This window comes from Oncorhynchus kisutch, linkage group LG1, assembly GCF_002021735.2.
Source record: "Oncorhynchus kisutch isolate 150728-3 linkage group LG1, Okis_V2, whole genome shotgun sequence".
NCBI classification, from domain to species: domain Eukaryota; kingdom Metazoa; phylum Chordata; class Actinopteri; order Salmoniformes; family Salmonidae; genus Oncorhynchus; species Oncorhynchus kisutch.
In genome coordinates, this window is record NC_034174.2 from 70,911,680 (window position 1) to 71,015,874 (window position 104,195).

A 104,195-nucleotide genomic window follows, 5' to 3' on the forward strand; every position below is an offset into this window, starting at 1 on the left:
GGTAAAAGCAGAGTGTCTGGTAAAAAGCAGAGTGTCTGGATAAAAGCAGAGTGTCTGGTAAAAGCAGAGTGTCTGGTAAAAGCAGAGTGTCTGGTGAAAGCAGAGTGTCTGGTAAAAGCAGAGTGTCTGGTAAAAGCAGAGTGTCTGGTAAAAGCAGAGTGTCTGGTAAAAGCAGAGTGTCTGGTAAAAGCAGAGTGTCTGGTAAAAGCAGAGTGTCTGGATAAAAGCAGAGTGTCTGGTAAAAGCAGAGTGTCTGGTAAAAGCAGAGTGTCTGGTACAGTGTCTGGTAAAAGCAGAGTGTCTGGTAAAAGCAGAGTGTCTGGTAAAAGCAGATTGTCTGGTAAAAGCAGAGTGTCTGGTAAAAGCAGAGTGTCTGGTAAAAGCAGAGTGTCTGGTAAAAGCAGAGTGTCTGGTAAAAGCAGAGTGTCTGGTACAGTGTCTGGTAAAAGCAGAGTGTCTGGTGAAAGCAGAGTGTCTGGTAAAAGCAGAGTGTCTGGTAAAAGCAGAGTGTCTGGTAAAAGCAGAGTGTCTGGTACAGTGTCTGGTAAAAGCAGAGTGTCTGGTAAAAGCAGAGTGTCTGGTAAAAGCAGAGTGTCTGGTAAAAGCAGAGTGTCTGGTAAAAGCAGAGTGTCTGGTAAAAGCAGAGTGTCTGGATAAAAGCAGAGTGTCTGGTAAAAGCAGAGTGTCTGGTAAAAGCAGAGTGTCTGGTAAAAGCAGAGTGTCTGGTAAAAAGCAGAGTGTCTGGTAAAAGCAGAGTGTCTGGATAAAGCAGAGTGTCTGGTAAAAGCAGAGTGTCTGGTAAAAGCAGAGTGTCTGGTAAAAAGCAGAGTGTCTGGTAAAGAGGTCTGGTAAAAGCAGAGTGTCTGGTAAAAGCAGAGTGTCTGGTAAAAGCAGAGTGTCTGGTACAGTGTCTGGTAAAAGCAGAGTGTCCTGGTAAAAGCAGAGTGTCTGGTAAAAGCAGATTGTCTGGTAAAAGCAGAGTGTCTGGTAAAAGCAGAGTGTCTGGTAAAAGCAGAGTGTCTGGTAAAAGCAGAGTGTCTGGTAAAAGCAGAGTGTCTGGTACAGTGTCTGGTAAAAGCAGAGTGTCTGGTGAAAGCAGAGTGTCTGGTAAAAGCAGAGTGTCTGGTAAAAGCAGAGTGTCTGGTAAAAGCAGAGTGTCTGGTACAGTGTCTGGTAAAACAGAGTGTCCTGGTAAAAGCAGAGTGTCTGGTAAAAGCAAAAGCAGAGTGTCTGGTAAAAGCAGAGTGTCTGGTAAAAGCAAGTGTCTGGTAAAAGCAGAGTGTCTGGTACAGTGTCTGGTAAAAGCAGAGTGTCTGGTGAAAGCAGAGTGTCTGGTAAAAGCAGAGTGTCTGGTAAAAGCAGAGTGTCTGGTAAAAGCAGAGTGTCTGGTACAGTGTCTGGTAAAAGCAGAGTGTCTGGTAAAAGCAGAGTGTCTGGTAAAAGCAGAGTGTCTGGTACAGTGTCTGGTAAAAGCAGAGTGTCTGGTAAAAGCAGAGTGTCTGGTACAGTGTCTGGTAAAAGCAGAGTGTCTGGTAAAAGCAGAGTTTCTGGTAAAAGCAGAGTGTCTGGTGAAAGCAGAGTGTCTGTAAAAGCAGAGTGTCTGGTAAAAGCAGAGTGTCTGGTAAAAGCAGAGTGTCTGGTAAAAGCAGAGTGTCTGGTAAAAGCAGAGTGTCTGGTAAAAGCAGAGTGTCTGGTAAAAGCAGAGTGTCTGGTAAAAAGCAGAGTGTCTGGTGAAAGCAGAGTTTCTGGTAAAAGCAGAGTGTCTGGTAAAAGCAGAGTGTCTGGTGAAAGCAGAGTGTCTGGTAAAAGCAGAGTGTCTGGTGAAAGCAGAGTTTCTGGTAAAAGCAGAGTGTCTGGTAAAGTTTCTGGTAAAAGCAGAGTGTCTGGTAAAAGCAGAGTGTCTGGTAAAAGCAGAGTGTCTGGTAAAAGCAGAGTGTCTGGTAAAAGCAGAGTGTCTGGTAAAAGCAGAGTGTCTGGTAAAAGCAGAGTGTCTGGTAAAAGCAGAGTGTCTGGTAAAAGCAGAGTGTCTGGTAAAAGCAGAGTGTCTGGTAAAAGCAGAGTGTCTGGTAAAAGCAGAATGTCTGGTAAAAGCAGAGTGTCTGGTAAAAGCAGAGTGTCTGGTAAAAGCAGAGTGTCTGGTAAAAGCAGAGTGTCTGGTAAAAGCAGAGTGTCTGGTAAAAGCAGAGTGTCTGGATAAAAAGCTGCCTTTGAAAACCTGACTGATTATTAGTCGACCCACATACTGTAGAAACATCACAGAACCACCTACACTGGGTCAGATGTTATTACAAAGAATTAGTACTTGACGTGTGGTGACTCATTACACCATGAAAAAGATCCGGATTTGAAAGAACATAATTAACCTACACTAAAACAAACTCATAAAAACCAATAATAATTCTCACAGATACATTTTTTAAACTAATTCAGTGATAGTGTTTTAATACACACAGTATTGATTCCTCATCGACTCCAGGTTTTCCATAGAGAAAGGCTCTAAGTAGCAATGCTGTGACCTTTTAAACGTTTATTCCAGTCTCTCCCACTTATCTCGTCCTCACAGCAGCTGTCAATCAAGCAAGGAGGAGGGCCAATAAACCATTATCTTTAGACACTGTCACTAGAGAATACAAAGGCCCTGTTTAAAATGAGCTATCGAAAGAGTGTGTGTGTGTGTGTGTGTGTGTGTGTGTGTGTGTGTGTGTGTGTGTGTGTGTGTGTGTGTGTGTGTGTGTGTGTGTGTGTGTGTGTGTGTGTGTGTGTGTGTGTGAGAGAGCTATCTAAAGTGAATGAGGGACAATAGCCATCATAAACTCCAGGATGTCATTTCAACAAAGCAGCAATAACAATGTTGTTACATTGTTGTTAGATTGAACAGGAACAAGGTTTTGTTAAAACCCAAAGGGAACCTGGACTTTAGTCTTTTTACACATTTTAGCAAGTCACTGTCTGTCATGACATGATAGTGGAGCAAAATGGCTAACACGGACAAAGACTGAATACAGGAATAAAATACTTCCAACTTCGATAAGGAAACACAAGAAACAAGGTAAAAAACAAACTGAGAAACTTCAAATGTAAGTGGTTTGGAATGAAAAAGTCCCAATACCCAAATCTGTAAACTGTGTTGTGTCGCGGTTCTGTGATGTCGTGCGGTGCACTGATGTAGCGAGGGGCCTTTTTCATTTTAGATGCATTATTCAGACTAATAAAGAGACTGGGGAGATAGACATTGGTGTTCTGAAGAATCCGTGGCAGTGAGGACGGGGATCGGCTGCCTGGTGTGTGGGAGGGAACAGAGAGACAGAACTATAGAGCGAGAAGGAGAGAGAGGAATTTGAATTCTGCAAAAACTTAAGTTGACAAACTAAGGCTGGTACGGAACCATTTAACCCACTATATCAGACTTTGTCCTTCACAGTACAGTCCAAACCCAAGATCACCAACCATGAAGTCTATTTAGGTCCTCATGCTTCATCATAATGAATTTAAAACAGGTACTACTCCCATGCCCCCATCATTGTATTTTATACTGCGTGCCCAGCTCCAGCTCCATCTTGGGTTGGGCTGGTACTGAATAATGTAGGCTCCACACATTTTCTCCTGAACAGAGCAGAGAGACCACTGGTCCCAGAACTCTGCCTGACAGCCATTATCATGCTACACTGGGCAAAAGGCTCTGAACAACCCCCTACACACACACACACACACACATACACACACACAGGATAAGAGCAAGAAAGGTGAGGTGAGGACAGAGGAGGGGAGAGAAGTTGAGAGGAAGGGAGAAAGAGGAGATGAGAGGAGAGGAGAGGGAGAGGAGAGGAGAGAGGGGAGAAGAGTGTGAAGAGGAGAAAAGATAAGAGGAGAGAGGAAAGGAAAGGAGAAGAGAAGACAGAGGAAAGATGAAAGGAGAAGAGAGAGGAGAAGAGAGGAGAGGAAAGAAGCGAGGATAGGGGAGAGGGGAAAGGAAAGGAGAGGAGAGGAGAGGAGATGTGAGGTGAGGACAAAGGAGGGGAGAGGACAGGAGGGGAGAGGAGGGGAGAAGAGGAATGAAGAGAGGATATAGGAGAGGGGAAGGATAGGAGGGGAGGGGAGAGGAGAGGAAAGGTGAGGTGAGGACAGAGGAGGGGAGAGGAGAGAAAGGGGAGGAGAGGATAGAAGAAAGGATATTCGATAGGGGAAAGGATAGAAGAGGAGAGGAGAAAGGAAAGGAGAGATGAGGGGAGAGGCAGGGAGAGGAGAGGAGAAGACAAAGGAGAAGGGGAGAGAGGGGAGAGAGAGGAGGGGAGATAGAGGACGGCAGAAGAGATGAGATGAGAGTAGAGGAGAGGTGAGGTGAGGACAAAGGAGGGGAGAGGACAGGAGGGGAGAAGAGGAAAGAATAGAGGATATAGGAGAGGGGAAGGATACGAGGGGAGGGGAGAGGAGAGGAAAGGTGAGGTGAGGACAGAGGAGGGGAGAGGAGAGAAAGGGGAGGAGAGGATAGAAGAAAGGATATTCGATAGGGGAAAGGATAGAAGAGGAGAGGAGAAAGGAAAGGAGAGACGAGGGGAGAGGCAGGGAGAGGAGAGGAGAAGACAAAGGAGAAGGGGAGAGAGGGGAGAGAGAGGAGGGGAGATAGAGGACGGCAGAAGAGATGAGATGAGAGTAGAGGAGAGGTGAGGTGAGGACAAAGGAGGGGAGAGGACAGGAGGGGAGAAGAGGAAAGAATAGAGGATATAGGAGAGGGGAAGGATACGAGGGGAGGGGAGAGGAGAGGAAAGGTGAGGTGAGGACAGAGGAGGGGAGAGGAGAGAAAGGGGAGGAGAGGATAGAAGAAAGGATATTCGATAGGGGAAATGATAGAAGAGGAGAGGAGAAAGGAAAGGAGAGACGAGGGGAGAGGCAGGGAGAGGAGAGGAGAAGACAAAGGAGAAGGGGAGAGAGGGGAGAGAGAGGAGGGGAGATAGAGGACGGCAGAAGAGATGAGATGAGAGTAGAGGAGAGGTGAGGTGAGGACAAAGGAGGGGAGAGGACAGGAGGGGAGAAGAGGAAAGAATAGAGGATATAGGAGAGGGGAAGGATACGAGGGGAGGGGAGAGGAGAGGAAAGGTGAGGTGAGGACAGAGGAGGGGAGAGGAGAGAAAGGGGAGGAGAGGATAGAAGAAAGGATATTCGATAGGGGAAAGGATAGAAGAGGAGAGGAGAAAGGAAAGGAGAGACGAGGGGAGAGGCAGGGAGAGGAGAGGAGAAGACAAAGGAGAAGGGGAGAGAGGGGAGAGAGAGGAGGGGAGATAGAGGACGGCAGAAGAGATGAGATGAGAGTAGAGGAGAGGTGAGGTGAGGACAAAGGAGGGGAGAGGACAGGAGGGGAGAAGAGGAAAGAATAGAGGATATAGGAGAGGGGAAGGATACGAGGGGAGGGGAGAGGAGAGGAAAGGTGAGGTGAGGACAGAGGAGGGGAGAGGAGAGAAAGGGGAGGAGAGGATAGAAGAAAGGATATTCGATAGGGGAAAGGATAGAAGAGGAGAGGAGAAAGGAGAGAGGAGGGGAGAGGCGGGGAGAGGAGAGGAGAAGAAAGGAGAAGGGGAGAGAGAGGAGAGGAGAGGAGAGGAGAGGAGAGGAGAGGAGAGGAGAGGAGAGGAGAGGAGAGGAGAGGAGAGGAGAGGAGAGGAGAGGAGAGGAGAGTGGAAGAAGGGAGAGGAGAGAGGATAGGAGAGAGGATAGGAGAGAGGAGAAGAGAAGAGAAGATTGGAAAGGAGAGGGGATTGGAGGGAGAAGAGGAGAGTAGAGAGAAAAGGCAGAGGAGATGAAAGGAGGGGAGAGGAGGGGAGGAGGGAAGGGGAGGGAACAGGAAAGGAGAGGAGAGGAGATGAGAGAGGAGGTGAGATGAGAGGAGAAGAGAGAGGAAAGGAGAGGAGCGAGGAGAGGAGAAGGCAGGAGAGGAGGAGGGTGGAGGAGAGAGGAGGTTGGAGAGAGGAGATAGGAGTGGAAAGGAGAAAGGAGAGGAGAGTGGAGAGAGGAGAGAGAAGAGGATATGAGAGAGGAGAGAGGAGAGAGGAGAGGGGATAGAGGAGAGGAGTTAGAAGAGGATATGACGGGCATGATAGACTAGCACAGGATGCCGCGCGGTGAAACATTAATTTCAATGGAAGGAAAGCGGTGAGAAGCGGAGAGGGCGGGGGACCTTTGGGCGGTGCAAAATATCAACTTGCACCAACTTTACCTTAAACACCAGTGGCGAACGCTAGGCGGTGACCAATCATATTGAGTGGTTCCCATGACGAATTTGACACTATGCGACCCAAGGCTGGAGACTTTCTTCAGCAAATGATGACTGAAAATTGCAAAAAATGTACAGTTGACAGGAATATGTTAGTTAATGTTAGTTAATGATTATGCATATTTTTTTATCATAAAGTTAATTTACGAAAATCGTGATTTAGCAAGCTAGCTGACTAGCTAACAATAGCCAGCTAGCTTTATGAGTGTTGTGACATGAGTATGAAATTGTAATTCTGGTTGTTTAAAGTTTTATGGAAAGAAACAGACAGCAAACCAGGCTGTCGTCGTGTGAAACAGTGGATGTAAAGAATCTAGCTAGCTAAAGGATTCACTGCAAAATGAATGTGCAATTTTGTAAGCTTGCCTTGCTGATATTTGCCATGCAAATAGATAGATAAAATAACGTAGCTAGCTATGTTCTTGCTTATTGTGCAGTGGAGGATATAAATACCTGTATGCCTATGGATGTGTATGGACCCAAACGTATGGACCCATCTAGCCAATCTGTGTATGGACCCAAACGTTTGGTATACTTAAAAGTTCAGAACCGAGCTATGAACCTCAGCTCTCATAGCCAGTAGTATCAACTTCAAAACAGTCTGAATGATATTAATGAAGCCTATGGATTGAGTAGAATATAATATCACTTTGTGCCAAGGATGCAAGTCGTATATTCATGTAGTTATTACCATGTATGAGATCCCCACATTGTAGCCTGTACATTTAATATAGCGACTGGTCCTGTACTCTACCTTGGCAAATAAAGGTGCAATTCAGGTATGAATGTCTTTGAGATGATTTTTCAGTCATATCCAATACCAGGAGTATCAAATTCCAGTCTTTGAATGATGCTGTATCTGCATGTATGTATTACAATTATACACTTCAACAGTGTGTACCAATTTTTGTCCTGGGACATCAATGGTTACATATTGTAACTAGTAGACTAGAAACAGGATTTAGCTAGTTAAAGGCTGATTTGTCATTCATATATACAGAAATATAATTTAAAAAACAGTACACTGCACTTCCTATGCATCATGTAAATACTCTAAAACCGGTTCTTCTCAATATCTAATGCCCTTCATCTGCATTGATTTGATAAACACAGGATAGGTGTAGTATTTCGTCAAATGAGAGACCAGTAGAGAATGTGAAACGCTTTATTGAAAGAAGTTCATCATCCAAGTGTTATAAATACATGCATTCTAAATATTATAATTGTAACATTATAAATACAAGTCTGTACACAATCTGTACTTCAATGCACATCTGTTGTGTATCATAAAAACAGAGGAAGAAAGAGAAGGTGGCGAGAGGTGTAAAAGCGGACGAGGTGGCGATGACGGGACTAGGGGTTGGCATCTTCTCTCACATCAAAACATATCTGCGGACGAGATGCAGAGGGAGAGAGAGAGATAGCATTGTTTAAGCCTTGTGTTTCTATTTTTTATTCTAACACTGTCAGTCATCGTAATCATCAGGAGTTGAAATGCAAAACTGACCTTGGATCATTATCTCTGGGACGACAGAATCTCTATCTGCATTTCAATGTGAGGCATCTCCTTAATAATACTTCCTGTTGACCTGACCAAGTGACCTCTCACCTCTGCTCATGCTGTGCCCTCTACGTAGCCAGTTCAGATGCGGGAGGGGTTCACCGACACAGCTGATATAAACTAGAGGATTTATGGAGAAGATGAGAGAGGGATGAAGTGAAGGAGAGAGACTTATTGAGAAAAGAAGGTAGTTAAAGAGACCGTGTTCAACAGGAATCTGTGTGTGTGGCCTCACCTGGTGTCCAGACTGAGTGGCTGCAGAGTACTTTATGCTGAAAAGCATGAACGGATACACGAGGACAAACAATATAGCGTAGTTATAGAAATAATGAAGTGTCTTACTATTCTCCATGGTTGGCCCTCTTATTCTTTGAAGGTGGAAGGAGCCACAGTTATACACCTGAGCCTGCTTACTGCACAACACAATCCATCAATCAGATTGATACATGAATGTGTAGGTGTGGGTTATAGGGTGTCTAATTGTTCTACATTTTTCAATATGAGTGATTTAAAATAGCCTGTTTGGTTTTTGTACAGACATCACACCCTTACCTAAACAGCACCCTCACCTGAGAAGTAGAAATCAAAGGGAGATAAACTGGGAATTGAATAACTGCAGTTGACATAGCTAAGTAAATGGAAGAATACTCATATTGCAATGTGAATGGCTCTAAAAAGAGCCTCTGGTGGTGCATAGTGTAGTCTATGGTGTTGCCAGGGAACAGCACCCTCTTCCAAGAAGTAGGAGGTGAAGATCTCCTGCACACTGACTACCTCTCCTGCTGCGTTGTTGGACCCCATCCTTGAAACGTCCTGCAGAGCAGCAGACTCCTCCTCTGGCACATGGTGGCGAGATGCAGATCCCCTCCTGGTCCTCGTGTCCATCCTCATGAAGTTATGCAGGACAGAGGTAGTCTTCACACACCTGAATTCCTCCAGCAGGCAGTCCCAGATGGCCCTGGTCACCCAACCTTGCAGTGCCCTACACGTTAACTGTAGGCAATCGTTTTGAAGGAATCTCCGGTTACACGGTAGCTGTAGGAATATGGAAGACAATGTAAATATTAGACTTACACATCACCAGGTCATTGTGGATTACTAAAGTATAATATCCCTGATAACAAATCATGATAACATTGGATTGATAGATGCATGGGCACACATACAGTTGAAGTCAGAAGTTTACATACACTTAGGTTGGAGTCATTAACCTCTCTGGTAGAAGTGGGACGCCTCGACAACAGCCAGTGAAATTGCAGGGCGCCAAATTTAAAACAACAGAAATCCCATAATTAAAATTCCTCAAACATACAAGTATTATACACCATTTTAAAGATAAACTTCTTGTAAATCCAACCACAGTATCCGATTTCAAAAAGGCTTTACTGCGAAAGCACACCATGTCAGAAATAGCGATTCAATTAATCACTAACCTTTGATGATCTTCATCTGATGGCGCTCGCAGGTCTCCATGTTAGACAATAAATGTGTGTTTTGTTCGATAAAGTTCATCTTTATGTCTAAAAACCTAATTTGAAATTGGCGCGTTATGATCAGAAATGCATTGTCTCGTAGAGTGTTTTCTATCCAAATCTACTAATTATATGCAGTTTAATTTGGGCATGCTTTTCATCCAAATTTCCGAATGCTGCCCCCTACCCTAGCGAAGTTTTAAAACTTGGACTAGGATAGGAGAGGGGTGAGAGGAGAAGCAGAGGAGAAGAGAGAGAAGAAGAGAGGAGAGAAGAAAAGAGTGGGGGAGGTCAGACCGGAACCACACAGAGAGATGAGGGAGTGTTTTTATCAGACCTGAATTCAACAGCATTTGTTTTCTTTCAGCATTCTTTGAGTGTTTGATTGAGACTGCCTGGTGTGCCAGGTGGGAGAGTTTTGCACTTTTGGGACTAATCCATTAAATCCATTGCGCCAGGCAAGCCCAATCAAGCCCAATCAAGTTCAGCTAGAATATTTGCAAGAAAACAGATACTATTTGAACCTAGGTCTGGTGAGAGGGCTAGCCCAAGGCTTTTACAAGGGAGGTGAGGGAGTATCCTTGAACTAACCCTCTTCACCATCAGATCTGTCTTTGAGGTTGGCAATGAAACAATGTGGGGGTTGGATGGAACAGTAATTGGATGTGGTGGGATGTGGGGGGATATGGAGTGGGTTGCCAGATTGACAGATGAAAAGGTTCATATAATGACTGGTCTGCTGGTGCCTCAGCTTGCCAGGTGGGGGATATGGAGTGGGTTGCCAGATTTACAGATGAAGGGAAAATAAAACTATCCCACTAGGTCACCTGTGTGACTCAGGTGCAAATGAAAGACAAGAGGCTGGTATCTGCTGTGATGTGAGGCAGCTAGGTGAAAGCATCTGTTGGTGCATGCCCGTTAGGCATTCAGGGGTTGCCCTGGTAGCCACAGGTGAGGGGATAATTTTCTCTCCATTAGGTTTTGATTAGGGAGGATGGGGGCTGATGAAAGAGGTGTGCCTCAAGGTGAAAGAGGGAAGGTCTCCTGGATTCGCTCTCTCTACCTCCTTCCCTCTTTTCTACATCTCTCCCTCTCTCTCTTTTCTACTACATCTCCACATGCCATATTCATCTCCACCTCCTCCCATTCTACCTCTCACTCTCTCCGCTCACCTCTCTCTCTCTACCTCCCTCTCTTCAACACATAGCCCATTTCCACGTTTCATCCCCATCACTCTTTCTATCTCTCACTCAATTTCTCTCTCTCTCCTGCACTCTCCTCTCTGCTACATCCTCCACCTCTCTACATTCTCCAACTCTCTACGTCCTCCACCTCTCTACACCCTCCAACTCTCTACGTCCCCCCTCTCTCTACATCCTCCAACTCTCTACGTCCTCGACCTCTCTACGTCCTCCAACTCTCTATATCCTCCACCTCTCTACATCCTCCACCTCTCTATGTCCTCCACCTCTCTACATCCTCCACATCATCCACCTCTCTACATCCTCCAACTCTCTACATCCTCCACCTCTCTACGTCCTCCACCTCTACATCCTCCACCTCTACATCCTCCACCTCTCTATATCCTCCATCTCTCTACGTCCTCCACCTCTCTACGTCCTCCATCTCTCTAAGTCCTCCACCTCTCTACATCCTCCACCTCTACATTCTCCATCTCTCTACGTCCTCCATCTCTCTACATCCTCCACCTCTACGTCCTCCACCTCTCTACGTCCTCCACCTCTCTACGCCCTCCACCTCTCTACGTCCTCCACCTCTCTAAGTCCTCCACCTCTCTACATCCTCCCACTCTCTACATCCTCCACCTCTCTACGTTCTCCATCTCTCTACGTCCTCCATCTCTCTACATCCTCCACCTCTCTACATCCTCCACCTCTCTACATCCTCCAAATCTCTACATCCTCCATCTCTCTACGTCCTCCATCTCTCTACATCCTCCACCTCTCTACGTCCTCCATCTCTCTACGTCCTCCATCTCTCTACATCCTCCACCTCTCTACATCCTCCACCTCTCTACATCCTCCAAATCTCTACATCCTCCATCTCTCTACATCCTCCACCTCTCTACATCCTCCATCTCTCTACGTCCTCCACCTCTCTACATCCTCCACCTCTACATTCTCCATCTCTCTACGTCCTCCATCTCTCTACATCCTCCACCTCTACATCCTCCACCTCTCTACGTCCTCCACCTCTCAACATTCTCCAACTCTCTACATCCTCCACCTCTCTACGTCCTCCACCTCTAAGTTCTCCACCTCTCTACATCCTCCACCTCTACATCCTCCACCTCTCTACGTCCTCCACCTCTCTACATCCTCCACCTCTCTATGTCCTCCACCTCTCTAAGTCCTCCACCTCTCTACATCCTCCACCTCTCTACGTCCTCCATCTCTCTAAGTCCTCCACCTCTCTACATCCTCCACCTCTCTAAGTCCTCCACCTCTCTACATCCTCCACCTCTCTAAGTCCTCCACCTCTACATCCTCCACCTCTCTAAGTCCTCCACCTCTACATCCTCCACCTCTCTACGTCCTCCACCTCTACATCCTCCACCTCTCTACGTCCTCCACCTCTCTACGTCCTCCACCTCTACATCCTCCACCTCTCTACGTCCTCCATCTCTCTAAGTCCTCCACCTCTCTACGTCCTCCACCTCTACGTCCTCCACCTCTCTACGTCCTCCAACTCTCTACGTCCTCCACCTCTCTAAGTCCTCCACCTCTCTACATCCTCCACCTCTACATCCTCCATCCACCTCTCTCTCTCTCTCTCTCTCTCTCTCTCTCTCTCTCTCTCTCTCTCTCTCTCTCTCTCCCTCTCTCTCTCTCTCTCTCTCTCTCTGGGTGTTTTCTGCTTCATCTGTGAGCCACACCTCATGAATTATTCAATGTGCAACACAGTGGGAGGTGAGGAGCCGCACCCTCACCATTTGCACATACACACGCACAGCTCAAATACAGACACCTCAGCAGGGACATTTCAAACAGCAGATGCATAGACGCTCGCTTGCTAAGGGTAAGCAATGCCTCGAATACTCACGACTTTGGCTAAAAGATGAAAATCTGTGTTCAGTGAGCAGTAAGGACAAATTTCATGATAAACTACAACCCAGCACTGAGGAAGGGCAGCGAACACAAGGCAACCAGCATCTTCTCTTTCGAGAAACAGCTTGAGGAACTAGTTCACTGACCAGGGGCTTGAGCAATGACAGAACACAGCTATCACAGAGTCTGAAGGCAGTTAAAGACAACAAAGCAAAGGCCTTCTCTCACAGACTGAACAGATAGAGAGGGACCAAAGACTGACAATACTGCATGGCTATTATTTTACACACACACATAACAAAAATAAATTTGGCAGTGTGTATCATCCTCTCACAGAAGACCTAATAAACGATAAATGTTTGTTAAAAAGTATAACATACAACTTGTTATCAGAATTCACTGTATCTTTTTGCATTTCTTTGTCAGTTCCTTGTTCTCTGTGCCATGTGCTTTCCCTGAAACACAGACACACACACCTAACAAGAGGGGTAGTGAAAAGGGGGAAGGGAAGTGTGGATGTACCACGCCCTATCTCAGTCCTCCTCTGTCATAGAATGGTGTTACATTGCTCTCCTCTGCCAAGTGGAAAACACACACACACATACACACACACACACACACACATACACACACACACACACACACACACACACACATACACACACACACACACACACACATACACACACACACACACACACACATACACACACACACACACACACACACACACACACACACACACACACACATACACACACACACATACACACACACACACACACACACACATACACACACACACACACACACACACACACATACACACACACACACACACTTCAATCTAATAAGAAAGAAGACTATTCACCAGACTGGGCATTGAAGGGAATTACATGATTTTTTCAACTCAATGACTGCAGATTGATATCAGACTAATTGGAAAACCCCAGCAGGGAAGAGGGCTCTAGAGAGTTCTGCCATCAGAGTACCTAGCGAGCACCTGAGTGTGACAAACGAGATCTCTATGGCTACAGTCACCAATGCTGCAGACTGCAGTGCACTTAACAGACAGTCAATCGCTGTAAAACTCCCAAACGATCTCATCATCAGGGCAGCATTTTACAAACAGGTTAAACAAGACAGCTTTAAAGGGTCATTCATCAGATCTTTTAATAATGTTCAGTTTGGCAGGTTGTTTAGATTTACGCAGTGCTACCGAACTGTAGATCAAATAGTCCTTCTTGGAGTGCTGGCGTGAGTGTGTGCGTGATTGTGTTTGTTTGTTGTGCATCGTTGGTAGTGTTTTTGTCATGCGGTGCGACGGTGGTAGTGCCACACCCTGTTGTGTTTCCACACAGTCAACGTGAGGGAGGTGGTGTTGTAAATGCAGGAGGGGGGAGGGAGGGAGGTGTTGTAAATGCAGGAGGGAGGGAGGTGTTGTAAATGCACGAGGGAGGGAGGGAGGGAGGAGGGTGGGAGGGAGGGAGGCAGGGAGGCAGGGAGGGAGGTGTTGTAAATGCAGGAGGGTGGGAGGGAGGGAGGGAGGCAGGGAGGGAGGGAGGCAGGGAGGGAGGGGGAGAGGCAGGGAGGGAGGGAGGCAGGGAGGCAGGGAGGGAGGGGGAGAGGCAGGGAGGGAGGGAGGCAGGGAGGGAGGGAGGGAGGGGGAGAGGCAGGGAGAGAGGGAGGCAGGGAGGGCGAGCGGGAGGGAGGGAGGCAGGGAGGGAGGGAGGGAGGGGGAGAGAAAAGAAAAGAGGAGAGAGAATGGGTTTGTTCTGACACCCAGCGTGTGACTAGGGGAGTTGTCACTCTCCTTCTGTGAAGCTACTGAACATGTGAACCCTCCCCCCTCGGGCAGACACACACAGGCGCTCGTGAGAATATGATGGAGTGCACTGCACACGTATAATATGGAACAGCACGCACCCGATGGTATTAAAGCACACCAGAATACACACACACACACAAATACACGCTCACAGCATACCCCATGAATATTCATAGGACACTAAATTCAACAGCACTGCAAGTTTGGGCACAGAACACATGACCGTATAACATTACACATCAACATACATACATTTCCTCTCAAAGTGTCCCACAGAGAAAGAGTAGCAAACTGTAAAACAATAGTAGAGGAAAAACAATAGGAAAAATACAGGGAAAAAACACGTTGGCATGGTTACCTCTTTAATCAGTTGGATGCTTTCACAAGATTTACTGGCGTCCAGGGTGTGTTCATTTCACAAATCAATCTGGCACTGAATGTCTTGACTAAAAATCGAATTACTCCGTTTTATTTCAAATCACTGGCAGCCGTAGTGCCAACTGCCAAGATACTTTCAAGCTCTTAGACAAGCATCTGGGTCATTGCCATCCAGAACATCATTCATTTGTTTCTACCAAGCAACATTTCTGTTTCATTTCCTACTACAAACAAACTACTACTACATCCATTCCCCAAAAGTCTGTTGAATTTTGTAACGGCAGTAGCAAATTAAACAACTAAGGAGAAACAGAACAGACAGAATGGAAGCATTGATCTACATATTGATATCTAAAGGATGGGCACGTTTGAGACGGACGACCTTGTGCTGCACATGATCCCTGATCGACAAATCACCTTGCGCACACACACACATGCAAGCACGCACACACACACCGCACACAACGTCATGGAGACACAAAGATTCAACGATGCACCACATGGACACTCGGGAAGAGAGAAGCTGCTATCTGTACGTTGATGCTACAGGAGGTCTGCAGCATGTCTATGTGGCATTTCAGGAGGCAGGCGGCAGAGTCCGCATTAATTAAGACGACACGCTGCAGGTCCAGTCTCTGGTAATTGCTTTTTGAGGGGAGGAGCCAAACAGCCATTGATCTAAAATCAATAACCTTAGGCCCTTTTACGTGTGCTTCAGCCCTGAGCCAGCATTAGTAGGGGGCAGATCTACAGTTCTATACATTATAGATCTATCTGGGGGGGGGGGGGGGGTTATTAGCAAAAAACATTACGATTTTGTTTTTAGGTGATGAAGAAAGCATTAATATCGCTATTAACAGAAACAGTAACCCATCTAGGAAAGTTTTGCTTATTTCCAGGGAGTTGTCTGCGTGACAGGTTCCTTCTCATCTCCAGCAAACTACTGATGTCCAGATTCTCTGTAGACCGCTGCTTCCTGCTACCTGACAGGGTGTCATTACACTGACATTCCAGCACCAGGTTTTACATGGACCAGGGTCCTTTTACAGGGGAGGAGGAGGTGTAGCTGGAGCACTGCGTTTGTTGCATAACAGCTGCAGCAGTCTAGGGCGGTGTGGGGGCGAGGAGGGGGGAACGCACAGACGTTAGCATTACTCAGCCCAGGGTGTTGGCCATCAGTGCTTGACTTGGCCAGGAGCTGAGTACCGGCACCTCAAATGTTCTACTGCTTGAGCTCCTGTTCCTCATATAGAATATTAGCTCAAAAGTACCGGCACCTATTTCAGTCCATGTCGAGCATTGGTGGCCATGCGTGTGGACTCACAGGGCTTTAGCACTGTAGACACATACACACATGCTGTTCCTCCTCCACATAACTTGTGATCTTTTTATGTGGTTTCTCACCTATCAAATACACTCATGCAGGAGCAGATGTGGGACTGAAAGTCCGTTCTAGTACTCTCATCTTCATCCCCCAGACAATCTCTCTGTTGTGTGATCCAGAAACAGACATTCTAAATGTTAAACGCTTGTGTTTCACTAACTGCTTATTCTAATAATAATAGATGCAGGGGTTAATTAATTCATTTGTGACCAGAATGGTAGCCTAGCGGTTAAGAGGTTGGTCCAGTACCCGAAAGGTTGCTGGTTCAAATCTCCGAGCTGACTAGGTGAATAATCTGCTGTTGTGTCCTTGAGCAAGGCACTCCACCCTACTTTCTCCAGTAAGTTGCTCTGGATAAGAGTGTCTGCTAAATGACTAAAATGTCAAATGGATGGACCGGTCCCCACAGAGTATAACTTTGAATTTCCAACTTTATGCTGACAAGACTTCCTGCTATGATATTGTATACGAAACATACTAGTTTGCCTTTCAACTGAAATTGTGCAGTCTTCCTGTACTTTGTCTATGTAATTGATAATGAGGTCTGGTGTACAGCCCATACTGAGGAGTCTGGGGGATTCTGTATGAAGGACTGCAGTGCAAGCTCAGCAGGTGTGCTGCAGAAGGGGATCTGATTAACCCCCTCTTCTCTTCCCTCCTCCCTGTAACACCAATCACATTGAACAACAGAGGTCCCCCAACTCACAAGGTGCATCCAAAATGGTATCGCATATTGTCACACCCTGATCTGTTTCACCTGTATAGTGCTTATCCCCCCCCCCCCCCCCACCAGGTGTCTCCCATTTGTCCCCATTATCTGTGTATTTATACCTGCATTTTCTGTTTGTCTGTTGCCAGTTTGTCTTGTCCCATCAAGTCCTACCAGCGGGTTCCAGTGTTTCCTGTGCGCTAGTTTTTGGTTTTCCTAGGCGTCCCAGTTCTGACCTTTCTGCCTCTCCTGATCCTGCCTGCCGTCCTATACCTGCCTGACTTGGATTATGAATCTTTGCCTGCCTTGACTTCCCTTTTGCTGAGCGGATGATCTCTGCATGTGTGGTTCCCACCGTGAAGCATTGCGGAGGAGGTGTGATGGTGTGGGGGTGCTTTGCTGGTGACACTGTCTGTGATTGATTTAGAATCCAAGGCACACTTAACCAGCATGGCTACCACAGCATTCTGCAGCGATACGCCATCCCATCTGGTTTGTGCTTAGTGGCACCGTCATTTGTTTTTCAACAGGACAAACACACCTCCAGGCTGTGTAAGGGCTATTTGACCAAGGAGAGTGATGGAGTGCTGCATCAGATGACCTGGCTTCAGAGTGAAGGAAAAGCAGCCAACAAGTGCTCAGAATATGTGGGAACTCCTGAAAGACTGTTGTAAAAGCATACCAAGAGTGCAAAGCTATCATCAAGGCAAAGGGTGGCTACTTTGAAGAATCTAAAATATATTTTGATTTGTTTAACACTGTTTTGGTTACTACATGATTCCAAATGTGTTATTTCATAGGTTTGATGTCTTCAGTATTATTCTACAATGTAGAAAATAGTCAAAATAAAGAAAAACAGTGGGAATAAGTAGGTGTGTCCAAACTTTTGACTGGTACTGTATCTACATTAAAATACAAAAATAGTCATGGGAAGCATAAATATAACATCACAAATCACTCAGAAAAAAAACATTCCTCAACTAAGTCCCCAAACAATGTTTTAAATTGACAGACTGGCATCAGAACATCAAGATGAAATGTACACTACCGTTCAAAAGTTTGGGGTCACTTAGAAATGTCCTTATTTTTGAAAGAAAAGCACATTTTGTGTCCATTAAAATAACATCAAATTGATCAGAAATACAGTGTAGACGTTGTAAAAGAAGGGCCGCATCCCAGAATCGCCGCTTCACTGTTGACGTTGTAAAAGAAGGGCCGCATCCCGGAGTCGCCGCTTCACTGTTGACGTTGTAAAAGAATATATATATATTTTTTCTCCATATATAGTGAATTCATGAGTCAGAAATCTGTGAAATGTTGTTTTATTGAAAGCCTCTGGCAGAATTATTTATTTTGGTCAAAAGTACTATAGGTTTGAGTCAGGAAATGTTTACTTATTCACCTAAATTTCTCCTTATTGACCGATCAGGTAGCCTGATTTCAGATGTGTCCATGTAAACTGGATTATTAGGAAAATCGTTCTTCTTGCAAAGCATGTTAACAGTTTAAACAAACTATTATATTAATCTGATTTTGCCCAATAATAAAATCAAAATTGCATTATTGTATTATTGTGTGCATGTAACCGTACTCAATGTCTTTCTCGTAGAATAGATTGACAGCACAGCATTGCTGAAGGAGCAGCAGGTAGCTTAGCGATTAAGAGCGTTGGGCCAGTAACCGAAAGGTCGCTTGGTCGAATCCCCGAGCCAACTAGGTGAAAAATTGGTCGATGTGCCCTTGAGCAAGGCACTTTGCCCTAATTGCTCCTGTAAGTCACTCTGGATAAGAGCGTCTGCTAAATGACTAGAATATAAAAATGTATTGCTTTTTCTGTCTTTTTTTTTTTACACCATTTAATTGAAAACAGCAGCAATAAAAAATATACTGGTATTGCCGAATCCCTTCAAACGTGAGTGAGTGGGCACAAAGCGCCACCTACTGGTACAACTGACACATGACTGGCACATATAGATCACAGATCCCCAGTCAAGGATAATCATTTTTTGTATATTTTTGTCAGCAGGTGAAAAATATATACTAACTAAAACTAAAAGCAATACAGGTAATGCAACAAATATTTACCTCTAAGCTATTAGCTGTCCTCTTCAATAATGTTAAGTTACAAATACAAGATTTTCATATAATACAAAAATGTAAACATCATAGCACAATATTTCTACAAGGCTAGAAATATGATTTGGCCATAATAAATCGTTTCTAAAATATAAACTCGAATTTTGATTGGCTGCTGTACAGGAATGACGGTCCTCTAAGAATTCGCCTACACCACTGAGAACCAACGAAACTACAATTTCTTCTTTGGGAGGACCAATCAGAATTTTAGATATTGTGCGGTCCACGTTTTTTTTTTTTTCCCGTACATGCGCACTTCATTTCGAAAATGGCGGCTGTGCAAGATGGTCAGCTCAATATGGAGGTCGAAAAAGACATAAAAACTGAAATAACAAACGATGGGTCTGGAAACATCAATGCAAACTCTTCGTCACCCGGTTCTACGTCTTCAGGCGGTAAATCGAAATCTCCAGCGGGATCGGGTGAAGATCAACAGACACTGCTCGCGGTGTTGCAATTTCTCAAGAGGAATAAATTGACCGAGTCGGTCGACATTTTGCGGCGAGAAGCGGGCTTATCTGCAGATGCAGATGATTCCCCTGTATCCGATTCGGCGGGAGCTGGATCGGGTGGCGTCCCAAATGTCAGTGCTGATGGGGGGGATGCCAACTCTCTCCTCAGCCGAGTGTCAATCGCCACCCCCGTCGCACCCCCGGCCACCGCACCCCCAAAAGGTCTCGTGCGATCACATTCAAAAGTCATGCGTATTGTTTTGATTTGCCTTGTTAGCTAGCTACCCAGCTAAGATACCAAAATACATGATATTATGCATATTCACAAGAGCATGCAATGCAATTATGCGATTTGTTATTGCCAGTTGGCTTACTGTTGAATGAATGAGGCACGAGGGAGCATGACAGCCAGTCCTGAAACTGCTGTTTTTGTTCCTCATACTGTTGCTGCAAGATGTATGAAAAGAGTTCTTGCGATAAGACCATAGCTACGGGAAGTATGGGTGCTGAGTTTGTGCAGCACCCCCTGAAAAAAAACATAATAAAACATTTGAAAAATAGTAATGCAAAATAGTAATATTTTTGAAAAAAATATTTTCACAAAAGTAGTGCGCTCGGCCTTTATTAGTATAAGCGGACTGATATAGATGTATGTTACCGCGAAGCACTTTTTTCCCCTCCAGCTTCTCTGCTTTGGCAAAAAAAAAGTAGTTGTATCATTGCAGGATTCAATAGTTGGAATTGTAAGAGTTGTTCCCCTGTCCCTTTGTCTGAGATTGTCATTCTAATGGAATCTAGAAAGAACAAAACCCTGTCCTCAATCATTTACATCAAAAGGTAGAAAGTTATGGGCAAAGACACAAAACATCCAGTTCAAATTAAATATTTTTCTTGACCAAATAAAATTGAAAAACCACAATTTACCATCCTTACAAACCACTTAATGTAAATGTACATTACTGTATTGTACATAGGCTGGTCATCTAGGTTTGTACCTGTAGACTTTCCATCACCATGAAGAACAACAATGCACAATACAGTAATTGAGAGCATTGAGACATCAAGTGGTTTCGGATGTGGCTCAGGTGGTAGAGCATGTCGCTTGCAGTGCTAGGATTGTGGGTTGGATTCCCACGGGGGGCCAGTATGAAAATGTATGTTTTTATGTTCCACAAGTTAATGGTTTTGTACAGATAATTATCAGACTCGGGTTACAAACGCAGGTAAACACTCAAAATAGATTTAGCTTCTGTTTTCACAAAAGTAGTGCACTGGGCCTTTACTAGTCGCAGAACCCCAAAACTACTATGGATAAGACCAATAGTTATATTACTATAAGTTAGCTACTCTAATATATTCATTCTTCTAACAACTACTACTGTGCTTGTACAGTGGTGGCAGCATCAGGTGGGGAAGACCAACCAGACGTCAACGTTGTCTTGTCGGCCTATAGCCAGCAGGGGGACCCTGTCCTCTACCCACTCTACTATAACGGCCTGAAGAAGTTTATAGAGTCTGTCCTGGACTGCCACAGAGCTGAACTCTCCCAGGTCTTCTACCCACTGTTTGTCCACATGTACCTGGAGCTGGTCTACAACAACCACGAGAATGAGGCTAAACAGTTTTTTGAAAAGTAAGTGTTGTGGACTGGTAGTGTTGTTGCTCCCTTGTAGCGTCTCCAAAGTTCCTGCCTGTCAAGTACATGTCTTTTATTGATTTTAGGTCCAACTGGTGTATTGATTTGTCAGGGACTTTTATGAGTTCCACAATCAAATGGGAAACAACCTGTTCTATTTGTAACTGCCCAACTCAGTGTAATGTGACACTATTCATGCGTTATTTAGATGTTAGATCCACTGACTCTGCTCCCTGCTGTCTCTCCCTACCTCAGGTTCAGCGGTGACCAGGAGTGTTACTACGAGGAGGACCTCCGCATCCTCTCCAGTATGTCCAAGAAGGAACACATGAAGGGAAACGAGACCATGCTGGACTTCAGGACCAGCAAGTTTGTCCTCCGCATCTCCCGAGACTCCTACCAGGTAAGTAGTCTTGATGGGCCAGCAACTTCAAATCCCAGCACTGACTGGGGGGGGGGGTAAATGTCAAGGTCTCTGTGGCAGTTGACAATAACGTATCGTATGTTATCTTACCAGCTGTTGAAGAGGCACCTGCAGGAACGTCAGAACAACCAGATCTGGAATATTATACAGGAACATCTCTATATTGATATCTTTGACGGGATGCCTCGGAGTAAAAGTCAGATTGATGCCATGTCGGGCAGTCTGGCTGGGGAGGGCAAGAGAGATGCCAACAAAGCCAAGGTGGGTGTGTGTGTGTGGGGGGGGGGGGGGTTGTCGGTGTGAGTGATGCTGAAGCAAAAATCTGTTATAGCTGGTTTGTTTTAAAGTGATAGTGTTATCAATGTATGTGTGAGCAAGCCAGTGAGCAATACTTTTTCATTTTAGATATGCACTACTGTATTTTCTGATTTGAGAGATGAAAACTATCTGTACTGACTAGACTTACTGTACAACTCCTGGCTGTTGTGCAGGTGTTCTATGGTCTTCTGAAGGAGCCAGAGATCGAGGTACCTCTGGACGATGAGGATGAGGAGGCAGAGAACGAGGAGGGCAAACCCAAGAAGAAGAAACCGAAGAAGGACAGCATGGGCTCCAAGAGCAAGAAACAGGACCCCAACGCACCCCAACAAACTAGGTACGTCACCACGGACACACATTTCTTTAGTTACGCGTTGTTTTCCTTAGTGCACACGCCCTAGCGAACCGTTTTGCTAGGGAAAATGTTTATTTTTTATTTAACAGGTAGTCCCTGTTTCAGTTCATTTTCATTTGGTGCCTAATGAACACAGCACAGATTTCCTTGTGTTTCAGAGACCACGAACAACATTTGTACTCTATTCTGCACTAGAGTTAGCCACGAAGCTTGTTAGCATTTGCAGTCCTTCCCCATTGAAACAACTGTTACTGCCTGATTATGACTTATGAATGATGTATAAATTGACCATGTTATTTTTTTATATCCAAGAATCCCCCTCCCTGAGCTGAAGGACTCTGACAAGCTGGACAAGATCATGAACATGAAGGAGGCCACGAAGAAGATTCGTCTGAGCCCAGACAACCTACCCTCCATCTGTTTCTACTCCTTCCTCAACGCCTACCAGGTCAGCCATGCTTGGATATGGATTTTCAATGTTTGAATGACAACTTTATTAGTATTCAAGTATAACTTGATTTCAATGTTGACAAAAACGTATTCATATTTTTGTGATGAGCTCAGTGTTATCAACATGAAGCTTCTAAAGCATCAGTATTTAATATTGTGAATAAAACTTTTACTCTCAGTATTACCACAAAACAATGCGGTAACATACAGTATTCTGTCTTGTCTTGACCTTGGACCTGTAGGGTCTGACAGCGGTGGACTTCACAGATGACTCCAGTCTGATCGCGGGGGGCTTCGCTGACTCCACCGTTAGGGTGTGGAGCGTCACACCCAAGAAACTACGCCGGGTCAAATCTGCAGCAGGTAAATGACAATGGTGACCACAGAGATAATATACAATACATCCTGCACACATCCAAACACATGTTATGACCAAGGCTGAAAGTAGCATTCCACAAGCCATCTATAACCATTGTTGAACTTGAGATCATAAGCTTGCACATAAATTGATAGTAACCATGACTTTAAATCTGCTCCCTCTCTCTCTCTCTCTCTCTCTCTCCTCTCCCTGTAGACCTGAGTAATATTGATAAAGAGTCTGATGACGTGTTGGAGAGGATCATGGATGAGAAGACAGCCAGTGAGTCTAAGATCCTGTACGGACACAGTGGACCAGTATACGGCATCAGCTTCAGCCCTGACAGGTAAGATGTTATAAAGTGATCATTGGGGGGGACACTTTCCCGAACTCAGATTGAACCTGGTCCTGGACTATGAAGAATGCCTAAGGTAGGGGTGTCGAACTGATTTTGCCCCGGGGGCCGCATTCGATCTTCAATGAGGTCTGGAAGGCCGCACTGAAACGGTCTTATTTCCTTGCCGTCAAATTTTTCTAAAAAGGAGTCCACTATACATCGTTAATGGAATTTTTTTATGCTCCCTGACTGTCTAGTGATTAATTAGCGAGCTGGACAGTCAAGAAACATTTTTTTATGTTTTATTTGACACCCCTGGTCTAAGGGCTTTTTAGTCCAAGACGGTGCTTAATCTGTGTGTGGAAAACTGGACCTGGGTGTATCATGTAGTGTGGCATATTGGACTAATGTTAAAGAGGAGGCAAGGATGCATAGTTTGAATTAATGAACCTCATAGAGATTTGAAACACTAGAGTTACTGTCTTTTCTAGTGTTCTTATTTCTACGGATAACTTCAATTCTCCTCTAATCATGTATTTTAGGAACTACCTGTTGTCCAGTTCTGAGGACGGTACAGTCAGACTGTGGAGTCTGCAGACGTTCACCTGTCTGGTGGGGTATAAAGGACACAACTACCCTGTCTGGGACACTCAGTTCTCACCTTATGGTTACTACTTTATCTCTGGGGGACATGACCGAGTCGCTCGGTAAGAACCCTCATTAACACCTAATGTTCCATTTGTTTCAATGCAATTGATGAATGGCATTCTTTGGGCCTGTTTCCTGGACAGGACTTTCAAAGCTTAATTTATGTCTAGAGAAAAAGCCTGACTGTAATTTGGTTTTGTTTACCTGATGGGTCGCAAGAAAACAGCCACTGGTCTTTTTGAGGTTTTGTGTCTTCTTCCGCAGTCTGTGGGCGACTGACCACTACCAGCCCCTGCGTATGTTCGCTGGTCACCTGGCTGACATCACGTGCACCCTCTTCCACCCTAACTCCAACTACGTGGCCACGGGTTCAGCTGACCGTACAATCCGCCTCTGGGACGTCCTGACTGGAAACTGTGTCCGCATCCTCACGGGTCACAAGGTACGAAGAGTTCAAGGTCGTAGGGCACCTGGTGGTCTGTTCTCTCCCAATAGAATGTGTATAGGATGGTTTGGTGTTCAAGGTCATGTTTAGTAGGCACGAAAGGAACAACCTGAATTCATTTTTTTCACAGCCCTGAGTAACATGTCCTTTTGTACAAATGTACACTGCTCAAAAAAATAAAGGGACACTTAAACACAATGTAACTCCAAGTCAACCACACTTCTGGGAAATCAAACTGTCCACTTAGGAAGCAACACTGATTGACAATACATTTCACATGCTGTTGTGCAAATGGAATAGACAACAGTTGGAAATTATAGGCAATTAGCAAGACACCCCCAATAAAGAGTGGTTCTGCAGGTGATAACCACAGACCACTTCTCAGTTCCTATTCTTCCTGGCTGATGTTTTGGTCACTTTTGAATGCTGGCGGTGCTTTCACTCTAGTGGTAGCATGAGATGGAGTCTACAACCCACACAAGTGGCTCAGGTAGTGCAGCTCATCCAGGATGGCAAATCAATGCGAGCTGTGGCAAGAAGGTTTGCTGTGTCTGTCAGCGTAGTGTCCAGAGCATGGAGGCGCTACCAGGAGACAGGCCAGTACATCAGGCGCCCTGTGCTCTTCACAGATGAAAGCAGGTTCACACAGCACATGTGACAGACATGACAGTCTGGAGACGCCGTGGAGAACGTTCTGCTGCCTGCAACATCCTCCAGCATGACCGGTTTGGCGGTGGGTCAGTCATGGTGTGGGGTGGCATTTCTTTGGGGAGCCGCACAGCCCTCCATGTGCTCGCCAGAGGTAGCCTGACTGCCATTAGGTACCGAGATGAGATCCTCAGACCCCTTGTGAGACCATATGCTGGTGCGGTTGGCCCTGGGTTCCTCCTAATGCAAGACAATGCTAGACCTCATGTGGCTGGAGTGTGTCAGCAGTTCCTGCAAGAGGAAGGCATTGATGCCATGGACTGGCCCGCCCGTTCCCCAGACCTGAATCCAATTGAGCACATCTGAGACATCATGTCTCGTTCCATCCACCAACGCCACGTTGCACCACACTGTCCAGGAGTTGGCGGATGCTTTAGTCCAGGTCTGGGAGGAGATCCCTCAGGAGACCATCCGCCACCTCATCAGGAGCATGCCCAGGCGTTGTAGAGAGGTCATACAGGCATGTGGAGGCCACACACACTACTGAGCCTCATTTTGACTTATTTTAAGGACATTACATCAAAGTTGGATCAGCCTGTAGTGTGGTTTTCCACTTTAATTTTGAGTGTGACTCCAAATCCAGACCTCCATGGGTTAATACATTTGATTTCCATTGATAATTTTTGTGTGATTTTGTTGTCAGCACATTCAACTATGTAAAGAAAAATGTATTCAATAAGAATATTTCATTCATTTAGATCTAGGATGTTATTTTAGTGTTCCCTTTATTTTTTTGAGCAGTGTATATTGTATGTATGATTTAAAATAGCTTGTTGCATACTGTACACAACAAGAGTAGTGTGTGTGTGATGTTACTGAACCTCCATCTCAATAAACCGGTTTGGTTCCCAGGGTCCCATTCATTCCCTGGCCTTCTCCCCCAATGGGAAGTTCATGGCCTCGGGAGCAACTGACGGCAGGGTTCTACTGTGGGATGTTGGTCACGGCCTGATGGTCGGAGAGCTGAAGGGACATTCTGACACCATCTACGCCCTCAAGTTCAGCAGGGACGGAGAGATACTAGCCTCAGGTTGGTGCCCCTTTAGTCTAACTGGCATGTAATAGCCTTTTCACACTACTGAGCCCTTTGTGCTGGCCTGGTCATGCACCCACCATACTTAAAGACAATGTGAAAAGAAAATATCTGAGCAAGCACAGTATGGTTTAGGGGGATATTGGGTCTACAAGAAATGTATGCTTGTAGTTTTCCACCACTCCACTTATTATATAATATTTTCCAGGCTCAATGGATAACACTGTTAAACTGTGGGATACACTGAAGGCCTTTGATGATGTGGAGCTGGATGACTTCACCGCGGCAACAGGTCACATCCATCTACCAGAGAACTCCCAGGAGCTGTTGCTAGGCACCTACATGACCAAGTCCACCCCAGTCATTCACCTGCACTTCACCCGCAGGAACCTACTGCTGGCTGCAGGGGCCTACAACCCATGAGGACATTCAGAGAACCCCCTGCTAAAAAAAAGACTAGGGTTGTGTGAGATGAGAAATTACAAAAGTCTTATCCAACCACAGACAGTGGATCAAAGCAAAATGCCCAACCAGTTGATTTGGCTAACTGAAGTTTATCAACTGTGATGCAGACCTAAGGACCTTGCTTGTTCCAAAAGCTGATCTAGGATTTGATTGATCCCACCCAGCCTAAAATTACTCTGGGGTGAAATTGCCCCTAGATACAGATCCAGGATAAGCTTGTCCTCGCAAACTGACCCAGGACCAGTGTCACCTTTCTCGCCTAAAGAGTGCCATTACTAGCCTATTATAGAGACAACAGTTATTTTTTTTTTCACTGCCACAAACAGTTTTATGTGGCTGTCGTGCTATAGTCTTTTATAACGGTGCATATTGTGTAAATAAAACACTTTTTATTGACTTGGTGGGTTAAAATTTACATTGTTTTTATTGTTAATAACACGGCGATGCCAAGTAATATGGCCTTATTTCTTGCAAGCACATCCAGCTGCCGTCAAGCTTCCAACCACTATACTACAGAACAGTCAGGACACCTGTGGGGAAACGAGAACACATGGGATATATACAGTTAGCTTTCCACCAGAAACATGTATTGTCCATACAAAGACATCCTGATTATAGTCAAATACACATTTCTGAATAAAACAGTACAGTCTTAACAATTATAAAATGGTAAGTTTGCTAGACAAAATGGGTACGAGAAACTGATGGTATCTTATGCAATACACTCACATCACTTCGCCGTGACAGCCGCCTGTTTCTTGGGCTTCAACTTGAAGAAGAGGGCAATGGTGGCTATGCTTGCATATGTGAGCAAGACACACTGTGGACAGAATAACACACGTGTGACCTTTCTGAGAATGTGAACTGGTTGTACACCATCTTGCACAGTAATTCATGCATGAACTTACGTTCCTCCTGCCTGTGATTGTGTATGCATTGAAGTACTTGGCAAAACCAGTAAACTGGTGACTGGTTCCTGCGTCGTGTCCGCCCATGTTGGATAGTAGCTGGTCCAGAGAGAAATAGATTACTCAGTCAATTACAATGCATTGAGGATGACAGAGGGCAAGTAAAAAGTAATGCCAACCACAAATGATGGATAGGCCTATTTCTAAACACCCACGAGCAAGTAAGTTATCAGTACTCATTGTGTACTTATTGTACTGGGGGAAAAAATGATTACTCAAGACAACTTGCCTGTCAAACATTGAAGCTCAGTAGCCCTAGTTGACAAGCCTGACGGCCTGCAAGCCAGACAGCTTCATCCCACAACAGTGGAAACAAATGGGCTAACAACGTTAGCTAGTTACAGTAATTGTATAATGTAATTGTGTGGTACCATTCAACCCAAAGCGGAATGCTATATTCGTGTGGGTATTGTTTGTTAGCTGGTTCACTTTCATTCAAAAACAGTAGCTGGCCAGGCAGTAGCTAGCTAGCTACCGCTAGAGGTTAACGTTAGCAAACAATCGGGCTTGTCTTGAGTTACCTCGCTAACGTTAGCAATATTGTCTAGCAAGATTAGTTGGTACTGACAAACTAAACGGGAATTTTAGAGACACCACAAGCAACAGCGTCCTGGAGAAGGCTGTTATAAAACGTAGGAAAATTAATAAAGCTAGATGTTATATTGATTGTCACTATTCTTACCTTGTGCACGGAATTGTACAAGTGCCCTTCAACGAGAGAGGCCGAAATGCTAAAAGTATCAGGAAATCCCGCCTACACTCTACAGCGCATGTTCAGTGGTTAGTATTTAGTGAACCAATGTTTGTGGACGAAGCTAACGTCAATCAATTAATAACCCCGCCTTTTTCAAGTAAAATTGAACAGTGACAGGTTTGTTGAAACGTCAATCACTTGAAAGATGGACGTGAATGGACACTTAGGGAAACACCTACTCAAGACCGTTTCCGGCTTGAAAACATTGCGTGCTTCTGATCCACACATGTGAGCTTGCATACCAACTTCTGAACTGGATATTTAAAAGAAAAAGGTAGAGTTTGCTGGTGGATGTTAAATTTTTATAAACATGTACAATCGAGGAAAATGGTGGCACGTATTGATTGTTGTATTTGTTTGTTGTATTTTTGTGTTTTAACCGATTGTCTGGTACGTATAGCTTGCATGCTAATGGACTGTAGCTTACTAGCTAACGTTAGCAATGTTGCTGATGTGTATGGGATGTGCTAGTGGGGATGTAGCTAGCTAACAAGCCATCGAGATTCTAGTTAAATATTTTGTGAAGCAGAAGGTAAATAATACACTCAATGCGCATGTAGCAATGCCAAAGTGTACACAATCAAAAGCTTTATCATAGTTGTATTAGAAATAGTAGATATATGAAACTGTACAATCATACATTGCTTGACATGTGCAGTGGTGTAAAAATACTTTTAAGTAGTACTTTAAGTCGTTTTTTGGTTATCTGTACTTTACGTTAGTATTCATATTTATGTACGTTTTACTCCATACATTTTCCCTGACACCCAAAAGTACAAATTACATTTTGAATGCATAGCAAGACAGGACAATTGTCCAATTCGCTTCTTATCAAGAGAACATCCCTGGTCATCCCTACTGCCTCAGATCTGGTAGACTCACTAAACACACATGCTTCGTTTGTAAATTATGCCAGTGTTGAACTGTGCCCATGGCTATCCTAATAAAAACAAGAGCACTGTATCGTCTGATTTGCTTAATATAAGCTATTTTAAATTATTTATACTTCTAATTTTGATACTTAAGTACATTTAACACCCAATACTTTTAGACTTTTACTCAAGTCGTATTTTACAGGGTGACTTAACTTTTACTTGAGTCAATTTCTTTAAAGCTATCTTTACTTTTACTCAAGTATGAAAATGGGGTGCTTTTTCCACCACTGGCATGTGTTCTAAAAGAGCCCTTATCACCCCCCTTTCCTCTCTGATAACATTCACTGTGTATTTTTGTCTCTGTAGACCTTTAAATCAGTAAACAACCATGGCAGCAACGGAGGAGGACTTCCCTCGCGGAGGTAAAACCAAGCAGACCACTGAAAGTAAAGCAGAACCTGTGAGAAGGCATACAGAAGTGGACAATCTGTTCGAGGTAAAAACATGAGTCTTGTCAATCATCAAGGTGATATACGAACCTTATTGCTGTTCTAACTCAAATTAGCTCTGGTCCAGAGATTAGTTTGCGACGGTGCAGCCGACTGACACTCTGGCGACGGTGCAGCCGACTGACACTCTGGCGACGGTGCAGCCGACTGACACTCTGGCGACGGTGCAGCCGACTGACACTCTGGCGACGGTGCAGCCGACTGACACTCTGGCGACGGTGCAGCCGACTGACACTCTGGACCAGAGCTAAGCTCAAATGTGCATCTCAAACAGTATTCTGTCTGTCAGTAAAGATACTATTGTGGTTGACGCTTTCAGACACATACAGCAGAGGAATCCAAGAAAAGGAAGGGACAGAAAGGGGATGCCTTGAAGAAAGCTAAGAGGCAAAGGACGAGCAAAGAGGAGGCTCTGAAGCTCAATACAACAACCTCTGTAGATATCCTACAGTTAAAAGTAAGTTCAATCAGCAACATACTTTTTAACATTTTATATTTCTCTGCCATCTCATTTCCATTGCACGCCCATTGAATGTGAGCTGAACCTGGGTCATGCTCATAAGGGCACAACGTTGCACATTTTTTTTAAAGGTTGTGTAACAGGGAAAGGGGTAAAAAAGCGTTTCTTATTTGACAAGTCCAGGGAGTCCCTCTGTTTCAGTACATTTACTTCTGTTTGATTACTAATGAACACAAACCTGTTTGTTTTTTTTACCCCCAGAGCCTGAAGGTGGGTACCCTACTGCTGGGCTGTGTGAAGGAGGTGGCCGATTTTGAGGTGACAATTAACCTGCCCAGCGGCCTTTTGGGATACCTGAACATTTCCAATATCTCGGACTCGTACACCAAGATACTGAGTGACCACCTGGACTCTGCTTCTTCAGAGGTAACACATTTAATGTAACTCCTACCTAGGGGATTGTTCTGTCTCATATAGGTAAAAGGTTATGCACTAGTTTCTGAGATGTCTAATAAGGCAGTTCTAAGGGCATGTCTACACTTGACACATAGATGCTACTTCTGCTATCCGAATACGATAATCACTGAAAAGACAGTTCTATGCGCACAAAAGTCGCACTGGGTTCATATAAGGCTGATCACCTCAGGGACGCATTGTGAGGATCGTGTTTGCTGGCTTCATAAATGCAACCCAGCTGGCTAATATTCTGAAAAACACAATTGTGTTTGGCTAGAGTTCTAGAGATGGTTATGCTAACCCCTTTAGGTTTCCGAGCTTGCTGGCTAGCTACAGGGGCTAGTTGACTAGTTACAGTGCTTTGCTACTGCCATCAAGTTCTTGTGCTATTCTCATCTTTTGCCTATGCCACCGTTTTGCAGAATGCTTACTGACATTTGAATATAGTGCGAGGAAGGGAATCCAGACACTGTAGACCATGTTTAAATGTGGCGTAGTTGCATGATCAAAACTCCTCGATCAGAATACAAAAACTGAATTAACTGTAGTCTACACACGGCCTGTGAGGTCTTATCCTCGTATTATACAATATTTAGAAGAACTGTGCTCTGAGTTCAAAAAACCGTATACAGCTTTAATTATTAATTTTTTTGCTTGGTCCACCATGGGGCTCCCGACCTCAGAGTTCAGAAGACAATTCCTGATATTGTACGAATGAGGTGTGAACAACACATCCTAATGGATCCACTTTGCTCTTTCTCTCCAGGAGATCTTCTCTCTCCACAGTCTCTTCTCCCCGGGCATGTTGGTCAGGTGTGTGGTAGCCAGGTTGGACACTGCCAAAGGAGGATCGGTCAGCATTCAGCTGTCAATCAACCCCAAAGAGGTCAACAAGGGCTTGAGTACTGGCTCTCTGAAGGCTGGCTTGGTGAGTCAACACCTACAGTATACGTGATATAGTACAAATTAAAAACAGGCTCCGGGCCCGGGATCTCCTCTTCAGTGATGATACAATGACGAGTCGGAACGGGGCACAGTCTGTCTTGGGGGGGGGGGTGTCACTGAGTCAGAGTCATGTTTTGTTTCTCTGGGTTCAGTTCCCCAGAGCAGTGTCTCTTCAGTTGAAGACATAGAGGCATTTGTCTAAGAAGAGCTAGAAAAAGAAAAAAGTTGTGATATTCTGTTTATGATTTGAGGTCATGTTTTAGGCTAAGACGGACGTGTCACGTTTTTGTTTCAGATCCTGAGTGGTTGTGTGGAGAGTATTGAGGATCACGGCTACCTGGTTGACCTCGGCATCAAGGGAACCAAGGCCTTCCTGCCCAAGCAGGCAGCCAAAGACAAAACGAATATTCCGAAAGGTATCTAAAGAGTCCCCTTTCACATCAAATATAGTACGCTTTCCATTCAATGTCACGCTGTTAGGTTCTCCAGAAGTCTGATACATTTCTTCAATGTACTCTGTAGATGTCAAAATGACTAATGTGTTATTAACTGTGTTGAATGTGACTTTTCTGGGTCATGTTCATTGTGGCTCACAATTGAAAAAGTTAAAAATGTTTTGCAACGGAAAATATAAATGAGTATTTCTTGTGGGACAAGTCCCGGTAGCCCCTTCCTGTTTCAGTCTGTTTTCTTCCGTTTGATGCCTAACGAACACAACAACCCTGGTGTTGCAGAGCTGAAGGTGGGCCAGTATGTGACTTCTCTGTTGGAGGAGGTGAAGAACGATGAGCGTGTGGTCCGTCTGTCCATCAGCCCCACGGCGGTGGCCCAGGCCGTTGCAGACACAGCGCACGGCTGGACCCTTACCAACCTGCTGCCTGGCCTACTGGTCAAGGCCCAGATCAAAAAGGTACATTGACTGAGTACTCTTGTATTCTAATAACAATCTTCTACATATTAGTAGTCTAAGTCTAAGCACAGAGAAGTGTTGGCTTACACCTATGATTATAAATGAACAATTACACCGTTTAGTATTGTTGGCAAATGTCTCTTGTTGCTTGACGTATAAACTTGTTGTAATATTGATACCAACTAGAGAACTTGCAATTTTGTATATCCTGAGAGGTCTCTTTATAAAAAAGTCAATAATATGTTGATGTCCTGTTTCATTGTGGTTGACCCTGTGGTTCTAGGTGACCCTACATGGTCTGATTCTGGAGTTCCTCTCCTCCTTCACCGGCCTGGTGGACTTTATGCACCTGGAACCAGAACAGGCCTCCACATTCAACGAGGGAGACAGCGTAAGAATTTACAGTCTATTAGGCTAGATGCAAGAGTTGTACTTATTTCTACCTCAAATAACAAAACAAAAACCAAGATATTCACGAGAATTTCAAATTGGCCGATTATGACTGTAATCTAATTTAGACATTACATTCAGTTGACCTTTATTGACCTTTGACCTCTTACCCCTTTCTCTCCCAGGTGAAGGCCTGCGTCCTTTATGTGGAGCCGTCCACCCGGCTGGTGGGCCTGTCCCTGCGCAGCCACCTGCTTCAGCCAGGGGGCGACGTGGACCTGGTGGCCACTGAGAGGATAGGGGAGGTGGCGCATGGCTGCAAGATGACCGCTCTCCATCACCTGTCTGGAGCCATGCTGGAGCTGCCTGACCAGACTGTGGTGTTTGTACATGTGAGTCCGTGTTGTTAGACCATACTTGCGTTGCGTCTTGTGAGTTTAAGTACCAACTCGGGTCTTCGTACATGTTAGTTCCTATTGTTGGTAGACCATATTGTTGGTGTACCATACTAACTATAGCCAAGGCCCTCTTTGTGGACCTGGTAGAGCACCTTACTACTTCCAAAATGCTAAGGATCAGCCACTATAGGACAAAGACAGTGTTGTAGAGAATATTGTGATGGGTTTTGAATGAGGAAGTTCTTCGGCTATGGTGAGAACATAATGGTGAGCCCATGCCCCTTGGATCATGTGACAAGCCAACATTAAAAACAATACAAAACCTCAAACCCATGGTTGTTTTGACCTGGCCCAGTGAAAGTGGACTAATGTGGTCTGTGATTGGCCTAGTGGCAGTGGTTTGATTTGATCTGTCCGTTTCTCCCGTCTCCAGAGGAACCACATGAAGGAGCCCATGGAGGCGTTCAACCTGAACCGTGTCTTGGCCAAGCCTGAACACACCTGTAGGATCATGGACTTCAGCCCCATGGAGCAGGTGCACCTGGTCAGCCTGCGTCAGTAAGTGTGTGTGTGTGTGTGTGTGTGTGTGTGTGTGTGTGGATGGGTGGGGATCCTGTAGTGCAGTGGTGTGGATGGGGATCCTGTAGTGCAGTGGTATTCAAATGTTTTCATTTTCTTGGCCAGATTTCTCGCGACCCCCCCCCCCCACCCACCCACCCAAAATCAAATGATTTACATCGACACTTAACCATCAATTCATTATATTTCAATATTTTCTATCAAAATTAGGAGAACCAATAAATACATTAATTAAATAAAATAGTATTTTCAAATTATCTTTCTCGAAAATGTTTTGTATATTGTCCCATATAATAATCTGTATGTTTGTTCCAGCTTGGAAAGGACGTATGTTTGTTCCAGCTTGGAAAGGACGTATGTTTGTTCCAGCTTGGAAAGGACGTATGTTTGTTCCAGCTTGGAAAGGACGTATGTTTGTTCCAGCTTGGAAAGGACGTATGTTTGTTCCAGCTTGGAAAGGACGTATGTTTGTTCCAGCTTGGAAAGGACGTATGTTTGTTCCAGCTTGGAAAGGACGTATGTTTGTTCCAGCTTGGAAAGGACGTATGTTTGTTCCAGCTTGTAACCTTGCTGTCTCTCCTATAGGAGCATCATTGATGCCCCGTTCTTCAGAAGATACCATGACATCCAACCTGGACAGATTGTTCAGGTAAGATATTTTATATTTTTAGTTTGTCTCTCTCTCGCACAACACCTGAAAGGTCTTCAAAAAAAGATACCACATTAGCCCATTGAAGCGTCATTGGTATTGTGTGCGTAGGGTGGCAAAAATCTGGGAACTTTCCTGGGTTTTCTAGAAATCCAGTTTGGGGGATTCTGGATGATTTGCTCCTGATTCCAGGAACCTTCCAACAGGAAATTGTGCTTTGCTAGTGGCATGTGTTTAACCCAGTTTGTCCTCCCTCTCTCCCAGGGCATGGTGACGTCCCTCCAGAGCCATGGCATGATGGTGAAGGTGACCGACTACATCAGAGGCCTGGTTCCACGGACACACCTCTCTGACATCATCCTCAAGAACCCAGAGAAGAAGTACACAGAGGGCATGCCCATCAAGTGCCGGGTCAGTAGTACTATGTAACCGCTCACCTTTAGAAAGGGTCAACTGTGGTGACCTTTAACCTTGGGGAACCAATCATTGAGGAAATAAACACCTACTCATAATTCTCTTTAGCAAATATTAGGTGTAGGTTAATCTACCTAATAAGTGTCTTCTAAGGATCTGACCCTTTTTTTCAATTTTTGCTTAAAATGACATACCCAAATCTAACTGCCTGTAGCTCAAGACCTGAAGCAAGAATATACATATTATTCATACCATTTGAAAGGGAACACGTTGAAGTTTGTGAAAATGTTAAATTAATGTAGGAGAGTATAACACATTAGATCTGGTAAACGATAATACAAAGAAAAAAAACATGCGTTTTGTACCGTCGTCTTTGAAGTGCGAGAGAGAGGTCATAATGTATTATTCCAGCCCAGGCGCAATTAAACTTTTGGCCACTAGGTAGCAGCAGCGAATGTGCAAAGTTTTAGATTGATCCAATGAAACATTGTATTTCTGTTCAAAATTGTCAATACTGCCCAAATGTGCCTAATTGGTTGATTAATAACTTTTCAAGTTCATAGTTGTGCACGCTCCTCAAACGATAGTATGCTATCTTTCACTGTAACAGCTACTGTAAATTGGACAGTGCAGTTAGAGTAACAAGAATTTAAGCTTTCTGACAATATCAGATATGTCTATGTTCTGGGAAATGGTCTTGTTACTTACAACCTCATGCTAATCGCATTAGCGCACATTAGCTCAACCGTCCTGCGGGTGGAACACCGATCTGTAGAGATCCTTAACTTCTCTGGGATATGTGGGACTGTAGCGTTCCACCTCGCCAACAGCCAGTGAAATTGCAGGACGCCAAATTCAAAACAAAAGAAATCCCATAATTAAAATTCCTCAAACATACAAGTATTTTACACCATTTTAAAGATGAACATCTTGTAAATCCAGCCACAGTGTCCGATTTCAAATAGGTTTTACGGCGAAAGCACACCAAACGATTATGTTAGGTCAGCACCTAGTCACAGAAAACCATACAGCCATTTTCCAGCCAAGGAGAGGGCTCACAAAAATCAGAAATACGATTAAATTAATCACTAACCTTTGATCTTCATCATATGGCACTCCCAGGACTTCATGTTACACAATAAATGTGTGTTTTGTTCGATAAAGTTAATCTTTATGTCCAAAAACCTTATTTGAAATTGGTGTGCTCAGAAATTCATTGTCTCAAACAAACATCTGGTGAAAGTGCAGAGAGCCACATCAAATTACAGAAATACTCATAATAAACATTGATAAAAGATACACGTGTTAAAACATGGAAATATAGATCAACTTCTCATTAATGCAACCGCTGTGTCAGATTTCAAAATGGCTTTACGGCGAAAGCACACCTTGCGATTTATGTTAGGTCAGCGCTAGTCGCAGAAAAACATCCAGCCATTTTCCAAAGAAGGCGAGGTGTCAGAAAAGTCCGAAATAGCGTTATAAACATTCACTTACCTTTGATGATCTTGATCGGAATGCACTCCCAGGAATCCCAGTTCCACAATAAATGTTTTTTTGTTCAATCAAGTCCATAATTTATGTCCAAATACCTCCTTTTTGTTTGCGTGTTTAGCCCAGTAATCCAAATGCACAATCACTTGTTCCGACGAAATATTTAAAAAGTTATATTACAGTTCGTAGAAACATGTCAAAGAATGTATAGAATCAATCTTTAGGATGTTTTTAACATAAATCTTCAATAATGTTCCAACCAGAGAATTCCTTTTGTCTTTAGAAATGCAATGGAACGCAGCTACCTCTCACAGGAGCACGCGTGATCAGCTCGTGGCACTCTGCCAGACACTTGGTTGAAACCGCTGTCTTTCTCTCCCCCTCACAGTAGAATCCTCAAACAAGGTTCTAAAGACTGTTGACATCTAGTGGAAGCCTTTGGAAGTGCAATATGACCCCATAGACACTGTATATTCGATTGGCTATGACTTGAAAAACTACAAACGTCAGATTTCCCACTTCCCCGGTTGGATTTTTTTCTCAGGCTTTTGCCTGCCATATGAGTTCTGTTATACTCAGACATCATTCGAACAGTTTTAGAAACTTCAGTGTTTTCTTTCCAAATCTACTAATTATATGCATATTCTAGCTTTTGGGCCTGAGTAGCCGGCAGTTTACTCTGTGCACCTTTTTATCCAAGCTACTCAATACTGCCCCACAGTCCCAAAGAAGTTAAGAGGTTTTAACGTACTCTGTGCTTGCTTGTCTGGTTTGCTGTTTAATCTCTTAGTTTAAAACTGTTTCCCTCCATCCCTCTGTCTCAGGTGTTGTCAGTGGACCCACAGGAGAAGAAGCTGACCCTAACCAGGAAAAGGGCCCTGATAGATTCCTCCCTACCCCCATTCCTGACCTACGAAGATGCCCGCCGCGGTCGCGTCTCCCACGGGTTCATCGTCTGTGTCAAGGACTTTGGCTGCATCGTCCGTTTCTACGGCAAAGTCAAGGGGCTGGTGCCCCCAAACGAGCTCAGCACGGAGCCAGTGGTAGTTCCTGAGAACATGTTCTACGTCGGACAGGTGAGGGGAAACAAAATGGCTGCCTGGAACTTTTCTGTATCTTGATAATTCTTATGCGTTGTAGATTTGTTGTTGTTTTTCTGTGTTCTTCTTGCGATATTGGCTAATTGTCCTCTTGAATAACTTTGAAGTAGCCTACTGATAGTTATTGAACTTTGACACATAAAACAGTCACTTTAAGTTCTTCCACCAGTTTGTCTTGCCGGTGTCAGAAAAGGTTCTGTTTTAAACTTCTGTATCAAAACAGGGAAGTCTTAGTTTAGTTTGGATTTCTTTTTCATTAATTGGTCTTTTGACCAATCACATCTGAAAAAGATCTGATGTGAAAAGGTCTGATAATTGTCAAAATACCAATTATTGTAAAAAAAAAAAAAAAAAAAATCTGAATTGGGCTGCCTTTCTAAACGCAGTCTTAACGGCTACCTTGGTTCTCTGTTCTGTTCAGGTGGTGAAGGCTAAAGTGCTGAACTGTGACGTGGAGAAGGAGAAGCTCCTTCTTTCCTTCAAGGCAGTGGCAGGAGGAGACACTGAGGGACCGCCTAAACCCAAGTTTGACTTTGAGGTTGGGAAGGTAAGTCAATGGCAGCACATCCTTTCATATTGTTAACACATATAATCATTTCTGAATTTGTAAAAAAAAACAAACATGGTTTCTCTTTTATATAGTTGCATGTTCTATGCAGTTGTTAAATGTGTTGGGTTAATCTCTGTTGTTGGCTTGGAGTCTAGACTGTTCTTTGCTTTCTGTTTTTTGTCTTTTTTATTGTTTTAGAAAGTGGAGGTTAAGGTGGTGAGTAAAGTCCTGACCGGTCTGGAGGTGTCCATTCTCCCAGAGGAGATCACCGCCTTGCTACCCATGATGCACCTCTCCGACCACGTGTCCAACTGTCTACTGCTGTGGGAGGGGCTGCAAGAGGGTGACATCATCTCCAACATTCTCTGCCTCAGCGAGAAGAAACCGAATATTGTATCCTTTTCATACTTTTGAACTTCACAACGCTTACTTACCTCCACACATTGATTTCAGACACATAGAACAGAACGCTCACTTACCTCCACACATTGATTTCAGACACATAGAACAGAACAGAACGCTCACTTACCTCCACACATTGATTTCAGACACATAGAACAGAACAGAGCGCTCACTTACCTCCACACATTGATTTCAGACACATATCCCAAAACATAACAGAATGCTCATCGGTGTGGCTGGATGTTGTGTTCGTCTCACCATTGGGGTTGGCTGTCGTGGTTGTGTTTAGAATGTAGTGGCTATACCAAGGAAACGACTACCTCTTACTAAAGGATATCGTAACCACTTTTTACTGTAGTACGACTACACAGTACCTCTTTCCCTTAACCCTGCCTGTCTCAAGACCCTGACTAAAAAGCCCACTCTGAAGTCATTCCTGGAGGAGGGGGGCGTGGTGGCTAAGGAGTTCTCTGACATCACAGTTGGGATGCAGCTGATTGGCTGGGTCAAGAACATTATGCCCTACGGAGTGTTTGTGGAGTTCCCCTATGGTCTGGTTGGCCTGGCCCCTAAAGCAGTGAGTTGGTAGGGAAGGAGTTACTAGTGACCCCTACTAACTCTTAGTAAATTCCAATTGGGAGTTAGTAGGGGTCAATGGGAGTTAGTAGGGGTCAATGGGAGTTAGCTAAGAATATATTATGCAGTTTGTTGAAAAGGTGCAGCTCAGCTCACCTCTCCTTTCTCCTTCAAATCATCAATAACATTGTCTAAAAGCCATTACTATAGAATAATTTATATTGACATACTCTTTCTCCTCTAGGCCATGAGTGACAAGTTTGTCAGTGACACGACATCTCACTTCCAGTTGGGCCATACGGTGTTTGCCAAGGTGACCAACTTGGATGAGGAGAAGCGCAGGTTCCTGGTCAGTCTCAAGGTGTCAGAGGTCCCCTCCCCTAAGAGAGACGGCCAGGCCAGGCTGATCCGAGGCCTGCAGGAGAGGAAGGAGGTGATTGAGATGATGGCCAGCAGAGGTACGTGGGTGGAGTTGTAACGTTGTTGTCAACTGTTCTAGGAAATATGACTTTTCTTCCGTTTGCTAAGTTCCCTTTTCCTAGTAGGTTCAAAAGTGCTATTCCAATACATTTAAATTGATCAAAATGATTATGCTAAGAGTTACCTTTAACTCTCTATTTTCTTGTTCCTCCTCCCTCTGTCTCTGACAGGTGACTCTGACCTACTCAAACAGCTGTCTGCGGTGACCATAGGCCAGAGGATGAAGATGAGCGTAGACGAGGTGAGGGAGGATGGGAGTGTCACCTTCAAGTCAGACGAACTCAGCGCAGCCACCGTACTGGCCACCAAGGACCATGCGCCGGGTGAATATTCACTCTATGTTCAATCAGGGTCGGGCTCAAACCTCTTTCAATTCAGGAAGTGGATTGAAATTACAATTGTAACTCCAGCATTGACTGAATTTACATGGAATTGACCGTGTACCCAGTGGAACTTCTACCAGACACAACACGAGGAATCTTTTGAGTGTGACACTTGGAATGTTTTGACTGTTACATCATAGTTATAATGTAAACTAAATGTGTGTAATGTTTCAGGTAAGTTGGCGACGGGACAGGAGTGCATGCCGGTAATCCTCCACGTTGACCTCGTGACCTCTGAAGTCTACGTGTCCCTCTTGGCTAAACTGACCGGCAAGAGGAAAGCGGTGAGTACAAGGCTGCATCTCAAGTGACACCCTAGTTCCTATATAGTGCGTTTGGAACACTGCCCTACTATAGCTAGTATCGTTTGTGACTACGTGAAGCTTCTTTATGAGTGGTTGGGTGGCTGAGAAGTCAATGGTGGGTAATTTGGTTAAAAAGAATTCATTAAATGAGCAACTATTCAATGCAATAGATCTGTATTATCCCTCAAGTTGAAACTCCCTGCACCCTTATGGATGAAACAATCTTTTCCACTTTGAAAAGCCTTCAAATCTTGATAGTTCATAACCTGTGTCCTTATAGGTGGAGGCAGGGTCCACACACACTGCCACTGTGCATCACGCCGACCGCGACTTTGCCGTCATCTCATTGGGCGACACGGCCCAACTGACGGTCATCCAAACCACCAATCACCTCAACGAAACGTTCCGCTTTGACTCTGAGGAACTGACCGCCGGTAAAACCCTGACGATCACCGTCACCAAATCCAGCTGCGAGGAACTAGAAGGGCTCCCCCTAGTGTCCTGGGAACTCGCCCCGCCCATAAGCAAAAGATTAATCTCCGTCTCCAAGGGGTCAAAGGGCACGTATCGCTACGGCGACGTGGTAAAGGGGAAGGTGAAGACAGTGAAGCCTACGTGTGTGCTGGTGAAGCTAGAGGACGGGAGCACGGGGTGCGTGCACGTGTCCGAGATACAGGAAGTGGTGTGCGTGGGAACGTTCCCCACGTCCCTCCTCAAGATAGGAAGTGAGGTCACAGCCCGGGTCATCGGAGGACGGGCGGGCAACAGTCACAGGTAAGGATAACAATATAGTAACAGATTTAAGCAGCCACATTTTGCTATATAGTTTGATAATTTGAAGGATATTTCTGAATTACAGGTATTCTGTTTGAAATATCTGCGTTATTTTAGAGTTGCAAATATATATTGTCTTCTTTTTTTTAGGTTCTTGCCGTTCTCCCATCCCAACTTCACGTACTCCATGCCTGAACTCTCACTTCTTCCCAGGTAAATGTTCTGAACATTTAGAAGAATATATTCTGTTATTATACTGCCTTTTTGGTTTCTTGTTCGATAATCTTTCCCTCTCTGGTCACAGGAACCTGAAAGAAGACGCAGATGTTAAGCCTGTCAAGACCAAAGAGAAGCTGAAGCGTTATCAGGTCGGAGACGACGTCATTTGCTTTGTGTCAAAGGTGAGTTTGAACAAACGTTAAGTGACTTGTTATACAGAATGTGTGAAACATGTTTAGTAGTAATACTAGTTGTGTTAAATGTGTATTTCTTCCTCAGTACTTTCCAAAGAGGAAGTGTCTAGAAGTGACTACTGGTCCCTCAGTAACTGGAACTGTTGAACAACTGGCCATGACCTCTGACCCTGAAGTATGTTTTTATATACACTTAACTCAATGTTTTTCTCATTAATTCTATGGGGAATTCCCTCAAAGACCTCAAGACATTTTTGTGAAACGGTAAAATGAAGATGGTGGATCCTCAGGTAGGGGGAGCCCCTATACTGTATGGATCTGTGTTCACCCTAATAGGTTCACTAAAATCATTTTAAATTGTACTTATTCAGGGTGCCAAACACCCAGAGAATCTGTTCAAGCTGGGCCAGGCGGTCAGTGCTAAGGTGGTGACAGTCAGCTCCTCCAAGCCCTCACGCCTCTCATTGTCCCTCAATGGTGAGAACACAAAGTAAAGGGTTGAATGAACACAAAGTAAATACAGTGAATATAAGACCCTTCCAACCATCAATAGTACATTGAATATTACATAGAACCTTCTAAACATCAGTACATTGAAAATAGGCCCTTCTAACCACCAATACAGAAATATCAACGCATAACCAACTTTTAACCTTTGAACCATCAATACAGACATGTCGACTCACCATATACAGCTCTCTCTCTATGTTGTGGTTGCATTTACTCACTCGTAGTGTTGGTTCTCAATCGCTGTCAGGTGTACACAAGTTGGAGAAGGGCCATGTAATCATGGGGTTGGTGCAGAAGCTAGATCCAGTCCTGGGTCTGCTGGTGAAGCTGCCATTCAGCGCCATGGGAACGGTTGCCATGGAGGACCTAGCCGACAAATATAAGCCAAAACCTCTGGAGCGGTACAGCAAGGACCAGCTGGTCAGGTCAGTGGCACACTTTAAACCTGGCTTAAAGGCTAACTGGACCAGTCTAAAAGTTAGTCAAGTTAAAAATGGTTTTGGAGTGTTAACTCTCTAAAGTTATTTCAAGGTCATACTAAGTAATGTGTTAATGTTTTTGTGCTCTCTTTCTAGGTGCTGCATTGTAGGAGAGGCGACGAGCAATTGGCAGTTGTCCCTCCGCTCTTCGAGGTACGATTCCCCAAAATTAATTAGAGTTCAAGCGTATTAGGAAATGACTCCCAAAGCAATCACGACACCCTATTCAACCCTATACATGTCTCTCTCTTCGTTCTTCTCCTCTATTCTACTGGTCCATTCTAACTATCATATATCTATGTTGGGTGCTTTGAGCACTGGAAAAGGGCATTTTCTAAATGAATCATTTGAATGATCTTTCAGGACGAACCCAGAGAAGGCCTCGGTAGTAAAGGACCCAGAGATTGTGTCTCTAGAAGACCTGTCAGAGGGGCAGATCGTCAGAGGCTATGTGAGGACTGTCAATGCACAGGGAGTCTTTGTTAGGTAACTCAGTACATTATCTCTTTATAGAAACCAACCCTTTTATAAAAAAAATTAAAATGACATACCTTTACAATGTCCTGGAAAGATATGAAACTATGAATGAAAAATACATGTAAGGTATTCATTACTTCTGTATTATACTTAGACAATATATCTCAGATTCACCGTCCCTTTAGTATACATGTACAATGGTCTGGGAAGATATGACATTATCATGCAGCTTTCTCCTGAAGAATGATTGTGATTATGAAAACCCAATGTAGAAAAGCTGTTGCTATGGTAATATAGCTAATTGAAAATGTTGCCTTTTTGTTTTTGACAGTTTGTCTAGATCCATAAAGGGCAGAGCCAAGTTCCAGAAGGCCACTAAGTACTTTGTGGCTAGCCACCAAGACTATGCCAAGAAAGTACCGCAGGCCACACTGCTCACCACCAAGATCCTCAGGTAAGACCCCCCCCCCCCCCCCCCCTACAATAATTTGGTACAGCCCCACCATCACTGCTAGGGGAATAGGTCGGCCCTTCCTGACCATCTCATTCTAGAATAGGGGTGTTTCATAAAACAAGGAAGTTGTTAGTCATATTTTTGTTATGTTGAACACGTCTGTGACCCACAGGGTTATTATGGAGCAAACACGAGCACCAATGTGTAGGAGTTTTTAGGTTTCTACCTTTTATTTTTTTATTTTTTCACGAATGTGTTGTTCCTCGCAGCATCGACAAAGAAAGCGGGCTGGTGGATCTGTCTCTGCTCCAAGAGGACACTGGGAGACCAGACGTGCTCCCAGAATCCCTGGGGCTGCACCTGCGTCTGACAGGAGAGGCCAAGGAGAAGCGTGACGCCACCAAGAAGAGGAAACGCACGGAGTCGGAGAGCAAACAGGTGTCTATTTGTCCCCCTTTTCTTAATACAAGGTCATCTAACGTAGCAGGCGTCTGAGCGGGGTCACCACATCCAGTTTTCAGAAGTAAAGGAAGCTACGTCGGAGCTGCTGTACCCCTGAAAACCAGATGTTTCTGGTTTCTAGTGACCCCACTGAGGGTGAAATACAAGCTAATCCTTTTTAGTTTGAATAAACAAAGTGATAGGACACCTGCAACAATATAACTGAGATGTGTGAGTGCTTTTTAGTTTGAATAAACAAAGTGATAGGACACCTGCAACAATATAACTGAGATGTGTGAGTGCTTTTTAGTTTGAATAAACAAAGTGATAGGACACCTGCAACAATATAACTGAGATGTGTGAGTGCTTTTTAGTTTGAATAAACAAAGTGATAGGACACCTGCAACAATATAACTGAGATGTGTGAGTGCTTTTTAGTTTGAAAAATGTATACATATAATACAATTTTAAATAATTAGCTATTTTCAAAAGGAAACCTGTCCTCTTCCGTGATGTCACTGATACTAATACTACTACACAGAAGAGGAAGCACTGATCACTGTATAACTTGGGTTGCCCTAGCAGTTTGACCGGGGACTGGAATGTCTAATCCATATAATCACTTATCTTCTGTCTTAACGCAGGGAACTGCAGAAAATGTTTCAACGAAGAAGAAGACTAAGGTGAAAGGGGAGGACAGCGACAGCGGAGTGGAGGTGTACTTCAGAGAAGAAGAGGAGGAAAATAAGTTGGAGCCTGCGGCGGTAGAGAAGCCCGTCCCAGTGCAGCCGGCCAGACTGCAGGTGACCGGAGGGTTCTCCTGGGATGCAGCGCTGAGCGCCCTGAAACCAGCGTCCGCTGCCCTGGGGGGAGAGGACTCCAGCGACGGGGAGGACGGCGAGGTGAACACTAAGGTAAGGAGTAATGCTGGGGTTGTACGGCGAGGGGAACACTAAGGTAAGGAGTAATGCTGGGGTTGTACGGCGAGGGGAACACTAAGGTAAGGAGTAATGCTGGGGTTGTACGGCGAGGGGAACACTAAGGTAACGAGTAATGCTGGGGTTGTACGGCGAGGGGAACACTAAGGTAACGAGTAATGCTGGGGTTGTACGGCGAGTGGCACCTACTAAAGGAAATCACTTAGTAAAGGAATGTTTGCTTTGCATTTGCTATGAGGGTTAGAATGGCTGTACAGCCTCAAATGTTCATGGAGGTGTTCGTTTGACCTCTCCCTTGGATTATTTATAGTACTGGTATTGTTTTCATGACCTTAGATAGAGAAAGGTCATACATCTTTAGCTGCCACTCTCCTCTAAATCCTTTCGTTCTTTCCTTTTTTCTTTTCTTCTTTCCTTGCTTTCATCCCCCTCGTCCACCCAGCCCCAGAAGAAGTCTCACCATGAGCAGGAGGTGGAGAAGCGGGAGGCTGAGAAGGCCCTGACCAAGCTGGAGACGGAGCTGATGGACCCAGGCCTGCGACCCCAGACGGCGGCTAGCTTTGAGCGCCTGCTACTCGGCTCGCCTGACAGCTCTCTGCTCTGGCTGCAATTCATGGCCTTCCACCTGCAGGCCACACAGATAGAACAGGCTAGAGCGGTGGCTGAGAGGGCTCTGAAGACTATCTCCTTCAGGTTAGTGGTGTGGTGGGGACAGGTGTGTGTGTGTGTGTGTGTTCATCACACGCTCCTTAGATCCACTTCTGGAGGGTTCTCCTGTGCTGGTGCTGTCGTCGCTCTCTGAGTGCTGCAACTCCAGCCTGGAGGCCCTCAACAGCTTTCTGGCTGTACAGTTGGAGGTGCTTGAGTCATTGGTGTGTGAGAGCAGTCTACCTGCCCCGCCCAGCCCCACTGTTGCTCTGGCAACCCTCAGTCCTACTGGGGGGGATTCTACCAGCGCAGCTAGGCTGGGGGGCGGACAACACGAAGAAGGTGGGTTGGCGTGGGGGGATATGAATGTGTTGATTAGGGCTGGACAGTGTACTGTATTTTATGATGTATTGATGCACGGACTGTTTTTTATTTTTATTTATTTTTAACTTGACCTTCTAAAACGGTATTTGGTTTGTTAAATGTGATACCCTGTGTGTAACGTCCATTTTTATAGTTTGTCTTCGCTACTTGGATCATCTCTCTGCTCTCTCTCTCTCTCGCTTCATGCCCGTTTCCACACACACCGAGCCCCGCCCCCCGTCACTCAAGGAGCGCATTTGTTGTTCCTCGACCACGAGACACTTGAGTTTAGTCTGCATGGTTGAAATGCAACAATGTTGATGACAATGATGCCGTTTTCACTTTGCTTCTTAATATAAATCCACTAGTGTTCTACAATTACACTTCATTTTTGTTTCTTACATCTGCAAACAGCTAATTTGTCTTTTCTTAGAAATATTGAGCCTTAATCTTATTTGCCGCTAATGCTAATCCCTAGTTAGCTGGCTAGCTAGCTAATAAATGTACTGAGTCAGAGCAAACGTAATCAGCTATACAGCCTGATAATACGTGTATCTTCTAAATCAGAGGAATACGCAAAGCATGAATATGTTAGCTAAATTAAGTAGCTTAAAGAAAACATTCAATGTAGCCAAAGATTATAGGGTCCCCAAGGAAACACTTGTCAACACTTTGGTTCCTACCCTGTCACAATAACTCCTCCCTGGCATTTTCATTCATTGTCATATCAAACAACACTATTCAAAGTGCCCACTATTACATTCCAACTATAGAATTAGAATAATCATTCTATTTCCATGGTTCCAACAGTTCACCCAAGTGTTTTGCTCTGAATTGCAAGTCAAATCGCAGTTGCAACATTTGGTTAAAAATAAGGCCTAGATTGTTTGCACGAATCGTGCAGCCCTACGTGGCAGTATGGAAATTATCTCAAATTAGAGCAGGAAATAGAGGTTTATAAAAAATGTAGAAAAACATTTTTGGTTGAATTGAACAGTATTAAACAATCAGAATGCAGAAAGACCCAGTTGATATCACTTAGGATGATGTATATGGTGCCACCCTAGGGTCACGCACTACTCAAAGCACATTTACAACTTTTATTATTCAAATAGATAAAATACCATCATACTGCCTTTAAAAAAACATCTCAAAAATAGTGTTGATTGTGTGTCATGTCTGTATCCTGTCTGTCATCAAATAATTCTTACAAAAATTGTATCACAAAAAAAAAAAGAGAGAAAGAAGGAAAGGGTGTATATAACATATGTATTCTATAACACGTGTGTATTCTCCCTCAGAGAAGAGCAGGAGAAGCTGAATGTGTGGGTGGCTCTGTTGAACCTGGAGAACCTGTATGGGACAGAGGAGAGTCTTCAGAAGGTGTTTGAGCGAGCCGTGCAGTATTGTGAACCCATGCCCGTCTACCAGCAGCTGGCTGACATCTACGCCAAGTGTCAGAAGACTAAGGTAGCTTACTGCCAGGGCTCACAAACATTCATTACAACGGCTAACATTCCTCAATGAACAAAAAGTGATTTACTTCGCGTATTAACTTTGTCGTATTAAAGCACGTTAGTTGTTGTATTGGGACGTTTTTTTTTCTGAGCTTCTTGTACGTTTTCTTCTGTTGAATGGTCCTGCTAGCTCACTGTTTTTACTGGTGCGGTTTGGAGTAGGTTCTCATCAATTGTGTGTGTGTGTAGGAGGCGGAAGGTCTGTACAAGACCATGGTGAAGCGGTTCCGTCAGGAGAAGGCTGTGTGGCTGAGCTACGGGACCTTCCTGCTCCAGCAGGGTCAGAGTGACGCGGCCAGCGCCCTGCTACAGAGGGCCATCAAGAGCCTGCCTAACAAAGACAGTAAGGCCCCTGTTATCACCTTTAGGGCTCATACACACCTTTTGGGAGCCCCCTACCTCAACACATTCCCTATTCGACCTCTAGCTCCTATTGGACACTGGGTTGGATTGATATAAACAAGATGGCAAATAGCGCTATCTTGTGGAATTTTGGCTGTACTGCTTACGCCAATCTTTCCTGTCCTGATTCTACTCAGTCCGTTTATCTTTCAACAGATCTACTCACCAAGTCATTTGTCCAGGTTGACAGCTCTTAGTTAGTAACTTTTTGTCATAGAGTCAAAAAGGTACTAACACCTTACATACAGTATCTTCATGTTAACCATCCACCTTCTCCGTCGTCGTCCTCTTCAGATGTGGATCTGATAGCGAAGTTTGCCCAGCTGGAGTTCCGGTACGGAGACGTAGAGCGAGGAAAGGCCATGTTGGACAGGATCCTGACCAGCTACCCCAAACGCACCGACCTGTGGTCCGTCTTCATAGACCTCATGGTCAAACACGGCTCCCAGAAGGAAGTCCGGTGAGTGAGCCCGACGGCGCCTCACTGGTTTTGTTTTGTTTACGAAATGACGTTGGAATAGCCTGATCCCAGGTCTGTTTGGCATGACAATGACCATAGGAGTTGGCAATAAAGCACCAACACATCTGGGACCAGGCTGACCCTGTAATATTTCATTTATGAAAACATGTCATATTTGAATATTAAATATGATCAACTTTAGTCTAGGAAAGTATGTACATGTAAGTTCTTCACCACCTCAACTGACAAACTTGTATTCATTCATTTGGGGGCGGCCGGGTAGCCTAGCAGTTAGAGTGTTGGGCTAGTAACAGAAAGGTTGCAAGATCGAATCCCTGAGCTGACACGGTACAAATCTGTCGTTCTGCCCCTAGGCCATCATTGAAAATAGGAATTTGTTCTTAACTGACTTGCCTAGTTAAAAAAAGGTCAAATAAATTAAAAATACAAATAAATTTGACTTTTGTAACACATAACTAGTCATGAATTTAGGTGTTATTAGGGCATATGCTAACTACCATATACAGTGCATTTGGAAGGTATTCAGACCACTTGACTTTTCCCACATTTTGTTACAGCCTTATTCTAAAATGGATTTTAAAAATGTAAATCCTCAATCTGCACACAATACCCCATAATGACAAAGCGAAAACAGGGTTTTGGAATTTATTTTGCACATTTATTCAAACTAAAAAACAGATGCCTTATGTAAATAAGTATTCAGACCCGTTGCTATGTAACTTGAAATTGAGCTCAGGTGCAGCCTGTTTCCATTGATCATCCTTAATATGTTTCTACAACTTGATTGTAGTCCACCTGTGGTCAATTCAATTGATTGGACATGATTTGGAAAGGCACATACCTGTCTAGATAAGGTCCCACAGTTGACAGTGTATGTCAGAGCAAAAACCAAGCCATGAGGTCGAAGGAATTGTCCATAGAACTCAGAGACAGGATTGACAGGCACATAAATGATTCTCAGACCATGAGAAACAAGATTCTCTGGTCTCATGAAACCAAGACTGAACTCTTTGGCCTGAATGCCAAGCGGTATGTCTGGAGGAAACCTGGCACCATCCCTTCGGTGAAGCACAGCGGTGTCAGCATCATGCTGTGGGGATGTTTTTCAGCGGCAGGGACTGCGAGACTAGTCAGGATCGAGGGAAAGATGAACGGAGCAAAGTACAGAGAGATCCTTGATGAAAACCTGATCCAGAGCACTCAGGACCTTAGACTAGGGAGAAGGTTCACCTTCCAACAGGACAGCGATCCTAAGCCGGGGGCCAAGACAACACAGGATTGGCTTTGGGACAAGTCTCTGAATGTCCTTGAGTGGCCCAGCCAGAGTCTGGACTTGGGCCTGATCGAACATCTCTGGAGACACCTGAAAATAGCTTTGTCTTGATGCTCCCCATCTAACCTGACAGAGCTTGAGAGGATCTTCAGAGAAGAATGGGAGAAACTCTCCAAATAAAGGTGTGCCAAGCTTGTAGCGTCATACCCAAGAAGACATGAGGCTGTAATCGCTGGCAAAGATGTTTCAACAAAGTCCTGAGTAAAGAGTCTGAATACTTTATGTAAATGTGATATTTCCTTTTTTATTTTATATATTTGCAAACATTGTCATTATGGGGTATTGTGTGTAGATTGAGGGATTTTTATTTCACTTTAGAATGAGGCTGTAACGTAACAAAATGTGAAAATAGTCAAGGGGTCTGAATAATTTCCGAATGCACCGTCATTGGTAGCACGGTATTTCCTGTCATGTGACCTGGTCTAACATCCTGTTTGCTGTGTTCAGGGCTGTGTTTGACCGTGTGATCCACCTGAGTGTGGCGGTGAAGAGGATCAAGTTCTTCTTCAAGCGTTACCTGGAGTATGAGAAGAAGAGCGGCACGCCAGAGAGCATCCAGGCTGTCAAGGACAAGGCTCTGGAGTACGTGGAGTCTAAAGGGACAGAGGCCGCCAGATAGAGACACACACATACACACCATGTTTTGGGTATTTTCCAACAGCTGTGGGAAAAGAAGCAAACTGGCAAAGGGCTCAAGGGGGAAGCCTGACCTGAGTGTCGTAACAGCCTCGACACACACCCAGATGTAGCCACACAGATACACACCCTGCTGTTGGATATTCAGAGAAGACATTTTGTTAATTGCGTGAAAGCTTTCAAATGGTGACACATGTCACACATGATATGGACTTGGAAGTGTGGGAGGTTGTTCTACCTGGTCGTTTTAACCCATTTTGTATAAATAGCATAATTTAAAATAAATGTACTTTTTGTGTGTATGTATGGATGAAATGACAATTTTGTAATCAAATAAATGATACTAAATAACCTGATTTGTCTTATATGCCATCTACTAATCATCCACAGAAGATGCACCACAGAGAGGATACATATTTTATTTAAAAGCGACAAACGATACAAAATTACAAGATGGGAGGGGTCACAACGTTACGTACATACATACATACATACATACAGGCAAGACTAGCTGTCTATCAGTCTTCGAGGTTATGGACCTGGTTTGTGTCAAATGGTACCCTATTCCCTATATAGTACACTACTTTTGACCAGGGCCTGCATAGGGTTTTGGTCAAAGGTAGTGCACTGTGTAAGGAATAGGGTGCCATTTCAGACACAATCCTGGATATATAGTTCTGTACATCAGAGAGCTGCTGTGATGTTGGTATTGGACTGGTTTTGTGATTCCAGCCTTTGGCCTCGTTCTAGACCAACTACATTGCAGTCGCTTGCCAGATCTCAATGGCTGCGTTCCAGACCAACTACATTGCAGTCGCTTGCCAGATCTCAATGGCTGCGTTCCAGACCAACTACATTGCAGTCGCTTGCCAGATCTCAATGGCTGCGTTCCAGACCGACGACATTGCAGTCGCTTGCCAGATCTCAATGGCTGCGTTCCAGACCGACGACATTGCAGTCGCTTGCCAGATCTCCACGCCTGGATAAGTGTTTCACATATCAGCTAACCTAGCATACGACTGCGCAGTCTATGATGTGGCATAGAACCATTTGTTCCTGCGTGTGGCGCAACTGCAATGTAGTCGGCCTGGAACGTGACCAATGTTTTGACTACCTCAGTATAGTGTTGCCTTGGTTGGAGTTGGCAGTATTGGACATGTTCTGTGTGTGGCACATGGTATTGAATGGCATGTTTGTGCTGGCTTGTATTGTAACACCCCTGAGGTATGAGAGGTATCCATTTACATCAATCCTGATACTCGACCAATGACCTTCTCAGAATGCCAGACGTGTTGTTTGTGATTGGCTGTTTCTGGCAGTGTTGTACCAGGCATCGTCCAATGACGGGGAGAACTCGGTATTCTAAAGTGGCTCCCGTTCCTATGTCACTTTCCTCTCATTCTCACTGGAGATACTATTAGTACGCTGCTGACCTGCAAAATTAATATTTGGGTCAGGAGTGTCCGTATAGCCTTTACTCATTCTCACTGATCTAAAGGGGGAGGCTAGACAGCAGCTTTATGAAGCTCCACTGCTAAACTGACCTGCTGCACCCGATACCCTACCCTTCATTTCTTGTGGGAAGCCCCATTGGCATGCTAGTATGGCCAAATTCCAAACACCACATCCCTCAAGGTTAGAGTTATCATGTTGTTTTTAGGTTCCATTGCTAAACTAGTAGGGCCTGATCCTGAAACACACTCTTGCGCCCTGCCACCTCGGTCATCGTTGACTTTCTTGACGATCTGAAAGGCCTGGACGGGTGTAATCAACATCCATATACAGTACCCAAACCCCAGCCATATGGATTAATGCTCAGTCAAAGACTAACACCATGGAAGCCACTTTAAGAATACAATCGACTCTGTGTGATGTCCATAAAATGACCATCAATTCCATGTAAATGCGTACAGGTGCGTATGGCGGTCGTGGTGGCCCCTGAGGGTCCTTCACACCTCCTCTGGGTCCTGGGGCCCCTCAGTTCCCTGTGTGGGGTCTGGGTGGAGCCTGAGGATGGGTTTATTACACATGGGGCACACGCTACGGATCTCCAGCCACTTCAGCAGGCACCTGGATGGGACACACAAAATAGACTGAAAATATTATCGAGATGCATCCATTTATTCTGTCTGTTCTTCATTCCTTTTTTCCAAGAGCTAATCATTGATCTGACAAGGATGTTAACTTCAAGGAAAGGGGGGATGGAACCAGAAGGATTTATGATGTAATCATGTTAGATTCAGCTGCCTCTTGAACGTCATTATGACCACAGACGTGTTGACATTTTGTAAGCTCTGACTATAAGGTGAGCCTGACGGTTCACTCACTTCTTGTGAAATGCGTGCGAACACGGACACACGGCTAGCTCATCTCTGGTCCGAAACTCTTCCAAACATACTGCACACGTTTGCTTTAAGGGCAAGAAGATAAAATTGTGTTAGTGTGTGTGGTCACATTTACAAGAACAATGATCGAGTCAACCCGCCCTTAGCTCGAAGTTAAATACATCATCTGAGTTCAAACACTCAACACCAGGTTAAATGAAAGGCATTGCATCGCCCACACGGAAATGGGTCAGAAAATGTTACATTATTTTCCAAACGATCTGCATATTGAAATAAAAAAATGTCACACATAATAACACAACTTACTCCTAGAAGGCTCAGCTTCTTGCCTGCCCCTTTAAGAACCACCTATTGAGAACAAAAGAGCAGTTTGTACAGCAGTTTTATTTGGGGTGTTAGAGGGAGCTATAAGCTACTTGACACACACACACAGGTATTGGTACAAATCCAAGGTTGATGTAATGGAAGGTTAACTATAAAGAGTAGTGGGCGTTGTTTCAACGCACGCTGACGACAACAGTGTGAAATACTGTAATAGTAGTTGAACCCTGGTCAGACCCCAGTGCTACATGTGCTCGTGTAGAGAAAGGCCTACCTCATTGTAGCTGAACTGCTCCCTCGTCCCTTGCTGTTTCAACCTACAAAGAGACAAATACAAAATTGCCGTGTTTAAAGATGGAGTCCGGGAAGCACTTAAGTTGACAAATAAACTTTGATTTGATTTACAAATTTGAAACATATTGTGTGAATTGGAATTCATAACATTTCTTATTTGGGGTGGGGGATAACGTACAAAAGGTGCTTTTTGGTCTTAATTTAAGGTTAGGGTTAGGCATAAGTTTAGCAGTATGGTTAAATTCAGATGTTAAATTGTAGAAATAGGCAGGGTTTATCACTTTGTGGCTGTTCCAGCTAGTGATGACCCTACATACCTGAAGAGGTAGCAGCAGAAGATGAGGCTGAGCATGAAGACGAACAGGCCGATGCCCAGCACTATCACGTAGACATTGAGTGGCAGGTGGTAAGTGGTATCCATCTTGCTATGTCCACAGTACTTCTCAAAGTGCTGGAGACCTAAACCACAGGCATCCTGAGAAGAAAAATATATAGTTGCACACAGCTTGTTGTCATGAAAGAGGTTGTCAAAACAACAGAGGGACATGAACGAAAACATGTCACAGCTGACCTCACTTACCATATAATGAAAGTGTTATAAATACTAATATGTTTTCCCCTCTCAAAACAGAGGAGCCGGGGACATATCCCCCACATGCAAACGGCTCACAGCTTCTTGTTTACACACCTCTTAAAACAGGAGAGACACTAAAATGGAACGCAGAATCTCTCGCTGGTTCACTTCTCACGTAGGTGTTATAACTAGAGACATATTTAGATTTGGACTAATATATTTCAGTCTAAATATAGGGCTCTCGTTATAACTGCATTGCTTATTGTATGGTATTCCTCCCTTAGACATCTCCATTATACCCTCCATGTAGGACACAAGAGCCACCGACATGTGTTTTACTATCTAGGGCTTCATGTTAGAAAGCCTAGTAAGCCTTGTATTGACAATCCAAACGACAAGGTCAATATTTGGTGGGGAGGGAGGGGGAAGTGACTGCCTGGTATTTGGCTCCCATCCCACCCGTACTGCTCTGTATTGCTCTGCTCTGACTGGAGCCGAGGCACGTAATTGGCAGTGAACTAAACCAACATGGAGTACGGTGGCTCCACTTCGGTCGGTGGGCCATCTGTTCCACAGACTCCCCTTCACAGACTAGGTGGCTGGCCTGTGGGTTGTGTGTGTGTGTGTCATGGGTGGGGGTTGGTTGGGGCCTTTAGCTAGCCTTTTCATGAACAGACACACAACACTCTAGGGACTGAGGCACCATTTGGCAAGACAATGGTAACCAGGAAGCACCACTTCCACCCATATGCCCCATGTGTTCTGTTCTTGTGAATTTGCCTCACCACGGACGAGATGCCCCCTTACCCCCCTCTCTTTGCCAGTCTGTTTTAACGGCCATGGCCGTGTCACTTCATTTGGAGTGATAGAACGGGTACAGCTTGAGCACAGTGGGGGGGATGGGGTCATTCATTTGACATTGGGGTTAAGGGAGAGGTGAATGGAAGTAGGGGGTCTTAGAATTGAAACATGGTTACATAGACAGTTTATTTTCTCAGATGTAGAATGGACCATATGCAGAGACCGGCTAGGTATTGAATAGCTAAACAACCTCTAGTCGTACCGTTAGTTACAGTTACATGATGGTTGCTATGTAGCCTATATACAGTGGGGCAAAAAAGTATTTAGTCAGAAATTACAGGTCTGTGAGAGCCAGAAATCTTGCTTGTTTGTAGGTGACCAAGTACCTATTTTCCACCATAATTTGCAAATAAATTCATAAAAAATCCTACAATGTGATTTTCTGGATTTTTTTTTCTCATTTTGTCTGTCATAGTTGAAGTGTACCTATGATGAAAATTACAGGCCTCTCATCTTTTTAAGTGGGAGAACTTGCACAATTGGTGGCTGACTAAATACTTTTTTTTATAACTAACTAAACATCATCCTGGAAAATTGAATTATTTTGAGTGCCGTTTCACCCTTTCAACAAAACCCAACTGAACCCACATTCAATTTCGTCATTTCTCAAGCATATCAATTACAGAAGCCCTGTTAGCAGTAAGTAAAGAGCTGAAGGGAGGGGGGAGAGTTATAGTGGAACACACAGGCTGTGTAAGCTACAGACTGCGTTACATTGACTTGGCAGAAGGTTGGGGGAAAACACTCACCGTTACACCATTGGAATGGTTGCATGAAACCTGACTCCCAGGACTGCAGCAGTAAATCCAGGCCCTGTCAGGAGAAGGCTGGACCTGTGTGAGGGCCAAACTACCAGGGTTACCCCGACGCCCGGAAGCCCAAAATCAGTCTCTAAACTGGGGCTAAAAGAAGACAAACGAGTCGCTGGGGTGGTTTGAGGTCGTGGTGGATCGTCCAAAAACAAAACCATGAAGATGATCAGAATTCTGAGAAGAAGATTGTGCAGATTCTGGCTGTGCGGTTTTGGCCACTCAGCAATCCATACGCGACATTCCCAAATCTGGATTAGCTCCCGAGGGTTAGGATTGGGAGATGTGGGATTGGGAGTGCTGCAGTCCTCGTGTGTGCTCCTTCTCCTCTCTTGACATTGACGTCCAAGTAATGACTGTCAGAGAGAGACGAAGAAATCAGTTTAGTCACATGGCTCTTACCTCATGTCAATGTCCACTGTTGAAGTGGTGAAATCTGCTCTTGACACTGAGCAAAACTACACACATTTCCTTTCCTCCCAATCAAAACAACACACAATTCCTTTCCTCTCAATCAAAACAACACACATTTCCTTTCCTCCCAATCAAAACAACACACATTTCCTTTCCTCCCAATCAAAACAACACACATTTCCTTTCCTCCCAATCAAAACAACACACATTTCCTTTCCTCCCAATCAAAACAACTTGCATTCAGGAGAAAAACAGCCCCATAAATTGTAATCCGGTAAACAACTATCCAGTTCATCACAGTGACAGAAAACCATTCCAAACGACAGAGTCCCTGCTCTTATTCCAGTGTGGGAGGTATTAGTCCCTGCTTTGTCCCCCTCCAAATCCTCCTGAACAGAGGGATTTTCACAAGCCGTATCCACTCTGTCTGCCCTCTCTTCTCCTTCTCCTCCTCTTCCTCTACTCCTTCAGGGCTCTGATCTACTAGGGGGGTAGAGCGTACTCTTCACAGCAGGAAAAAACAGGATTCCCCCAAAACACAAAGAACAGTCTTCTAGCTGGGGTATTTTGCTAGTGTGTACGTGTACATGTCTGTGTGTGTATTTAGGAGGGGGAAGTTCCTACTCTGCCTCTAACCATCTGCTGCTTCGATTGAGAAAAATGTTGAGATAAAGACAGTCTCCCACCTCCAGCTGGCCTGGTCATGGTGGCAGGGTTCCCTCTTCGTCTCAATCCATAATGGTGGTCTAGAAATCTGCCTCGATCCTCCTCTGCTGCTTCTGCTATTGCTCCTGCTGTTCCTATATTTCTGCCTCTGCCTCTCTCAATTCAATACAAGGGTCTCTCTCTCTCTCTCTCTCTCTTTGGTTTGTAAACAGAGCTCTGGCTGTTGGTCATGTGACCAGTCCTTTGCCTCGCAACTCTCGTTTCCCTCCCCCCTCCCTCTCCTTTGGACCCTCCCCCTCTCCCTCCGTCCTCCAATCCCTGTCTCTCTCCCTCTCTCCCTGGGAGAGATGAAAACAGGCATAGGCAGAAGGGTAGGCAGAGGGGCTTAGACATAGACGAATGAGACGACTGGAGACAGTGTGAGGGTTGTGAGTTTCTTCCTCTGTGTGTGTTGGAGTCTTGCAGGAAAGACAGGGAGGGCCCAGTCAGTGACATGTGCACCAAACAACATCCCAGTTGCTCATTAATTATGTGCTATATGTACGTTGCAACCCAGCAATGCAAAGCCAGGCAGGGTGAGGGAAAGGCCAGCAGCCAGCCCTTTTATTCAAAACAACAAAACTATCACTGGGCAACAAAACCAACATGGCTACCACAGCCAACGCACATAGGGGGATTGGGAAGCTAGCTCTATCAGTCAAAGCCCAGATTATTTTCCAGTTTTGTTTCTCTTGATCTATAGTCTATATATAAACGTGTTGCTATCATGTTGGTAGAGAGACAGGAGCCGAGTTGGAGGGAGAGAGGGAAATACAGAGAAAGGGAGATCAAGAGAAAGCAGAAAGAAAGACAAATACTAGAGAGTGAAAGATGGCCAGAGACATCCATCCTTCCACCCCTACACATCAGTCCTGCCAGGCCAACAGGCCTCAGAGACATCCATCCTTCCACCCACACACGTCAGTCCTGCCAGACCAGCAGGCCAACAGGCCTCAGAGACATCCATCCTTCCACCCACACACGTCAGTCCTGCCAGACCAACAGGCCTCAGAGACATCCATCCTTCCACCCCCACACGTCAGTCCTGCCAGACCAACAGGCCTCAGAGACATCCATCCTTCCACCCACACACACCAGTCCTGCCAGGCCAACAGGCCTCAGAGACATCCATCCTTCCACCCCCACACGTCAGTCCTGCCAGGCCAACAGGCCTCAGAGACATCCATCCTTCCACCCCCACACGTCAGTCCTGCCAGGCCAACAGGCCAACAGGCCTCGGAGACATCCATCCTTCCACCCCCACACGTCAGTCCTGCCAGGCCAACAGGCCAACAGGCCTCAGAGACAACAGCTGCAGGATTTGGGCTGTAGGGTAGGGAGCTAGGAAGGAGGATATATGCTTTCCTGGCACCCTGGTTCCCTGGGCCATGTTCATTAGGCACCAAACAGAAGAAAACAGACTAAAACAGCCCTTATGGGGGAAAAAAACTAATTAATTTCACATGTGAAGGTTCCCTGGGCCATGTTCATTTGGCACCAAACGGAAGAAAACAGACTAAAACAGCCCTTATGGAGGAAAAAAGAGATTCATTTCACATGTGAGTTATTCCAAAAACACGTTTTCATGTTATCATGTGATCTTATGTGAAGTTAATGTGTTAACATATGACAACATGAAACTACACGTGACAACGTGATCACGTGCAGTGTTCCAAAAACATGTGTTTTTCTGTCATATTTCTTTTCTAGAAAACCATTTTTACATCAGCAGATGTCACAAAGTGATTATACAGAAACTCAGCTTAAAACCCCAAAGAGCAAGCAATGCAGATGTAGAAGCCCGGTGGCTAGGAAAAACTCACTAGAAAGGCAGGAACCTCGAGGGAAACCAGGTTCTGAGTGGTGACCACTCTTCTTCTGGCTGTGCCAGGTGGAGATTATAAGAGTACATGGCCATTATAGCCAGATTGTTCTTCAAGATGTTGTAAAAGTTTAATAGATGAACAGCAACGTCAAATTATATTCACAATGGTTATAGAGGGTGCAACAGGTCAACATCTCAAGAGTAAATGTCAGTTGGCTTTTCATAGCTGAGCATTCAGAGGTCGAGATTGCAGGTGCAGTATAGAGAGAGAGAGAGGGTCAAAACAGAAGATCCAAGATAAGGTATCATGTCCGCTGAACAGGTCAGAGTTCGATAGCCTCAGGCAGAACAGCAGAAAATGGATCAGCAACATGACCAGGTGGACTAGGGGGTGGACAGCCAGGAGTCCTCAGGCCAAGTAGTGCTGAGGCATGGTCTGGTCCTAGGGCTCAGGTCCTCTGGGAAGGGAGAAGAAGAGAGAGAGAGAGAGAGAAAGATGGGAGAATTCGAGGAAGCATACTTAAGATCACACAGGACACCAGATAAGACATGAGAAATACCCCAGATAGGACAGACTGACCCTAACTCCCCCGCACATTGGGGAACACTGTGGCCTTGTCTGACGATACCCTGCTCTCCCATAGCATACCAGGGAGGGAGTGACTCCCTGAACCTATCTAATGAGAAACTGTTGTTTTCTTACTAATGAAAATGACCAGTGTGTGGGAGGATACCCTGTTCCCAGATCTGCTATTTAGCTAAGCCCTATGCTCATAACAGTTGGCTATACAGCCCAAACTGATCTGGGACGAGCTGCTATGAGGAGGAAGTAGAGGCTTCCGCGGGTTCCGGGGGATTCATTACATTCTCATCATCCTATAATTATGACATCATCATTATCCAGCACAGCTGTATTGTCTGTCGGTCCAAGATGAATCTCTGCTCTCAGAACCAAATCAGCTACTCTGTTCAACGCTTCCACGAGAGTGTAGTACAAAACAAGATGAAGATGTTCAGTCGATATGGACATTTTTGATTTATAAGGATGCCCTAGGCTCCATTAACATCCTCAAATCAAATTTCATTGGTCAACTACACGTGTTTAGCAGATGTTATTGTAGGTGCAGCAAAATGCTTGTATCTGGTGTCCTGTGATTTAAAAATGAGCAGGGTGTTGACCATTCTTTTATACCTCAATGGTGTTGACAAGCAGCTTTGGGGGGTTAGATTTGGTATTTGTAGTTTTTCTACCCTCTAGTGGTATGCTATAGGAGAGCAGTGTTATGTCAAACCGTCAACAACTCACTGATATATGAGGATAAATGTCATCTATCGCCATGCATATGTAATTAAATAAATGACATTTTAAGAAATGTTATTTTAAAAGCTTTGTGACAGTTAAAGTGAAGTAAACATTGATTGCCAAAAGGCTACCTGACTGATTAAAAAGCACTTTCTTTACCTGAAAGCTTGGGGATAGGATGAAACGAAAGAGAGAAGCAAATCCTGACACTGTTTCTATTTTCTATCCCATCATGTAAATTGTTATGGCCGGATGTGTTTGTGTGTGTGTGTGTGTGTGTGTGTGTGTGTGTGTGTGTGTGTGTGTGTGTGTGTGTGTGTGTGTGTGTGTGTGTGTGTGTGTGTGTGTGTGTGTGTGTGTGTGTGTGTGTGTGTGTGTGTGTGTGTGTGTGTGTGTGTGTGTCCAGTTTACATGCAATGACTGAGTGAGATGGATTATCATGTCATGAGGACACTTGTCATGGTTGAGAGAAGGCTTGGAATTCTTAATTGAGTCACAACTGTAAATACCATATGGAATTACATACAGTATGCTGATGTTTTAGTATCTGGGTTACAGTTGACAGATGTTCTTCAATTTGTAAATTCTGTTTTTTACAGAATTGTGACAATCAATAAAAGTTCATTTTGAGTGTGTCAAAGAACATTCCAGAACAACAATCTAACACTATCGGTCAGCATTAGAGTATGAAAAGAAGTTTAAATCATTGATTGTTTGCAAAATGCAAACTAATACAAACCGTACTACTCATGGAAGCTTTCAAGCCAGCATTCAGGGCATTCTGATCAAAATCAAATCAAATCAAATGTATTTATATAGCCCTTCTTACATCAGCTGATATCTCAAAGTGCTGTACAGAAACCCAGCCTAAAACCCCAAACAGCAAGCAATGCAGGTGCAGAAGCACGGTGGCTAGGAAAAACTCCCTAGAAAGGCCAAAACTTAGGAAGAAACCTAGAGAGGAACCAGGCTATGAGGGGTGGCCAGTCCTCTTCTGGCTGTGCCGGGTGGAGATTATAACAGAACATGGCCAAGATGTTCAAATGTTCATAAATGACCAGCATGGTCAAATAATAATAATCACAATAGTTGTCGAGGGTGCAGCAAATCAGCACCTCAGGAGTAAATGTCAGTTGGCTTTTCATAGCTGATCATTAAGAGTATCTCTACCGCTCCTGCTGTCTCTAGAGAGTTGAAAACAGCAGGTCTGGGACAGGTAGCACATCCGGTGAACAGGTCAGGGTTCCATAGCTGCAGGCAGAACAGTTGAAACTGGAGCAGCAGCACGGCCAGGTGGACTGGGGACAGCAAGGAGTCATTATGCCAGGTAGTCCTGAGGCATGGTCCTAGGGCTCAGGTCCTCCGAGAGAGAGAAAGAAAGAGAGAAAGAGAGAATTAGAGAGAGCATACTTAAATTCACAAAGGACACATAAGTACATAAGACATATGTACTTCCGGCGCCGACAGAGATGGCCGCCTCGCTTTGCGTTCCTAGGAAACTATGCATTTTTTTTTTTTTTACGTGTTATTTCTTACATTAGTACCCCAGGTCATCTTAGGTTTCATTACATACAGTCAAGAAGAACTACTGAATATAAGAGCAGCGTCAACTCACCATCAGTACGACCAAGAATATGACTTTCGCGAAGCGGATCCTGTGTTCTGCCTTTCACCCAGGACAACGGAATGGATCCCAGCCGGCGACCCAAAAAAACGACTTCGTAAAAGAGGGAAACGTAGCGGTCTTCTGGTCAGACTCCGGAGACGGGCTCATCGTGCACCACTCCCCAGTATACTTCTCGCCAATGTCCAGTCTCTTGACAACAAGGTTGATGAAATCCGAGCATGGGTAGCATTCCAGAGGGACATCAGAGACTGTAACGTTCTTTGCTTCACGGAAACATGGCTCACTGGAGAGACGCTATCGGAGTCGGTGCAGCCAGCTGGTTTCTCCACGCATCGCACCGACAGAAACAAACATCTTTCTGGTAAGAAGAGGGGCGGGGGCGTATGCCTTATGGCTAATGAGACGTGGTGTGGTCACAAAAGCATGCAGGAACTCAAGTCCTTCTGTTCACCTGATTTAGAATTCCTCACAATCAAATGTCGACCGCATTATCTACCAAGGGAATTCTCTTCGATTATAATCACAGCCGTATATATTCCCCCCCAAGCAGACACATTGATGGCTCTGAACTAACTTTATTTGACTCTTTGCAAACTGGAATCCATACATCCTGAGGCTGCATTCATTGTAGCTGGGGATTTTAACAAGGCTAATCTGAAAACAAGACTCCCTAAATTGTATCAGCATATCGATTGCGCAACCAGGGCTGGCAAAACCTTGGATCACTGCTATTCTAACTTCCGCGAAGCATATAAGGCCCTGCCCCGCCCCCCTTTCGGAAAAGCTGACCACGACTCCATTTTGTTGATCCCTGCCTACAGACAGAAACTAAAACAAGAAGCTCCCACGCTGAGGTCTGTTCAACGCTGGTCGGACCAATCTGATTCCACACTCCAAGACTGCTTCCATCACGTGGACTGGAATATGTTTCGTATTGCGTCAGACAACAACATTGACGAATACGCTGATTCGGTGTGCGAGTTCATTAGAACGTGCGTTGAAGATGTCGTTCCCATAGCAACGATTAAAACATTCCCAAACCAGAAACCGTGGATTGATGGCAGCATTCGCGTGAAACTGAAAGCGCGAACCACTGCTTTTAATCAGGGCAAGGTGACCGGAAATATGACCGAATACAAACAGTGTAGCTATTCCCTCGCAAGGCAATCAAACAAGCTAAGTGTCAGTATAGAGACAAAGTATAATCTCAATTCAACGGCTCAGACACGAGGTATGTGGCAGGGTCTACAGTCAATCACGGATTACAAAAAGAAAACCAGCCCTGTCACGGACCAGGATGTCTTGCTCCCAGGCAGACTAAATAACTTTTTTGCCCGCTTTGAGGACAATACAGTGCCACTGACACGGCCTGCAACCAAAACATGCAGCCTCTCCTTCACTGCAGCCGAGGTGAGTAAAACATTTAAACGTGTTAACCCTCGCAAGGCTGCAGGCCCAGACGGCATCCCCAGCCGCGCCCTCAGAGCATGCGCAGACCAGCTGGCTGGTGTGTTTACGGACATATTCAATCAATCCCTATCCCAGTCTGCTGTTCCCACATGCTTCAAGAGGGCCACCATTGTTCCTGTTCCCAAGAAAGCTAAGGTAACTGAGCTAAACGACTACCACCCCGTAGCACTCACTTCCGTCATCATGAAGTGCTTTGAGAGACTAGTCAAGGACCATTTCTACTCCACCCTACCTGACACCCTAGACCCACTCCAATTTGCTTACCGCCAAAATAGGTCCACAGACGATGCAATCACAACCACACTGCACACTGCCCTAACCCACCTGGACAAGAGGAATACCTATGTGAGAATGCTGTTCATCGACTACAGCTCGGCATTTAACACCATAGTACCCTCCAAGCTCGTCATCAAGCTCGAGACCCTGGGTCTCGACCCCTCCCTGTGCAACTGGGTACTGGACTTCCTGACGGGCCGCCCCCAGGTGGTGAGGGTAGGCAACAACATCTCCACCCCGCTGATCCTCAACACTGGGGCCCCACAAGGGTGCGTTCTGAGCCCTCTCCTGTACTCCCTGTTCACCCACGACTGCGTGGCCACGCACGCCTCCAACTCAATCATCAAATTTGCGGACGACACAACAGTGGTAGGCTTGATTACCAACAACGACCAGACGGCCTACAGGGAGGAGGTGAGGGCCCTCGGAGTGTGGTGTCAGGAAAATAACCTCACACTCAATGTCAACAAAACTAAGGAGATGATTGTGGACTTCAGGAAACAGCAGAGGGAACACCCCCCTATCCACATCAATGGAACAGTAGTGGAGAGGGTAGCAAGTTTTAAGTTCCTCGGCATATACATCACAGACAAACTGAATTGGTCCACCCACATGGACAGCATCGTGAAGAAGGCGCAGCAGCGCCTCTTCAACCTCAGGAGGCTGAAGAAATTCGGCTTGTCACCAAAAGCACTCACAAACTTCTACAGATGCACAATCGAGAGCATCCTGGCAGGCTGTATCACCGCCTGGTACGGCAACTGCTCCGCCCACAACCGTAAGGCTCTCCAGAGGGTATTGAGGTCTGCACAACGCATCACCGGGGGCAAACTACCTGCCCTCCAGGACACCTACACCACCCGATGTTACAGGAAGGCCATAAAGATCATCAAGGACAACAACCACCCGAGCCACTGCCTGTTCACCCCGCTATCATCCAGAAGGCGAGGTCAGTACAGGTGCATCAAAGCTGGGACTGAGAGACTGAAAAACAGCTTCTATCTCAAGGCCATCAGACTGTTAAACAGCCACCACTAACATTGAGTGGCTGCTGACAACACACTGACTCAACTCCAGCCACTTTAATAATGGGAATTGATGGGAAATGATGTAAAATATATCACTAGCCACTTTAAACAATGCTCCCTAATATAATATTTGCATACCCTACATTATTCATCTCATATGTATACGTATATACTGTACTCTATATCATCTACTGCATATTTATGTAATATATGTATCACTAGCCACTTTAACTATGCCACTTTGTTTACATACTCATCTGATATGTATATACTGTCCTCGATACCATCTACTGTATCTTGCCTATGCCGCTCTGTACCATCACTCATTCATATACAGTGCCTTGCGAAAGTATTCAGCCCCCTTGAACTTTGCGACCTTTTGCCACATTTCAGGCTTCAAACATAAAGATATAAAACTGTATTTTTTTGTGAAGAATCAACAACAAGTGGGACACAATCATGAAGTGGAACGACATTTATTGGATATTTCAAACTTTTTTAACAAATCAAAAACTTAAAAATTGGGCGTGCAAAATTATTCAGCCCCCTTAAGTTAATACTTTGTAGCACCACCTTTTGCTGCGATTACAGCTGTAAGTCGCTTGGGGTATGTCTCTATCAGTTTTGCACATCGAGAGACTGACATTTTTTCCCATTCCTCCTTGCAAAACAGCTCGAGCTCAGTGAGGTTGGATGGAGAGCATTTGTGAACAGCAGTTTTCAGTTCTTTCCACAGATTCTCGATTGGATTCAGGTCTGGACTTTGACTTGGTCATTCTAACACCTGGATATGTTTATTTTTGAACCATTCCATTGTAGATTTTGCTTTATGTTTTGGATCATTGTCTTGTTGGAAGACAAATCTCCGTCCCAGTCTCAGGTCTTTTGCAGACTCCATCAGGTTTTCTTCCAGAATGGTCCTGTATTTGGCTCCATCCATCTTCCCATCAATTTGAACCATCTTCCCTGTCCCTGCTGAAGAAAAGCAGGCCCAAACCATGATGCTGCCACCACCATGTTTGACAGTGGGGATGGTGTGTTAAGGGTGATGAACTGTGTTGCTTTTACGCCAAACATAGCGTTTTGCATTGTTGCCAAAAAGTTCAATTTTGGTTTCATCTGACCAGAGCACCTTCTTCCACATGTTTGGTGTGTCTCCCAGGTGGCTTGTGGCAAACTTTAAACAACACTTTTTATGGATATCTTTAAGAAATGGCTTTCTTCTTGCCACTCTTCCATAAAGGCCAGATTTGTGCAATATACGACTGATTGTTGTCCTATGGACAGAGTCTCCCACCTCAGCTGTAGATCTCTGCAGTTCATCCAGAGTGATCATGGGCCTCTTGGCTGCATCTCTGATCAGTCTTCTCCTTGTATGAGCTGAAAGTTTCGAGGGACGGCCAGGTCTTGGTAGATTTGCAGTGGTCTGATACTCCTTCCATTTCAATATTATCGCTTGCACAGTGCTCCTTGGGATGTTTAAAGCTTGGGAAATCTTTTTGTATCCAAATCCGGCTTTAAACTTCTTCACAACAGTATCTCGGACCTGCCTGGTGTGTTCCTTGTTCTTCATGATGCTCTCTGCGCTTTTAACGGTTCTCTGAGACTATCACAGTGCAGGTGCATTTATACGGAGACTTGATTACACACAGGTGGATTGTATTTATCATCATTAGTCATTTAGGTCAACATTGGATCATTCAGAGATCCTCACTGAACTTCTGGAGAGAGTTTGCTGCACTGAAAGTAAAGGGGCTGAATAATTTTGCACGCCCAATTTTTCAGTTTTTGATTTGTTAAAAAAGTTTGAAATATCCAATAAATGTCGTTCCACTTCATGATTGTGTCCCACTTGTTGTTGATTCTTCACAAAAAAATACAGTTTTATATCTTTATGTTTGAAGCCTGAAATGTGGCAAAAGGTCGCAAAGTTCAAGGGGGCCGAATACTTTCGCAAGGCACTGTATCTTTATGTACATATTCTTTATCCCCCTACACTTGTGTGTATAAGACAGTAGTTTTGGAATTGTTAGTCAGATTACTTGTTGGTTATTACTGCATTGTCGGAACTAGAAGCACAAGCATTTCGCTGCACTCGCATTAACATCTGCAAACCATGTGTATGTGACAAATAAAATTGGATTTGATTTGATTTGAGAAGTACTCCAGATATAACAAACTGACCCTATCCCCCCGACACATAAACTACTGCAGCATAAATACTGGAGGCTGAGACAGGAGGGGTCAGGACACACTGTGGCCCCATCCGATGATACTCCCGGACAGGGCCAAACAGGAAGGATATAACCCCACCCACTTTTCCAAAGCACAGCCCCCACACCACTAGAGGGATATCTTCAACCACCAACTTGCCATCTTGAGACAAGGCCGAGTATAGCCCACAAAGATCTCCGCCACGGCACAACCCAAGGGGGGGCGCCAAACCGGACAGGAAGATCACGTCAGTGACTCAACCCACTCGAGTGACGCACCCCTCCTAGGGATGGCATAAAAGAGCACCAGTAAGCCAGTGACTCAGCCCCTGTAATAGGGTTAGAGTCAGAGAATCCCAGTGGAGAGAGGGGAACCGGCCAGGCAGAGACAGCAAGGGCGGTTCGTTGCTCCAGAGCCTTTCCGTTCACCTTCACACTCTTTGTTTGGTATTCTACAAAGGGTTTAGCAAAGAAACAACAATGCTTTTAAGGAAGACAAAAGTTGATTCCACAAGCATGAGACGCACCCAACAGGATAATTCTGGCTCGAAGTCTCATTGGTTTTTGAATTACAATATCTTTGTCGTGGAACCTCTCATAGCCAAGTTGATCACACCAATGCTGCATTCATACAGTTGAAGTCGGAAATGTACATACACTTATGTTGGAGTCATTAACTTCTTGGATATAGGGGGCGCTCTTTTAATTTATGGATAAAAAAATGTGCCCGTTTTAAGCGCAATATTTTGTCACGAAAAGATGCTCGACTATGCATATAATTGGCAGCTTTGGAAAGAAAACACTCTAACGTTTCCAAAACTGCAAAGATATTATCTGTGAGTGCCACAGAACTCATGCTACAGGCGAAACCAAGATGAAACTTCAACCAGGAAATGGGCAGAAATTTTGAGGCTCTGTTTTCCATTGTCTCCTTATTTGGCTGTGAATGCGCCGGGAATGAGCCTGCCCTTTCTATCGTTTCTCCAAGGTGTCTGCAGCATTGTGACGTATTTGTAGGCATATCATTGGAAGATTGGCCATAAGAGACTACATTTACCAGGGGTCCGCCCGGTGTCCTTTGTCTAAATTGGTGCGTAATCTACAAGCTGCACGCAGTCATCCAGTGATTGAGAGGAGGCTTTCAACGAAAGATATATCATGAAGAGATATGTGAAAAACACCTTGAGGATTGATTCTAAACAACGTTTACCATGTTTCAGTCGATATTATGGAGTTAATTTGGAAAAAAGTTTGGCGTTTTGATGACTGATTTTTCTGGGTTTTTTGGTAGCCAAACGTGACACAACAAACGGAGTGATTTCTCCTAAACAAATAATCTTTCAGGAAAAACTGAGCATTTGCTCTCTAACTGAGTCTCCTCATTGAAAACATCTGAAGTTCTTCAAAGGTAAATGATTTTATTTGAATGATTTTCTGGTTTTTGTGAAAATGTTGCCTGGTGATGCTAACGCTAAATGCTACGCTAGCTGCGCTAGCTGTTACACAAATGCTTGTTTTGCTATGGTTGAGAAGCATATTTTGAACATCTGAGATGACAGTGTTGTTAACAAAAGGCTAAGCTTGAGAGCTAGCATGTTAATTTCATTTCATTTGCGATTTTCATGAATAGTTAACGTTGCGTTATGGTAATGAACTTGAGGCTGTATTCACGATCCCGGATCCGGGATGGCTCGACGCAAGAAGTTAAAACTCGTTTTTCAACCACTCTACAAATGTCTTGTTTGCAAACTATAGTTTTGTCAAGTCGGTTAGGACATCTACTTTGTGCATGACACAAGTAAATGTTCCAACTATTGTTACAGACAAACTATTTCACTTACAATTCACTGTATCACAATTCCAGTGGGTCATAAGTTTACATACACTAAGTTGACTGTGCCTTTAAACAGCTTGGAAAATTCCAGAAAATGATGTCATAGCTTTAGAAGCTTCTGATAGGCTAATTGTCATCATTTGAGTCAATTGGAGGTGTACCTGTGGATGTATTTCAAGGCCTACCTTCAAACTCAATGCATATTTGCTTGACATCATGGGGAAATCAAAAGAATTCAGCCAAGACCTCAGGAAAAAAATTGTGGACCACCACAAATCTGGTTCATCCTTGGGAGCAATTTCCAAACACCTGAAGATACCACGTTCATCTGTACAAACAATAGTACGCAAGTATAAACACCATGGGACCACACAGCCGTCATACCGCTCAGGAAGAAGACGCGTTCTGTCTCCTAGAGATGAACGTACTTTGGTGCGAAAAGTGCAAATCAATCCCAGAACAACAGCAAAGGACCTTGTGACGATGCTGGAGGAAACAGGTACAAAAGTATCTATATCCACAGTAAAACGAGTCCTATACCGACATAACCTGAAAGGCCGGTCTGCAAGGAAGAAGCCACTGCTCCAAAACCGCCATCAAAAAGCCAGACTACGCTTTGCAACTGCACATGAGGACAAAGATCGTACTTTTTGGAGAAACGTCATCTGGTCTGATGAAACAAAAATGGAGCTGTTTGGCCATAATGACCATCGTTATGTTTGGAAAAGGGGGAGGCTTGCAAGCCGAAGAACACCATCCCAACAGTGAAGCACTCGGGTGGCAGCATCATGTTGTGGCGGTGCTTTGCTGCAGGAGGGACTGGTGTACTTCACAAAATGGATGGCATCATGAGGAGGAAAATTATGTGGATATATTGAGGCAACATCTAAAGACATCAGTCAGGAAGTTAAAGCTTGGTCGCAAATGGGTCTTCCAAATGGACATTGACCCGAAGCATACTTCCAAAGTTTAGGCAAAATGGCTTAAGGACAACAAAGTCAAGGTTTTGGAGTGGCCATCACAAAGCCCTGACCTCAATCCTATAGAAAATTTGTGGGCAGAACTGAAAAAGTGTGTTCAAGCAAGGAGACCTACAAACCTGAGTCAGTTACACCAGCTCTGTCAGGAGGAATGGGACAAAATTCACCCAACTTATTGTGGGAAGCTTGTGGAAGGCTACCCAAAACGTTTGACCCAAGTTAAACAATTTAAAGGCAATGCTACCAAACACTAATTGAGTGTATGTAAACTTCTGACCCACTAGGAATGTGATGAAATAAATAAAAGCTGAAATAAATCATTATCTCTACTATTATTCTGACATGTCACATTCTTAAAATAAAGTGGTGATCATAACTGACCTAAGACAGGGAATCTTTACTCAGATTAAATGTCAGGAATTGTGAAAAACTGAGTTTAAATGTATTTGGCTGAGGTGTATGTAAACTTCTGACTTCTACTGTATTTCCTGGTAGGAAAACTACATAAAATCTTAGAAACACATTTTTGGGGGGGTTTGATCTCAGAATTATGCTTTTTATGTAAGCTAGGATGAATAAAAAAGTGATGAATGTATGTTGAGTCTACAAGGAGCCATTTGATGTTTGGTTTAATTGATAAAGAATTTTTCAAAAGTCTACACAGAGCAGTAATAACAACAAACAGACTGTACATCATGACATATCTGACACATTATGTACAAAAACTCAAGTAAGGTTCCCCCTTTGGGTACTTTAACAAAAAATACAGTTAACCATCCTGAAACCAAGGAACAACAAAAGTGCCAATGTGGGAGTGTTTGATGTTAGATGCCAGGAAACATTTCCAACTAAGCCCTCCATCAAAATATGAATTACGATAAATAATCACACCACAAAAAGGACTTCAATTCTATCTTTAAACCACAGTCTAAATCTTCAAGGACAATCAGTCTTATCAGTCTAAATAGTCAATCAGTGCTTAATATCCCATGCTACAGTGAGTGGTGCTTTTTCCTCTTTTGAAATGTTCAAACTTTGCTGTAGTATACCTCCCATTCCCTCTTAGGCAAATCAGGAGCGTGACTGTTAGCATATCCATTTGGTCCTCCGCTGACTCCATGGACGTCTCCATTTGGTATGAGCCCTTCATGGGATTCTCCATCCGGCTGTTCCTTCCTCAGTGCCAGAGGCGGCTTACACGTGTGCCAATTCCACAGAACTTTATTCATATCGTCCTGGTCGCGGATCCCGAGAAGCTTGTCCTCGTCGCTCTTCTTCTTGTCATCATCATCATCGTCGTCGCTATCGTCTCGTCAGAGCTACGTCTCGTCAGAGCTTGCGTTCGATGTCGCCGTAGTGAGACCAGTATTTGGTCTTGAGGAAGGCAGCTTGGGTGAAGCAGGGTCGGATGGCTCGTATCATGAAGGCTGCTAAGGTCATCAGCAGCAGGAATACCCAGCCAAACGCCTACAGGGAAACACGTGATGATAATATGTAAACAAAGACCTTGCTTTACCACTACAACAAACTTACTTTGAACCAATGGCCCGGTTTACACTTAGGTTGGACAACTGATGTACAATGGATTGAACACAACAGTTATTTTGAAAGAGATTGTCTGCACCTAAATGTGAACTAGGTGAATATGGAAACTACCAACGACAACTTACCTGGGATATACACTTGATATATCTCGATGCCGCTTCTCTCGATATCACCTCGGGCTGATCAAAGATATTCTTGCATGGAATCTTCACTAACAATTTAACAATTTCCACTTCCGTCATTCCCTCAATGAGGGTAGAATTCCCAAACTGACGAATGTCCAAGTTGACGCAGAACGCACACAGGAAGCTCTTCCCGTCCATAAGAGTCACAGATATCCACACCATGGGTGCGACCAAGGACCGCTGCGTGATCGAAACGAACATGTAACGAAGGATCGTCGGATCCTTCACCCTCTTCCCTGTCGGTCTTTTCCACTCCTCAGCTAACATCGAAACATTGTTATTCAACACAAACCCTAGTAGGAAGAACCATATAGGTGGGATAACCAGCAGTCCAATCCCGTAGGCATAGTTGTACTCCGGGATACAAGGGCAGCTAAACTCGAAAGGCTGAGTAGAACTGGGCACTAGCTAGGGCCATGATACCACAGATGCCATTCATAAAGGACTCCTGATTGACTTGGAGGAACTGGAACATCATACGGAACTTATCCATCTTGAATGGTCTGCTGGTGGCACCTTTTTTAAATGTACTGAGATCTATAGAAAAAAAGATGGATCCAGTTGTTTGAAAGCAATTTGATAGTGCTGCCTCTGAAGTATTTAAATCTGTGGGAAAACACGGAGGCAGATGTTTGAAGTCAACAACAACAAAAATGTGACCTGGCCCAAAATGTGAAAGGCACTCAGTCATTTGATGTTGGAGAAATCTTGTAGCCCTGTGTCTGTGTAAATTTGCAACTCATAAAATGTAGACAAGGAAGTAAATGAAGATGTTGTTTACAAGTAGTACTGACTAAACAATTGAATCAATCTCCCATTGCTTTATAATGAAACATCAATGGTTTAAGTGTCTGAAAAAGACTTAACAAAATAGACAGTGAGAAATCAATCATTTAAGTAACTGAGAAAAAAGGTCTACTTACGTCACAATAGGCTTTTCTCCTCTTCCAAGTATGCAGGTGGTGAAATAATCTCAAATGATGACAAGGCAACAAATGGACGATCACAAATATTTCTTCAACTTCTCTTGATTACACTCCAGCGTTGCCAAACCTCTTGGTAGACTAACTCTCCTCTTTCTAGTAGGCAGTCTTTGATTAAATCAAGTTCAAGTTCAATGAGCTCAAATGATGATAAGGCTGAAAATGTATGGCAAATAGTTCTCCAGGTACTTTTGGAATATTGTTGATTTTGATGCTCACTCAACCCTTCAAGAACAGTCTATGGGGATGTGGAATGGTAGAAAGCAAAGGCAAGGTCACGTCATCTGCCATCAGCTAGGCCCCGCCCTGTGAAGGCACCTGCACTCCTTTCTCTGTTGTACTGATGTAACAGGTTTCCCATCTCCCCCTCGCCATTGTCCCAAGAGCAAGAAGAGGTTTGATATGTTTATTTCCAGTTGTCTGGACAGGATGAGGTGGTTTTCGGTCTCTAACCAGAGTGACAAAGCTGAAATTCCCACAGCTGAGATGCAAAAATAGTTTCAGCCCATTCAAATGATCTGGGTTATTTTCTGAAATATTTGTTCACGGATTAATGAGTCACTGTTTCCACTTGGGAATCACAGTGATGTGACTGGCATCTCTGTATTTAACAATATTATTTATAGACCAAATCCATTACTTTATAATGAATTATACCAGTACACATACAGTACACTGCTGTCATCTTATATACCCCTAGTCACACGTGACTTTTACTATAGTACATAAGGTTTAGGCATCCTCTGGCCTGCCTGCCTTCCTGTGTTAAGTCTTGCCTATACAATAGCAATGGGTTTTACGTGGCATCCAACTGCACCTAGGAGAAGGAGGCACAGCCGTACAAAAACAGTTAAAGCTAATACCAGTTCATACCCCACAGGACCATATAAAAGCTTGTGTTTAGTCCCCTATTGTGGGACACAAGTCATTTTCCATACATTGTTAGCTTTTGTTTGAACAGCATTGTTAATGTGAGGGTATGATCAAAAACATGGAATATTCTATTATTCTACTCATGGCATCACATAATGATATATTACTATTATCTGGTGTTGTCCTGCTATCCGGTAGTGTAAAGAACTTAAGTAAAAATACTTGAAAGTCCCATTTAAGTAGTTGTTTTGGGTATCTGTACTATACGATTTATATTTTTGCCAATTTTTACTTTACTACATTCCTAAAGAAAATAATGTACTTTTTTACATCATCCATTTTCCCTGACACCCAAAAGTTATCATTACATTTTGACAGGAAAACGGTCCAATTCGCACACTTATCAAGAGAACATCCCCTGGTCATCTATACTGCCTTTGATCTGACTCTCTAAACACAAATGCTTCATTGTAAATTATGTCTGAGCATCCCTCTGGATATCCGCCAATAAAAAATAAAAATGGTGCTGTCTGGTTTGCTTAATATAAGACATTTGAAATAGTTTTTACTTTTTCTTTTGAAAAAAAGTACATTTACTTTTGATACGTATGTATATTTTAAACCAAATATTTTAACTTTTGCTCAAGTAGTATTTTACTGTGTGACTCCCTTTTACCGGAGTCATTTTCTATTAAAGTATCTTTACATCTACTCAAGTATGACAACTGAGTACTTTTTCCACCACTGCCAGTAGCTTTAGATGTATGTCAGTAGTAGAATCTTTCTACAGACAGCAAAGGAATTTACTCAAACGAAGTACAGTTTATTCTGGATTTACTCTGATAGCCACAGAAGGATGTAGCAGACTTGAGAACTTTGGAAGAAAACTGTCTTCTCCCCTGCTTTTTAAATGATAGTTGGTCAACAATTTCAGAGAAAATAAAATCAAAAACATGGAAGAAAGGAACATATTGAAGCATTTTCAGAAATTCAGCAAGAATGTGTGCTTTTGAATGAATAAAATCTAAAGTCCAAATCGATTTTAGTCATCCATTGACTAACGAAAGAGATAAATGTAGTTTTGGTTTTATTTGGAAAAGTATGTTTCTCCACCAACTGTGTGTTTTAGTTTTTGGGGGGAATAGTTCATTCATTTACAAGACTTCCCATTAGACATTTATTTTCAGATTCAAAATGGCTTTATTGGCATGACAAACATTGAGCTAATGTTGCCAAAGCATCACTACAACTGCATTGAATGGTATACATTGTAATGAATAAAATATACAATGATAACAGTGAATAACAATGAAAAGGACAATAGGCTAAACATGGTAACAATAACATGCTACTACCATTAGGTCTCACACAGAATAGCTACTGTGACGATAAGGCAGGAAGAACATTCGGTTTTTAGAATACTGTGGTGCAGATGGTATAGCCCCGTGTTCTACTGTGCACATTCAGTATGCATGATAGCCAGTTGTCTGGTGTTCCCACAGATTGGTTTGGTCGCATGCTCATCGCACGGACGTCGATCTGTGCCCGAGCAAGAGCGCCGAGACAGATACTGGTGATAACACATGCGAAGAACAAATCTACTGAATGCCAGTATCGTCATGCGAATTCCCGTCATCATACCTGTATCATCTGCAGTGCCTGACTTGGGCAGGAGCTCACTGGAGCTGAGTACCGGCACCTCACATGTTCTACTGCTTGACCTCCTGTTCCTATCATATCCTACCTGAGATACGTCTATAGTTGACTCTGCTTCCTCATGTACATGAAGCTCGAGGTCAAAAGTTCACATAAAGTGGAAGGTCTGTGAGGCAGTAGAGAAATACGTTTAGCAGAACCTACACCACTCCAGGGTTAAACAAACGCATGGGGAGCTATGCCAAACAGACATGCAGGTTCTTAAAGTTTGGGTTGAGTGGATAAATAAAGTCAAAGTGTTGTATTATTTTCTCCTTCACCATTAGTCAAAACCTCAGACTATCTTGAAAGCCTGGTCAAAGAGTACACAGGGTGACACAGTGAAATACACAAACAAAAACAGGTTTTGGTTCAAGGGAATAACTACCTAAACTTGAATTCAATTTCAAATCATGATACTGTAAATATATTCTCTAAAAACTGAGTCAGTCAAACACTAAAAGGCCACAAGGCAATTTCCCCTTACCTGCACCTTTCCCCCATAAAGCCATACCTTAAAAAAAGAGACCCTAATTTAAAGAAACAGTCAACCACTGAAATTAAATCAAATTGTATTTGTCTTATGCGCCGAATACAACAGACCTTACAGTGAAATGCATACTTACAAGCCCTTAACCAACAGTGCAGTTAAGAAAAATACCTAAAGAAATAAGAAATAAAGTAACAAATAATTAAAGAGCAGCAGTAAAATAACAATAGCGAGGAGGGTGCGGGTACAGTCAATGTGCAGGGGCACCGGTGTCGATGTAATTGAGGTACTATATACACACAAGTGACAATGCATAGATAATAACAGAAAGCAGCAGCAGTGTAAAAGAGGGTGGGGGGGCAATGCAAGTAGTCTGGGTAGCCATTTGATTAGATGTTCAGGAGTCTTATGGCTTGGGGGTAGAAGCTGTTTAGAAGCCTCTTGGACCTAGATTTGGCACTCCGGTACCGCCTGTCGTGCGGTAGCAGAGAGAACAGTCTAGGGTGGCTGGTGTCTGACAATGTTTAGGGCCTTCCTCTGACACCGCCTGTTATAGAGGTCCTGGATGGCAGGAAGCTTGGCCCCAGTGATGTACTGGGCCGTACGCACTACCCTCTGTTGTGCCTTGCGGTTGGAGGCCTAGCAATTGCCATAACAGGCAGTGATGCAACCAGGCAGGATGCTCTCGATGGTGCAGCTGTAGAACCTTTTGAGGATTTGAGGACCCATGCCTGATAGTTGAGAATGGTCTGTTAATTGAATGATTAGAATATTCTGCCCTGAAACATATAATTGTATGGAGTTGATTAGAATGTATAAAATCATAATCAATAAATGTGTAGTCCTAGTCAGAATTAGGGTAAAACAATGTCTTTATGGTATTTTAAACACAGACTGTCTGAGCTTGGTGCCAACCTGACTAGAGATTTGGGAGAGAACGGTGTCACGCTCGCTATCCTCAAACTCCCTGTCATAAATCGACCAAAGGCGCAGCATGCATGTAGTTCCACATCTTTTAATGAAAGTGAAACCAAAATAACCAAAAAACAAACAGGTAAACAGCAAAGAGCGTGACGCAACCCAGGTGCACACAAACACACACGGAAAAATAATTACCCACAAAACACAGGTGGGAAAAGGCTCCCTAAGTATGGTTCTCAATCAGAGACAACAATTGACAGCTGCCTCCGATTGGGAACCATACCAGGCCAAACACATAGAAATAGAAAACATAGAAAAAACACGTAGAATGCCCACCCCAACTCACGCCCTGACCAAACCAAAATAAAGACATTAAAAAGGAAGTAAGGTCAGGACGTGACAAACGGAGAGTACGTCTCAAGGACAAGGTCACTATCTCTGTCGGCTGGGTAGTGAGACAGACAGTGTGTGCGTAGCAGGACATGTGTGTGTGTATGTTTGTGTGTGTGTATGTTTGTGTGTATGTGTGGGCGTGAGAAGTCAGTATAAAATGAATTGTTTTGTATTGACGGGAGAACGTTCCCGTGAATAAACCTTTTTGACTATTTAGCTGTTTCTTTTAACCAGGATCTTACAAATTCTGGTCTGCAGACAGAGTAATATAATTAAATTGGGATATGTAACTGGAGAACATAATTCTCTAATCAACGCCAAATCTTTTCAGTCTCCTGAGGGGGAATAGGTTGTCGTGCCCTCTTCACGACTGTCTTGGTATGCTTGGACCATGTTAGTTTGTTGGTGATGTGGACACCAAGGAACTTGAAGCTCTCAACCTGCTCCACTACAGCCCCGTCGATGAGAATGGAGGCGTGCTCGGTCCTCTTTTTCCTGTAGTCCACAATCATCTCCTTAGTCTTGATCACGTTGAGGGAGAGGTTGTTGTCCTGGCACCACACGACCAGGTCTCTGACCTCCTCACTATATGCTGTCTCGTCGTTGCTGTTGATCAGACCTACTGCTGTTGTGTCATCCGCAAACTTAATGATGGTGTTGGAGTCGTGCCTGGCCGTGCAGTCATGAGTGAACAGGGGGTACAGGAGGGGACTGAGCGTCACCCCTGAGGGGCCCCAGTGTTAAGGATCAGCGTGTCGGATGTATTGTTACCTACCATCACCACCTGGGGGCGGCCCATCTGGAAGTCCAGGATCCAGTTGCAAAGGGAAGTGTTTAGTCCCAGTGTCCTTAGCTTAGTGATGAGCTTTGAGGGTACTATGCTTTTGAACACTGAGCTGTAGTCAATGAATAGGATTCTCACATAGGTGTTCCTTTAGTCCATGTGTGAAAGGGCAGTGTGGCAATAGAGATTGCATCATCTGTGGATCTGTCAGGGCAGTATGCAAATTGGAGTGGGTCTGAGGTTTCTGGGATAATGGTGTTGATGTGAGCCAGGACCAGCCTTTCAAAGTACTTCATTGCTACAGACGTGAGTGCTACAGGTCGGTAGTCATTTAGGAAGGGTACCTTAGTGTTCTTGGGCACAGGGATGATGGTGGTCTGCTTGAAACATATTGGTATTACAGACTCAGACAGAGAGAGGTGGAAATTGCAGTGAAGACACTTGCCAGTTGGTCAGCACATGCTTGGAGTACACATCCTGGGAATACGTCTGGCCCTGCGGCTTTGTGAATGTTGCCCTTTTTAAAGGTCTTACTCACATCGGCTGCGGAGAGTATGATCACACAGTTGTTCGGAATAGCTGGTGCTCTCATGCCTGTTTCAGTGTTACTTGCCTTGAAGTGTCTGTGATAGTTTGCAAGCCCTGCCACATCCGATGAGCGTCAGAGCCGGTGTAGTATGATTCGATCTTAGTCCTGCATTAACGCTTTGCCTGTTTGATGGTGCGTCGGAGGACATAGCAGGATTTCTTATAAACTTCCAGGTTAGAGTCCCGCTCCTTGAAAGTGGCAGCTCTACCCTTTAGCTCAGTGTGGCTGTTGCCTGTAATCCATCGCTTCTGGTTGGTGTATGTAGGTACGGTCACTGTGGGAACGAAGTCATCGATGCACTTATTGATGAAGCCGGTGACTGATGTGGTGTACTCCTCAATGCCATCGGAAGAACCACGGAACATATTCCACAGTCTGTGCTAGCAAAACAGTCCTGTAGCTTAGCATCTGCTTCATCTGACCACAGATTATTATGATGGTCAGATTTGCCAAATGGGGGGCGAGGGAGTGCTTTGTACGTGTTTCTGTGTGTGGAGTAAAGGTGGTCTAGAGTTCTTTTCCCTCTGGTTGCACATTTAACATGTTGATAGAAATGAGGTAAAACGGATTTAAGTTTCCCTGCATTAAAGTCCCCGGCCACTAGGAGCGCCACTTCTGGATGAGCGTTTTCCTGTTTGCTTATGGTGGTATACAGCTCATTGAGTGCGGCCTTAGTGCCAACATCGATCTGTAGTGGTATATAGACAGCTATGAAAAATACAGATGAAAACTCTCTAGGTAGATAGTGTGGTCTACAGCTTATCATGAGATACTCTTCTATTCATGCCGTCGTTCAGCCACGACTCGGTGAAACATAAGATATCCCAGTTATTAAATGTTCCGTTGCTAGGATATACGTGCTTTTAGCTCATCCAATTTATTTTCCAGTACTACGGATGGCAAGGGCAGATTAGCCATCCTCACAAGGCACCCCTCTCTCTTTCCGCAATATCTTTGCCGTCTCTTCCTCGTGCGAATGATGGGGATGAGGGCCTGTTTGCGTGTCTGGAGTAAATCCCTCTGGTCCGACTCATTAAAGAGAAATTCTTCACCCAGTTCAAGGTGAGTAATCGCTGTTCTGATTTCTAGAAGCTCTTTTCGGTCATAAGAGACGGTAGCAGCAACATTATGTACAAAATAAGTTACGAAAAATGCGTGAGAAAAAAAAATTGCATGGTTGGTTAAGAGCCCATGAAACGGCAGCCATCCTCTCCAGCACCAATTACAGGATCAATCATTCAATTAGCAGGGTAGAAGCATGCATAATAATCAATGGAGGCTCATTGTCACACCTGTGACAAGTTGAACCATTCTCCCTTACAAGTCAAAGTCTTCAGAGTTTACTGCCAAAATATATTTTTTAATTATATTACATAGGATTTTATCCTACCAATGTACACAATCTACTCCACATTTCCAAAGTGAACGAACAATTATAGAACATTTTCCACATTTTGGGAGGGATTACATTTAAAAGCAAACTCATTATTTATGTATCTCCCCTTTTGTGCATATTCAAATGCTTTACCGGTCAACGGATAATATATGTATGTAAAAATAATGTTGACACTAGGATATAAAAGCATGCTGATGTCATTGACATTGAGATAACGAGTCAGATCTGCCTCTGTGTGCCATGGTATTTTACATTTTTGTGGTGGCAGCATCATGTTATGTGTATGCTTGCCACCGGCAGGGGCTGGAGAGTTTGTCAGGATCAAAATAAATATGAAAGGAGCAAAACCCAGGTAAAAAGTTAGAGGAATACACATCTCAGTCTTCTGAAACCCCTGGGATAGAGTTGTATCTTTCAGTGGGGCAATTACACAATTTTCTATACAAAAGACACACCAGAATAGCTTTCCAAGAGGTGTTGAGTGTTTCAGACCCAGTCCTGACTTACATTACAGAGACACAGTGTGAATATTGCTGTCCATCAATTAATTACAACTCAATTTACTGAGCTTGAACAATTTTGACAAAAACAATGGATAAATGTTGCCCTAAGACAGCTTTTCCCAAACTCGGTCCTGGGGACCCCAAGGGGTGCACATTTTGGATTTTGTCTTAGCATTATACAGCTGATTCAAAAAATCTATTTAATCATCAAGCTTTGATTATTTGAAGCAGCTGTGTAGCACTAGGGCAAAAACCAAAACGTGCACCCCTAGTTTGGTAAACGCTGCCCTAAGAGTTGTTTAAAGTTGGTAGAATCTTATTCAAAACAATTCATAGCTGTAATGGCTGCCAAATGTGCTTGGGGTGTTTAAAAACATACATATATAATTATTTGGAAAATGTTCTGTAATTCACTTTGAAAATGTGGAGTAGGTTGTGTAGATTGCAAAATGTAAATCCTTGTCTTATTCTACTCCACAGAGACAATGTTAAGGATGCAAGATACCATTCTTCGGGTATTTGTGCTGGCAGTTAGTCTACTGTATCCCATCCCCAGAGAGGACAGAACAGGACAGGTTCAGGAGCAGGACGATCACATAATGGGCATGAAGATTGGCTGCTGAGGGAGAGGGCAAAGCTCGAACAGGAAGTGTCACCACTGGTAACCCAAGAGCAAGGGCCCAGCGACCAAAAACCCTTACAACTTGAAGTACAACAGGTCTATCAAATCAACCAGAACCATTATCAAAGGGGCTTGAAAGAGACTCTTATCGAACAGAAACATTCTCAAGAGAACAAAGAGAAGAAAGATGAAGAGAAAGAGGAGGGATCTCACATTGACCATAAGCTTTCACAAGTACACCAGGATGTACCTAAGACAGAGCAAAACCTCTCACCAGAGGACAAGGAACAGTCTACCATTGACCTCAGGCTATCATTAACGCTTTCACAAGGAAACGACCAAGAGCAGCCTGCTTCGGACACAGAGGCATTTCACAATGACAAGAAGCTGTACCACTTGGACAAGGACATGGCGAATGTCAATCGACAGTGGCCACAAGAGGTCCAGAGTGGTAGTTGCCATAGTGACCAACAGACATCACCAGAGCGTCAGGAAGAATCTCAGGTCGACCAACTGCAATCGAAAACAGACCAGGAAGCAGAACAGGAGGCGCCACCCATCTTCAGTACATCATCAGAGGGGAACCAGCAAGAGCATCTCACAGACCAGCCGTCTAACACACATCAGGAAGTAAAAGTACCACCTAACCTCGGAAAGTCAGACGACCAGCAACATCTCACAGAACAATATAACACAAACCAGGAAGAGACACCGATTCTCAGCGAATCATCAAAGGATGACCAGCAGTAGGAGCATGTCAATAATATCATAGACTCGGAGAGTGACTACACCTGGTACCTATGGAACACATACTCCCTCATCTCTTTTGTTCATTTCTCCATTATATTCTTCAGAAGACGTTTACAGAAGAACCACCATCCAGGAGAGATAATTCAGGAGGATATGGAAGACATCTCTGTCGTGAAAAAACCTCTCGGCTGAAGTTCCGCTACCGGACTGTGATACACTCAACCGTTTTTATGACAAATGTGTCAAAGTCTCACCCAATGAGAGCTGGAGGGTGACTGAGTTTGTTTTGCTAATGACCTATTAGAAGCCATGAGGAGCATGAGTGATGTGGAGGTTGGCATGGTGATTGAAGACTTTGTGGTGGAGGGCAGGATCAGTTCCCTTGTGTGTGACATCATAGTCCCCATTGCCCCGTTGAGCCATACAGTTTCCAGTTTCAACTCTGGTGTAACCAAGCTATTGATGATATGCCACCTGAAATGGAGGGCTGTGGTAGAGTCAACATGGTGGATGGTGGTGTGAACCAAAATGGCTGCCCGTGTCGCACAGCTGCCATAGGAGATGATGATATGCTATGCCTGATGTGTTGTGACAATGAGAAAGTCAAAGTGGTAAAAGTCACTGATGTATTGGGTAGCGCTCTTTGCTCAAAACACACCCCTTACCTGGCCAAAACCAAGGTTACCAAATGGTTCCAGACCACAATTAGAAAAGCTTGGGGACAGATATCCCACAAGTACGAATTTGAGCTACATTTCGCAACATAGACGCCCCAGGAGCTCTGATGGTTCGATTCAGATCAGGGAAGGTGATAACCTTCGATATGGCTCCCGTGGTGAAACATAAAGACACTGAGGCTTATTCACCATTTCTCCTTCCACCCCAACTATGAACAACTCCTTGGACACATACTGGAGCCTCTCATTGACCACTTACAAGGACCACTTCCTGAAGTACCTGGCCAATCACCTGCCCGAAAACTCCTGCCACATTCACTGCCTTGGAATTGTAGCGTTCCTTCACAAAAAGCAAACGGGCCTCACAGGCAGAAGTATCCTTACAGATCATCACTTCAGAACAGTGTTAATTCACTTGCTTTTGAGTAAAGAGCCTTCTGACTGGTACCCTGAACACTTGGCTAGCAGGTTACGTGATGCATTGAGCTTCCTAGAAAATAGCCTTCAGGGCAGGAAGTTGCTTCACAGCTTTATTGGAAAGCCTCTGGTTCCAAGTGAGATGGGACTCCCTGCTGTATTTAGTGATGCAGAGTCTGTAAACCTCTTCCACCCTCTTGGGGTACAAAATGGCAGCTACACCAAGACTGTAAAGCACTTGCAAGAGATGCTCAGGAACGCTTCCATGCTGATACAGGAGTATTTGCCAAAGCCGAAGGAATGCAATGGTCTGGACAAAACTTCAACTGGTATAAAGTGTTGAACAATTTAAGGTTAATACTGGACAATTAACGGTAAAGAGATGCCAAATCTATAATGACATTCAAATGCAGAGAAGTGCATCATGAGGAAACCTGCTTAAGTGGTTTCATGTTAAAATCAGAAGTTCCAACCCGGACCCAAATAACTGCTTATTTGAAAGTTACCTGTAATCAAATCAAATCAAATCAATTTATATAGCCCTTCGTACATCAGCTGATATCTCAAAGTGCTGTACATAAACCCAGCCTAAAACCCCAAACAGCAAGCAATGCAGGTGTAGAAGCACGGTGGCTAGGAAAAACTCCCTAGAAAGGCCAAAACCCTGGAAGAAACCTAGAGAGGAACCAGGCTATGTGGGGTGGCCAGTCCTCTTCTGGCTGTGCCGGTTGGAAATTATAACAGAACATGGCCAAGATGTTCAAATGTTCATAAATGACCAGCATGGTCAAATAATAATAAGGCAGAACAGTTGAAACTGGAGCAGCAGCACGGTCAGGTGGACTGGGGACAGCAAGGAGTCATCATGTCAGGTAGTCCTGGGGCATGGTCCTAGGGCTCAGGTCCTCCGAGAGAGAGAAAGAAAGAGAGAAGGAGAGAATTAGAGAACGCACACTTAGATTCACACAGGACACCGAATAGGACAGGAGAAGTACTCCAGATATAACAAACTGACCCTAGCCCCCCGACACATAAACTACTGCAGCATAAATACTGGAGGCTGAGACAGGAGGGGTCAGGAGACACTGTGGCCCCATCCGAGGACACCACCGGACAGGGCCAAACAGGAAGGATATAACCCCACCCACTTTGCCAAAGCACAGCTCCCACACCACTAGAGGGATATCTTCAACCACCAACTTACCATCCTGAGACAAGGCTGAGTATAGCCCACAAAGATCTCCGCCATGGCACAACCCAAGGGGGGGGGGGGGGGCGCCAACCCAGACAGGACGACCACATCAGTGAATCAACCCACTCAGGTGATGCACCCCCTCCAGGGACGGCATGAGAGAGCCCCAGTAAGCCAGTGACTCAGCCCCTGTAATAGGGTTAGAGGCAGAGAATCCCAGTGGAAAGAGGGGAACCGGCCAGGCAGAGACAGCAAGGGCGGTTCGTTGCTCCAGAGCCTTTCCGTTCACCTTCCCACTCCTGGGCCAGACTACACTCAATCATATGACCCACTGAAGAGATGAATCTTCAGTAAAGTTTGAGACCGAGTTTGCGTCTCTGACATGGGTAGGCAGACTGTTCCATAAAAATGGAGCTCTATAGGAGAAAGCCCTGCCTCCAGCTGTTTGCTTAGAAATTCTAGGGACAATTAGGAGGCCTGCGTCTTTTGACCGTAGCGTACGCGTAGGTATGTACGGCAGGACCAAATCAGAGAGATGGGTAGGAGCAAGCCCATGTAATGCTTTGTAGGTTAGCAGTAAAACCTTGAAATCAGCCCTTGCTTTGACAGGAAGCCAGTGTACAGAGGCTAGCACTGGAGTAATATGATCACATTTTTTGGTTCTAGTCAGGATTCTAGCAGCTGTATTTAGCTCTAACTGAAGTTTATTTAGTGCTTTATCCAGGTAGCCGGAAAGTAGAGCATTGCAGTAGTCTAACTAGAAGTGACAAAAGCATGGATAAATTTTTCTGCATCATTTTTGGACAGAAAGTTTCTGATTTTTGCAATGTTACGTAGATGGAAAAAAAGCTGTCCTTGAAATGGTCTTGATATGTTCTTCAAAAGAGAGATCAGGGTCCAGAGTAACGCCGAGGTCCTTCACAGTTTTATTTGAGATGACTGTGCAACCATTAAGATTAATTGTCAGATTCAACAGAAGATCTCTTTGTTTCTTGGGACCTAGAACAAGCATCTCTGTTTTGTCTGAGTTTAAAAGTAGAACGTTTGCAGCCATCCACTTCCTTATGTCTGAAACACATGCTTCTAGCAAGGGCAATTTTGGGGCTTCGCCATGTTTCATTGAAATGTACAGCTGTGTGTCATCCGCATAGCAGTGAAAGTTAACATTATGTTTTCGAATAACAACCCCAAGAGGTAAAATATATAGTGAAAACAATAGTGGTCCTAAAACGGAACCTTGAGGGACACCGAAATTTACAGTTGATTTGTCAGAGGACAAACCATTCACAGAGACAAACTGATATCTTTCCGACAGATAAGATCTAAACCAGGCCAGAACTTGTCCGTGTAGACCAATTTGGGTTTCCAATCTCTCCAAAAGAATGTGGTGATCGATGGTATCAAAAGCAGCACTAAGGTCTAGGAGCACGAGGACAGATGCAGAACCTCGGTCCGATGCCATTAAAATGTCATTTACCACCTTCACAAGTGCCATCTCAGTGCTATGATGGGGTCTAAAACCAGACTGAAGCATTTCGTATACATTGTTTGTCTTCAGGAAGGCAGTGAGTTGCTGCGCAACAGCCTTTTCTAAAATTTTTGAGAGGAATGGAAGATTCGATATAGGCCGATAGTTTTTTATATTTTCTGGGTCAAGGTTTGGCTTTTTCAAGAGAGGCTTTATTACTGCCACTTTTAGTGAGTTTGGTACACATCCGGTGGATAGAGAGCCGTTTATTATGTTCAACATAGGAGGGCCAAGCACAGGAAGCAGCTCTTTCAGTAGTTTAGTTGGAATAGGGTCCAGTATGCAGCTTGAAGGTTTAGAGGCCATGATTATTTTCATCATTGTGTCAAGAGATATAGTACTAAAATACTTGAGCGTCTCTCTTGATCCTAGGTCCTGGCAGAGTTGTGCAGACTCAGGACAACTGAGCTTTGAAGGAATACGCAGATTTAAAGAGGAGTCCGTAATTTGCTTTCTAATAATCATAATCTTTTCCTCAAAGAAGTTCATGAATTTATCACTGCTAAAGTGAAAGTCATCCTCTCTTGAGGAATGCTGCTTTTTAGTTAGCTTTGCGACAGTATCAAAAAGAAATTTCGGATTGTTCTTATTTTCCTCAATTAAGTTAGAAAAATAGGATGATCGAGCAGCAGTAAGGGCTCTTCGGTACTGCACGGTACTGTCTTTCCAAGCTAGTCGGAAGACTTCCAGTTTGGTGTGGCGCCATTTCCGTTCCAATTTTCTGGAAGCTTGCTTCAGAGCTCGGGTATTTTCTGTGTACCAGGGAGCTAGTTTCTTATGAGAAATGTTTTTAGTTTTTAGGGGTGCAACTGCATCTAGGGTATTGCGCAAGGTTAAATTGAGTTCCTCAGTTAGGTGGTTAACTGATTTTTGTCCTCTGGCGTCCTTGGGTAGACAGAGGGAATCTGGAAGGACATCAAGGAATCTTTGTGTTGTCTGTGAATTTATAGCACAACTTTTGATGTTCCTTGGTTGGGGTCTGAGCAGATTATTTGTTGCAATTGCAAACGTAATAAAATGGTGGTCCGATAGTCCAGGATTATGAGGAAAAACATTAAGATCCACAACATTTATTCCATGGGACAAAACTAGGTCCAGCGTATGACTGTGACAGTGAGTGGGTCCAGAGACATGTTGGACAAAACCCACTGAGTCGATGATGGCTCCGAAAGCCTTTTGGAGTGGGTCTGTGGACTTTTCCATGTGAATATTAAAGTCACCAAAGATTAGAATATTATCTGCTATGACTACAAGGTCCGATAGGAATTCAGGGAACTCAGTGAGGAACGCTGTATATGGCCCAGGAGGCCTGTAAACAGTAGCTATAAAAAGTGATTGAGTAGGCTGCATAGATTTCATGACTAGAAGCTCAAAAGACGAAAAAGTCTTCTTTTTTTTTGTAAATTGAAATTTGCTATCGTAAATGTTAGCAACACCTCCGCCTTTGCGGGATGCACGGGGGATATGGTCACTAGTGTAGCCAGGAGGTGAGGCCTCATTTAACACAGTAAATTCATCAGGCTTAAGCCATGTTTCAGTCAGGCCAATCACATCAAGATTATGATCAGTGATTAGTTCACTGACTATAATTGCCTTTGAAGTAAGGGATCTAACATTAAGTAGCCCTATTTTGAGATGTGAGGTATCATGATCTCTTTCAATAATGACAGGGATGGAGGTGGTCTTTATCCTAGTGAGATTGCTAAGGCGAACACCGCCATGTTTAGTTTTGCCCAACCTAGGTCGAGGCACAGACACGGTCTCAATGGTGATAGCTGAGCTGACTACACTGACTGTGCTAGTGGCAGACTCCACTATGCTGGCAGGCTGGCTAACAGCCTGCTGCCTGGCCTGCACCCTATTTCATTGTGGAGCTAGAGGAGTTAGAGCCCTGTCTATGTTGGTAGATAAGATGAGAGCACCCCTCCAGCTAGGATGGAGTCCGTCACTCCTCAGCAGGTCAGGCTTGGTCCTGTTTGTGGGTGAGTCCCAGAAAGAGGGCCAATTATCTACAAATGCTCTCTTTTGGGAGGGGCAGAAAACTGTTTTCAACCAGCGATTGAGTTGTGAGACTCTGCTGTAGAGCTCATCACTCCCCCTAACTGGGAGGGGCCAGAGACAATTACGCGATGCCTACACATCTTTCTAGCTGATTTACACGCAGAACCTGTGTTGCGCTTGGTGATCTCTGACTGTTTCATCCTAACATCGTTGGTGCCGACGTGGATAACAATATCTCTATACACTCGCCAGTTTTAGCTTTAGCCAGCACCATCTTCAGATTAGCCTTAACGTCGGTAGCCCTGCCCCTTGGTAAACAGTGTATGATCGCTTGATGATTCGTTTTAAGTCTAACACTGCGGGTAATGGAGTCGAACAATGAGTTTTCAATTTGTCAGAGCTAATGGTGGGAAGCTTCGGCGTCTCAGACCCCGTAACGGGAGGAGTAGAGACCAGAGAGGACTCTGCCTCTGACTCGCTGCTTAATGGGGAAAACCGGTTGAAAGTTTGTTGGCTGAATGAGCGACACCGGTTGAGCGTTCCTACAGCATTTCCTTCCAGAAACCGTGAGAAAGTTGTCCGGCTGCGGGGACTGTGCCAGGGGATTTATACTACTATCTGTACTTACTGGTGGCACAGACGCTGTTTCATCCTTTCCTACACTGAAGTTACCCTTGCCTAACGATTGCGTCTGGAGCTGGGCTTGTAGCACAGCTATCCTCGCCGTAAGGGGAGTACAGCGACTGCAATTAGAAGGCATCATGTTAATGTTACTACTTGGCGTCGGCTGTTGGAGGTGCTGACGAATCGTGTCCAGATAAAGCGTCCGGAGTGAAAAAGTATGAGAAAAAATAACGGTAGTTAAAGTAAAGTCCCGGGCTGGTATAGTTCCTCGTGGTCTGCAGTCGAGGCCAGTTAGACAATGCTCAGTTCTCTAAAATGTGCAGCAGTTTATGGTAGTGAAATTAACCAAATTCTGCACACTCCCTCAATTTAGACATCTGTGGTCGTGTGACAACTGCTTATATAAGAGTGGCCTTGTGCCCATCACAAGGTCCACCTGTGTAATGATCATGCATTTTAATCAGCTTCTTGATTTGCCACACCTGCCAGGGTGATGGAGTAGCTTGGCAAAGGAGAAATGATCAAACATGGATTTCAAATGTGAAAACTTGAACTAAGCTTTGTACATATGGAACATTCCTGGGTTCTTTCATTTCAGCTCATGAAATTAAGTTTATATGTTGGATTTATATATTTTAAAATTACATACCAATAATTTCCAAACACATTCCAATATTCAACTACTTCAAATAAAAAAATATGTTTGTCTGAAAGTAATCAACTTCAATATTTCAACCCAGTTCTGCCTGTACCTCTGCAGCCATTTTGAAGGAACTCAATACACATGAGTTTAAAAAGTTTATTTTATCAAAAGAATTGTCCACTGCTCATCAAACTCTCCCAACAGCACCTAAAACAATGAGGGAAAAGCTATTATTTTCAGAAATTTGTGCTCATATATTAACATAATGAACATTCTTAAGAATTAAGCAGAGGGACTGAGTACCTTCAGTAGCCCCGTCTTTGAAGGGTTCCATGCTCCAGGTTTTATTTTTAGCATGGTCGTCATGGGCCATCGTCGTAAAATGACTGGTCACAGTTTGTGCGTGAGCTATGAGAGCGTTATTAGATAAGTATTGCATTTTCCACAGATTACAGTCAAACCATAATGTAAAATGGTGGTATGAATGCCCACATTAAGTCGTCAAAATGGCTACCCATTCCCCATTCTCTAATGCGCTCAGGTGAAAGGGTTGGTGACAATGAGACAAGACTGGTTATGAACCGGGCCTATATGCTCACCGGAGGGTTGTAGAGAAGGAGAAGGACAAGAGCCGACACAGCATGAGCAAACCGCAGCTGCACCATACAGTGCCACCCACCTAGGACAATCACAAGAAATATTAGTTAACCCTCATAGCAAGGAGTCCCTCAGAACTCAAGTCAATCACTCAGGTGAACCTACTTTTTAGTCTTTGTGTCATAGTTGCAGGATTTGAAACTTGGAGTTGGAGTGACATTCCCTGTAGTTATTTCACAGTGCAAGTGGAGTTTCTGGAAGAAAATAAATGTACTTTCTTTAAGGTGCATTACTGTAGGCCTATAGTATTAAAGCAGCAAACCATCATGCTTAGTTGTTTGGAGATTCACACATGAGTCAGACCTGATTGTCCAGGCCCTGGAAGATGAAAGCTCCGACAGTGAACCTCAAAGCATTGTTGGTTGTGTGTGACAGGAACTTTGACTGGACAGTATTCTTGCCATCCACCATGCATCTAGTGAAGAGAAGATTGTGTACTTAACACTCCAATTTGGGACAAGGTTCACTCGCTGGTTCTTATTCTCGCCTTGTAAACTAGGGACTGAGTTACAAAAGACACTAGGGCTGTTTACACAGGCAGACCATTGTGATTTCTCTCTTGGTTGAGGTTTAACACTTGGCATCCCATATATTGCATTACCACCCCCAACTGAATTATAGGCCCATGACACTGATACAAAATGGGAACCAAAAATACACTGAATATTACCCTACTTTAACCTCATCTGATCCTTCCCCAGGCCAATGGGCTGAGAGGACAGGACACTACCATGCTACACACACTGCTTGTCCTCTGTACCTTACTGAAGCATACATGTCAGTCATTGGCCTATCCCTCTGTGCTGTCAGACATCCCAGTCACAGGAATCCTCAGAATTGCTCACCCTTGACCCATTCTCTACTTCCCTCCCTCAGCACTACTCAGACTAGCCACCGGACACTTCTGATCCCCAGCAACATGTGCACCCTACAGTCGACCACTTTATCCAACGAAACTACACAACCCTCTATCCCATGCCCTTCTGTACACATCCACATTTTGGAATCTCTCCTACACATTGTGACATGACCATAAATGTTGCAGCTGAAACAGAGCAGTGGATTCACCACAAAAGCGCCAACAGGATAACTGATACATCCTAACATGATCTTGTCAGGTAAAGACTGACTCAAATCAAAAGGGCTGACAGTGACACACCGTGTTGCCACTGGGTCTGCGTCGCACCAAACTTCACACAGGAATCTTCAACTTCCATTGCGCACCATTGAAGGGAGTGATTTCTGGGGTGGCACAAAGCAAGACTATACTAGTTGCGGCGCACAGTGCGCCTGCTCCCTCTGATCTAAAGAAACAAGTCGCATCCACCGACTCAAAAGCACACCCTCTTTTCCACCCCTGGATCAGCCAAAATACCTGGTTCCATCCTCTTCAAAAACCTGTCCCACTGGACCAAAATGCATCATTATCATAACCATGTCCAGCATCGCAAACCTTTACCCCTTCAATTTCACCTCCATAACGCGAACTGGCATCTGGCCCAATTTCAACTTGACATACCCCTTTCCCTGTTATTGCTAGAGTCAAATTCAAACCCAACCTCTTTCCCTCCAATCCTCTTCCCTTAACCAATTACCCAACTCCTGAAAATAATCCATTTTCCCAAACCAAAATTTCTGTAGCCTTGGGAGACATGCTAAGCTCTGTACTCCCACATCAAATGTCAATTTGACCAATCAGATAAGTTTAAAGACTTGATGTGATTGGTCTTTCAAGCAATTAGTGGACAAAATAGAAATAGGCTGCCTGTGTAAACTGCCCAGCTGTGGAATCTAGCCAATTAACTAGCAAGAAATTAACTACCATGAACAAAACAAAACCAGGCCAAGATAAATTGTAGTTCTGTAACAAATTAGTTTTACCCATAGTTGTCGACCACAGTGTATTTGAGAGTGGAGTTGGGGCTAGCAGTCACATAACAGTTGTTAATATACACCCGCCGATGCAAAGAAATAGTGGGAACTTTGGCCTCAAAGTACATTGGTTGTCCAATGATATAGGTTGTATTTCCAGTGAGCTTGTTCCATGATTCTGAAGAGAAAGGATAGAGTTAAGGTTCTTTAATAGAAAACAAAACTGCAAGTGCATTCAGATTTAGGTGACATCTGTCAAGTCAACTCACCATCATAAGATGTGAGGGTGACGCCAACCTTGGATCTAAGGGCCTTGAAGACTTTTCCCGCCAAACGAGGATGAAAGCCAAACTTGTAAGAGTGGTGGATCCTGTAGAAAATGGCCATTAGTGCAGTCAGACACTCAAATCATATCCAGACTAGCATACTACCATGTATGGAGCCATGTATAGGATATGCTAGTGTGGACATTGGAACGTAGCCACCAAATGTGAAATCATGATGAAGTGGTGGTTCACCGATTGTAGCGGCATTCGATGTGAACAGAGAATGGCAACTCCCTCACAATACCGCCTATGGCCTCTGGCTCGTACTTCAGCACGTTGGAGTAGGAAATATAGTCAGCGGTACACTGGAATAGGAAACACAACTCTAAAAACCACCAAGACATCTGAACATAATCATTACAGCCATGGAAATATAATCCCTTCAGACCATTGCAATTTGACTGGATCACTCAGGGCATACATTTGATGTCTGAGTGACAGGGGATTGTATTTCTGATGGCATTGGTAGCCAACCTTTCTATGGAAGCTACAGCTTTTGATGTTGTAGAGCATGTAGTAGTGTTCCGCGGTGGATTGGTTGACTTTGCATTTGTGGAGTTTGAGGTACTTGCAGGCGTCGGGGTTGGTGAAGGCGTCCTTTCTGATTCTCACATAAATCCTGTCGAGGTGGCACAGGACCTCAACCTTCTTAGAGTGAACTGGAGGAGTGGTGGGTGGAGAGGCGGTGGGCAGCAGGATGTGCTTGACTGAGAGTGGCAGCGGCCTGAACTTCCCTTCAGGATTGAAGACATTCGCTTGGTCCTCAGAAGCACGAATAGGGATGTATTCTGGTAGCTTCAGATAGTCTGGCTTATGAGAATGCTCCAACATGGGAGTGGCCACATTTTGGGAACGAGATCTGACCTTGGGTTCAGAGTCGTCATCAAACCTCAACTTCTCACCCCACAGAAACTCAGTGTCATTCCTGTCATCAACAGCTAAAGGGAAGCCCTTACCTGGCAAACCGAAAGCAGAGTAGTAACTCATGAGCAAAAGCATCAATTTCACCACCATCTTGTCATTCACCACCAAATCTCTCTCAACAATCCAGAGCAGGAAAAAGGAGTATGAGAGAACCACCATTTGCTTGTGTGTTTTATACACTAGCTACAGCACCCAAGTAATTGCAACACCTGGTGATGACTTTAATCAGTAGCAGAATCAACCAATCAGCAGTCACCAGGGCCCAGTTTTTCCAAAGTTATATGATCACAGTTTCATTTTAAAGCAGATATAAATCGCCTTGTGATGGGGAATGGACGTTTATTATGTTCAACAGGGAGGGGCTATTTACCAATAGACTATGTACAGCTGCAGCGATCGGTTAGCTGCTCAGATAGCTGATGTTTGAAGTTGGTGAGGGAGATAAAAGTCTCCAACTTCAGCGATTTTTGCAATTCGTTCCAGTCACAGGCAGCAGAGTACTGGAACGAAAGGCGGCCAAATGAGGTGTTGGCTTTAGGGATGATCAGTGAGATACACCTGCTGGAGCGCGTGCTACGGATGGGTGTTGCCATCGTGACCAGTGAGCTGAGATAAGGCGGAGCTTTACCTAGCATGGACTTGTAGATGACCTGGAGCCAGTGGGTCTGGCGACGAATATGTAGCGAGGGCCAGCCGACTAGAGCATACAAGTCGCAGTGGTGGGTGGTATAAGGTGCTTTAGTGACGAAACGGATGGCAATGTGATAGACTGCATCCAGTTTGCTGAGTAGAGTGTTGGAAGCCATTTTGTAGATGACATCGCCGAAGTCGAGGATCGGTAGGATAGTCAGTTTTACTAGGGTAAGCTTGGCGGCGTGAGTGAAGGAGGCTTTGTTGCGGAATAGAAAGCCGACTCTTGATTTGATTTTCGATTGGAGATGTTTGATATGAGTCTGGAAGGAGAGTTTGCAGTCTAGCCAGACACCTAGGTACTTATAGACGTCCACATATTCTAGGTCGGAACCATCCAGGGTGGTGATGCTAGTCGGGCATGCGGGTGCAGGCAGCGACCGGTTGAAAAGCATGCATTTGGTTTTACTAGCGTTTAAGAGCAGTTGGAGGCCACGGAAGGAGTGTTGTATGGCATTGAAGCTTGTTTGGAGGTTAGATAGCACAGTGTCCAAAGACGGGCCGAAGGTATATAGAATGGTGTCGTCTGCGTAGAGGTGGATCAGGGAATCGCCCGCAGCAAGAGCAACATCATTGATATACACAGAGAAAAGAGTCGGCCCGAGAATTGAACCCTGTGGCACCCCCATAGAGACTGCCAGAGGACCAGACAGCATGCCCTCCGATTTGACGCACTGAACTCTGTCTGCAAAGTAATTGGTGAACCAGGCAAGGCAGTCATCCGAAAAACCGAGGCTCCTGAGTCTGCCGATAAGAATATGGTGATTGACAGAGTCGAAAGCCTTGGCAAGGTCGATGAAGACGGCTGCACAGTACTGTCTTTTATCGATGGCGGTTATGATATCGTTGAGTACCTTGAGTGTGGCTGAGGTGCACCCATGACCGGCTCGGAAACCAGATTGCACAGCGGAGAAGGTGCGGTGGGATTCGAGATGGTCAGTGACCTGTTTGTTGACTTGGCTTTCGAAGACCTTAGATAGGCAGGGCAGGATGGATATAGGTCTGTAACAGTTTGGGTCCAGGGTGTCTCCCCCTTTGAAGAGGGGGATGACTGCGGCAGCTTTCCAATCCTTGGGGATCTCAGACGATATGAAAGAGAGGTTGAACAGGCTGGTAATAGGGGTTGCGACAATGGTGGCAGATAGTTTCAGAAATAGAGGGTCCAGATTGTCAAGCCCAGCTGATTTGTACGGGTCCAGGTTTTGCAGCTCTTTCAGAACATCTGCTATCTGGATTTGGTTAAAGGAGAACCTGGAGAGGCTTGGGCGAGGAGCTGCGGGGGGGGCGGAGCTGTTGGCCGAGGTTGAAGTAGCCAGGCGGAAGGCATGGCCAGCCGTTGAGAAATGCTTATTGAAGTTTTCGATAATCATGGATTTATCAGTGGTGACCGTGTTACCTAGCCTCAGTGCAGTGGGCAGCTGGGAGGAGGTGCTCTTGTTCTCCATGGACTTCACGGTGTCCCAGAACTTTTTGGAGTTGGAGCTACAGGATGCAAACTTCTGCCTGAAGAAGCTGGCTTTAGCTTTCCTGACTGACTGCGTGTATTGGTTCCGGACTTCCCTGAACAGTTGCGTATCACGGGGACTATTCGATGCTATTGCAGTCCGCCACAGGATGTTTTTGTGCTGGTCGAGGGCAGTCAGGTCTGGGGTGAACCAAGGGCTGTATCTGTTCTTAGTTCTGCATTTTTTGAACGGAGCATGCTTATCTAAAATGGTGAGGAAGTTACTTTTGAAGAATGACCAGGCATCCTCAACTGACGGGATGAGGTCAATGTCCTTCCAGGATACCCGGGCCAGGTCGATTAGAAAGGCCTGCTCACAGAAGTGTTTTAGGGAGCGTTTGACAGTGATGAGGGGTGGTCGTTTGACTGCGGCTCCGTAGCGGATACGTACAATGAGGCAGTGATCGCTGAGATCCTGGTTGAAGACAGCGGAGGTGTATTTGGAGGGCCAGTTGGTCAGGATGACGTCTATGAGGGTGCCCTTGTTTACAGAGTTAGGGTTGTACCTGGTGGGTTCCTTGATGATTTGTGTGAGATTGAGGGCATCTAGCTTAGATTGTAGGACTGGCGAGGTGTTAAGCATATCCCAGTTTAGGTCACCTAACAGAACAAACTCTGAAGCTAGATGGGGGGCGATCAATTCACAAATGGTGTCCAGGGCACAGCTGGGAGCTGAGGGGGGTCGGTAGCAGGCGGCAACCGTGAGAGACTTATTTCTGGAGAGAGTAATTTTCAAAATTAGTAGTTCGAACTGTTTGGGTATGGACCTGGAAAGTATGACATTACTTTGCAGGCTATCTCTGCAGTAAACTGCAACTCCGCCCCCTTTGGCAGTTCTATCTTGACGGAAGATGTTATAGTTGGGTATAAAATAACAAAGCAACAAAAAAACTAGGGCTTTACAATGATGGTGGACTCTTGGAGAAATGTTGGTATTAAGTAGGGTTAAAATCTTCCAAAGAAGTCAGAGGGTGTGCAGTCACATGTCAAAATTAGTCATTTTGGCACTTTAGCAAGGCATTATTCATATTAAAAATCTGCTTATTGAATCATCCATGTGGTCTATATTTAAGGGCACTTCAATTAATATAACAGGCTTTTAAAATGCAATATCGGTGCACAATTTTGACCTTTCTTAAAATATCAAAGAGAAGCAAAAGGCACTCATTTTGTGGATCGACCCAACTGTTGGTAGCAGTAAATCACCAACCTTGGTTTTATACCTTTTCAAACAATACACTCCAGGTGGCAGTATGCACCCTTTCAGTTTGTTGACCAACTCAAAGAAGTACTAGAAAAAGAAAATGGGCTACTTCAAAATGGAGATGAGATGGCCTCAATGTTGCTGCCCATGCTCTCACAGACACCATAATGGGACAGATACAATGTTGCGTCAGAGAGGAAGCCCAGTGGCTGGAAGTGGGAAAGTATGGATCGAGATGGAACTGGGCCGACATTTGGCTGATTTTCTCATCGAAGAAAAGCCTGATCTCAATACAGTTTTCTGTTCCCAAAACTATGATCAGTTACGAACAGAGTACACTAAGTTTTGTAGATGTGACCCTTTGCCAAAGTTTAATAAAATGGCATTGTTTACATTGAATTGAGTAATCGCACACTTCATTGAGAAGGCGTTCCCTTCTTCTTCTTCAAAATGGAGATGAGATGGCCTCAATGTTGCTGCCCATACTCACACAGACACCATAATGGGACAGATACAATGTTGCGTCACAGAGAGAACAAGGAGCGAGATGTTTCACCATAAAATCTTAACTTCCAGGTTAGAGTACCGCTACTTGAAAGCGGCAGCTCTACCCTTTAGCTCAGTGTGGCTGTTGCCTGTAATCCATCGCTTCTGGTTGGTGTATGTACGTACGGTCACTGTGGGAACGAAGTCATCGATGCACTTATTGATGAAGTTGTTGACTGATGTGGTGTACTCCTCACTGCCATCGGAAGAACCACGGAACATATTCCACAGTCTGTGCTAGCAAAACAGTCCTGTAGCTTAGCATCTGCTTCATCTGACCACAGATTATTATGATGGTCAGATTTGCCAAATGGGGGGCGAGGGAGTGCTTTGTACGTGTTTCTGTGTGTGGAGTAAAGATGGTCTAGAGTTCTTTTCCCTCTGGTTGCACATTTAACATGTTGATAGAAATGAGGTAAAACGGATTTAAGTTTCCCTGCATTAAAGTCCCCGGCCACTAGGAGCGCCACTTCTGGATGAGCGTTTTCCTGTTTGCTTATGGTGGTATACAGCTCATTGAGTGTGGTCTTAGTGCCAACATCGATCTGTAGTGGTATATAGACAGCTATGAAAAATACAGATGAAAACTCTCTAGGTAGATAGTGTGGTCTACAGCTTATCATGAGATACTCTTCTATTCATGCCGTCGTTCAGCCACGACTCGGTGAAACATAAGATATCCCAGTTATTAAATGTTCCGTTGCTAGGATATACGTGCTTTTAGCTCATCCAATTTATTTTCCAGTACTACGGATGGCAAGGGCAGATTAGCCATCCTCACAAGGCACCCCTCTCTCTTTCCGCAATATCTTTGCCGTCTCTTCCTCGTGCGAATGATGGGGATGAGGGCCTGTTTGCGTGTCTGGAGTAAATCCCTCTGGTCCGACTCATTAAAGAGAAATTCTTCACCCAGTTCAAGGTGAGTAATCTCTGTTCTGATTTCTAGAAGCTCTTTTCGGTCATAAGAGACGGTAGCAGCAACATTATGTACAAAATAAGTTACGAAAAATGCGTGAGAAAAAAAAATAGCATGGTTGGTTAAGAGCCCATGAAACGGCAGTCGTCCTCTCCAGCACCAATTACAGGATCAATCATTCAATTAGAAGGGTAGAAGCATGCATAATAATCAATGGAGGCTCATTGTCACACCTGTGACAAGTTGAACCATTCTCCCTTACAAGTCAAAGTCTTCAGAGTTTACTGCCAAAATATATTTTTTAATTATATTACATAGGATTTTATCCTACCAATGTACACAATCTACTCCACATTTCCAAAGTGAACGAACAATTATAGAACATTTTCCACATTTTGGGAGGGATTACTCCATTTAAAAGCACACTCATTATTTATGTATCTCCCCTTTTGTGCATATTCAAATTCTTTACCGGTCAACGGATAATATGTATATAAAAATAATGTTGACACTAGGATATAAAAGCATGCTGATGTCATTGACATTGAGATAACGAGTCACATCTGCCTCTGTGTGCCATTGTATTTGACATTTTTGTGGTGGCAGCATCATGTTATGTGTATGCTTGCCACCGGCAGGGCCTGGGGAGTTTGTCAGGATCAAAAGAAATATGAAAGGAGCAAAACCCAGGTAAAAAGTTAGAGGAATACACATCTCAGTCTTCTGAAACCCCTGGGATAGAGTTGTATCTTTCAGTGGGGCAATTACACAATTTTCTATGCAAAAGACATACCAGAATAGCTTTCCAAGAGGTGTTGAGTGTTCCAGCCTCAGTCCTGACTTACATTTCAGAGACACAGTGTGAATATTGCTGTCCATCAATTAATTACAACTCAATTTACTGAGCTTGAACAATTTTGACAAAAACAATGGATAAATGTTGCCCTAAGACAGCTTTTCCCAAACTCGGTCCTGGGGACCCCAAGGGGTGCACATTTTGGATTTTGTCTTAGCATTATACAGCTGATTCAAAAAATCTATTTAATCATCAAGCTTTGATTATTTGAAGCAGCTGTGTAGCACTAGGGCAAAAACCAAAACGTGCACCCCTAGTTTGGTAAACGCTGCCCTAAGAGTTGTTTAAAGTTGGTAGAATCTTATTCAAAACAATTCATAGCTGTAATGGCTGCCAAATGTGCTAGGGGTGTTTAAAAAAATACATAATTATTTGGAAAATGTTCTGTAATTCACTTTGAAAATGTGGAGTAGGTTGTGTAGATTGCAAAATGTAAATCCTTGTCTTATTCTACTCCACAGAGACAATGTTAAGGATGCAAGATACCATTCTTCGGGTGTTTGTGCTGGCAGTTAGTCTACTGTATCCCATCCCCAGAGAGGACAGAACAGGACAGGTTCAGGAGCAGGACGATCACATAATGGGCATGAAGATTGGCTGCTGAGGGAGAGGGCAAAGCTGGAACAGGAAGTGTCACCACTGGTAACCCAAGAGGAAGGGCCCATCGACCAAAAACCCTTACAACTTGAAGTAAAACAGGTCTATCAAATCAACCAGAACCATTATCAAAAGGGCTTGAAAGAGACTCTTATCGAACAGAAACATTCTCAAGAGAACAAAGAGAAGAAAGATGAAGAGAAAGAGGAGGGATCTCACATTGACCATAAGCTTTCACAAGTACACCAGGATGTACCTAAGACAGAGCAAAACCTCTCACCAGAGGACAAGGAACAGTCTACCATTGACCTCAGGCTATCATTAACGCTTTCACAAGGAAACGACCAAGAGCAGCCTGCTTCGGACACAGAGGCATTTCACAATGACAAGAAGCTGTACCACTTGGACAAGGACATGGCGAATGTCAATCGACAGTGGCCACAAGAGGTCCAGAGTGGTAGTTGCCATAGTGACCAACAGACATCACCAGAGCGTCAGGAAGAATCTCAGGTCGACCAACTGCAATCGAAAACAGACCAGGAAGCAGAACAGGAGGCGCCACCCATCTTCAGTACATCATCAGAGGGGAACCAGCAAGAGCATCTCACAGACCAGCCGTCTAACACACATCAGGAAGTAAAAGTACCACCTAACCTCAGAAAGTTAGACGACCAGCAACATCTCACAGAACAATATAACACAAACCAGGAAGAGACACCGATTCTCAGCGAATCATCAAAGGATGACCAGCAGTAGGAGCATGTCAATAATATCATAGACTCGGAGAGCGACTACACCTGGTACCTATGGAACACATACTCCCTCATCTCTTTTGTTCATTTCTCCATTACATTCTTCAGAAGACGTTTACAGAAGAACCACCATCCAGGAGAGATAATTCAGGAGGATATGGAAGACATCTCTGTCGTGAAAAAACCTCTCGGCTGAAGTTCCGCTACCGGACTGTGATACACTCAACCGTTTTTATGACAAATGTGTCAAAGTCTCACCCAATGAGAGCTGGAGGGTGACTGAGTTTGTTTTGCTAATGACCTATTAGAAGCCATGAGGAGCATGAGTGATGTGGAGGTTGGCATGGTGATTGAAGACTTTGTGGTGGAGGGCAGGATCAGTTCCCTTGTGTGTGACATCATAGTCCCCATTGCCCCGTTGAGCCATACAGTTTCCAGTTTCAACTCTGGTGTAACCAAGCTATTGATGATATGCCACCTGAAATGGAGGGCTGTGGTAGAGTCAACATGGTGGATGGTGGTGTGAACCAAAATGGCTGCCCGTGTCGCACAGCTGCCATAGGAGATGATGATATGCTATGCCTGATGTGTTGTGACAATGAGAAAGTCAAAGTGGTAAAAGTCACTGATGTATTGGGTAGCGCTCTTTGCTCAAAACACACCCCTTACCTGGCCAAAACCAAGGTTACCAAATGGTTCCAGACCACAATTAGAAAAGCTTGGGGACAGATATCCCACAAGTACGAATTTGAGCTACATTTCGCAACATAGACGCCCCAGGAGCTCTGATGGTTCGATTCAGATCAGGGAAGGTGATAACCTTCGATATGGCTCCCGTGGTGAAACATAAAGACACTGAGGCTTATTCACCATTTCTCCTTCCACCCCAACTATGAACAACTCCTTGGACACATACTGGAGCCTCTCATTGACCACTTACAAGGACCACTTCCTGAAGTACCTGGCCAATCACCTGCCCGAAAACTCCTGCCACATTCACTGCCTTGGAATTGTAGCGTTCCTTCACAAAAAGCAAATGGGCCTCACAGGCAGAAGTATCCTTACAGATCATCACTTCAAAACAGTGTTAATTCACTTGCTTTTGAGTAAAGAGCCTTCTGACTGGTACCCTGAACACTTGGCTAGCAGGTTACGTGATGCATTGAGCTTCCTAGAAAATAGCCTTCAGGGCAGGAAGTTGCTTCACAGCTTTATTGGAAAGCCTCTGGTTCCAAGTGAGATGGGACTCCCTGCTGTATTTAGTGATGCAGAGTCTGTAAACCTCTTCCACCCTCTTGGGGTACAAAATGGCAGCTACACCAAGACTGTAAAGCACTTGCAAGAGATGCTCAGGAACGCTTCCATGCTGATACAGGAGTATTTGCCAAAGCCGAAGGAATGCAATGGTCTGGACAAAACTTCAACTGGTATAAAGTGTTGAACAATTTAAGGTTAATACTGGACAATTAACGGTAAAGAGATGCCAAATCTATAATGACATTCAAATGCAGAGAAGTGCATCATGAGGAAACCTGCTTAAGTGGTTTCATGTTAAAATCAGAAGTTCCAACCCGGACCCAAATAACTGCTTATTTGAAAGTTACCTGTAATCAAATCAAATCAAATCAATTTATATAGCCCTTCGTACATCAGCTGATATCTCAAAGTGCTGTACATAAACCCAGCCTAAAACCCCAAACAGCAAGCAATGCAGGTGTAGAAGCACGGTGGCTAGGAAAAACTCCCTAGAAAGGCCAAAACCCTGGAAGAAACCTAGAGAGGAACCAGGCTATGTGGGGTGGCCAGTCCTCTTCTGGCTGTGCCGGTTGGAAATTATAACAGAACATGGCCAAGATGTTCAAATGTTCATAAATGACCAGCATGGTCAAATAATAATAAGGCAGAACAGTTGAAACTGGAGCAGCAGCACGGTCAGGTGGACTGGGGACAGCAAGGAGTCATCATGTCAGGTAGTCCTGGGGCATGGTCCTAGGGCTCAGGTCCTCCGAGAGAGAGAAAGAAAGAGAGAAGGAGAGAATTAGAGAACGCACACTTAGATTCACACAGGACACCGAATAGGACAGGAGAAGTACTCCAGATATAACAAACTGACCCTAGCCCCCCGACACATAAACTACTGCAGCATAAATACTGGAGGCTGAGACAGGAGGGGTCAGGAGACACTGTGGCCCCATCCGAGGACACCACCGGACAGGGCCAAACAGGAAGGATATAACCCCACCCACTTTGCCAAAGCACAGCTCCCACACCACTAGAGGGATATCTTCAACCACCAACTTACCATCCTGAGACAAGGCTGAGTATAGCCCACAAAGATCTCCGCCATGGCACAACCCAAGGGGGGGGGGGGGGGCGCCAACCCAGACAGGACGACCACATCAGTGAATCAACCCACTCAGGTGATGCACCCCCTCCAGGGACGGCATGAGAGAGCCCCAGTAAGCCAGTGACTCAGCCCCTGTAATAGGGTTAGAGGCAGAGAATCCCAGTGGAAAGAGGGGAACCGGCCAGGCAGAGACAGCAAGGGCGGTTCGTTGCTCCAGAGCCTTTCCGTTCACCTTCCCACTCCTGGGCCAGACTACACTCAATCATATGACCCACTGAAGAGATGAATCTTCAGTAAAGTTTGAGACCGAGTTTGCGTCTCTGACATGGGTAGGCAGACTGTTCCATAAAAATGGAGCTCTATAGGAGAAAGCCCTGCCTCCAGCTGTTTGCTTAGAAATTCTAGGGACAATTAGGAGGCCTGCGTCTTTTGACCGTAGCGTACGCGTAGGTATGTACGGCAGGACCAAATCAGAGAGATGGGTAGGAGCAAGCCCATGTAATGCTTTGTAGGTTAGCAGTAAAACCTTGAAATCAGCCCTTGCTTTGACAGGAAGCCAGTGTACAGAGGCTAGCACTGGAGTAATATGATCACATTTTTTGGTTCTAGTCAGGATTCTAGCAGCTGTATTTAGCTCTAACTGAAGTTTATTTAGTGCTTTATCCAGGTAGCCGGAAAGTAGAGCATTGCAGTAGTCTAACTAGAAGTGACAAAAGCATGGATAAATTTTTCTGCATCATTTTTGGACAGAAAGTTTCTGATTTTTGCAATGTTACGTAGATGGAAAAAAAGCTGTCCTTGAAATGGTCTTGATATGTTCTTCAAAAGAGAGATCAGGGTCCAGAGTAACGCCGAGGTCCTTCACAGTTTTATTTGAGATGACTGTGCAACCATTAAGATTAATTGTCAGATTCAACAGAAGATCTCTTTGTTTCTTGGGACCTAGAACAAGCATCTCTGTTTTGTCTGAGTTTAAAAGTAGAACGTTTGCAGCCATCCACTTCCTTATGTCTGAAACACATGCTTCTAGCAAGGGCAATTTTGGGGCTTCGCCATGTTTCATTGAAATGTACAGCTGTGTGTCATCCGCATAGCAGTGAAAGTTAACATTATGTTTTCGAATAACAACCCCAAGAGGTAAAATATATAGTGAAAACAATAGTGGTCCTAAAACGGAACCTTGAGGGACACCGAAATTTACAGTTGATTTGTCAGAGGACAAACCATTCACAGAGACAAACTGATATCTTTCCGACAGATAAGATCTAAACCAGGCCAGAACTTGTCCGTGTAGACCAATTTGGGTTTCCAATCTCTCCAAAAGAATGTGGTGATCGATGGTATCAAAAGCAGCACTAAGGTCTAGGAGCACGAGGACAGATGCAGAACCTCGGTCCGATGCCATTAAAATGTCATTTACCACCTTCACAAGTGCCATCTCAGTGCTATGATGGGGTCTAAAACCAGACTGAAGCATTTCGTATACATTGTTTGTCTTCAGGAAGGCAGTGAGTTGCTGCGCAACAGCCTTTTCTAAATTTTTTGAGAGGAATGGAAGATTCGATATAGGCCGATAGTTTTTTATATTTTCTGGGTCAAGGTTTGGCTTTTTCAAGAGAGGCTTTATTACTGCCACTTTTAGTGAGTTTGGTACACATCCGGTGGATAGAGAGCCGTTTATTATGTTCAACATAGGAGGGCCAAGCACAGGAAGCAGCTCTTTCAGTAGTTTAGTTGGAATAGGGTCCAGTATGCAGCTTGAAGGTTTAGAGGCCATGATTATTTTCATCATTGTGTCAAGAGATATAGTACTAAAATACTTGAGCGTCTCTCTTGATCCTAGGTCCTGGCAGAGTTGTGCAGACTCAGGACAACTGAGCTTTGAAGGAATACGCAGATTTAAAGAGGAGTCCGTAATTTGCTTTCTAATAATCATAATCTTTTCCTCAAAGAAGTTCATGAATTTATCACTGCTAAAGTGAAAGTCATCCTCTCTTGAGGAATGCTGCTTTTTAGTTAGCTTTGCGACAGTATCAAAAAGAAATTTCGGATTGTTCTTATTTTCCTCAATTAAGTTAGAAAAATAGGATGATCGAGCAGCAGTAAGGGCTCTTCGGTACTGCACGGTACTGTCTTTCCAAGCTAGTCGGAAGACTTCCAGTTTGGTGTGGCGCCATTTCCGTTCCAATTTTCTGGAAGCTTGCTTCAGAGCTCGGGTATTTTCTGTGTACCAGGGAGCTAGTTTCTTATGAGAAATGTTTTTAGTTTTTAGGGGTGCAACTGCATCTAGGGTATTGCGCAAGGTTAAATTGAGTTCCTCAGTTAGGTGGTTAACTGATTTTTGTCCTCTGGCGTCCTTGGGTAGACAGAGGGAATCTGGAAGGACATCAAGGAATCTTTGTGTTGTCTGTGAATTTATAGCACAACTTTTGATGTTCCTTGGTTGGGGTCTGAGCAGATTATTTGTTGCAATTGCAAACGTAATAAAATGGTGGTCCGATAGTCCAGGATTATGAGGAAAAACATTAAGATCCACAACATTTATTCCATGGGACAAAACTAGGTCCAGCGTATGACTGTGACAGTGAGTGGGTCCAGAGACATGTTGGACAAAACCCACTGAGTCGATGATGGCTCCGAAAGCCTTTTGGAGTGGGTCTGTGGACTTTTCCATGTGAATATTAAAGTCACCAAAGATTAGAATATTATCTGCTATGACTACAAGGTCCGATAGGAATTCAGGGAACTCAGTGAGGAACGCTGTATATGGCCCAGGAGGCCTGTAAACAGTAGCTATAAAAAGTGATTGAGTAGGCTGCATAGATTTCATGACTAGAAGCTCAAAAGACGAAAAAGTCTTCTTTTTTTTGTAAATTGAAATTTGCTATCGTAAATGTTAGCAACACCTCCGCCTTTGCGGGATGCACGGGGGATATGGTCACTAGTGTAGCCAGGAGGTGAGGCCTCATTTAACACAGTAAATTCATCAGGCTTAAGCCATGTTTCAGTCAGGCCAATCACATCAAGATTATGATCAGTGATTAGTTCACTGACTATAATTGCCTTTGAAGTAAGGGATCTAACATTAAGTAGCCCTATTTTGAGATGTGAGGTATCATGATCTCTTTCAATAATGACAGGGATGGAGGTGGTCTTTATCCTAGTGAGATTGCTAAGGCGAACACCGCCATGTTTAGTTTTGCCCAACCTAGGTCGAGGCACAGACACGGTCTCAATGGTGATAGCTGAGCTGACTACACTGACTGTGCTAGTGGCAGACTCCACTATGCTGGCAGGCTGGCTAACAGCCTGCTGCCTGGCCTGCACCCTATTTCATTGTGGAGCTAGAGGAGTTAGAGCCCTGTCTATGTTGGTAGATAAGATGAGAGCACCCCTCCAGCTAGGATGGAGTCCGTCACTC

General features: G+C 44.4%; 5 protein-coding genes, 1 non-coding gene and 4 pseudogenes across 7 annotated transcripts; 6 read left to right on the forward strand and 4 right to left on the reverse strand.

The window, feature by feature from the left end:
• The first annotated feature begins 19,049 nt into the window (after positions 1 to 19,049).
• On the forward strand, positions 19,050 to 26,826 carry LOC109878453 (transcription initiation factor TFIID subunit 5-like). Its single transcript, XM_020470677.2, has 12 exons — positions 19,050 to 19,475; positions 20,646 to 20,886; positions 21,145 to 21,292; positions 21,407 to 21,574; positions 21,805 to 21,968; positions 22,299 to 22,434; positions 22,679 to 22,799; positions 23,011 to 23,140; positions 23,674 to 23,838; positions 24,044 to 24,221; positions 25,785 to 25,962; positions 26,174 to 26,826. The coding sequence occupies exons 1-12, from the start codon at positions 19,070 to 19,072 to the stop codon at positions 26,386 to 26,388; spliced, it is 2,250 nt and encodes a 749-aa protein (XP_020326266.1). The 5' UTR covers positions 19,050 to 19,069; the 3' UTR covers positions 26,389 to 26,826.
• Positions 26,827 to 26,831: 5 nt separating this feature from the next.
• On the reverse strand, positions 26,832 to 28,194 carry LOC109878454 (ATP synthase membrane subunit DAPIT, mitochondrial-like). Its single transcript, XM_020470678.2, has 4 exons — positions 28,081 to 28,194; positions 27,339 to 27,437; positions 27,160 to 27,250; positions 26,832 to 26,960 (listed from the first exon to the last, which is right to left on the reverse strand). Exons 2-3 carry the CDS (start codon positions 27,423 to 27,425, stop codon positions 27,161 to 27,163), a joined length of 177 nt encoding a protein of 58 aa, XP_020326267.1. The 5' UTR covers positions 27,426 to 27,437; positions 28,081 to 28,194; the 3' UTR covers positions 26,832 to 26,960; position 27,160.
• Positions 28,195 to 28,313: 119 nt separating this feature from the next.
• On the forward strand, positions 28,314 to 50,249 carry LOC109878459 (protein RRP5 homolog). 2 transcript variants are annotated; one of them, XM_031831651.1, is made up of 35 exons: positions 28,314 to 28,426; positions 29,394 to 29,523; positions 29,856 to 29,993; positions 30,258 to 30,422; positions 31,219 to 31,380; positions 31,693 to 31,813; positions 32,132 to 32,307; positions 32,591 to 32,698; positions 32,883 to 33,089; positions 33,529 to 33,653; positions 34,260 to 34,323; positions 34,588 to 34,734; positions 37,056 to 37,307; positions 37,753 to 37,878; positions 38,080 to 38,274; positions 38,687 to 38,860; positions 39,104 to 39,317; positions 39,510 to 39,662; positions 39,897 to 40,006; positions 40,308 to 40,801; positions 40,952 to 41,014; positions 41,106 to 41,202; positions 41,300 to 41,389; positions 41,586 to 41,691; positions 41,972 to 42,149; positions 42,300 to 42,356; positions 42,567 to 42,689; positions 43,012 to 43,134; positions 43,404 to 43,572; positions 44,220 to 44,489; positions 44,956 to 45,206; positions 46,826 to 46,994; positions 47,231 to 47,384; positions 47,738 to 47,903; positions 49,705 to 50,249. In XM_031831651.1, exons 2-35 carry the CDS (start codon positions 29,416 to 29,418, stop codon positions 49,874 to 49,876), a joined length of 5,427 nt encoding a protein of 1,808 aa, XP_031687511.1. In that variant the 5' UTR covers positions 28,314 to 28,426; positions 29,394 to 29,415; the 3' UTR covers positions 49,877 to 50,249. The 2 variants fall into 2 exon arrangements, with proteins under 2 accessions (XP_031687511.1, XP_031687516.1); XM_031831656.1 differs by lacking the exon at positions 28,314 to 28,426 and adding an exon at positions 28,474 to 28,542.
• Positions 31,450 to 31,604, forward strand: LOC116376300 (uncharacterized; annotated as a pseudogene).
• On the forward strand, positions 45,253 to 45,494 carry LOC116376253 (small nucleolar RNA SNORA53). Its single transcript, XR_004211654.1, has one exon. It is a non-coding gene; the product is annotated as a small nucleolar RNA SNORA53 (small nucleolar RNA).
• Positions 50,250 to 50,296: 47 nt separating the features above from the next.
• LOC109878437 (RING finger protein 122-like) lies at positions 50,297 to 56,414 on the reverse strand. Its single transcript, XM_031831672.1, has 7 exons — positions 56,198 to 56,414; positions 55,038 to 55,453; positions 53,171 to 53,328; positions 52,834 to 52,876; positions 52,545 to 52,586; positions 52,221 to 52,303; positions 50,297 to 51,963 (listed from the first exon to the last, which is right to left on the reverse strand). The coding sequence occupies exons 3-7, from the start codon at positions 53,272 to 53,274 to the stop codon at positions 51,843 to 51,845; spliced, it is 393 nt and encodes a 130-aa protein (XP_031687532.1). The 5' UTR covers positions 53,275 to 53,328; positions 55,038 to 55,453; positions 56,198 to 56,414; the 3' UTR covers positions 50,297 to 51,842.
• Positions 56,415 to 69,393: 12,979 nt separating this feature from the next.
• On the reverse strand, positions 69,394 to 70,995 carry LOC109878438 (calcium homeostasis modulator protein 1-like; annotated as a pseudogene).
• A 9,164-nt stretch (positions 70,996 to 80,159) lies between these two features.
• LOC109878439 (inositol 1,4,5-trisphosphate receptor-interacting protein-like) lies at positions 80,160 to 81,938 on the forward strand (annotated as a pseudogene).
• A 5,787-nt stretch (positions 81,939 to 87,725) lies between these two features.
• Positions 87,726 to 91,556, reverse strand: LOC109878457 (zona pellucida sperm-binding protein 3). Its single transcript, XM_020470680.2, has 9 exons — positions 90,913 to 91,556; positions 90,631 to 90,743; positions 90,382 to 90,482; positions 90,122 to 90,290; positions 88,544 to 88,655; positions 88,346 to 88,434; positions 88,183 to 88,262; positions 87,887 to 87,991; positions 87,726 to 87,790 (listed from the first exon to the last, which is right to left on the reverse strand). Exons 1-9 carry the CDS (start codon positions 91,519 to 91,521, stop codon positions 87,771 to 87,773), a joined length of 1,398 nt encoding a protein of 465 aa, XP_020326269.2. The 5' UTR covers positions 91,522 to 91,556; the 3' UTR covers positions 87,726 to 87,770.
• A 4,758-nt stretch (positions 91,557 to 96,314) lies between these two features.
• LOC116376227 (inositol 1,4,5-trisphosphate receptor-interacting protein-like) lies at positions 96,315 to 99,868 on the forward strand (annotated as a pseudogene).
• The last annotated feature ends 4,327 nt before the right edge of the window (positions 99,869 to 104,195 follow it).

Coding starts and splice junctions, on each gene's coding strand:
- LOC109878457 (XM_020470680.2), bottom strand. CDS start 91,521: ATGGTGGTTCTCTCATACTCCTTTTTCCTGCTCTGGATTGTTGAGAGA. Junction 88,656..90,121: donor ACTGTGGTCGACAACTATGG/GTAAAACTAATT, acceptor TCTCTTCACTAG/ATGCATGGTGGATGGCAAGA. Junction 88,435..88,543: donor TCCAGGGCCTGGACAATCAG/GTCTGACTCATG, acceptor ATTTTCTTCCAG/AAACTCCACTTGCACTGTGA.
- LOC109878453 (XM_020470677.2), top strand. CDS start 19,070: ATGGCGGCTGTGCAAGATGGTCAGCTCAATATGGAGGTCGAAAAAGAC. Junction 19,476..20,645: donor GGCCACCGCACCCCCAAAAG/GTCTCGTGCGAT, acceptor GTGCTTGTACAG/TGGTGGCAGCATCAGGTGGG. Junction 22,435..22,678: donor CCTTCCTCAACGCCTACCAG/GTCAGCCATGCT, acceptor TTGGACCTGTAG/GGTCTGACAGCGGTGGACTT.
- LOC109878459 (XM_031831651.1), top strand. CDS start 29,416: ATGGCAGCAACGGAGGAGGACTTCCCTCGCGGAGGTAAAACCAAGCAG. Junction 31,381..31,692: donor GCTCTCTGAAGGCTGGCTTG/GTGAGTCAACAC, acceptor TTTTTGTTTCAG/ATCCTGAGTGGTTGTGTGGA. Junction 42,357..42,566: donor TTGTCCCTCCGCTCTTCGAG/GTACGATTCCCC, acceptor ATGATCTTTCAG/GACGAACCCAGAGAAGGCCT.
- LOC109878454 (XM_020470678.2), bottom strand. CDS start 27,425: ATGGGCGGACACGACGCAGGAACCAGTCACCAGTTTACTGGTTTTGCC. Junction 27,251..27,338: donor CAATCACAGGCAGGAGGAAC/GTAAGTTCATGC, acceptor TTCTGTCCACAG/TGTGTCTTGCTCACATATGC.
- LOC109878437 (XM_031831672.1), bottom strand. CDS start 53,274: ATGGATACCACTTACCACCTGCCACTCAATGTCTACGTGATAGTGCTG. Junction 52,877..53,170: donor TTCTGCTGCTACCTCTTCAG/GTATGTAGGGTC, acceptor GTCTCTTTGTAG/GTTGAAACAGCAAGGGACGA. Junction 52,304..52,544: donor AGAAGCTGAGCCTTCTAGGA/GTAAGTTGTGTT, acceptor TTGCCCTTAAAG/CAAACGTGTGCAGTATGTTT.